Below are 144,179 nucleotides of genomic sequence, written 5' to 3' on the forward strand. Positions count from 1 at the left end.
ACAATTTTACGTATCTAATAACATAGCTTCAAATGTAAAAGCAGAAAAACCCCAACAAAACTCACACGATAAACAGACAAATCCACAAACATAGTGGGAGATTTTGACAAGATTCTTTCAGGAATTAACAAACAGAGAAGAACCAGCAAGGATATAGACTTGGACAGCCCAATTCATCTTTCTGGAAAGCAGTTCAGCACTTCTTTAAGATTGCGGATCAGCAAACCCAGAACTTCCAATTCTACGTATGCACTGCAGAGAAACCGGGCCACATGTGCACTGTGACTCATAGCCAAAGATATTCCTCACAGCCTTGTACATTGCCAACAGCCCTGCACAACTGCCAATTTCCCAACTACAGTCAAATGGATAAGTGATCATGGCATATTCATACGAGAGAATCATATACCTTAGTGAAAATCAGGGAACTAACATAACAGTACGGATGAGCCTCAAGGAACAATGTTGAGGGAAAGAGGCAAGATAAAAGGACACATAGAGTATGATTCTATTCCCATACCATTTAAAAACAATCAAAGCTAGAGTTTATTGTTTAAGATACAGACATAAGGGCACCTGGGTGGCTCAGTCAGTTAAGTGTCTGCCTTCAGCTCAGGTCATGATCCCAGGGTCCTGGGATCGAGTCCCGCATGAGGCTCCCAGCTCAGTGGAGAGTCTGCTTCTCCCTCTGCCCTTCCTCCAACTCATGCTCTCTCTCTCTTTTACAAAAATAAATAAAATCTTTTAAAAATTAGAAAAAAAAGATACATATATAAGTGATCACACTATAAAGGAAAGTAAAGAGATGTTACCACGAGTTAGGACAATAGTCCCTCTGGGTGGGGTGGCAGGGGTTGCCCCGGCGCAGGCTCTGTTCTGCTTCTTGACTAAGCAATGATTACCCAGGTGTTCCCTCTAGAATTCTTTATTAAACCATACATATGCTTTTATGCCACTATATGTATGTTGGCTCTGTTCACCAATAAAAGCAACGTTTCAAAAACTTCAGAAAGGCACTCCCTGGGAGCTGCCCCCACCAGAGAAGCTCTGCCCTCCTCTTGCTCTGCTCCCTTCACTCACCTGCTCCTCCCCCCCCTTCAGCCTCCTCCCACGTGAGTCCTCCCCCTACCCCCAGGTAGCCTAGGGCACGGTAGCAGGCAACAGGTCTGGTTGGGAAGGCTTCTGGCTCTGGCTTCTCCCCACTGTGCAGGCCTTTCCTGGGATGCCTCCAAGAATGCCTACTGGAAAGATTCACGTGTGGGCTTGGAGGGAATGTCCACGCCACCTGTTTTGATTCTGGGCCCTAGGCCTGCCTCCAGCCCAGGAAAGAGGCATGCTCCATGGGGCCAACACTAGCTTATGAGGGTCCGCATTAGGCTTTGTTGTCATCAAAAGCACATGTTTGCCTTCACCTCCCTGTGCTGGGCACATCAAAAGGAGGAAGGGCTGTGTTGGGGCAGGATTCCAAGCCTGAAGATCTTCAACCCCTTGCCTCAACTTTCCCAAAGGCCAGTCAGTACCTAGGGGTGGAGGCAAAGAGGGTGAAAAATTAAGGCCAGGCCTTTAGGGTAAAAATTTCTGAACCAGGCTCTTTCCATTCCCCAGCCAGAAAGATCCGATCCTCAAAAGTGATGTGATCCCTGGACATTTCCAGTCCACACTAGGGTCCCAGCCAGGTCCTAAGGCTGCCAGGAACCTCTTTCTCCCAGTCAGATTGCTGACACCTATATATAAAATAGATTCCCATAAACAGACATTTTTCAAAAGCTTGAAAACCACGGAGAATCTACCTAAAGCCTGAGAAATTTAAGCCTTGAGCTTATTTTTCCTCTGACATGGGAACTCTGCCCAGTAGCATTCCCCAACAGTGCCTGCCAAAAATGGGCAAGATCAGCCCCCTCGGGCACCAGGCCATCTCCCTGATACTCTGCAGGCCCCACCACAGTCCCCCAGAGCCCCCCCTTCTCCAGTCAAGTCTGCTGCAAAGACAAACAAAAAGCAGGCTTCTGTGGGCTTCCTGCCTCGGCCCTCCCCACTGGAGGGAGAAGAAAACCGGACGAACAGAAGACAATAAGGAAATAGCTCCTAAGTCAGGCAAACTGCTTCGGATGGTGAAGTAAGTCAAGTTCTGCCTGGTTATCTCCTAGCCATAAACAAAGCCATCTCTCCGCTTATTCACAGGAAGCCCGACATCCGGCGCGGAGGACTCTGGGAGGCCTGCGGGGCCACCTGCGTGGTCCTTGCCGCCAGCCTATTACCTGCACCTCTCCCAGACACAGGTCCTTCTCCCTCCAGCCCTTGTCTCTCCTGCCCTTTCCCTTCAAGCCCCTCAGAAGGGCTCAGACTCCCCAGCGGCTACTTCCTGTGCTCCTGGGCAGTGGCTTCTGGCCCCTGGTTCCTCCGAGGCTTCTCCCCACGGGCCTCGCTAGGCCTCCAGAGCGACTTCTGGTGCCTGCGAGCCTGGGATGCTTCCTTAGCTTTGCTTTCTGGAAGGGCCTGTCCACTGGTCCCCTCCCACATCACTGACCCTTCCTTGTCTGTCCCGTTTGCGGCTTTTCACTGCCACTCTTGCCCCTCATCATCACTTCTCTTCAGACAGCAGCAGGGTGACCTTTTAAACATAGCAACCAGACCTGGCCAGTCCCCTTCTCAGAAGCCCCCAGTGGCTTCTTCTCATTTTCAGGGCCTGATCCAAAGTCTTTCCCAGGCTCCCTATGCCCTGGATGACCCTAGGGCTCAGCTTACCCTTTGGTTCTCACCTTCCAACCAGCTCCTTCTTGCTGTTCCTTAAATACCAGCTCAGGCCTGGCTTGGGATCGCAGCCTCATTGGCCCCTCCGCCCTAGAGTGTCTCCCCTAAATCTCCACATGGCTCCCCTCTGCCCACAGAGCTGCATCTCCACTCTGTGGAGATCTCCACTCCACTGTTGCTCACTGGCAAGGCTTGTCCTGTGACTGCCTGTCCACCCCATCATGAGTCTGCTTACCCTGAGTTCACACGCGTGCGTGGCGGTTTACACTATATATAGCGTGTTAGACGCCATCCTCCACTGTCTCCCTCACCAGAATGTCCATCTGGGGGCAGGGACTTTGTTGGCCTTACTCATTTCTGCATTCCCAGAACCTAGAATTCTGACACACAGTAGGCACTCAATAATATATGTTAAATGATGAATCAAAGATAAAAATATATGTTATATACTTGAAGCATTTTAGCTTAAAACACATATATCATATTTATTTCTTTAAAGTAAGCTCTATGCTCACACGGGGCTCGAACTGAACCCCAAGATCAAGAGTCGCCTGTTCTATCGACTGAGCCAGCCAGGCGTCCCAGTTTGCCAATATTTTGACATAGGGCCAAAGTCTTTTCTTCGAGCCTGGTGCCCCCACTGGGGATCCTTCCTGTCTCTTTTTTGCATAAATCACACCTATAATGTGTTATCCACAATTTTAAATTTCAACTTCTTTAGAGTGGCATGAAAGCTTAGAGTCTTAAAAAGGACTTCCAGTACAGAATTCTTCCATATTCTTATTTTCCCCCCAATCTCCCCACACTTAAAACAAATCTTGAAGTCAATTTGCCTTTATTGAGTCTTTCCAAATAATTTCACTTAGTTCTCAAAGAAATAACCTTTTCTTTTCATACTCATCGTATTGGTTTACATAACGCTAAGTTGATTGACATAGTAGGTAAGTAAGTCACTTAATTACTCTAATATGTACTGTGGGCATAAACTGGTTTAGGAACAGACACCGCTCAACTCAAAGGGGTGCGGGTGAGCTGGAGGGCCGCCATGTTCATCGGGCCCGGCGAGTCGACTCGGAGGAGGGACGAAAATAAAACCTGTTCTGCAGTATAAAAATCCTGGCACCAGCACATGGCCACTCAGTGTGGACCCCACCCAAGAGAATGGGCAAAGCAAAATTAGGTCAGCTCGGTGCAACAAGGATCCAAACAGAACCCAGGCAAGAAATTTCCTTCTGCCCCTCCTGGCCAAAGAAATAACACGCGAAGGAACAGGAATTAGTTTACAGCCGTGATGAAAGCTGGGTTTTGATAAATGTAATTATCCTGTATCATCAGTTAATAAACTGAACATAGTTCTCACTCTCTGGTGAGAATGACTGAACAGTGATTCTCAATTCTGAATAAATTATTCCCTCCAGGTATTTAGACTTCTGAGTCCAGAGTGACGCTAACTTTTGACTGTTGCTTTCTTCACCTGGTAACATTTTATACCAAAGCCAGACGTCTCAACCGCCCTGTTGTTCTGCCCATTTGTCACCCCCATGCTAAAGGGGATGTTGGCCTTGGCTCTGGACCCGACCACACTCCCCATCCCATCGTTCACTAAGACCCTCTCCCTACTGGCGAGGCCACTGTGGGATCAGGAATGGGCTCTAAAACCAACATCAGATGTTTTATGATCCTGCAGGCGTTTTAGCTGCAGCTCTCAAATCCTCCTGTGGAATGAGAAGGATGAAGGTCAAAGCCAAAATCCTTTCCTCTGGGGCACTCCCACGCATGTTTATGACCCTCACTTTCATCAGACCGTAGCTGAGGTTCACACCCTGCTCTCTCTGGTGCATTGGCAAGTCAGTTTGTTAGATGCAGATGTGAGCTAGTTCTACTGCTCTCACATTACAGGGCCCACTTCAGAATGACCTGAGGGTGGTGGCATGCAGGGGAGACCCCGAAGCCCACAGAAAGGGTTGTTCCAGCCCCAAACCCTGGACGTGCCCCGTAAACCCCATTCACGGGTGAGAAGGGGCCACGTGGGAAGATAGATCCCCCAGCCTGCCTGAAGGGCACATGCCCTTGCTGGGCCATCAGACCAGATGCCAGGCACCATTTAAACTGTGTGACCACTTCCTCTCCTCTGAGTCATCTCTCCATCATTTGGCTTCCTTTGGAGTTTGTTTAAAGGGAGAATACGCTGTTCAGGCCAATGCACGCACTTGGTCTGTTTGGCAGGTATATTTTCAATTATAAATTAAAAGCCTCTCCATTTCCTTTTCAGCATGTGTCTGAGACCGATCACCTTGAAGGTCTAACAAGAGGGTTTCTGAACTTGTGAGGCTGAAGGCCAGCCCCCTGATAGACATCTCTGCGAGGCTTCCCGGCATATGGTCTGCCAGCCCTAGCTGATGAGGACGCGGGCAGGGTTCTCAGCCTTGGCACTGCAGGGCATCCTGACACCCAGCCTCAGCTCAAATCAATTAGAAGCAAAAATCTTTGGAGGCAAGACCAGGGCAGTGGCCTTTCTTAGAAGCTCCCCAGGAGATTCTGAGCTGCCAGAGTTGAGAACCACTGGCTAAGTATATCTCTCTTTCTAAGATGGAGACAGAGCCCTGGGATCCTGGAACCAATTTAGTCTTTAATCTGTATTCTACTAAGCACTTGTAGTCTTACCCTAGACCGCAGGCCTAATATGTGCCAGGTACCATGTCATGTACATTCCTATACAGTATGTGAAACCTAAAAACAATCCTGTAAGGTAGATACTGTTATTCCCCTTTTTAAGTGTTTTATTTTATTTTTTAGCTAAGAAGACAGACTCCGAAAGGTGAAGTCAAACAAAACTCACACAGCTGGGTCAGTAAGGAAGCCAGAATTAACATCCTGGTCTATCTGATTCCGAAGTCCAGGCTTTCCCCATTAGGACATGTTGTCTCTCAGCCTTTAATGACTATAATAAGAACTGTGGTTCGAATGTTCGGATTCGAAGGGCTTTTCTCCCCCAAATTCCATCCATAGAAAATCTGTGCTGGGAAGACTATTCCTCCGGAGGCTGTTGACATGAGAAAGCTGTCTGTTCAAGAAGCTCAACACATTTGTTATTGTAATCTAATTTTGAAGAACAACAAACTAGAGGATAATTTGGAGATAAATTACATTTGTGTTTTTAATCAAAGGGCCAATGTTATTGATTATGTAATAACCCATCTTCTTTGCTTATTTTAATCCTTGAGAAAACAGTAACCTTCCCCATTAAACTCACTCTGGCCCTGATTTTGGAGACTTATTGCAAGGCCTGGGTCTGACCACCTCATGCGTGGAATTAGGTGCATAAAATATCGAAACGGAGAGCCCTTCTAATTGCAGAAGTAACTCCTGAGGGATAAAGAATCCATAGCATTACCCTAGAAGAGCTTGTGGGGCGAGGCCTCCCTTCACTCTCCACACCCCCAGATTGACAGCCCTGTTTGGAGTCATCCCAGGGTTGGCTGCACCTGCTCTGGGTTCCATCACAATTGTGAGGAAACCAAAGAGCTGAGCTGAGTTAACCAAACACCAGCTCATGTAGAACTTTGATAAAATCACACATTGCTTATGAAGGTAACATCACCTTGTAAACTGGACAATGAGGCTTCCACAGTCAGGGTCAACGAGGAGCGCAGTGTTGGGGATATTATCCACTCTTGGGGTACTCTCAGCCTGAAACCTGGAATACTATTCCATAGAAACAACCGATAAATATAATGGTTAGCAGAGTGCCTCGAGCTTCGTGGGAGGTCCATAAATATTTGTTGAGTAAATGAGGGAGTTGGGGACGGAGATGGCATGTCCTCGGGACTCTTTGTATTTATTGCATTATTGCGTTGTATAAACCTCACAACGATTCCCGAGTGAGGAAACTGAGCTGCAGGGAGCACATAGCTTCTATGTGGTGGAAGCAATTTTCAAATCGGTTCTGTCCGCCTTTGGGCCTCATACTCTTTTCGGCACCACTTACTAGGAGTATCACAAGAGAAGACTTGGCGTCTGTCCGGGATGATGGGCTCCGACTTTTGCCCAGCTATCGTCCCTATACAAGGTCTTGGGTTTGGCCCCTTGAGGGCGTCAGTTCAAAACATTCAATACATATCCGTCTGTCTGCGGGGCATTGTGCCACGTGTGGCCAGGGATGAGCCAGATGTGGCCCCAGCCCTCGGGGAGGCTGAAGTCTGGTAGCCATGCTAGCCCAATTACCAAGTACTGCCAGTCAGGGGACACGAAAGAAAGCAATTTCGTCCAGCTGAGCCATCGGTGAGGCCTCATGAAGCGGCTGGGGTTCCAGATAGGCCTCGAAAGAGAAACGGAGGCCCCAAAGCGGAAAAGCTCAGGACTCAGGGGATGGTCCACTGTACCATGGATGGACTCCAAACCTACTTCTCCTGGGTCCAAATCTCAGCCTCACCACTTCGTGAGCACTGTGACTCTGCCAGTGAGCGCATTAACCGTCCCCATCCTCATTTCCTCACCTGCAAAATGAGAAGCAATCTGCCTCCCTTCAAGCTGGCTACACTATCTTCCACGCCACTTATGAACAAGCTGGAGTTCCCACAGGAGAAAACCATCCCGTGGTGGGAGGGTAGGATGAGATAATGCATGTGGAGGGCGAGGCCCGATTCTCACACATAGCAGTGCTCCACAAACATCAGCTATTATTTTTAGTGTTTGGGGGTACATCAAGCAGCCCGATTTGACTGCAGTAGGATATGAGCAGAAGTGTCTTTCCATCCAGAGCACTTGGCACACTGCTTGGTATCTATTAGACATCCATTAGAACACAGTCCCTTAACCCCGCGGACCCTTCCTGGTAAAACAGAGGAGCCGTAATAGCTGCTCCTGAGGCTTAAAGGAGATGATACACCCAAAAGCATGCTGTACAACGCCTGACGCGTAAACGTTGCGTGAATCTGCTTTCTTCCAGAGCCAACCCCAGGCCTGCCAGTCCTTTCCGAAGCAAGACGGTACAAGCTAGTATTTCCCAAACTGAGATCCAGGGAACACACGCGTTCCGTGGGATGCTAATGGTGTTCCATGACAACCTATCAAAAACCCCAAACGCTAAGCACTGCTATATGGTTGTCTATGCTAGTCTTCAAGAAGGTGCCGCTGAGACCGAGGAGCACAGCGATTCCATCAGGATGGTCCTGGGATCAGGGCCAGACGGGCAGATGGATGAAACTGAAGACAGGGCCCCAAGGAGCCACAGATTCGTGTGGGATTTCAGTACACGACAGAGACTGTGTTTTGTCAACTCGATGGGGCAAAGACATTTTACCCCGTGAACGGCATTGAGAAAACTAGCTGGCTGTTTCATTTCCTCCTTCATTCCATACACCAAAGATTCTACGATGTGCACAGAAAACAGATGTAATAATTTTTAGGTCATTTTTTAAATCCCCACCTAGTGACTATTCAAACTTTCACGCTCTGCAAAAAAACAAAACAAAACAAACAAAAAAAAAAACTCGCTGTTTAAACACGGCAGTAAAGCAATTCGTGCTTAGGATTTCCCGAAGAATCAGCCGCATGACCTCGTCCTGCACCGCAAACTTGTTGCCATTTCAGGGCTTGTGTGTTTGCCGGCCACCCCAGGGGCCGGGATGCTCTCCACCCAGCACTTGGCATAGCTGACTCTTTCTCACCCTTCAAGTTCAGCTCCTCAGAGAGGCCTTGCCTGTCACCCCATCTATGGCAGGCCACCCCAGTTCAGTCACTGTAGCACACAGCCCCGTTCATTTCCTTCCCACATATGGCGGTATCTAATGCTCTGTCTTGTTGGCCCGCAGTAGAAGCATAAATTCCTTGAAGGCAGCCAGTCTCATTCACTTCTTTATTGCTTGGAATAGTGCTGAGCACACATTACCTGCTTAACCATATTTCTTGAATGAAGCAATGAATGAATGACCCCTTCTTCGGTTTAAGTATCTGCCCAGTGTCTGAGTAACTCTTTCAAGGAAGCTGACATGTTTTTCTCTTAACCGTAATAGAACCCTTACTAATAAACCTGTTTTCAATCTTCTGTTTTATTTCTAAATGCCTAACCACCTGTGCTTGGTTTCTCTCGTATATCCTGTGTTGAAGAAATTCTACTTATTGGAGCACTAGGTCTTTGAAAAGGCATGGATTCATAACTTTGGCAACTAATGTGTTGGCTGATTTTATTTAATACTTTGACGCCAAAAGATGACAGATATTGCCTCCAAACCAAAGCTTCTTTGTTCACTTTATGATGCCTCCTTAGCCTGCTGGCCCCACACTCAGGAGTTCATGGTGGACTGTCATAGGGTGAAGGGGCTCCCTCGGTCAGCATTCTGTCTACACAGACTGCAGAAGGGGTGTGACTGCGTGTGCTGTTCGCTGTGTGCAAGACAACACACCCTCTCCCTGCCTCTATGTCATGTGCTCACAGCAGCATCAGACCCCAGACACGTATCCGTGGGAAGACTAACCCCTGTGGCTGTGAACTCCCCTTACATGATGTGACCTGCTCCCAACACCTTTCCCTATTGGCATCTCCAGGCCCAAAACCCTTTCTGCTCCTTCGCTCTTTCCTCTGCACCTTGAACATCTATGAGGGGCATAACCAAAATGCTTCTACTCAATAAATATGCTCTCTAGATGGCAGCTCTCCTCAGTAAAGTCAGAGAAGAAACGGGAGGTTGACTGTGGCAGACCGGATTTCCCAAAGGTGGCCACAGCATTTCCCATCCCACCTGCTCTTCCTGGGGTGTGATGCAGACACCCCTCCCACCACGTGATGGAATTTGTGTCCGCTTCCTTTCCATCTGGGTGACGCTGTGGGGCCGACTCAACCAATGCTCTAAGGCTGAAGTGATGCTAGGTGACTTCCGAGGAGAGATCATTACAACGCCATGTGCTTTCGCCTTGCTCTCTTGGAGCCCAGCTGCCATTCTGTGAGTGGAGTTTGAGGTGTCTGTGTAACACCTTGGTGGAGTGGCCCAGGAGGCACCTGGGCTAGAGGTGAAGATCTGGTAGTCACTGGCATCAGGTGATGACTGACACTGTCCAGAAGTGTGAAGAGAAGGGGGCAAATGACCTAGAAGAGAACCCTGGAGAACACCAACCCCCAAAGGCCCAAGCGGAAGCCCTCCCCACGCCAACTTCCACAGCTAACTCCTCCAGCAGGTCCTTTAGGTTCTACCTCAGTATCTTGTGTCCCAGGCCCCCCCCCCGCCCCCACGTCCATTCCTGATGCCACCTTGTCCAGGAGCTCGTGCCTTCTTGATATAGGATTACTACAAACTTCTCATTGGTCTTCCCCTTCCAATTTACTTCCAACTGCAACTAAAATGATCGTCCCAAAACGTCATTCTGAGAAATTAGTCATCTACTTGAAATACTTCAGAAGTCCCCTATGTCCATTTTCATAAAATCCAAACTCATTACCTTAATAAATCAGGGCGTTTGCCTTTAGAACTCTACCTTTCTTGCTCCGTATTGCCAAATGTAGTCTGCTGTAGCCACGTGAAACCCACACGGTCCAAATATGCGATGCCCTCCCACATCCTGTTTCTTTAAACCCGATGCTTCCCCCTCTCTCCTTTCCTGGATCCGAATAACCTTACTTCTTGAAAGCTCCGTTCAAGTAGCATTTCCTCTGGGAGGCCTTCCCTGCCCAGCAATCTGATTTAGATGTTCTTCCTCTGTGTTCCCACATTATCTTATTTATGTTCCCATTATGGCTCTCAACACTCCGTATCACTGCAATCAATTATTGATTTGTCTGCTTCCTTCGCTGACCTGAATATACAAAGTCTCGTTCAACTTTTGTGTTCTCAGCAACTGGCGCATAGTAGTAGACATTCGATAAATATGCACTGAATAAATACATCACTGCTAACGTTTATTGAGCACCTTCAAAGGAATCCTCACTCCCTGAATCATCGTCACCCTTTGCACTAAGTAGACACCCACAAAATTTCTCTATTTTATAGACGGGGACTGCAGCACAACTTTGCTCAAGCGAACACAGGGAGGGGTGGGGCTGGGCTCTGAGGTGGTCTGCTTCTAGAACCTGCGCTCTTAACCACACTATGTGACCGCTAAACTCCTGAACATTTTACTTCCATTTTGTTTTTTTTTTAAATGAACTTATGTTCTACACTGTAAGCTCCATGACAACAGAAGCCGTGTCTGTCAGCTTTATGTCCCTTGCAACAACGGATACGATGCTTTTCCCATAATGCCTCCTCCCCCTAGGTCATTAAGTACCTAAGAAATCAGTGTGGCCGGGGCGCCTGGGTGGCTCCACCGTTAAGCGTCTGCCTTCCGCTCAGGTCATGATCCCAGGGTCCTGGGATCGAGCCCCGCATCGGGCTCCCTGCTCTGCGGCAAGCCTGCTTCTCCCTCTTTCACTCCCCCTGCTTGTGTTCCCTCTCTCCCTGTGGGTCTCTCTCTCAAATAAATAAGTAAAATATTAAAAAAAAAAAAAAGGGAAAGAAAAAGAAAAAAGAAAGAAATCAGTGTGGGGTTTCAGCCCAAGTTTCTAGACAACACTATTAGAGCAACTGTTGCCCTGAAGTATACCAAGTGTATCTCGAGTCCGTTTCACAACATTCCTACATGATACTGTTACTTCTGCCATTTTACGAATGAGGAATGTGGGCTCAGGGGGCTGTGTCACTTGCTCAAGGTCCTGAGTCTGGAAGGGTCAGCTCGCTGTTCGAGCGTGTGCGAGGACGTGACACTCAAGGAAGGCAGGAAACATCATGGTCCCCAAGTGAGCAACAGTTCAGGCCCGGACTGGTGCTGGGAAAGACAAAGAGACGTCTGCCAGAGACCCTTGCAGAGATTCTCCTGGGGAGCCCTCCCACCTCCGATGCGACTGCACCCTCTGCCTCCCACAGAGGCCAGCAGCCACCTGCAGGGAGTTTCTTCACATCTCTCGAGACCGGGCTCTCAACTCTCCAGCATTACATTCACTTCGCAAAACTTCTTTCCAAAAGTTTTCAAGTTGCCCATCAGCTGCATTTTTTGTTTCTTTCTTATCCTCAGGCGTCTCCAGGGTCCTTAAAATGTATCAGCTGTCCATAAAGGAAAGGAAGCTTCTTTAATGCCAGAGCAAATGATACAATTATTTCCAGTAAAAGCTTTCAAAAGGCCCCCAGCATTCTTCAACATGAGGCTGCACATTTTATCAGTCTGTCCTCGGTTATTAAATGCCTCAGAATCACTGGGCACCCTGGGAAGACATTCGGTGAGTTCACCCAAACAGGGTAATTACCTCTGAAGTACAACAGTCATTTCAGCTTTTTACCAAATCTTACCTTCTGAAGTCACAGCGTTGTACGTGTGGCGCGTGGGGGAACAGCCTGAACATGAGAACTCCTCGTGGTGCCCACACTTCCACGGCCGGGCCTGCCCACCCTGCCGGGCAATGTCTGTCTAGTAAGGGCAAATGCTTGTAAAATTGTGGTACCTCCATACCACGGGGCACTGTGACCTGACGCCCAAGCCTGGTCCTCTTCGTGGGCTCCCGGCAAGAGGCTCCTCTCCTCCCCGTTGTGTGGGCTGAGAGTCCTCCCTGACACGCCTCTCCCCTCATCCCGTGCCAGCTAACTCAATGCCAAGTGCTGTCCCCCCAAGGCCCCATCACACCCACTCTAGCTCCTTCCACACCACAGCCAGGAGTATTTTCTGGGAGTACAAATCTCCCCACCCCTGCCTGCTTTGGCAGAGGATCATAAACCTGATCCCAGTTTGTAACTAACTTTGCATTCAGTAAATTAATGTAATTTCACACCAGTTCTGATCATTAGCTGTATATAGAGAATACAGAGCATAGACGACGTACAGAACTCAGACACTACACTGCCCCTACGGTGTTCATGACAGGAACTTAAAAATGCATCTGTTGAACACAGTGCAACAACTGGTAAGACTTTTAGAACGATAAATCTATGTAACACTGGGAAAAAAGGTAAGGGGGCTTACCTATAGTTATTTTTTCTGGAGCTTCCATTATTACGTCTAATAATCTAACCCACTGACATGCCATTTTGCAAATTTACCTTCCTCATCATTCTATCATCCCTGTTTTTTCCTTAAAATCCGTGCAAAAACTCTGGCAGGTTAAACAAAACTAGCCATAGAAGTCCAGCCAAGAAAATGTTCATTTCTGCAGCCGAAAATAAACACCGTTTGGAAAATGGTTTCTACCTGAAGGGAAAGGCTCCCAGCAAACAAGTTTCAGTTAAAAACAAAATCATTGCATTTGTCCCAAACTGTGCACAGACAGCATGATTTTACTGTCTTGTTTCTGGGCCTTGCAGACAATGGAGAAAGACTGTAATGACATGGCTGAGTATAGTAAAATCAAGATTGTACTTGGCTCTTCTGCAGTTTTACTTAAAAATGACCTAACACGCGATTTCCCGGATTTGTTGGGTGAGCAGGATGTCCCTCACGGAAGGTAAGCAGGTCACACCTCAGTCCGTTTTGAACATGTCTTCTGTTAACGTCAGCCACAATTCAGAGGTCCCTAAATCCAAAGGACCTGAAGGTTCTTCCAAAAGAAAGCGTTTGGAGAGATAGTGGGAAGCGCTGGATTTATGAGGGTAGATTCGCCCAAGGCATCCTGCCTGCTCCAACTGAAGGCAGAATGAATTCCACGACCGCCACGTTTGAAATCTCAAGATTGGTGTTTTATTCAACCCATCTCCCTCCTTTCAAGCTAGCGACTGGGGACGGGCACCCTATGTCCAATATGTGTGGATACAGAACTGAGTATGAGCGCTGAAATACAAAACCCAGCTAGCTGCTCATCCCCCGTCTCCCTGCCTCATCTGGGAGCACGAGGTTCTCTGGCACAGCCTCCTAGCCAGCTAAGAGCCCCACCTACAAACAGGCCATGGCAGTAAGAGCGTGACTCTTCATTTCTTAGCTTGTCAGTTGCTCACTGCTGAACAACCAGGCTTTTCCTTGTACATTAATATGGCCTCTGCCCTTTCCACCTCTCCGTCCCAGTTGAGCCACAACAGCAACATCCTCCAGATGGCAACCTTTCAAATGCTGTAAAGACAAATGTCCCATCCCCTCCCCTTCAATTGCCCATGACCATTCCTTAAGTAATTTGTTTTTTTGATAATGCTCCAGGTCAACTCCAGATTGGCAGTGACCTTACAGAAAAATGATACAGAACTTGAGAGGAGTTCGACCCCAGCGAGTCCTGAACCTGGATGATGAGAATCACCTGTGAACTTTCCAGAACTAGATTCCTCCTCCCCAGAGAATCAGAATCACTGGGGATGGGTCTCAGGCATCTGAATATCTGTACAACTTCCCAGTGATTCTGCTCATCCCCCAGATCTGGGAATGACTCATTAAATCAGTAGAGTGCAACCATTTTCCTTGATCTTAAAACAGAATTTTGCTTATTTGAAAACAGTTAGGTGGTAGGAAGTTTTAATTAAGTCTTACTGTCAGGGTTTAATTATGGGGCAAATCATTGACAACAGGTGAGGAAATTCAAAAAAGGAACCAATTTTTAAGGTGAAATATAGTAAGCAACATGATGCAGAATAGCGTAAGCTGATTTCCTCAGGAAATCAGTCCCATAGTAGCTGCCTGGGTGGATTCCTGTGAGTAAGTTAGAGCCTCTCCTTAGGGAACAAGGAGGGAAAATAAGTATTTGAGTCAGGCTTAGAAATTCTATTACTGAAGAGTATTATGAGTTAATATTCTTAATTTCCTATTACACTTAGTATCTCCAATCCCTTTGACTGTTTTGATTTCCCGATCTCTCTGTGGGCCTAGCACTCTTACTGCATCTGTGTGGATGTCAATACCTTTCTACTCAATTTTTCTCCACCTGTTCTGTACAGTTGTGTATATGTTGAAGCATCCAGCTGACTTCCCTAGCAAGCTGTTTCCTTTGACTCCTTCCTAGGTGGTAGATTCCTCAAGGGCAAAGACTACACCTTCACCTTTCTCAATGACCTACATAATGACGTATAGCGAGCATTTAAGTCTTGGTTATTTGGAAAAATCTTTGATATTCTCCAACTCTTCCAAAACATTGAAAAGGAGGGAATACTTCCTAACTCATTCGGTGAGGCCAGAATTACCCTGATAGCCAAGCCAAAGATAATTTAAAAAACTACAGACCAGTATCCCTTAAAACATTCACGTAAAAATCTTGTACAAAGTACTGACAAAGCGAATTCAGCAGCATATTACAGGGATTGTATACCAAGACCACATGGGATTTACCCCCAAAATGCAAGGATTGTTCAACATATGAAAATCACTATAATACAAAGCAAAAACAAAACAAAACAAAAAAACCCACAGGATCATCTCAATGATACAGAAAAAGCCATTTCACAAAACTCAATACCCTTTCTTGATACAGACACTCAAACTAGAGATAAGAGAGAAACTTCCTCAACATGAAGGCCATACAGGAGAAACGCACTGCTAACATCACACTCAGTGGTGCAAGGTTGAAAGCTTTATCTCTAAGATCAGAACAAGGCAAGGATGCCTGATTTCACCACTTTTATTCAATGCAGTATTGAAAGTTCTAGCCAGAGCAATAAGGCAACAGTAAGAAATAAAAGGCATACAAATTTGAAAAAGATGAAGTAAGATGATCTATTTGCAAATGACGTGATCTTAGATGTAGAAAACCCTAAAGATTTCCCCCAAAACTGTCAAAATAAACAAATTCAGCACCATTGCAAGATATAAAATCAATATACAAAATTCAGTTGCATTTCTATACACTAACAATGAACAACCCGACAAAGAAAATTGAGAGAACAATCCATTTATAATGCCACCAAAACAATAAAATAATTAGGAATAAACTTAACCAAGGAGGTGAAAGATTATTACATTGAAAACTATAAATAAAGTATTGCTGAAAGAAAGGAAAGGCAACACAAATAAACAGAAGGCATCTTGTGTTCGTGGAAGACACTGTCAATGCAATCCCTCTCAAAATCTCACCAGCAACTTTTGCATAAATTTTTTTAAAAATCCCAAAATTCTTATGAAATTTCAGGGGACCCTGAACAGCCAAAACAATCTTGAAAAAGAACAACAAAGTTAGAGGCCTCATACTTCCTGATTTCAAAACTTACTACGGTAATAAAAACAGTGTCGGGGTGGCACAAGAACAGACATACTGACCAGTGGAACAAAACAGAGCCCAGAAATAAACCCTCAAATATATGGCCAATGGATTTTTGATAAAAATGCCAAGATCATTCAATGGGGAAAGAACAGTCTTTTCAACAAGTAGGGCTTGGAAAACTGGATATCCACATGCAAGACAAGGGACCCTCACCTAACACCGTGTTGAAAAACGAACTCAGAATAGATCAAAGACCTAAATGTAAGAGCTAAAACTCCAAAACTTTTACTAGAAAACACAGAGGGGAAGTTTCATGACAGTGGGTTTGGTAGTGATTTCTTAGATATGACACCAAAGGCAACAGAAGAAAAAAATTGATCAACTGGACTACATAAAAATTAAAAACTTCTGTGTGCATCAAAGGATAAAATCCGTTAAGAGTGAAAAGAAACGGGAGAAAATCTCTCTGAAAAGGGATTAATATTCAGCACTTATAAAGAACCCCTACAAATAATCCAATGTTTAAAAATACACAACCCAATTTTTAAAATAGACAAAGAGCTTGAATAGATATTTCTCCAAAGAAGTTATACAAATGGCCAGGGAGCCCAAGAAAAGATGCTCAGCATCACTATTCGTCAGGGAAATGCAAATCGAAACCACAGTGAGATCACCTCACACCAGCTGGGATGGCCACTACCAAGAACATTCCGGAAAAGGTAACAATCGCTGGCAGGGACATACAGAAACTGCAGTGCTGGTGCATCACTGGTGGGGAATGTAAAGGAGTGTAGAACAGCATGGAAAACAGGCCCTTAAAATATTAAAACAGGGGCATCTGGGCGGCTCAGTCAGTTAAGTGTCTACCTTCGGCTCAGGTCATGATCTCAGGGTCCTGGGATCGAGTCCCGCGTCAGGCTCCCTGCTCCTCGGGGAGTCTGCTTCTCCCTCTGCCCCTCCTCCCACTTGTTCTCTCAATTTCTCTCTCTCTCTTGCCCTCCCGCCCTCCCTCCCTCCCTCTCAAATAAATAAAATCTTAAAAAAGTTAAAACAGAATTACCACATGATCGATCAATCTCTTGTATGTACCTAAAAGAACTGAAGTCAAGGACTCAGATATTTGTACACCCGTGCTCATAGCGGCGTTCCTCACAAAGACTCCAAAGTGGAAACCACCCAAATGTCCATCAAGAGATGAATGGATAAAAATGTGGCATATCCATGCAATGGAGTATCACCGAGTCTTAACAAGGAAGGAGATGCTGGGGCGCCTGGGTGGCTCAGTTGGTTAAGGAAGGAGATGCTGACCCGTGCCTCAACATGAAGTTTAAAAATGTTACGTAAGCGCAATATGCCAGACACAAGAGTACAAATACTGTAGAATTCCACCTATATGAGTTACCTAGAGCAGTCAAAGTCACAAAGACGCAAAGCAGAAAAGGAGTTACTAGGGGCCAGGGAAGGGGAGGAAATGGGAAGTTATTTAATGGGTACAGAGTTTCTGTTTGGGAAGATGAAAAATCCTAGAAATCGATGGTGGTGAGAGTTGTACAACATTGCGCATGTGCTTAATGTCACTCCACTGCATACCTAAAAATGGTTAAAATGGCAAACTGTATGTCGTGTGTATTTTCCACAATAAAATACTTTGATAATGACAGCCACGGTGAAGGGCTGGGCAATGAAGTACTACCTACTTGAAACCTGGATCTACTACGTCCCAGCTGAGTGACTTTGGGAAAATGACTCAACCTCTGAAGAGTTTTAGTTTCTTCTTGTAAAATGAGGATATCACACATTCATGAGGTCAAAGTCAAGATCAGCATTAAAAAGGAAAAAGTAAAATGCTGAGTATAGGGCCTATCATGCCATCAACCAACAAATGATGTTTAGCAGCTCTGGAAATAAAAAAAGGTAGTATGTTATCATAGAAAACAAATGAATGAAGGTAAAAAAAAAAAAAAAAGCTTCAAAGGAAAAGAAACAGGTATTGGGTAACAAGGGAACTTGAAAAAAGGGAGGGGCAGTCTTGGTTTTGCAACAGTTCCCAAGAAGCTCTCTCAAGTACAGAGAATTTCATTTATTAAAATTTCAACACGAGGTATGTGATACAGATGTTTGAATGAGAGAATGCCGCCTTAGATCCCCAGTGACAGTCTAGTTCATCTGTTACTGCGCAGATTGTAAGAACGCTCCTTCAGAGAGATGAATACACAAGAGTGTTTCCAGGCCTGTCTCCCAAGAGTGAGGAAGGTGGATTACAAATGAAGGCAGTATGAGCAACTACTTACTGAGTCACTCAGTTGGGCAGCAGGGCTTCAAGTACTCCAGCACAGGAGGAATATCCCCAAGTTACAGATTTCGCTGGAGCAAGTCACTACGCTGTAAGGGACAAGGAGCGCTAAAAATAATGCCTTCTAACATATTTGCCCCTCTAAGATTCTATGATCCTAAATTTACATTTTTAAAGACAGTGCTATGTAAAGACAGATGCAAGGTACGAGATGATCACGTGCAGGCACGGGATTGCAGGTGCCGGGGTACACACGGAATGCTGTTCTGGGACAATCTCTGGGTAACAGAAGTGCTAAGTTCGCAGCCAAAGCAGTACGGCAGTTGCCCAAGCATAGCCAGTTGAACTGCAACAACCCAGGGGTAAGGGGCACCGTGTCTGGGCAGTCAAAACAACCTCATCTAATGTTTGATGCCCCAAAACTTAAACCACTAAGAACCTACTGCTGTCCTGAAGGCTTACAGATAACATAAGCTATAGGCCATTAACACACAGTTTGTCTATGCTTTATATACTGTGTTCTAAAATAAAGCTAGAGAAAAGAAAATGTTAAGAAAAATCCTAAGAGAGGGGCGCCTGGGTGGCTCAGTCGTTAAGCGTCTGCCTTCGGCTCAGGTGATGATCCCAGGGTCCTGGGATCAAGCCCTGCATCGGGCTCCCCGCTCGGTGGGAAGGCTGCTTCTCCCTCTCCCACTCCCCCTGCTTGTGTTCCCTCTCTCGCTATGTCTCTCTCTGTCAAATAAATAAATCTTAAAAAAAAAAAAAAAAGAAAAAGAAAAATCCTAAGAGAAACTACATTCACAGTACTGTATTATCGAAAAAGATCCACTTACAAGTGGACCCACACAGCCCAAACCTGTGTTGTTCATGGGTCAACCCTTCTTCTAATTTGCAAAGACATTTTAGGCAAAAAGGAAAAAACACACTTAAAACCCCACAAGCACAAATAAACCAACTTTAATAGATATTATTTTGTATTTATATAGCGCCTTCTTCAAGAACCTTAGATGCTTTACAGACATTATATCTAATTAATCCCCACAACAACCCTGTGAGGTAGGTATTACTCCCATTTTACAAGATAGGGAGACTGAAGCACAGAGAGGTTAAGTGACTTGCCCAAGGTCACACGGTTAAATTCACTGAAGAGCCAGGACCTGAGCGCCTTAGCCTCCCGGCTCCCAGTTAAATACCTCATGAGAGAATCTTTAATGAAAAGTATCCTTAAAGAAAGTATCAAGAGTAGTATGTTATGAAAGTGAGGTCTTTCTACTGCCATCACGGAAAAGAAAAAAAACCCAATACTGATGGTTAAAGGCAACAAGACCCATATATTACACATTTTCTTTTTTTCCCTTTTCCTGAACTCTCACGGCCCCCGTCTTAAGCAATCTTCTAAAGGTAAAGTTTCCAAGACAGAAGCCATATGACTTGGCAGTGAGACTTAATTTAGAATATTTACTTTCAGTTATGATAATTTATAGAAATTTTTATTCCAATATACAAAAAATATGGGACAGCCATCCCCACAAACATGTACATGGTTAGAGAGCAATCAGCCACCATTTACAACCTACCCCCGCCCCTCATTTCAATCGCAGTCAACCAACATACAACCTGACAATGCTTTCTATATGGGTCACTTCTCTTACTAAATACCTGCATTTTTTCCCCCACCCCTAACCTTATGTTTTTAAAGTATAATGAGTTTCTGATAAGCTTCAAAACATTTTATGTAGATGCAGCTGTACTAAGAGTAAAAAGGAAATTGAGAACCATCACCCCACAGTCCCTCCCCTGACAAATCATACTATTAAACACGGTGTAGATGTGAACAGTGTGTGACTACCAAGGAACTCAATAAAAATGCTAGAACTTGCTTTAATATGAAATTTAACCTTGCTTTTACTGTATTTTTTTAAATGCAAAATGTAGAAACAAACACAGCGTAGTATTCCAATGCTGTACCTCTATGCAAATGACTTCATCTCTCTCATCCATGCTGTGGCCTGACTCAAGTAAAGACTGACTCAGCCTCACTTTGCGTCTCTCTGCACTGAACGCGGCAGAAACACAGCCTCGAATTCTGAGACAATTTGGTTTAAGCCCTCAAAATAAAAAAATGTATCCACTTCCACGTCTGTGACCTTCCCCACATTCTCAGTCGTGATTCTCTGTGCAATGTTGTCATCGGGCAGGCTACGGAACTTGTAGAAACCCACTCCAGCCAGCATAAGGCTTTAGCGACTATAATCTTAAAAAGCAAGTTGTCAAAATACATCATCATTTTCTCCCAGCACATCTGCTTGAACAGCCCGATTAGCCAAGTGACCCTGTTAAAGATCAGTTCATGGAACGAATAGGTGAAGTCATTTCCTGAGCTAAAAGATACAGATAATAAATGTTAATAAATAGCAGCAGACAAAATTTTTTTTTTCATATTCAACAGTATTAGTAAAAGAAGTTTAGAAAAATTACAGCAATTAAAAAAAAACTACTGCCTAAAAGGACTTAAAGAACATCCAAGGCCCGATCGCTATTATTTTGAATATATATTCAATCACTTCCTGCACGTTACATTTGGCCACCGTCAGACAACTTACTGATGCATGGAAAAGTGTCGACCGCAATGGTTCACATACGTTTTACATTACATATATTAATTCTTAAAACTCCCAACAGAAGGAAGTCTTAACAAATGCAAAGTGTAATTTCTGAACACTCTTCCAGTAAGACTGGTAAAGATGAAGGAGGAGGGCGGCTGGAGAAAAGGACTTGCTCGGTGTGCTCCTGGCCTGTGTCACAAACACTTCATCCTCGCCGGGTTCGCAGCGAGCCTCGTGGGCTGCTGGGGTTCTGACAGAGTACCTCTTTCCAGGGTAAAGAATGACGTTTGAAAAGAACATAACTGCTATGACACCAATTTTCCAAACACGGCCTCAACCTGAAACGTTAGAGTGCTTAAGACTTCTCAAGACTGGTGCACCACCACGGAGCCACAACTTCTTTATCGTTCCAACCGTGACAGGGAATTTTTGATAGTTTTTTATGGTACTGAAATTAAAGCTGAATAACTGATTTATAAACTATAACAAAAGGACAAATATTTAGCCAGAGATATCAGTTCCTCCTGAAAAAGAATATTTACCTCCTCTCGTTGCAAATTTTTCTTAAGGTATCCTAACGATTTAAAATAGAGCTTAAAATTCACCTTAAAAATAGAAACAAACAAAAGGACTAGTTAAACTGACACAAACTAATAAAAATATGCTCAAATTTACTGACAGAATCATGGGCACTTCACACAATACTTAGACTCTACCAGTTTTAAGTAAAATAAATAAGAAAAAAAAATTATAATTACAAAGCCAGTCTTTCCCCTTGGGGAAACAAAAAGCCACTTTTGACCAATTGTTCCCTACATATACATATACTGTATATTATTATAAGCTTCTTCAGAGAAGCAAAACATATTTGTCTTCCTGACACTGGATTCTAGTGATCTGTTAGTTCTTACGTCAGGAAGGCAACTGCAAGTGTTGGGCCCAAATGTAGTCCTGGTTTACGCTTGAAAAGACCACCGAATATTCCTTCTACGTATCTTCAACACGGGCAAATTTACGCAGTGTGTTCAGTATGATCTCCTTAAATGATCAATACAACCTAGCACGGATTCCTAGTCTTTCTACTGCACCCCCAAGGAGTTCAAATCATTACTGGTGCAATTAATAAAGAGAAATGCATGTCAATTACTGGAAGGCTGTTTTACAAGAGGAGCTGCTATCTCTGATTTCACTTCCTTGTTGTGTGGAACTGCACAGACAGCATGATACCTGAGCAAATAAATCAACTACCATGATAGGAAGAGCGTGTTAATCCACAGTCTTTGCTTTATTGTGTGCAAAGTGTGCTACTGCCCCCTGAGCTTCCTGCATTTCTCTTGTCTTGAAAAATCAGTGCTTGATCCTTTCCAAAATAACCAGAGAAGAAATGAGGCAGAAAGTGTCTCTTCATCACGGTCCCTTCTCAGTCCCGAGACTGATAGAAAAGGATGTAACCAGACTCAGAGTTCTTTGAGATATCTGATGTCAACCCGTAGAATTCTTCAATAGCTTGTGCATCTATTTTCTGTGAGGCAAAATGGAAATATTAGTACAGAAATGAGCTCTTCAGTCCAGTAAAGTCTTCCACATTTCTTAGAATCATGCCTTTCATTTTCTTGTTTATAAAACAGCTCTGCACAACGAGAATGGCTTAAATGAAAAAGACTGATCATGCCAAGTATTGGTGAGAACGTGAAGCAAACAGGGCTCTCATGCATGGCTGGCAGGAAGGCAGGATGGGACAGAGACCTTAGGGAAATGTTTAGCATTATCTTCTAAGGCTGAACATACAACTACCCTTTGATCCAGCAATTCTATGCCTAGGGAACAGAATTACCTGAACTATACGAAACCACCAATTCCCAACCCTTTGTGACCTGTGAAAATGGCAATTTCATATGGTCCCACCTAACATACACCCAAGAAAAATGAGTGCATATGTCCAGCATTAGACAAGGGTGATCAAGGCAGTTTTACTGATAAGAGTCGGTAAGGGACGAAAAGGCAAATTTCTAACTTGTTATATTCTTACAATGGGAAATTACACAGCCATAAAAAGAAGAACCACAATAGGCAGCAAGAATGAACTGCTAGATACAAAAGAAGTCATACTGGACGAGTCTATTTACAGTCAAACAGAGGCAAAATTCATCATAATGATAAAAGTCACAACAGCGGGTTCAGAGGACAGACGGGGGAGGGCAGGAAAGCTGTGAAGACGGACCAGGAAGAGGATACGGGGGCTTACCGACCAGGGGCTTACTGAAGGGTGTTAAAAATGTACTCTACCTCGATCTGCAGAGTGGTTACAGAGTGTGTGTGCGTGCACACTCACATGCAAAAAATTCAAGTGTTGCTTAAGATCTGTGTACTTTCTGTACGTATGTTACAGTTCAATAGTTTTTTTTAGACAATGAAAGATTTTTTTTAAACTAGCTCTCTTTTCTTTGTTTTATTCTAAGCATTTTGACGGTCACCTGACCATTCAAGCATTGGGATTGGCTGCTGGGGAGTAAGAAGTAGGAATCTGACTACAATCTGAAGACCTCGACATTTGTCCAATATTTATCACCTGTCATATTCTCAGAATGAGAGCTTGGGAGAAAGAAGAGTAAAATACACAACTTTGAAGAAAAATAAGAAATTCAGGAACTACTTACTTCTACAATGTCGTCATCAAACAACAACCAAAAATCATGACTCTTAACTATTGCAATATAATGTCCTCGATTGGGACCACTAAAACAAAGAGAAAGAGAAGTTAGTTTCATACAATGTTTATTAATATCACTCTTCTGTGCCCTCAACTTCATGTTCTATAAAGGAGAATAACTGAAACCGATAAAAATACTCCTTATCTATTCCTCCCCAAAATATCAAGCTACATTGATGTGACTTGGCATTCAATTTTATAACCAAATACTACTCTAATTTAAGAGCTATAACCAGCATTCTATTTATATAAAGCTATGCTATTCAAATTATTTGTTGCCTTTGTAATAATTTAATTATAATTTTTAAAATAATTTTCAAATTTGCTTCTATGAAAAATTTAAATACACTTTTTAGCATTTGGGGGGGATGGTAGAAGGTCACAGCCCCGAGTTTAACTAGAGAACAACACATGTAGCATTTTTTCTAAGTCTTATTCCCTTGGCCATAGTTTTTCTCTTGAGGAAAGATACCATACCATGTGATGCCTAAAAAAGCAAAGATATCACATCTATAGTTCTGAAATCAAGCCTGGCCTTCATAAACTTCTTTAAAAACAAATGACATTTTGTTAGTATTATTAGTGCTATTTTCAAGTACCTGGATCTCAGCACCATTATAATTCTTAGAATTGCCTCTGCATCTCATTTTAAACAAATCTGGAATAAAGAAATCTAGAAATGCATAAAAATGCAGGTGGGATTATTTCTTTTCAAAAATATCCTCTGCTTTATAAAGGACATGGCAAAGATTTTAACCTCTCCCAGTTGAAATGTGACTCATTATAAAAGCTTCTATATAATTCTTTATTAAATTAAATTCCATTGTAATTATTACATTATAGAATTTGAGATAATTTTCAACACAAACTGCTGTTTATGGTGAACAGCAAGATCAGATAACAGAATAAGCAGCCTCCTGTGTGCCCTTGTCTCGGCTCCTCTGACCCTGGCAAAATGACAAAAACAAGAGTACCTCTCTTTCTCCACAGAAGAAAATACCTCACAGCTTTTTTTTTTAAGGCTTTTAATGCTAAAATAAATTTTAAAATAAAAACTAAAAAAAATAAATAAAATATTTTCCCCATTTCTATAGGGTTCATCTAAAGAGTCTTGTGTTTTATAGTGAGAGGGTAAGATTTTTTTTTTTTTTTTAATTTTTAAGGTGGTGAACATAAAAATCAGAAAGGCTGAGGAACAGAGCCTGAGAGGGAAGACGACAGGTGGGCTGAGGGCCGGTAGGTGTAAGACTGAAAAGGGTAGGCAGCTGTTCCCTCTGGCAAAGAAGCAGTCTGAAGAACAAAAGACAAAAGTTAATTACAGAAACCAGTAAGATGAAGAAGGGCTAAGGCTAATAAACTTCTACCTAAGAAAACTGTGGATTAGGGACTTGCATTCTGAACATAAAACATGCTCAGTTCAGTATGTATGAATGCGTCATGTGTGCAAATAACTGTGCTGGTTGCTGTGGGGATTAGAAAGGCACCAACAACTTCCCTGAAGACACCGTAAGTACAGGAGAGAGCCCTCCCAAAACACAATACAGGGTCCAATAATTGGATATAAAAGCAGAGCTGCAGAGGTAGTGCAACCCACAGACCTCATCCAGCGAGAGAGGAGAGAGAGGCCTGAAGAATCAAGGGAGGTTGGTTCTGATGGAGCTGGGGCCAGAGATGGGCTGAAAGGATCACACGCAATCATTCCGCAGGCACCTGTTAGAAATCTACTATATGCCAGGCATTCAGGAGAGAGAACGCGTGAGCTGGACTGGCACAGGCTTGCTAACAGTGAGCATGGTCCACAGGTGAAGGATGCGGGCAAAGTACACCCTTTCTACTCTCACAGGAAAAAGAACTACGAGTAAATCTGATAAGTAAAAAATAAGATTTGAAAATGTTTTTAATCTTTGTTAATGGACAAATCATTTCCTGTTTTAAGAAGTGCCTGTTCTCCTAACGGAAATGGACCTCCAATCTGACAAATACAATACGATACAGTAGCAGTTATGTGAACACGGAGGCAGGGCACCAGATGGAGCCGGGCTGGAGAGAAGCGCACCCAGCACGGCTTCCAGAGAGGCTTCCGGGGAGGTTCAGAGAGGGCAGGAGGGAAGGCAGGCGGAGGAATCACAGTGAGAGAAGAGGAGTAAGGAGTCGCGGAGGGGGCCCCAACTGTGATCAGGAATCTCAGAGCTCATGGTCTTGTGAGTAAAACAATTCCAAGAACCCTAGCATAATCTAAGTAGAGTGAAACTTGTAACTGTCCCCGAATCTGAAGAGGCTAAGGAACAGTTAAGTGAGGATGTGAAAAGGTAATATTATGATGTTGTTATTGTTAAGAAAACAGTAGCAGCAGCTAAGCGATTTGCATTCCCCCTTTAACCCTAACACCACAGCGAGGTCGGTAACATGATTTGCATTTTACACAAGAGAAAGCAGACATTCAGGGAGTACTGTATGAAGTCACACCAGCCACAAATGGCAGGACAGAACCGAAAGCCGGGTTTCTCTGACTCTAAAACCTCTGGTTTGAATCACTCCACCAAGGTTAAGTTGTCTGGTAAGGTTTTCCTCCATTCAGAGGTCTCCAGGCTTCCTTTAGAACAGAATGTTCCAAGCATGTAAAAGAAAGATTACTGCTGAGGATGGAAGACAAGGAGGCAGGCGGAAAGGGACAGTGGAGTTACAGCAAGGTTACCACCTGGGCTGTCCTTACATTTTCTCAACAGAAAGCTGGGAGGGACAGCTTAAGGTGAGAAGGCCAGGGACTTTTTTCACTGGCTGAAACATGCTGTTAGTACAAGTTTCCCCAAGCCAGGGGGAAAAGAGTGAGTGTCTCTCTTCAAATTATACAGGAAATTCTAAACAGTCAATGAAGACTGCATGTTCCAAATACACACTTTGACTGTGTGATGCTCCTGTAGTTTTGAGAATTTTTTGAGCTACTTTATAAATGCACATATATAGAATGAGATAGCACACTAAATTGACTATCGAAATAAACATACTGATTGATAAAATCAGAAAACTTGTCTTCAAAGATTATTTCCAAAGCCATTTTAAATGTTTTCATAACCACTGTAATGATGAACATACGCAATTAATCTAAGAATTTATTTTGTAAAACCTATTTAGGCATCATTTTTACTGAAAAGAAAAAGAGGAAAAAAGAGATGACAAGAAAGGAGAAGAAAAGAAATGAAATAAAAAGAAAATCTAAGAGGTCTTAAAGTTCCTTTAGAGTAATATTTACAGAATAAGAGTGAAAATCAAATCTGAGCAATAATATTTCAATATATAGAAGTTTAAGGAGGAAATGATAAATGCACTGTATCTGAAAGATCCCATTTTGCAACCAAGTTATCCTGATGCTAAAGCCCCTGGAAGGTCTAGAGTGGAAGCACTCGGGCCCATCCTGAACACCTGCCCCCGGACAGAGATCCTCGCCCGCGCAGCCCACGGTTGCAGTTACCTTCCACAGTGAACCACCACGGCGACAAGGTCGTACATTCTGTCAGGGTTGGTCGCATCACCAGAGGTGTTAAACAGACGAAGTTCTAAAGGAAAAACTACCCGATAAGACAGTTTTGTGTATCGATGAAGTTGATCCATGTATTTAAACCTCTTCAGGTGTAGAGCTAGAATCATGGGCAGTTTTTTAACTTTCATCCTATTCAAATAAACATGGAAACAAAATTTCATGAAAGGCACTCATACCATGTCCTTAAAAGAACTACCAAACTTTATGATTCCATTAACAAATAGTTCATGGTCAGTTTTAATAACCCAGCACTGCCCACTTCTGCATATTCCTACCAATTATTTTTATAGTGGCGAAGCAACATTCTGAACATGTTAAGACTATCCCACCCCACCCATCATCACTAAATGACATAATTTGACTTTGTACTCCATACGGCTTCAAAGTAGATGGACCGGCATCAGTCCTTTGTTCAGAAATCCTTATTCTGAAATACAGGCCCCTGAGGATCAGGCTAACTGCACATGAGGCCGATGATGGGTGGAGGAAAACCAGTTCCTTACAGCTGCTAACTCCTTTGGACGTGAGTGCAGACAGGGCCATTTGTTCTATCGGTCTATATAATTCAATAACGGATGGAGAACAGGACATGATGAGAAAGCATTAAAGACCATTCTGTGAAAGGTGTTTGCCAGAGATTAAGAAATAACTCCATATGAAGAATGACGACTACATGTATTCTAGAAAGGGAGTTAAATAACCTGCAAATTTAGGAGATAAGTTTTTAACTGGCTATCTTCCACATTTTAAATAATCTTTAGTATGCCCTTAAATGCCATTTCTCTCTGACATGACCTCTGCACTCCTACTTCATCTAACGACAGTTTATTCTTCTGAAGTCTCAGCTCACATGTTATAACCCCTGGCATAAATATCTCCTCCCTTCAATCCCCCATTGGCACTTCACGGATTCAGAGTGTGTGTGTGTGTGTGTGTGTGTGTGTGTGTGTGTGTGTGTGTGTGTGCACTTCACGGATTCAGAGTGTGTGTGTGTGTGTGTGTGTGTGTGTGTGTGTGTGTGATGTTATAACCCCTGGCATAAATATCTCCTCCCTTCAATCCCCCATTGGCACTTCACGGATTCACTGTGTGTGTGTGTGTGTGTGTGTGTGTATGTGTGTGTGTGTGTACACACCATTTACAACGCCATAAAATATTTAGATGATTATGGGTCTTTCTCTTCTTCTAGGATCTGAAGTCTTGGCAGGTAGAAACCTTTTTTTTTTTTTCCATTTTATTTCTCTATTGAGCAACATGCCTGGCACATGACAGATACTTGACAAATGTAGTGGAACCGAATTCTGTATGTGTTCAATGAAGCATAACGCTTTTCATAATTAAAACATAAAATTTACTAAGCCATTGCCTCTAATGAAGTGAAAACAAAAATCATTTTGTAGCATTTACTAAATCTGCATCCTACGAATTTTAAATGTGGTGGGCAGCTTATTATTTCAGAAACATTTACGATTCTACCCTGGCCTTTGAAAAACATCAAGAATAAACAGACAATCATTCCTGGAAAGAAATCTAGCAGTATAAGAGTTTTTATGGCCTTTGCCTCAGGAATCCCACTTCTAGGACTGAAATATATCATCTCAAATACAAGACTTCTGAAAAAAAAAAAAAAACATTCACTTCTAGGGTTATTTTATATCGTGAAAAACTGGGAAAGTCCAGGAGACAGGCATATGACAGAGATATTGTGCGTTAAGTTCCAGACCACCACAGTAAAGTAAGTATTGCAATAAAGCCAATGAAGTGAAATTTTTGGTTTCCCAGCGCATACAAAAGTTAGATTTACACTATATCTATTAAATGCACAATAGCATTATGTCTAGAAAAACAATGCAGATACCTTAATTTAAAAATATCTCATTGCTAAAAAAAAAAAAGGCAAACCATCATCTAAAACTTCAACAAGTCGTAATCTTTTTGCTGGGGACAAGGGTCTTGGCTCACTGCTGGTGGCTGCTGACCCATCAGGGCGGTGGCTCCTGAAGGCTGGGTGGCTAAGGCAGTTTCTTAAAAGAAGACAATAGAGTTAGCCACACTGACTGGCTCTTCCTTGCATGAACGATTTCTCTGTAGCATGGGATGCTGTTTGAGAGCATTTCATCCACAGAACGTCTTTTAAAACTGGAGTCAATCCTCTCAAACCCTGCTGCTGCTTTATCAGCTAAGTTGATGTAAGATTCTTAATCCTTTGTGGTCATCTCAACAGTTTTCACAGCATCTTCACCAGCAGATTCCATCTCAAGAATCCACTTTCTTTGTTCATCCACAAGCAGCAGCTCCTCATCCGTTCAAGCTGGATCATGAGATCGCAGCAATGCGGTCCTATCTTCAGGCCCCACTTCTATTTCCAGTTAACTTGCTGTTTCCACCACCTCTGCAGTGACTGCCCCCACTGATGCCCTGAACCCCTCCAAGACCTCCGTGGGGGTGGGAACCAACCTCTCCCAAATTCCTGTGAATGTGGAGATTTTGACCTCTTCCCATGAATATTTTAAAAGCATCTGGAATGGTGAATCCTTTTCAGAAGGGTTTTATTTGCTTAGCCCACATCTATCAGAGGAATCACTATCTATGACACCTATAACCTTACAAAATGTATTTATTAAAATATAAGATCTTCAGGGTTTCATATGTAGCTGAGCAGCTCCCTCACAGCAATCTATTAAAAGTCAGCCCTCAACACAAGAAAAAAATATTAAAAATAACAATAATAAAATAAAAAATAAAACTTGAAAGTCAAAATGACTCCGTGATCCAGGGGCTGCAGACTGGATGCTGTGTCAGCAGGCAGGAAAACAACATTCATCTGGTCCGTCTCCGTCAGAGCTCCTGGAGGACCGGGTGCACTGTCAGTGCACAGTAATATTTTGATAGGAATCGTTTTTCTCAGCAGCAGGTCTCAACGGTGGGCTTCCAGTGTTCGGTAAACCATGTTGTAAACAGACGCGCTGTCATCCGGGCTTTGTTGTTCCATGTACAGAGCACAGGCAGAGTAGGCTCAGCATCGTTCTGAAGGGCACCAGGATTTCCGGAAGGGTCAGTGAGCACTGGCTTCAACTGAGGTCACCAGCTGCGTTAGCCCCTGACAGGACAGTCAGCCTGGCCTTTGAAGCTTTGAAGCCGGGTACTGACTTCTCCTCTGGAGCTGTGAGTCCTCGATGGCATCTTCTTCCAGTAGAAGGCTGTCCCGTCTACACTGAAAGCCTGTCGTGGAGTGTAGCCACCTGCATTGTTATCGTAGATGGACCTTCTGGACAACTTGCTGCAGCTTCTCCACCAGCCCTCGCTGCTTCACCTTGTGCTTTCTGTTGTGGAGCTGGCTTCTTTCCTTCAACCTCGTGAACCAACCTCTGCCGGCTTCAGACTTTCCTTCTGCGGCCTCCTCACCTCTCTCAGCCCTCACAGAATTACAGAGAGCTAGCTAGGGCCTTGCTCTGGATTAGGCTTCGGCTTAAGGGAATGCTGGGGCTGGTTTGCTCTTCTCTCCAGAGGAGATCAAATTCCTCTCAGAATTTCTCTGTATCAGCAATAAAACTCTTTCGCCTTCTTATGATTCATGTGCTCACTGGAGTAGCACCTTTAATGTCCTCCAAGCATGTTTCCCTTGCACTCACAACTTGGCTGATGGTTGGCGCAAAAGACCTAGCTTTCACAGCCTATCTCAGTTTCAACATGCCTTCCTCACTAAGCTTAACCATTTCTACCTTTTTGATTCAAAGTGAGAGACACGTGACTCTTCCTTCCACTTGAGCACTTAGACATCCCTGTAGGGTTACTAACTGGCCTAATTTCAATTTCGTTGTGTCTCAGGGAACAGAGAGGCCCAAGGAGAGGAAAAGAGGTGGGGGAATGGCCAGTGGACAGAGCAGTCAGAACACACACATACTATCAGGTAAGTTCGTCATCTTATACAGGCACAGTTTGTGGTATTCCCAAACAATTAGAATAACCACATCAAAGACCACTGATCACAAATCATCCTAACAAATGTCATAATGATGAAAAAGTCTGAAATACCGTGGGAATTACCAAAATATGACATAGAGACATGAAGTCAGCAAATGCTGTTGGAAAAGGGGCATTATTAATAGACTTGTTTGCCTCAGGGAATTCCATAAACTTTCAAGTTGTAAAAAACGCAGTATCTGTGAAGTGCAATAAAGCAAGGTATACCTGCACCTGTCTTATACAAACTCCTTTATACAAGAGGGAATCATCAACTCATTTTTGAGACCAGCATGAACCTGATACCAAAACCTGACAAAGGTATGAGAGAATTATAGACTAATAATACATCCTCCTCATGATATTTATTTCAAAGATGTGAAAATCAAGACATTAGCAAACTGAATCCAGCAACATATAAACCTCACTTGGTGATGATATACTGGTTCTACTAAATGAAATGTTTTTTCCTCAGGTTCTTTCTAAATAAAGACCAGTAACTGTAAAAATGGAAAGATTCCTTTATATTCCTAAATTAGCAAAATAATAATAATAAATATGTAAGGGGCATCTTAAAATATGAGTATAGCATATTTATCCTCCTGAAAAAAGCAACCTTGCCCCCTACTTAAATTTTCCAAGAAATTTTAGATCTTGGCAGAAAACTTATGCTTATCAACAGTGTGATTTTTAAAAACAAGCATGTCCTCTTCCAACCTAATCAAAATATCCTGCCAGAAAACCAGGAATGAGCAGACTTACTTTCTTAGCAAAAATGCACTGCCCGCGTACATACCAGGTTAGGAACTCAAATCTGCAGCAGCCGCTGTAAGAAGAGGCGGTGGGACCACCGTGATGAGGAGCACATCCTTCCTATTTGGGGTCTTATTACCCAGAAGCAGACCCTGACCCGGGGAGCCAAGAAGGAAGGGGAAGAAGCAGCTAAGGGTTCAGTCTCTGGAAAAGTCGCACAGAGGGCAGCTTCAGCCTGGTGCGGCCAGGGAACTCTGAGCTCTGGATTTCACTGCAGGTTACTCTGTACCTCCAGCAAGGTAATTAGGTTTTCGCACTCTCTTCTCCATCTGCTGGTCAGAGGTCACGGGGGAAAGAAACTCTCAGGAGCTTCCTTCAGCAGCAGACCAAGGGGAGGCCCCCAGAGAAGAGGCAGAGTGAGAGCATCCTACAGGAGTGGGGGCATGGAGAACGGGCACTGTCTGCAACCATTCCCAGACCAGAACACCAGCTACTCCGCTGCAGGCTACAGGTGGCCCCAGGAACGCAGGTTCCAGATTCCAGTACTGTCTGCTGCTTTGATTTTTTTACCCCTCCCCCTGCCAAGAAAAGCCAAAACCATTTTTAAAGTAAAATTTCCCATTTGTATAAATTGTGTGAGCCCAGCCAAGAGGCCTATATGTTGAATGTGGGCCAAAGGGCACTAATATGCAAACTCTGCCACAGAGAAATTTAACATCCCAGCACAAGCACATAAGAACTTAAAATTCTGTTGGCAGAGAAGTCTTTTTTTTTTTTTTTTTAAGATTTTTATTTTTTTGACAGAGAGAGAGAGAGAGAGAGAGAGAAGCACAGAGGGAGAGGGATAAGCAGGCTTCCCACGGAGCAGGAAGCTGGATGCAGGGCTCGATCCCAGGACCCTAGGGTCATGACCTGAGCCGAAGGAAGACGCTTAACGACTGAGCCACCCAGGCACCCGGGCAGAGAAGTCTTGACCGCACAGAAGAGTTTAGTAGTTGTACAAACATAAAATCCCACATTCTCATATACTATCACGTCCACAGGGCCTACCTGGGGCAGGTCAGGCTGAGGGGCGAAGAGAACAGAAGCTAGGACTAGATGTGAGGAAGACACCAAATGACGGAGTTGGCAGCACTGAGAGGAAAGTCAAGACACAACAGAGCCTGACCACCAGCACGTGTTCTCAAGGAAGGCAGTCAGTGGACAGGGGAGGTGGGCGTGGAGCGCCCCGACCAGAGGGGTAAGAGTACTGAGTGCTATCTGTAGATGCTACCAGCTGTGCATCCAGACAGCATCAACCTGTCAAAAGACACAAGGACCCAGGAAACCAGAAACACAGCTCAGATTCAGGAGGATTCTAATGGGGAAGGGGTGCTACAGTCTGAATACTTGTGTCCCCCCAAAAGTCCTGTGTTCAAAACCTAAGGCCCCACGTGATGGTACTAGGAGGCGAGGCCTCTGGGAGGTGCTTAGGTCATGAGGGTGGAGCCCTCAGGAATGGAAGTGGTATCCTTATCAAAGAGATGCTACAGTTTGCTGGCATCCTTCCACCACGTGAGGACACAATGAGAGGGCACCCACTAGGAAGCAGGAAGAGAGCCCTCACCGGCACATGGCATGCTGGTGCCTTGATTTTGGACTGCTAGCCTCCAGAACTCCAGGAAGGACGTTTCTGCTGTTTATAATCCACCCAGTCTATGATAATTTTGTTACAGCAGTCTCAATGGACTAAGGCAGGGTACGTGCCCGGGGTGGCTGGGGATGTTGACAACAACATGGCTGCTGACAGGACACTAATTGTGATTAGGACCTGCAGATGGAGGGATAAGATATGGATCTGGTTATGAAAAAGGAGCAAAAGGGAAGAATTTGCCCTCAGAAACAGGAAGAGCCTCAATTACTAGATCCAGGGTAGATGGAGACAGACAGTGGCCATGACACCTTGATGCTGGCTGACCTGTGCGCTGCGAGAGTCTTCCCCAGTGCCTCACACAGACAGCACTGGGCCTGGAGGTGGGCTAAGCTGCGTCCGGCATAAAGGGAGTGTAAGGGGAGTGAAGAGAAGAAGGATGTGTAGCAGAGAACCAGTCAGGCTGGCTCAGCTTCCAGTCCAGCCACTCATCGTCAGATCCCCGCACTAAGGCAGAGAGGAGTGACAGAGGAGTGCTCTTTAAAAACCTCCAGCACCACTCCCACCCCAATGCCCAGAGGACAGGAAACCACCACCAGAAACAAGGCCATCGCATCCTCTCATTCCAGTTCCCCGGGGACATCACTTTGCTTTTCCCCAGATGCTTTATCCTCCCATTGGGTAACAGCTTATGGTTGTTTCACTTACATTTACCAAGCCGGTATTTTTCCTGGGCTGTATATAGTTTCCTGCTATATACAGTTCAACAGGTGTGCCATATAAAAAGGAGTCTATGTGCAGATAAGTTCTGTATTAAGCTAGATAAGAAGATAAATTTCTCCTATTCTGTGGGTCTTCTCAGAGTCCATAATATGAAGCATGAATAAATAATGAAGAGGAAATTTTATTACACAGAAAATTCATTTGATCATGGAATACTTATTTTATGGTAACATTTCCAGAAATCGTTCTTCAGTGTTCCAAGATTGAAACCTTTGGTTCTGAAGAAGACATTGTCTTTATGTTAATACAAACATAGATATATTCTGAATGAAGGCCAAACCACATGCATTTTTCTATTGTGGTTAAAAAACAAATAACATAAACTTTACCATCTTAACCCTTTCTAGATGTACAGTAGTGTTCCCGATTAGCATGTTGTGGTGCAATAGATCTCTAGAACTTTTTCGTCTTGCCAACTGAAACTCTATACCCATTGAACCACTCCCCTTTTCCCCCCTCTCCCCAGACACTGGCAACCAACACTTTACTTTGTTACTAAAAATGTGACTACTTAAGATTCCTCATATATAGAGTCATACAGAATTTGCCTTTTGGTGATTAGCTTATTTCACTTAGCATAATATGCTCAAGATTCAGCCATGCTGCAGTATGACAAAATTAGTTAACATATGAGAACTTGGATTTGAGGGGTGCTTCCACCACTTCCTAAATGACAAGAGTGTCTCAACATGCCTAAATTGTCGGGACAAACAACATGGTTTATGCTCAACACCTACTTTCCTTCTGAGAGTCTGGAATTTTGGTACATGCTTAGACAGAGGGTGCCCATTTGCCCAGCCCTCAGTTTAAAACCTTGGACACCGAGTGTGTCATGAGCCTCAGGGGAGACAACAATTCCCCATGTCAGTATTCAGTACTGAAGGAGTTCAGTGTGTCTTGCGTGACTCCACTGCACTGAACTCTTCTTGGAAGCTCCCCTGGCTTTCTGCTCTGCTGCGATTCTTTGCCATCTTTCCCTGTAAGGAGTCTTGGCTGTGGGCCTGACTATACACGCTGAGTCCTGCGAGTCCTTCCGGTGCCTCTCACGAATGGTCTGAGGGACCCCCACACATGAGACAAATCAGAATTGTGGATAAGAGGATACTAGGAGGAGAAGAGAGCATCACTTCTGTGAGATTTCCCACCAGAATACATAACCTGAACCCCAATGTAAGAAAACATGAGATGAACCCCAAGAGGGACAGTCCATAAAGTAATCTATAATTTTCAAAAGTGTCAAGATTTTTAAAGTCAAGAAAAGACTGTTCCAAATGTAAAAAGACTAAAGAGACATGAATACTAAATGTAATGTGTGTTTCTGGACTGGATCCTTTTGTTCTATAAAGGACATTACTGGGACATCGGTTCCATGAGAACAGTTAACGTGTCAGTGTTACTTGCCCCATGTGGGTAAATATGGCAATAGGAAAACTTCCTCGCCGGTCGAAAATAGCCACTCAAGTGTCCAGGATCATGAGACATCATATCAGGACCTTATTTTCAAGTGGTTTTGGGTAAAAAAGAAAAAAAAGGCACTCTTGGTACTGTTCATACAACTTTTCTTTGAGCTTGAGATTGTTTCAAAATGATGATGACGATTCCATTCTTTGACACCAAATACCAAATAAGAGAAGGTACAAGATCCTGTGTAGGATTAGCAGAAGCTAGGGTAGGGGAAAGGAAAGGATTTTCCCCCTTCTCTCTCCTCACCAAGAAAAAGTTTACTTAAGCAGGCAAGCTTCAAAGTCAAATATTTTAACTGTACTGGTTTATGACTCTTAAATGACTTTTACTAAGTGTAGAAAATCGCTGGAGACTGCAGAGCTGAATATTGTTTATTTAGTAATAACTTAATGAGTCTTAATTACTTAATGATAAAATTAGGAATTTTTACTCAGTGTAAATTTTCAGACATCACTTTCAGCTGGAAAGGCCCATTTACAACACCCACTGCCAGAGAATCACTAACAAATTTTTTAAAATGCTAAATTACCGTTTGTGTGCTTCCTGTTTGCTGCGACATTCTTCACAGTAATATTTGTATTCACTGCACAGAGTTTCTGTGTTGCTGAAACCCCTGTGTAAAATTCAAAATAAATTTATTTTGTCTATACCAGAAAACCGTGTATTCATTTAAAAATACTCTAAACCAAAGATATTCATTAAATTTCAAAATAAATAACTCTCCAGTTACCTTAAGCAGTGAGTGATCGATGTGTTTTGTTCCACGTCAACAGAAAGGTCTAAAAAATCTTCATCTTTGCTGCTTATCTGTAAAAATAGGGTGATTTCTTTAAATATCAGTAAATCACTGTTCTGAAATGACAGAATTAAATGCATTCATTCTCTTATTAGTAGTAAGTACATGAAGAATTCATCTTCCCCGAGTTCAAAAGAAATCTACCAAATCTGGATTATCCAAAAGGACACTGAGTAAGTGGCTCTCAACACACGTACAGGTTAAACAGCAAAGTGCAGCCGTGACTGATTCCCTGTCTGGCAAAGGCCAGCATGTGAAATCCCATTACTTTCCAAAACCTTGGTACTATTGTAAAGTATGAAACAAACTGCCCATATATACTAATTCTTAAAAAAACACAGGCTAAGACTGAATGGGGGTGCTTGGCAAAGGGCATCAACCTGTGTTGTTTCATCATTCCAGGAAATCATTTAGCCTAAAATGCCAAATTACAATCTTCACTGAGGACCTTCTTTAATCCTTCTCCAAAAAAAAAAAGTCTAATATAAAGTTCTGTTTGAATTATGGGCAAATCATCTGATAAAAAAAATTCAAGTTATTACTTAATTCATTTGAATTGGATTAGGACGGAACTTCAGACATCAATTTTCCTAGTTCTTCCCTTCAAAGACTCTATGCCTAAGATGAGCACACAACAGGAGATCTCTGTGCCTCTCACCCACAAGGGCTATACACCTGGTGTAGTAAAGGCTTTCCTGCCTCAATAGTGCATCAGTTTTATAAGCTCAGTATCATTAACTTGTGACAGATTATGTGGCTGTATCAAAGAGGAGTAGCTGGGAGTACCAGGTATGCACGGCCTAGGGGCACCACAAGATAAGTGATCTGGGTCTCAAAACATTCAGTGAAAAAGAGTAAGAAAGAACACAGAGAGAGGAAAGAGAATGTGAGGTGCTGAGGAAAAAGAATCAGCCCAGTGAAGGAGAGTAGGGTGGCAAGGGACAGTAGGGTAGAGACAGGCTAAAGCCAGACTGGGCAGGGACTTATGTGTAAGCTAAAGAGAAATAAAGATTAAAGAGTCCAGTGTTTCTCAAAATGAGGTTTGTGGTTCTCAGGCACTGCCTCAGGGGTCTTCATTTTAGATTTCCATCTTTATTATAACATAAAAAATTTGACATAAGGATTGTTCTGGATCATCTGGATACACCTGAGTTACTACGTTTGGGTTTACAATTGTGTTGGTACTGGGAAACCACCAAGTGGGGCAGTATTTAACTTTTAAAAGTGTTTGTAAACACGTCTGGTTGTTGTTGGACTCCCATGTTCTAAGGTCAGGTCACACCCAGGATGTGGGAGCCTCAGTAAAGAAGTGTAGGCTGGAGATATGGGTGGGGAGTCATCAGCACGGGTGGTAACGAAATGGAGCATGATCCTCCCAAGGCAGAGTGAAAAGCAGCCCAAAATGAAACCCTGGAGGATGCCCACATTTGAAGAATAAATAGTAGAAAAGGAATGGGACCAGAAGAAAGCACCAAAGAACAGAAGAACACAAGAAGAGGGTGCTGTTGCAGAAACCCAACCTCCTACCAAGTGGGATATTAACAAATGCATTACTAAAATCTGCCATACAAATACTGTCTCCTCCAAGAAGCCCACTCTGAACCTTCACAACTGCTTCCCACTCCCTTATTCATCTTCTGCCAACCTCTACCCATCTTCTACCTGGCATAGCCGGTACTCAAGTATTTGTGCAAAACTAAATGAAGAAATGATATATATTCACTCTGAGAAATCCTCAATTTCATCCCTCTAGCTGAATTTGATAAAGGCATGGTACTAATGATCATTTACTGAATCTGCAAGATGATGATGGAGATTTTGAGGAAACAGTCTCAAGTCATACCCTTAATTCTTGGGAGACTATCTGCAAATATATATTGTTGACCACAGGAGGACCTAGTGAAGAATGGGTGGAAGGATCACTATCCATCCACTACAAATAAAATTAATAAATATTTGAGCAAACAAGGATGGGTGATATCACTTTCTCCATCTAATCCTCACTCCCCATCATCCTCAGTAAACTTCAAAGGCCTTACACCACAGTATCGCACAGACCTCCCAAACCTACTATGCCAGCCTCACCTATTACTGCATTTCTCAACAAGCAATGCAAATTTAACTATTTTCTGTTTTATTGAAGAGGATAAATTATACATATCTTCTAACACGGACCAAATTCCATCATACAAAACATCAAGCAACTGCCAAATTCTCTGATTATACCTACTATTCCAACTGAAATACTGCTCTAATAATTGGACAGTACATTTATTTCCTAAAGCTTAGAACTCAGCTACAATAAAATTTTTCTTTGTAAGATGTGTCTACAAAACTTCTGTTAAATAACTAGAGTTGGTTAGATTGAACAAATATGAGTACTGAGACCAATTCCTGTCACCAAACATTGCCCAAATTCTTACTACAATTAACTAATGGCTGCAGCAATGAGCTATAATCCTTACTCTAACCCAAAAACATCTTCACGGGATGTTAATGTATTCAAACACTCAATTATACCTCTTTCACTTGATGTGAGAGAGGGTCACCAATAAAAATGTATTTCCACAAGAGAATTTTATTCATTTATGACTACTGTGTCCTTCTTTAACTAAAATCACACTACCGACAGCAATCATTTTCCAAATGCCTGGTTATAGTTGAAAAGATCAATGCATAATCAACAGTCAATAGATCACTCAACCATATGGGTTACAGTTCTATTTAAAGACCCTATCTTTTTATTCATGGTTGTACCAAATGGGTCACCATTTGCTTTAAGAGATAGAGAGCGGCGAGAAAGAGAGAGAGAAAGAAACCACAATACTATTTACATTAGCATCAAAAACAAACAAAAACCACACTTACCTATATAAACATAATAAAATAAGTATAAGATCGACATAAGGAAAACTACAAGATGATTTCTTTCTAAATCAAAGAAGATGTAAGTAAGTGTATAGTCCATGTAAATGGACAGTAAGATTCAAGACTGTCAAGATGTCAGTTCTTCCCAACTTGACCTACAGATTCAACACAATCGCCTTTGAAATCACAGCACATTGTATTACGGATAGTAAACTAGTTTCTAAATTTCGTATGATTCCACAATTTATATGGAGAGGCAAAAGGCCCAGAGAAGACAAAGCAATAATCATCAAAACTTGAAGGCAAGTTGTCCTTCAATAGTGTCCTTCAATAAATGAATGGATAAACTGCGGTATATCCACATAAGGAAATATAATTGACAAAAAGAAATGAGCTATAAAGCTACAAAAAGACATGGAGTCACCTTAAATACATACTGCTAAGTGAAAGAAGACAATCTGAAAAGGCCTCATACTCTATGATTCCAAATATACGACATTCTGGAAAAGTCAAAACTATGGAGGCAGTAAAATGATCAGTGGTTGCCAGGGATTTGGGGAGGAAGGAGGGATGAATTTGTGAAAGACAGAGTGATGCTACTCTGTATGATACTGTAATGACAGACATGTGTCACTATACATTTGTCAAAATATACGGAACCAAAGAACAGACAACACCAAGACTGAACTCAAATATGAACTACAGATTTTAGTTAATAATGTATCATTATTGGCCCATCAACTGCAACAAATGTACCTCATTAATGCAAAACGTTAATCATAGGGGAAAGTGGAGGAAAGGAGAGAGATATTTGGGAACTTCTATACTTCCCACTCAATTTTTCTGAAGTCCATTAATTAAAAAAAAATACAGTTTCTTAGTAGCCTCCACTAACTATGCTAGTCTTCCAAACATTCATAAAACACCTGTCTTACTTTCTTGCTTGTGAATTCTCTTTTCCAATGGACGATGCTACTCTTCTAAGCTATTAGAAACTAGTCATAGGGCGCCTGGGTGGCTCAGTTGGTTAAGCGACTGCCTTCGGCTCAGGTCATGATCCTGGAGTCCCAGGATCGAGTCCCACATCGGGCTTCCTGCTCAGCAGGGAGTCTGCTTCTCCCTCTGACCCTCTTCCCTCTCATGCTTTCTCTCTCTCATTCTCTCTTTGAAATAAATAAATAAAATCTTTAAAAAAAATAAAAACTAGTCATAGAACCATCACAGTAAAGACTGGACTGGGCAAAAAAAAAAACAAAAAAACATCCATTTAGTGGATGCTAAATCTCGGGGGAGATTTTGATGAACAAGATATTTGTGTCTCCCCACAGACAGCCTCCTAGTTACCAGGGCATAAAAGCCAGTCATTATCAATTGGAGAAAGTGAAGAACACCTTGAATGAGAGATCAAAATTAATTTTACCAATGAGAGGCAGACGGATATTGTGTGCCCAGATATGAGACCTTGAGAAAGGCACAACATTAACTGAATCCCACTCCAGGCAAGAATGCATACCTGCATCTCAGCAGAAGGGAACATCAAACTCAGTATGAGAAATGTTAGACTTTTTTTAAAAAGACATAATTCTTTAAAAATGTAAATGTCGTAAAAGACAAAAACAACTATGAAAATGTTCCAGATTAAAGGAGGCTAAAGAAAACACAAGTATACGCAATGCAAACTACTAAACTCTAAACTGGATCCTGTGCTGAAGGGAAGACAGGCTGGAAAGGGCATGTTGGCTCCACCAGCAAAGGTGAATAATGGATGCCTGATCTTTCATTCCTCAAATGAGAACTGAAGTTACAAGGCAATGATACAACAAAGGGACTGGGCTATCTGATCCCACATAAAATCCATTTTCATGCTTCTTCCCTGCTGCTCATCTTCACAAAGCATCCAGCAAGTGGGTACTTCCCTCACTTGAGTGTACACAGTATGCTTTAGTTTTTATTCCAACAAGAAACACAATTGTAGGGAAAGGAAAAACAAATTAATGTACCTCCCTAACCTGGAAGTTTCTTATGAGCTTAACTAAGACACAAGACATATGATTTCCAGAACATGGCTCTATTGTTTCTTATACTGAAATAAAATCAAATACAGTTGACCCTTGAGCAATGCAGAGGTTAGGGGTGCCGAAACCTCCTACCCCCGGCCCCGCAGTTGAAAATCCACGTGTAACTTTGACTCTCCAAAAAGCTAGCCATTAATAGCTTTCTGTTGACCAGAAGCCTTACCAATAACATAAATACTTGATTAACACACATTCTGTACATGTATCGTAGTATGTATTACAATAAAGTTAGCTAGAGAAAAGAAAATGTCATTAAGAAAATCATAAAGAAAATACATTTACAGTACTACATATATAAAAAAAAAATTCCAAAAATAAGTGGACCCATGCAGTTCGAACGCCTGTTGTTCAAGGGTCAGCTACAGTCCAAACCACAGTAAGTATTTTTCTGTCACCTCAGGTATTCACTGTTAATAAGCAGCATTACAAAAGAGTATATAGAGTCCTTTCAACAGACAAGTACATCTTTGATAATTTATTTATACTATACCTAAGAAATTACAACCTTCATGTTCATCTCTCACACTCATCCTCAAAGAACTTTTAATAAAAATGAATTAAATCTGCTCTACACAAAATTCAATGACATACTTACAGTTTCACAAGTAAGACATCTGGTTTCATTTGTCAATGTTCCCTGAAAAATCTCATGAACCCACGTCGGGTCTGGTGTGCTGTTGTTGTTGTTCTCACTGTCAATATTACCGTTAGGTAAGCGGCCATTTTGTTTTTCCTGCTTTCTTTCTTCTTGTAAAATATCAGCAATTGTATTTAGTAGGTAATTTAAGAATTCATGGGCATCTTGCTGCATGTAGTTGTCAAAAAGCTCTAAAAATAAAAATATATTAGAGAATTACTTCAGAATTAGTAACTTGATTCAAACTAAATTTAAAACAAATATCCAATATTCTATCAGAACTAAGTATAAACGTTTGGTATTGTCAGTCATGTACAGGAAATAGATTAGCTTTCACATAAAAATATGACTAAACTTGGAGAAAAATACAGTTAAGATGAATGAGAAGCTTCTTTTTAAAGCAACAATACTAAGTGATCCATGAGAAAAAGGCAAAACTTTTAGCCTCATACATTTATATAATACATAGAAGAGATCAAAAACAACTACTTTTTATTAGCTCATCTTATTATTCCACAATGATTATAACATGGCAAGTTTTGTTCTTTATTTGTTTGACACAGCAAGCTTGAAAACAGAAGCGGGACAACCTCTTGCCAATGCGAAGCCAACTGGGTAAGAACTACACAGAAAGGCTGTGGAAATGATGATGACGGGGCCATGCATCCTAGGGACTCAGTCAGAGGTGAGGCCTGGAACCTGGGACTTTCAAAGTTCCTCCAGGCGACTCTGATCTGCAGTCAGGTATAGGAAACAAGGGTATCACAAATTATCTCTTCAATCCAGATAATCTCTAAAATGTGTGATTTTATAACTCTATGAAACGTTCCCTGTCACTATACAAATGAGTATCACAGAAAAACAGTCACAAACATGAAGTGCTTTATACCCCGAGCTTGACATTACACAACCTGAAACTGAAAGGTAAGGACTTCATAGGCAGTATCCCATTTGATCTTTTGAACAACTCTGTGACACTGTTATTGTCATCTTCCAAATGAGGGAATGGGATCAGAGAGGGAAAGTCATGCTGCCGGGAAGTGGCAGTCCGACGCCACAAGCCGCATACAAAGCAGCGTGCCAGGGAGACCCAGCCACACAACGGCCCCTGCGGCTTAGCCATCCAACACACACAGAGGACAACCCACTCAGCAAAATGTTACCTTCAGATCCTCGATGCACATTTAATACATTCCTGAAAGATTACAGCTAACATTTTTTAAATAAAAGGCAAATTAGGAACAAAACTTAAGGAAGGTCTATGATAAAAAGAACAGAACATTACATTTTAGAAGAGCTACAGTTACAATTGCATAAAATTAAGTTCTGTGCATTAGGAATCATTGAAAAAGTTAAAAAAAATAAAACAAAAACCATTAACATCTTCAACACAGAAAGAGCTTATACAAAAGGAAATACAACGGGTGGAAATCAACAATTTATAGACACAAAATTCAAAAGATTAAGAAACACGAGAACACGTTCACCCTCTCATGGTAATCAAAAAGGCCTTGATTTTCCAGTCTGTAAAATGTAACACCATCTCCCTTTGTAAAGGGACTGTGCAAATAGAATGGGAACAAGTGAAAATGGGAGGTATAGTCAAAGAAAATAAAGACTGATTTTTAATCTTGGTGTCAGTAAGACCTTTAAAAAGCCTCAGATGTAAGGTACAGCTGCTAGAGCAAGACTGTCTGGATTCCTAGGATGGTTCTACCTTTAATTACATGTATGTCACAGCCAATTTATTTAATTTCTTTCTTGGATTTCAAGTCAAACACAATAATATTAATGCAGTTAGAGCCACACTTCATTTCTCTGCTGTAAGCTTGTCCTAAGGGATTTGATTAGCCTTAAACAAATCTCTTATGTTATTTTTTAGAACAATAAAAGCCCTGAGTCCTGAGAGATACTGCAGTAGCCTATGTGGACCATCTAACTGATGATAATTTGGTATTCTGTGTGTCCAATGGTTTTTGCCCATGAGGGACAGATCCAAGCACTGTGGACACCATTCCCCGTCCCCTATTCCCAGCAAAAGTCCGTGTGTCACTCCCGACCGACACTGTGACACAGCTCACCGCAAAACTCCTGGCCATCTACTCCATCTCCCTGAGACCAGACCAAGTCACGCTCAGAACTTTTAGATGGTTCCACCACTGGACTGGTCCAGGCCAAGGCTGGGATAACTGAAGTCAATTACCTTTCACCTTGCGTCTCAATGCAACGATCCTTCATCCCTGAAAACACTAGTCCACCTCCCAACCCCATTCTCCCATCCTCGACTTTCAGTCATTTATTGTTCCTTATTTCCTTCCTCATCGTTGGGATGTTCTTCTTTCTCAACCCTTTCTGCTGTTCCCTCCAAAAACCACTTTCTGTTCTAAACTCCCCATCTCTTCAACCTTTGGCATTTCTGAGCTCCCTGTAGCCACTTCTCAATCATTACCTTTCCCTTGCATATGAAAAACTCGCCCTCATTCAAAAAAGCGATTAAGATCTTTCTGTGGTCGTCTGCCAACTTCCCCTCACCCACTGATGGCCTGATTCGTGGTCTCTTTGTCCATCCCGACTCCCACACCAACCCTAACACTTTGAGTGTCTGGGCAGCTTCCAGAAGTGCACAGGACACCCTTAAAAGAGTCCCCTTTTCATCTCTCACTCACCCATCCCCAGGTCACAAATCTAGAACCACCCAGGTCCGCTAAGATAAGAACTGAAAGGAAATATGCTAAGTTGATTAGGGGGCTCAAGGAAAATACAAACAAACTGGAAAAGTCAGGGAGGAATCTAAAAGGAAGGATAATGGGAGAGGACCAGTAAAAATATTTTATCAACACTCTAAGGGCCTAGTTAAAGTGAGATATGAACAATTCATTGCGGTGGATCTCTATCTGCTGGCTCAATGCCACAGTCTAAAGTAGTCTCTTTTCCACTAAATCAGGTTTTTTATAGCCAAAGTTTTAAAGAATACATTTTTGCCATAAATATTTAAAATAAACTACAAAATTAAAAAAAACAATGAAAATGTTCTAAATAAAAAATTTTCTGGTTAAGAAAAAATAATAAAGTCTCATTTTTTTCCTGTTTAAAATTATTTTAGCATCTATGCATGTCTTTCAAAATAATCTGTAAAGCAAAAATGTACAAATGTTTTTGTTTTTTTAAAAATTTGAAACATCTTTTCTTGGATGTTCCTTTAACACAAAACAATGACTTCACATTCACAAACATACCTCAACTGGCTTGAATGCTCCGGAAATGAGATGTAAAGTAAACCAGAAAATACTCTTTTTAAGCATTTTGTTGAAATATTTAAAACAATTTATACTCCATTTTCTATAAACACAGTATGCTGAATGTGCCAGACTCTTGCTGTGCCTAAAAGTACCAATACAGATTTAAAAACTTCAGCCAGGACCACATAAACATCAAAACAACATCAACTAAATGGCCGCAGACAATCCCCATAAACTGTATTACATTTAATTTCTAAAATCTTGGTTTCCTTATGGCTTGCTTTCTTCTCTGCTAAGTAACATGATGGGAAAGGTGGACTTCAAAGTTGCTTTGGCAAATTAAACAAATTCACTCATTCATTCACTCACTCATCAAATATTTAGTAAGCACCTACTATGTACCAGGAACTGGATTATGTGCTGGGAATACAATGGTGAGCAAAAACAAATGGGTTCCCTCCATCATGGAACTGACAGTCTAGTGGGAGAGACAATTTCATTATTAAATAAATGTATACGAAAGGTATCAATTATTAAAGTCCTAATATACCTGCAACATTAATGCAAAAGAAAACTAAATCAATGCTTAAAAATGTTATGTGTTCTTCATAATTCAGAAATAGATAGCTTTCATTAATACCAAAAAATCTTTCGTGCTCTTCTGGAGAAAAAGGATTAAAATGAATATGGGAAATTATTCACTCAAATCTACTTAATAGGTATTATTTATAATTATATCCTCACTTAAGGAATACCCATCCTTAAATATATATGCTATTAATATCTCTCTACATCACCTGAAGCATCGCTATGTACATACAGGTTTCTTGAGAATAAGGACCTTTTCTATCTCATTCACTACTGTACCCCCAGCACCCAGAACAGTGCCTGCCACATATTCAGATGTGCTTCACATTTTATGAATGAATGGGCGAACAAATGAACGGCAGGGGCTGAAACAGCTACAATGACATAAGGATAGATCTGGGCCCAGACAACCGTGTGAACTCGGTGTGCCGCTAAGACTCGGTGAGTCAGAGCCCACAGCTATGCGTACCAGCTGCTGTGACTTTCAAGCCCACCATAAAGGATCCCAAGCTGAGTTACTGCTAGCTAGCACAGAAGGAGATCATCAGTCCGGGTTTTAATTCTTCTACAGGAAGTTAGCAGTGTGAAACAGAGGGCTTCATTTCTTACCTTCATTCGTGAAACAGCCTCCTGGCTGGTCTACCTGTGTCTACTCATGCGGCCCATGCCCACTCATTCCCACCACCGCAGCCCCCAGCAACCAGAGGGATCGCTTCCTAATGCAGATCAAAACACATCACCCACCTGCTCAGCACCCTCCAATGGCTTGCCATGGCTTTCAAAATAAAACCCAAGCGCTAGGCCCTTGCCTTTTTTCTCTCTCTTCATCTTACTCCACTCTAGCCACATTAATTTCCTTGTCATCCTTCAAGCACTCAGGGCGACTGCAATTTCTATTCTATCCGCTTACAATGATTTTGCCTCAGACCTTTCAATGGCTTCTCCAACTCTCTGAACTAACGTAACCTACCAACTCCCTTTCCATGCTCAATTTTTTTTCATGGCGATAATACATTATATTACATGATTGTTTGTCTTCTCCCCTAGTTTATGGCACTCAGCAGAAGCTAAACATATAATAGTTAATCAATTCAAACATTCAACTAGTTTCCCATCACCAAGGATAACACATTTATGGAGCAAGTGTTTTATCACACTGTAAAAGTACTACGCTACAGTTCTCATATGCTATGATTAGGTAACATGAATTAAAATTTTGAAAACAAAAATCCATTACTGAAATTAAAACAGATTCTTCCCAAGTAATATCAAAATGATTAGTTATATAAAGTAACAGTGTTTAACACAATATGGAGCTAATATCTACTGAAAATATAAAACATGAAGTTTACAGCATACCATGGAAGAAAACTGATTTAAGAACAACAGTCCAGCAGTGAAAGTTAGTGGAAATTCTGAAATGGGCAACATCCGTTTGTTCCAGAGATGAAAGAAAAAAACAAACCAGCAAACATAATCTCAGAAGGAGAGTTAAGCAATGGATAACCCATTAAATCCTCTTTAATTTGTATGCTCTCCTCTACAAAATTATCGAGAAAAAATCAAAAGGCAAAACTATATTTCAAAACATAAAAAGGCGAGCAACATCAAGTAATAGACATGTTTTTCCATTAAATATTGCTTCTGAGGTATAGAAAAATGAAACAAAACTATGAGAAGATAATTTTGGAATATTCATTCTGGAATCAATTTCATTGAAAAAGATATTTAAGAAGTCTACTGTATATCAATTTACTCTGCCTAAACATATAAAAAATTTTCAGAAAATACTGAATTATTAAAAAATAATAAACACAGTAAAAACGTCCCAGCTTTGCCAAGCAAACATGTAAAACCACACATACACGACTTTCAAAACACGGGTAACTTGAGCTCTGTGTTCAGCATGACTTAATCTAAATTTTAAAAAGTCACTGCACACTTAAAGATCATGTTGAGGGCCACATGCATGTACCTCCACCAAAATTCACATTGAAACCCTAACCCCCAGTATGATGCTCCTTGGAAATGGGGCCTGAGGAGGACCTTCAGGTCTTGAAGACTAGGATTAGTGCCCTTTTAAGAACAGACATGAGAGAGCTTGCTTTTCTCTCTTCACCATGTGGGGACACGGCAAGAAGGTAGCCATCTGCAAACGAGGAAGACAGCCCGCATCACACTGAAGCTGCCAGCGTGTTACTCGAACTTCTCAGCCTCCAGAACTGTGAGAAATACGCGTCTATTGTTTCAGCCACCCAGTCTATGGCACTTTTGTTAGAGCAGCCCAAACTAAGAGCCCATAACAATACATTAAAGAATAAGGTCAAGGGGCACCTGGGTGGCTCAGTTGGTTATGCGTCCGACTCTTGATTTTGGCTCAGGTCACGATCTCAGGGTTGTGAGACCAGGCCCTGCATCTGAGCCCTGCACCCAGCTCCACGCGTAGCGGGGAGTCTACTTGAGATTCTCTCCCTCTTCCTCTGCTCCTCCCACCCCCTCAAATAAATAAATAAATCTTTTTTAAAAAAAAGAATAAGGTCAAGAAAAACACACTATTAACTGAAAAAGAAAATAATGTGTATTCTGTGTTTCATGTTTCTGATGCTGAACATTTCTAAAATACTAACAAAATCACTGAGAAAGGATGGCACATTCAATTACCATGCTCATGAATTTTCTACCAGGACAAAATTCTTGAAATTTCATACCAATACAGACAAAAAGACAGAGGACTTGAATCACTCAGCCACATTCTAATAGAGCTGTATATGGTGTTCTTAAAGATAAAAGATACTACAGATTTATAATTTAAGAAAGATGTTTGGCTTTGATAGGGAAAACACAAAAAGATGTATTTTTGTGAATGATCAACTGCTTTGTATCTGTATATGGAGGAAATGAACAAAATCTTTAACACGTGGATCAGATTCAAGAATAATAGCCTGTCGCCATATTATCTCAGTATCTCCTTACATTTCAGGAAACTAGATATGACCCAGGCTTCTCTCAATTCACGGGATAATGAACATTGTCAACTCAGTTAAGGACAGGATTATTCAATGGTGTGTTTAATAACCAATCTTAAAGACTTCTCAAATCTTATTTCTGTGGGTATCTTTTGATAACAAACTAAAAATATCACTCAATTTTATTTCTACAATGACTAAAATGCCTAAATCAAACAAAACACAGAATTCTACATGTTATTTAAATTCCACTTGAATTTTTTGAGGTAACATACCACACTACACAGAATATGGGATTTAGATGTCAGGAAGATGTGTGGGACCCTGACAAGCCATTTTAACTTCTCTGAGCGTCCACGATCTCACGTAAAGTGAGGTAATAACATCTGACTTCTGGGCTTGCTGTGAGCATTAAACAACATTTAAGAGAGAAAAAGAGAAGTGGGGCTTGATCAGTAACTACTTAAAAAAGGGGGTGAGTGGAGTTAAAACCACTTACCCTAGGCCAAAAAGTTTTATTATTCTGGCTCTTTCCCTGGAGTATGACTCCTGGAAAGCTTTTTAGCCTCTATTCTTTGCATGGCTAAAATGGCAGAAATAACATGCTCTCTACATCAGGGCAGGGTAAGGATCAAATGGGTCCACCTACATGAAAGCACTACAAAAACAACAAATAATGTGGGGAGCAGGGGGAACTCAACTACATTCTCAACAGAAAAGCCAAGCAAGCAAAAAAAAAAAAAAAATCATTTCTCATTTCCTGGCATACAGAATTTGGTCTTTGTAGAACATACTTTCAACATTAATCACACCTCATATTAATTACTGTGTGACTACCTCCTCACTAAACTAGCACTTCCTTAAAGAACGTTAGCTCTGGTTTTTCAATGGCTACAATACTTTCAGGCTTAGAAGATGCTCGGTCCGTGCTTGCTGGACTGTGGTGTGCTGTATTTACCCTTTCTGCCATATAAGAATACATTCAGAAGTAGAAGAGTTACCATTTTCCTTCCGTAATCTTGTTATGAACTTCTTAGGAGGAATCACCCCAACCTTCTTCTTCTGAGTGGCTATGCTATGGAAGAGGTCTGCTAGGCAAGTAAGAAGGTTCTCCTTCTTCCTAGGTTGGCTCTTGTATGCTAGAACTTTTTCCCGAAATGGACGACAAAAATAAAGTGCTTGAAGAACTGAATTACAGTAGCAGGTATTCCCAAACTAGAACAGAAAAAAAAAAAAAAATCTTGTTAAATTTGGGGCAACACATTATCAAGAGAAAGAATTTCCATGTATAGTTAAGAGAACAAAGAGAAGATAGGGAATTTATGATCCTCATAAATTAAAAGGTATCTGAGAGTAGAAATAATTATTCTGACTGCAAATCTGCCATTTTAACATTAAATGGATGCTCTAGGCATTGGTTTCAGGTTAAAATTGAAGGAAAATATATGCAATAAATTTGGCCTTCATGAAGACGGATTTAAAAATTCTCTATAATTTTTTTCTTTTTCAATTCCCATTGTTACATTCTGGATATTAAGCATTTCATATATTATACATTTTAAAATATAACTCTCAAAAATTCTTTTAGAAAAACACAAAAGTGAGGTTTTCTATCAGATTCTCAAAAAATATAAACAAGGGGCGCGCCTGGGTGGCTCAGTTGGTGAAGCATCTGCCCTTGGCTCAGGTCATGATCCCAGGGTCCTAGGATTGAGCCCCGCATCAGGCTTCCCTACTCAATGGGGAGTCTGCTCCTTCCTCTCCTTCTGACCTTCCCCCCCGCTTGTGCTCTCTTTCTCAAATGAATAAAAAATCTTAAAATAAAATAAAATAAAAAATAAAACCAAAAAGCGAAATAAAATTAGATCCTCTGAAATGTTAGATTAAAAATATCAGGGGCGCCTGGCTGGCTCAGTCGGTTGCGCTCCTGCCTTCAGCTCAGGTCATGATCCTGGGTTCCTGGGATCGAGCCCCACATCAGGCTCCCTGCCCAGTGGGGAGTCTGCTTCTCCCTCTCCTCCTCCCCCCCACCCCGCTCATGTTCTATCAAATAAATAAATAAAAATCTTTAAAAAAAGCAAAAACTGTTCAATATGCCAGCAAAACTACCATTGAAATGCTGAGATGCCCACAGATCATTCCTGATACATTACAAACAGACTTCAGGTGCATTAAATCCTCAACTGTAACTGACTTCTTACCGGCCATGTGATCTGGTTGTATGTAACTACAGCCTACTGAACTTCAACTTCCTCCTCTTTAATAATGGGGAAAAATAATCCTACCTTATGAGAAAATGACACTCAGTTTGATAAACATTTATTGTCTTCCTTTTCCCTTCCCATTAATAGACATTGGCTCCCAAAGCCAGCTGACAAACCACCCAAAAGTTGATCGATGAGGACTTGGGGAGACTTTGAAAGTGTAAAAAAAGGAAAGAGGACAATTCTCACAGCACTACCATGCGTCCAGGTCACACACTCACTACCCAAAAAAGCCTAGGCAGAGAAGACTTTTAAGAATGGGCAATGTCGAGGTGCCTGGGTGGCTCTGATGGTTAAGCGCCAGACTCTTGGTTTCTACTTGGGTGTTGATCTCATCATGATCTCGGGTCGTGGGATCAAGCCCCAATTCTTGGGCTCTGTGTTCAGCGCAGAGTCTTCTGGAGATTCTCTCTCCCTCTCCCTCTGTCCCTCCACACACCCCCCCACTCGTGCACACACCCTCTCTCTCTAAAAATAAATAAATAAATAATTTTTTTTTTTTAAAAAAAGGGCAATGTCAAACACACATCCACAGACATGTACATGTTTGCTTATATTTAAAAACCAGGAAGGATAAATCAAAAATAAAAATGGTTATCTATAGAGAAAGAGGGAAAAGTGCAGAGGAATCAAAGTATATTTTTAAAAACATCTGCTTTGCACCGATTTTTTTTATTTGACAGAGAGAGAGAGATAGCAAGGGCAGGAACACAAGCAGGGGGAGTGGGAGAGGGAGAAGCAGGCTTCCTGCCGAGCAGGGAGCCCGATGCGGGGCTCGATCCCAGGACCCTGGGATCATGACCTGAGCGGAAGGCAGACGCTTAACGACTGGGCCACCCAGGTGCCCCCTTCTCTAACAGTCTTGCACTTATCTTCATCAATCCCATTAAAGAAAAATTAAAGCTTGAAACTACCACAATTTCTCCAGACTAAACAGTAACTTTCAATCTTATTCAATAAGTCTGAAACTTTTCCTTCAGCTTCCCTGATAGTAACTTTCTTTCAAGTTCCTAAAGCCTAAAACGATACCTTTCTAGGGGCGCCTGGGTGGCTCAGTTGGTTAAGCGACTGCCTTCGACTCAGGTCATGATCCTGGAGTCCCGGGATCGAGCCCCACATCGGACTCCCTGCTCGGCGGGGAGTCTGCTTCTCCCTCTGACCCTCCCCCCTCTCGTGCTCTCTCTCTCATTCTCTCTCTCTCTCAAATAAATCTCTCTCTCTCTCTGTCAAATAAATAAAATCTTAAAAAAAAAAAAGGGTTGAAACCTTTAGGGTTTAAACCTACCCTGTGTCTTCTCAGCTAGTTCTGCAGATCAAAGGTATAACCAGGTTTAAATCAGGGGAAACAAATTTTATTTTATTTTATTTTTTTAAGATTTTATTTATTTATTTGACAGAGAGAGAGACAGCGAGAGCAGGAACACAAGCAGGGGGAGTGGGAGAGGGAGAAGCAGGCTCCCCACTGAGCAGGGAGCCTGATGCGGGACTCAATCCCAGGACCCCGGGATCATGACCTGAGCGGAAGGCAGACGCTTAATGACTGAGCCACCCAGGCACCCAGGGGAAACAAATTTTAAAAAGCTACCACCCTCCTCAAGGTCTCAGCATTGATTTTTCAGTTGCTTATTGAACACAATGACCTGTGCCTGCTTTCTCTAATGTCTTTTTTCTCCTAGTTTTAAAATAAATGCCCCCTCCACAAATATTTATCATATCCCCATCTCTAAGATCATTTTGAGCACACATCCCTAATAAATACAAATAAAAATAATGTGCTACATCATATACATCAAAATATACTTTTATAAAATGCAAAATTTATATACATAAAGATATACATTACATATAGTTGGCCTTTCAACAATGTAGGAGTTAGGGGCAGTGACCCCTCAACACAGTCAAAAACCTGCGTGTAACTTTCGACTTCCCAAAAACTTCACTAATAATAGACTACTGTTTACCAGAAGCCTTACCTATAACAATCAGTTAACACATTATTTTGTATGTTATATGTATGATATACTATGTTGTTACAATAAAGCAAGCTAGAAAAAAGAAAATGCTATTAAGAAAATCATAAAAGAAAATACATTTACAATACTATACTTTTTATACAAAAGAAAAAACAAAACTGCATATAGATGGACCTGAGCAGCTCAAACCCATGTTGTTCAGTAGCCAACTGTAGAACAAATGTGATTAAGACAAAGTAAATGCGTACAATTTTTATCTTATTTACACTGATTTTGTTTTCACTAAAAATTATTACTATTTAAGTGAGAGCAATGAAACGGAGAATGCCTTTTGGTAAACTGTGGGTTACAGATTTTAATACTCTGACTGATAGTCTGAGTTTATATTCCGTTATCTCGGTATGTGGGTTTAATGGCAATCAAGGACAGATACACAGATAGGTCCAAGGGTCTTACTTTACTTTCTAAATTAAATTCCCAATCCTACCTACCGAATCTGTCTGAATTCATCTGAGTAATTACCTGCCTTGAGAGCAGCACAGCACAGTAACTGAGCACGCAGGCTCTGAAACCAAACCTAGGTTCAAGACTGGCTCTGCTCTCCGACCTCGGCAAACTACTAAACCACTCTGTTCATCCACTTCCTTGTCTGTAAATGGGGTTTATGATACAGTGCCCACCTTCTAAACTCTTGTAAAGAATTAAATTAATAATCCACATGAAGCACAGACAATGGTTCTCAGGACTTCATCACTGCATTGTTATTTTTGAAACCATCTTTTTTAAGTCATTTGTCCATTTTGGAAAAAATAGATTAACTGAAATTAAATCATACAATCTCTAAATCTACACTGAAATGATAATAGTTTGTAACCGCATAAATGAATAAGAGACAGTTATACTGTCAACTCTTTGGCGCTATGGAACTTGAAGCGTCATAGGACCACTTCACACACGAATAGAGTATGGAGACCTGTATCATCCATTTATTAGGAATTAGTAAAGCTGGGGCGCCTGGGCGGCTCAGTCAGTTGAGCACCTGACTCTTGATTTCGGCTCAGATCATGATCTCAGAGTCCTGGGATCGAGCCCCATATAGGACTCCACACTCAGTGGGCAAGTCTGCTTGAGATTCTCTCCCTCTCCCTCTGCCCCTCCCACCACCCTCCCCCTCGCATGCTCTCTCTCTCTCTCTCTCTCTCAAATGAATAAAAAACTTTAAAAACAAGAATTAGTAAGGCTTCTCTCTCATTTTTAGATAAAAATAAACATTAGGAATTCTATAGTTCTTCCTAAAGCCCAATTGTTCATCTTACATATATCATTTGGAGACAACTGTTGTTTACCACCATTAGCTCAACAATTTTGCCTTCAAAAAATGTTTTAAAATGTTTAAATGCTCCACTGTCCCCCATGGAGGCTGGTGGTGATGATGCCTGTCCTGTGAACATCCCCTTCTAAGGAAAGACCCTCTTCCCCTCCTGTAGTTTGTTTAGGTGGCTCTGTGTTTTTAACACTATACCCCACGTTCCCCTACCCACCATTCTCACTACAGCCAAGTGGACCTAATCTAAAAGTGTCCCTCCACATGCTAGTGGACATCCATTCCTCACTCCACACCCTGACTCCACTGTCCCACCCTTCCTTATAGAAAGTGACTTCTCTACATAAATTCTGGGGTTGTCAATCACAAACCCTTTTATAGACCCTGCAACAGGGCTGGACACCTGATCCAATCTCAGCAGAGTACTTGGGGCAGAGTTGTTTTGTCAAGTCTATTATGAACATTCTCTGGGATCTCTGATAATATAACCCTCAAGTAGCCTATGGCCATCAGGTGGAGAGAAACTAAATGAGAATGAATCAATTCAAACGAAAACAGAACCAAGAGACATTTGCCTAATCAACTTTATAACCTACAAAGAGAAAGAAAGTTTCATTTTTATTTGTCTCTCTCCTTCATAATGGCTCCTGTTCCCTGGATCCAGAATTCCAACCAATGACTACTAGCAATTCAGGGTTAAAAGCCTTTTGTAAGATGGTCTAAGGAACACAATTGTTATTTCATAACAAAGATTTTATGGAAAAGCACATTCCACTGTGGCCTCACAAACAGATTTATTGAGGCCATATGTCTGTTGGCTCCTACTGTATTAGAGAATTAATACAGAACCATATAATAAAACAATGGAAAAAGGCTATTTAAAAATGCAGACTGCACAAAAAAAGTAGGAAAGAGATACTACTAACTGAAATCACTCCTTTTCTATCAACTTTACGAAAATAAGTACTCACTAGCTGCAAGATATAAGGGGAAACAGGCAATCTCGTTCATCAGATTAAAACAATTCATTTTCAAAGAACTTAGCTGACCCTATAAAGGGGTGACAAAATTTAAGTAGGATATTCTGCTGCAAGAGAAAGCTTCCAAAAGGCTCCCTTGCCTACTCAAAAGACAGTTCCTAAACCCCCACACCACACTAATATTTCTCATCTCTGAACATATTAAAGCATGCTCAAGAGTTAAACCAAAAGGAAATCCCCACTCTATGTATTATGCAAAGTACAGTGATAGACATCAGAACTATTAAGAGTGAACTGCTATAAAAGGATCATTTGTGAAAATATTCTTCCAAGAAAAAGGTAACTGCAATTGAAAGTAATGGAAAATAGGTTATATTAAGAATGTCCAGAGTAACCCCTGTGTTGAATTTTGTGCTAATCAAACTGTGGTTATTTTTCTTCTGCCCATTAACAAAAAAAAAAAAAAAAAAAGTCTGATTTTCTAACTGCCCAAATACCTGTACTATTTCCCAAAGGCAAGTGCTAGTGAAGGACTGTGTCACTCGCCAGTCACAAAAAGGCTCCAAAAGGGCAGGTCTAATAGGAACTCTTCTCGGGGTAAGCTTTTTGTTAAGAGCATGTGTGCCTCATTTTAACAAAATCCAATTATTGGAAAAGACAAACCACAGTTTCTTAAAGTAGTTACATTCCAGTGTTGTTTCAACACTACCTACCCTGGCAGACAGGTACAGAGAGAGAAAAAGAAGTTAAAATGTTGATCTCTGAATTAACTAAGCTACCCTCCCCTACCCACTCCAAAGCTCCACCCCTTATTTTTAAGGGACTCCTATAAATAGTGTGATTAACTCCATAATTTTTTTTTAAAAAGGAGGAAGGGGGAGGGAAACAAAGAGAAAGAGCGAGGATATTTTAAGAACTGGAATACAGGACCTAGAGCAAAAAGTTAACAGTACAGAACACAGTTGCAAGGTAACCTGAAAGTTTAATCACAGAAAGAGTTAATCACTATACTAGTTCTGCTGCATCTACTCTGACGACCAATTAATTTCTCAATTTAACTCAGGTGTTCATCAGTCTTTCATAGTTGACTGAGCCCCGGCTACCTCAGAGATCCCCAATTCTTCATCATAGTAACTAGGCACAGAGATCAGAAACTACATTTCTACCCATCAAATGAGTCTCTGGAAGGGGTGAAAGACAAAGCTTCCTCTAAAGGTCCCTTACTAACTTCACTCCCTCCTGTTTCTCTTGGGTTTTACTGAATCTCGGTTAGTCAGCTTCAGGGAGAAGCACAAATATTGCCCTTTTAATTTGGATTGATCCACAGGGAACAATAAAAATGAAACCTTCTTAGAAATCCTTTTTTTTTTTTACACAATTGACAATGGTATTCTCAAAGTGATACATGAGAGTAAAAACAACAACAAAAAAAGACTTTTAAACTCATTTTATAGTAAGATTTTTCTCAAGGATGTTGTTTTAGTTGTTCTGAGGCTATTTACAAAAAGAGTTACAGTCAGACACAAAATGGAGAGACTGAAATATTTAAACTGGAGAAGATTAAAGGTAAAACAGCCTTCAATATATAAAATACTCCTGTGCGAAGAAAATGGGTTCTTCTGAGACACTATCAATGAGCACAACTTTCCTACAATTCAAGACCATTAGCTTTAGAGCGTGAACCGAGTAAGGGTGGGAGCCGCAGGGAAGTAGTTCGTGAGAGTGAAGAAGCTGGGGTTCTGCCACTGCCAGAATGGACACCAGGCTTCTGATTACCAGACGCCTCTGCACGTAAGCACGAACATTTTAGATATTAGAAGTAGAGGCCAGGTCGTGTTAAACCAGGGAAATTAAATAGTCAATTAACTCCCCGCCCTCCCCACAAAACCCCAATAAAATGACAGTAAAAGAATAAATTAAGCAAAAACTCAAAAGGCCCAAAAAAAAAAAATGGGGGGTAGGGGTTCACCTAAAAACAGAGGTCTGGTTATAAGTCTTTTAAAAGGACCATTTAGACCCCTAGATACTTAACCTTTCTTTCAACTGCAGGTTTAGTCTCCACAGAAGCTGCACAGGAGAGTCTGGTTCAAGAGCCCTTGAGGACAGCAGTGAGGCACCAAACAGAAAACAGAGGGCTCAACAAAACCCTGAGGAAGCCACCCCTTGACAGAAAGTGAAAGTCCCCCAGCACCAAGGAATAACCCCAGAAGAAATGCTCTAGCCACTAGAATGGGGGATGGGTGCAGCTATTTCTAAAGCCTGCTTAACAAGGGGTCACCCTAGAGGGAAACCCATAGCTGATAAGCTCCACCCATAATACACCAAGTCCCAATCAGCTTTTCAGAATTTCACTTTTATGTATGGATGAAATTTGAGGAAAGATCCCATTAGGAAAGACAGAATTTAAAATGGTGGGGGCGGGGGAGTAGGGGCCTCAAAACAATCCAGTAAGCGTAAGAAAACCTCAACAATAAAAATTATAAATAATATCCTGAGAAAAATAACAGAGAATATTGCCTCCATAAAACAAGATCAAAAAATTAAGGCAACACTCTACGATATAAAAGCGCAGGGGTGCCTGGGTGGCTCAGTCGTTAAGTGTCTGCCTTCGGCTCAGGTCATGATCCCGGGGTCCTGGGATCGAGCCCCACATTGGGCTCCCTGCTCAGCGGGAAGCCTGCTTCTCCCTCTCCCACTCCCCCTACTTGTGTTTCCTCCCTCTCTTTCTCTCTCTAATAAATAAAAAAATAAAATCTTTAAAAAAAAAAGTGCAACGAACTGGACAAAAAAGGGCAATGTAGAATAATATCAGATGATCAAAAAATGGAAAAAGGAGGAAAAACAAAGAATCAGTCTGCATTTCAATATGCAACTAAGAGTATATGAAAAAAGACAGAACAAAGAGATAACACTGATAGGAAGGAAATTATCCAAATACTAATATCAGAAATGTTCTAGAACTGAGGAAAATGAAAAATGTCTAAATGGGTTGATAAATAGCCAACGCAACACTAGTGGGAGGGCGGGGGGGGCGGGCCATGAAGATGCATCATGAAATTTCAGAACCCCGTGGATATCCATCCACATTCTGAAAGCCTCCCAAACATTTTTTTAAAGGGGAAAAAGCCACACAGAAGAGATGAAGAATCAGAATGGCATCAGCCCTGTGGATGTCAACAGAAGCCAGAAAGCCAGAGAGTAATCCCTTACAAATTCTAAAGGCCGGTTATAACTTAGGATCTATATCTAGCTTTGACAATAACCGAAACAAGATAAATACACAAGCTCTCAATGTTTACCTCCTGGGCACACTCCCTAAGGACGCTACTACAGAACATGTTCCACAAAGCAGGGAAAAACCCAAGCAGAAGAGGGCATCTAGGGAAGGAGAGAAGTGAAGGGATGTCTAGGGTGAAGGGAAGAGGAGGCCGCAGGGGCCACACGGCGGGATGACAGGGCTCCAGAGGGCTGTCAGGGCCTTGAGGACAACGCAGTGCAAACTGGTACTGAGAAAGTCTTCTCAGCTTTTTTAGCGCTGCTGAAGACTTTGGGAAGAATAAATGCAAATTAAGGACATGGAAAATAATTTTAGTATATGTGCTGCCGAAGCGAGCACAAGGACATGGAAAATAAATGGCTAATTCCATACCAGAGAATGGGCAGGGATGGTGGTTGAAGAGGGCGAAGTTTCTTACCTACCGTAACAGGAAGTCAATGGACTGTTATTAGCAGCACAGGCACTTTACTCAGAATGTAGGGGTAGATTCCAGGAAAAATCGCCCGTGCAGGAATGACCAGCCTCCTCTCGGGAGGCACTGTGGAGTGGGGACTGCTGAATGTGTTACAAGCTTCACACTCATGAGCGGACTCCCAGAGCAAGAGGAAACACCCACATCACTTTAACCGCTTTCCTCAAATCAGACAAGAAATCCCCCTCATATGTCACAATTACGTACTAGTGTTCAGTGACACACAGGTGTGTTCGATGGAACTTATTTTGCCACCTGTATTATCACCTCTCTGTGTATAGTTTAAAACACTCACCATGGATCTAACAGCACACAACAACACAGATTTGTGGTGTGTGCTGATGATTCAGAAAAGAGTTGAAAACTCTAAAAGAAAGTTCTTCCAAAGTTTTCATGATGCATAATTGCTAGAACTACTTCCACAAGGACTGGGGAATGTACCCTTTGCCTATATTTTGCACTTGTATATCTATACTAGTGGGACACTGCCAGAATTAAGGTGACAACTACTCTACAGACACATGGAGGCACTTGCAAAAGTTTATTATACCTGTACATTTGGGCCACTTATATTTAGACATTTAAAGGATTCTCAAAGAAGCAAAAGATCATTTGGTGTAGGCCACACAAAATTTTGGTTATGATAAATTCTGACACAAAATAGGAAAAATGAAACTGTTTTAAAACTCTTAAGACCTTGGGCAACTTTATTTCCCTTCCATTTAAAAAGAGAGTTTCAGATCAAGTTTCTTGGCCTTAATCCTACTGATGCAAATAAACAATTTTCCTCTAATAAATTATGAAATGCATTCATCATTTTTAAAACTATTTCCAACGATACTGGTGAAGGCTAAGTATCAATGGATACTTACATTGACTAATCCAAAATAGTGCTCATTGACTGGAAACTGTTCTGGACCAATCTCTTTCTCTAATGCCGAGGCATTGGCGCCCTATAAAATAAAAAAAAAAAAAAATGTTAGTATTTGTAGTATTTTCATAACGTTTTCACAGTTATATAGGCATTAGAGAGAAATCCTTTATTTAAGATTTTATTTATTTGACAGAGAGAGAGACAGACAGAGAGAGAGCAAGCAGGGGGAATGGCAGACAGAAGGAGAGAGAGAAGCAGGCTTCCGGCTGAGCAGGGAGCCCGACGCGGGACTCGATCCCAGGACCCTAGGATCACAGCCTGACCAAAAGCAGACGCTTAACGGCTGAGCCACCCAGGTGCCCCAACAGAGAAATCCTTTAAAAAACTATGTTCCCTCTGACTCCCTAACATTACTGAAGGAAAATAAAGGAAGATAGTGAAGAGTAAAGGATTTTAATAGTATGACTAAAAACCAGTTCAGAAGAACTTCCCCAGGAAACCAAAGCGTGGATCAAGAAATTATATTTATAATGTGCTACTTTTTTTCTAGGTAATGGACTAAAGCCCCTGCTGTAACAGGAGAGCTGAAATGACAGATGCAGATAGTCAATGACCTAACAATTCTTTGGCGGTATATACCTGAAAAATCCCCACACGGAGCCCAAAGTGACAAGAATGTTGTGTGAAGTAGCACTGATGATTGCCCAGCAGACAACCAGCATACTACGTAGCAGAGTCAGAGTAACGGAACTGGGTTCACATACAAAAGCATGACTACTTCTCAAAAACATAATGTTAAAGAAAAAAAATGAGATTAACACATATATAAAAAATAGCACATGGCCAATGGGCTGAAGAACGTACATTAAACATACTTGAATGGGTGCTGAAAGAGGACTGGGACATGGAATTGGGGATGAAGGATAAAAAAGGAAAAAAATAAAATGAAACCCAACAAAAGAAGGGCCTTGCCCAGACAACGACTGAGTGTCATGGCCTCGGGAATACGACTGACTCAACTCTGTGCACTGAGGTCCCTGAGAAAAAAGGGAGGGCGGGGGCAGGGTGCCCCTGCGTACTGACACATGCCACTAAATGGACTCCAAACACAGCTGGAAAGAGAAATGACAGCAATTCTGAACACCCAACTCTGGATATGATGACTTGAAAATTCCCAAGAAAACATACCACCACAGACATGATACCATATCCATTTTATTCACAAACTACCTGAACACCACTTTGTAAAGTTGCACACAAGACGACAACACACACACTATGCCTCCTCAAAGGCACTGACATGAGGTTAACACCCCGAGCTCAGAAGCCCACCCCTGTTGTTTCCTGACTGAGCTCCACTCCTGGACTGGGGAAGCCCAACCTTTGTTAGGCAGCACATCCTCAACTTCCTGATTATAAGGACTGATTAAAGGGACCTGGTGGATTGGTGGTCAAATTCTACCAAAACAAGACATTTCCTTTAATATCCTCCAGCCATCCAGCACTTGTATATAAACATGATACTGCCTTTTTTTTTTTTTTTAAATTTAGAACTTATTTTAGGCTTTCTACAAAATCTTGATATAATCGCTAGTTTATAGATAACCATTTATTTCTAATTTGGCCATCCACTGTTTTGTAACAACATCAAATTCAATTATCACTGCAACTTCAAGATCTACTGAACAAATCTGTCTTGGTGGAAATGTTGCAAGCCCCACGCCCCATCCCTGGCAGCTCAAGTTATCACGTCATAAAATTTCCTCACATATGTCGAAAAGTATCAATAAGCCCAGATGTTTACCCCTTACTATAAGAATTCAAACTGGTATTAGTTTATTCAAATAAGTATAACCCCTTCCCCACAAAAAAGAAGAGGAGGAGGGGGAGCAAGTGGGGGAGAAGGAGAAAGAAGAAAGGTTCTATTATCCAAAATACAACCTTATTGCATCTATTTATGTGGAACAGTAAAATGCCAGTACACAGAACTCAGGAAAGCATTTCTGGCCCTTAGGATGAACAGAATAACATGTGAACATTCTCTGCCCAGGCTAATGCCAATCACACACAACAGACCGTGTATTCCAACCATGCCAGAGGATCCACTTACCAACCCCCCAACCCGCCCACATCATAGACTTTCACACCCTGCTTAGAAAATCCTCCAGCTGTCCTGCATCCTCAAGGTAAGTCTGACTATGGATCAGATTATTAGCTTCTCTGCGCCTCAGTTTCCTTAACTACAAAAGGAAAATGTCACCAACTACTTTATAGGATAGCTACAAATGAAAGGAATTTAAAACTCTGTGACAGCATCCTGCAGTGCCTGTTACATAAGCAGGTGTCCCATAAACGTTGGTTTCCTTCTTCCCCTTCCCTTCAAAGTCAAGGGGGGAAAAACTACCCTCATTAGCCAGTAATGGTAATAAGTATCTGCCCCGTGCAACACCTAAGAAATAAGAGAAGAAAACAAGTCAGAAGAAAAAATGAGATAGCTATTAATAAAAAAAATGGATCTCCTCACTCTAGCCAATTCCACCTAGCGGCCCAGAGGCACAGTCACTGTACTCTCCAAAAGGCTGACAGTAAAGCAAAACCCCAATCCAGAGGTCTGGGAAGAGGATGCTAAGTGTGATAAAATGGAAACAGCCATAGACCATAGTCATTTAACCTTTCTGCATTTAAGAAGCTTCATTTGCGAAATAAAAGGGTTCATCTCCTCACTGATTTTCAAAAACCCCAGCTCCAAGTTTATCTGTTGGGTTTTTCAAGTAATCCTTTACCCAAATTAAGGTTTTCACAGCTAAGTATGTTTAGAAAATTAAGGCTAGGTAATTTCTAAAGTCTCTTCTAACTCAACATTCTAACATTACCAATCACTTTTATCAACATTTCTGAGGACATTTACTGTATCAACACAAAGCTCCATGGAAGTCGAAGCCAACCAATATATGCCAAACAACACAGTTCAAAAGGGAGACATTATAGCGACAGATGGAGTAAGAAGAGCAGATCCAAAAAGAAAGTTCAAAGAGAGAATGGGATTTACTTTATGACAGTTCTAAATTAAAGTGCAGCATAGTAACATATACCTTACCATGATAATGATGCTGTGTAATGCAGATTCTGTGAGTGTGCGGGACGTTATTCTTATGGCATGAATTCAAGATTTTCTCTGCAGAAGCAATGAGAGTACATCTCTCTACCTCTAGCTGAATGCTAACTACAAAGGCAAAGAGGAGACTAAGTAATTCAGTTTCTGGTGACTGGTTTTCAACACTAGGGTTAGATACAGCTGGGGAAAAACAGCCACCAAACCAAAAGTTTGCTGTATAATTTTTAGTATCTTCAGAAGAGTTCTCAACGTCACCCCTTGAAGATTTTGTTGAAGGCTGACAAACCCTATCATGTCAAATAATGGTCAACGAAGCACCCCAAGGTTTAAATTGAACCTGGAACAAGTCAATATCCAATAGTAATGGCTCTGAACAATTCTCCATCTCTACACTTGAGAAATATGATTCCACTACAATTAACAGTGGTTTATTAAATCAGTGATGATTTACCAGGAAAAAGGAAAGAAATGGTGGCCATGCTCAGGTTAAGAATTCCTGCTCTAAGGGGCGCCTGGGTGGCTCAGTCGTTAAGCGTCTGCCTTCGGCTCAGGTCATGACCCCAGGGCCCTGGGACTGAACCTTGCATGGGCTCCCTGCTCGGCGGGAAGCCTGCTTCTCCCTCTCCCACTCCCCCTGCTTGTGTTCCCTCTCTCGCTGTGTCTCTTTCTGTCAAAGAAATAAATAAAATCTTAAAAAAAAAAAAAATTCTGCTCTAAAGCTTTCATAGGGTATCAGGATTCTTCTCTTTTGTATGAGTACACGACACACAGAGAAGGAAGAGATACTCTTTTCTGATCGTTCTGTCTCCATTTTTGTAACTTACACAAAAGATTATTTTAGAGTCAGTACCTATTACTACAGAATTCATCATAAAGAAGTAATGAGGTATTCATGACCCTCCTGATGAAAACAACAAGAAGGTGGATGAATTTTAATATTAAAAAAATAATAATTTACTGAGCTGGTGAGAAAATGAGGACTCTGCAGGAAACAAAAAACAAAATGATGGGAGTACCCTGGGAGATAGGCCAATGCCAAAGAGAGATTTTACGCTGAGGGTATTTGTCAACACTAGTGGCATTTACACTCTCTTCTGACAGCTGAATGAAATGGCAGTGCAGGGAAACCTAAAACTTGGCACGACAGGAAGGCTAACAGAAGACCTGAGCATGACACTAAGATTCCAAAAGGGCTGGGTCTTCATGTCAGGGGGAGCAAGAAATAATCCTCTACCACAAGAGGAGGCAGCAAGGAAACATGTGTGACATGTCCTTGGCACTGGGAGTGGAGGAGAACTTCCAAAAATTTATAACCCCAAGTTGACCCTCATGAAAGACTGTAACCCAAATCCATGCAAGCTGCATGATCTTAAAACAGAACCACTCAAGCAGGTCGTGATATTCAGAGAGACCCTGAGTTGATGGCACCCTCTTCAACCAACAACGAGCAGAACCAGAAGTTCACTCTGGAAGATGAAGTTAATCCACCCCACAAAAAACTCCCACAACTAAAACTCCAAGAGATTTGAGTTCAAAATCAAAACTCCTACACATACACAAAACAACAGGAAAACACTATGAATAAAAGCCAGCAGAAGCACAGACAGCCGATTTAGACTCTCAAGATATTAACTATCAGAACTATTTCAGACAGGACACAAAACAAATGCTTACTATGTGCCAAGAAATAACAATTGCTTGATTATAAGAAGAGAGGTGAGACTCTAAAGCCTAAGCAGATTTTGTAAAAGAACTGAACCAAACTTCTAAATATGAAAATTATAATAATTGAAACTAAAAACTCAATGGTAACTATGGAAGGCAGTAAAAAAATTGGAAGTTGGGGAGAAGGAGGGATGAATAGGCAGAGCACAGAGGATTTTTAGGGCAGTGACGATATTCTGTATAATACTATAATGATGGATAGGTCATTACACATTTGTTCAGAATGTATACCAAGAGTACACAGTAACATGAACTATGGACTTTAGGTGATTATGATGTTTCAGTGCAGTTCATCAGTTATGACAAATGTACCACTCTGGCGGGGGATGCTGATAATGAGGGAGGCTATGCACGCGTAGGGGCAGGGCTATATGGGAGATCCCTGTACTACCCTAGCCCCCCACAAAACAGAAAGTCTTAATAAGATAAATTAATTAAATCAGAAAAAAAAACTCAATGGCTGTGCCTAAGAAACAAGATTAATATTGAGTAATATTTTTTCTTTTTTTTTTAAATGGAGCCCAACATGAGGCTTGAACTCATGACCCTGAGAGATCAAGGCCTGAGCTAAGATCAAGAGTTGGATGCCTAACTGACTGAGCCACCCGGGCTCCCTTGGGTAATATTTTTTTAGTCAACATTCCTGTCAATATAATGCTAGTAATTCAAACTAACATTTTATTAAAAATAGGAAATGTTGTTTCATGGAAAATATTTCACGGAAGAATGGGTCCGTTGTGGAGCTGCTGTAGCGAGACCATGGAACACTATTATGGCACTGACCTAGCAAAGCTACAGACTTGGGTCTGGTCCTGGCCTTCCTGGCCTTGCCACTAACTAGCTGTAACAACTTGAGGCAAATGCTTCTCTCTCTGGACCTCGGTTATCTCATACGTAAGACCTCAAAATCTACAGTACCTCCCATCCGCATGTGTCTAGCAATGTGTGACTCTATTGGTTCTTCTGATCTCACTAAGATATTAAGGAAAAATGTTTGGACAGTCTATTAAAGGTCAAACATTAAGTTCTAAATAAAAGTTAGGATATATAATCACATTCCCAGAAACAGTCATGCAATCCAAGAATGTATAGGTCATGGAGTTAAGTGCCTCCTTAAACCTGCCTACTATGAATTCTTAGAAAGCTGAGCAACGCTTCTTTTTCATGCCAAAAAATAACCATCCAAGTGAAGGAAGGAAGACTTCCTTGTTCCAAGGAAGAGTAAGTTAAAACTATAAGGATGTCTTTGATCTACCATTCTGAAGATACCATGTGCAAACAGGAAAAAATAAAATAACCCAGGGGAAGGCTGTTTCTGATTTAAAAAGTTTTACATGGTCAACCATGGAAACCACACCTCTCTGACCGCCCTCCATTCTGTCATTATGAGAAAGACACAAGACAACACAATACATTTGAGCAAAAAAAAAAAAAAAAAAATGGTAAATTGTAAAAAGATGACTATCTACTACCTAGAAAATATACTTATCAAGAATACTTCCTTTTTTTATACTAGACAGGTGCATTGAACCATTAGTTCCCAGACAACTTTTTGTTTAAAACAAATATGATAAAATACATTTTCCCCCACTCTCATGTTTCAAATCATATCTTAGAATTCAGTGTTTATCATTCCAAGTGTAACACCGAAGGGTCACACCAGGTCAGTACCCAAAGGAGAGCTGCCAAAACAGGCAGGAAAGGCTTCCTGAAGAGAAGACAATCAAGTGACCGTGGTAAAACTAAGAAAAGTTCTGGAGGCACAGGAAGAGCCCATGTGAGGATATGAACAAACACAGAAGAAGTGAATCTGAGCAGTGAAAGGATGAATCCAAAATAAAGAAGATACAAGAAGCAAGTATCTTAAATGAGAGAATGGAAAAGAACAGGAAGGCTAAAAGCCCACATCTGCTCTCCTGGAAGATACCATGTCCCTGAAACTGTATCAGAGACAACAAAAATTTGTATTAAAAAAAAAACAAAAAACCCATTTCCACACCGTAAGTTTCAGGCATCATAAAAATCATCTCCAAGCACCAGTCCTTCATAAAAGGTGAAATTCACCAAGTATCTGAATATCTACTTTCTCCCCAGCCCTGTGTGAAAACTTGTAGAACATGACTGTCAAATTGTAATTAATACCATGTAGTGGAGAGTGAGATCAATGTGGTGGATCTACCATTTGCTTTTTTAGTAAAACAGAAGAGGTCTCATGGTGTATCTCCTTACAAGTAAAAGATCGTTTGTGAAATTTTTGTTCCAAAAATTAAGTACGTCTATATTAGGTCTAACTGTAAAATCTATTTTCATTGTGAGTTTAAATAAAAAAAGTTTTGATATATACAGTGCTACCAAAGATTTAAAAGAGTAAGAAAAAATTCCAAAGTCATAATCCAATTGGGGAGTATACAGTGACTAAAAATTGGTTTTCAATTTGTTTTAAAGTTACAGAGGGGAAAATAAATGTCAAACTATGCTAGTATACAGTATGTACTATAGGATATCAGGACAGGAATGACTCCGAGAGCTGGAGAATGTGGGAAAGGCTTCAGATGTAACTAAAAGAGTCAAGCCTTAAATTTTTCTTCCGAAGTATTTTCGTTATAGCTTTACACGCTGGTAAAATGAGAGCCCAGAGAACATGAGTAGGCACTTAACCATTCCAACTGCTGGCTGCGCAGTGGACTGAGTAAATGGCCTGTAATCGGGAGGCCTGCATTCCCGGCCAAATAGGAGTTAACCACAGCATCACCTTCCAAAATCACTCCGACTTGCTTTTCTCATCAGCAAGGTAAGTCAGACCAGATTTACGGCATCTACTGCAAATCTAAAAATGCTGAATTCTAAGACCATTAGCAGCAACATAGAATCACAATCACAGTGTGAACTTAGGGCAAAATATTTCACCCCTTTGTGCTCCAATTTCCGTATCTGCAAAACAGGGCGGACGATACCCTTACTTACTATGTCCTGTTTCTAAAAACTGTATAGAAGATTTAGAACAATGTCCAGCACAGTAGGCACTAAACCAATAGTTTCTTTACCCCTTCTTACGCCCACTTTCAGATCAACCCCCCAAGAGACCGAAATTGTCAAAGTAACTGAGAAAGTATTTGGAAGTTCCACACTGGTGTGCTGTCATTCTAAGAATCTTGGTCTAGGACCTCTACACTGGCCTCCTCTGGTTTTAACTCTGCCATCAAAGTGAAGATGTGCTCCACAGAAAGTACACGGGATTCTTAAGATTGAGCCAGACCTAAGAGTGGAGTGGCACCCTTGAGGCATTTCACAGAGGGCTGCAAGTGCTGAGAATCTGAGATCGGCACAAAGCAAAGCCACCCCTGGTAAGACAGCATATGGTATAAATAGTATACACAGGGAGGGAGGTAACAGCCTCCAACAAGAAAGGGGAACTCAACACGCCTTCCTATCTCTGAACTACTATACAACCAATTATCAACCTCTGGAAATGAATTACACTCCCGAAGGGCTCTGGCCTCTGTTCCATCACAGGTCTTCTGAAAGACATTTTCGTTAAGTTCCACGGAGAAGGAGAAGCCATATAAACTTTCTTCCAATGGTGCATGCGTACATGCTCATATGTCCCTCCCATTTTCCCTCCATCCTCCACACCACCCCAAAAATCTTCAACCCAGCAGGGAAGACGTGTGGCAAGTTTTCAAGAATTCAGAAGAAATTAAAGCAGCTTACTGTCTTCTTCAGCTCCCGCTACAGGAGCATATATGCAACATGTAAGTTACACAGGTAACTAAGCAATTAAGGAAAATTCAATTCTATGATTAATCACTGGCCAAATGATTGCAAATTTACATTTACTCAGAACTACACTTATATAATCCTTTTCATCTTACAGTAATATATATACAAACATACCATGTAAGAAACAGAAGCTAGGCAAGTTACGTATCTGAATCATCATTATAATTCAATGATAAATGACCAACCCCAAAACATTAGACATATCATTTTAACCTCCAGAAGTTCACATATCCATTAGAACATCAATGCTCCTATTAGACATGTTAAAAGCTATGATCTTTTTATTATTTGATCTCATATCTTCAGTGAAAAGTTTAGTTATGTAATTCACAAGCTAATGTGTTATTTGTAGAGAACATTTACATGTAGAGAATAAAATATGATTCAGATTCATTTTTAAAGTCTTTTAAATCAGTCAAGGAATGAGAAAGTAAGAACACTGACTTGGTGCCAACAACCACCAAAAAAACCCATGTTTTTAATTGGTAAATGTTCACGAGACAATGAGTTACTGAATATGCTCTCATTAATTCATCTCTGGCAGAAGGTAATGGTGGTGATACTGGGCTTAGCAAGAATTACTCTGCCAAGCCTTCACATTTAGCTTAACAATAACATCAAAAAGAAAATTCTCAAATATGACCAAACTTAGCATAATGACATACTTAATTTGAGTACACTGAATTTTACCAATCCTATTCATATCAACACCAAAAAACTTTCCTGAGAAATTTATAAGACACTCTCATGAACAGTTACACATTTAAAACTTAACCATATCTGAACTCCCTTCCTGGCACCTTACCTACAACAAAAAAAAGGTTAAGATTTGGTCTTTACAGCCTCTCTGCAGAGATTCACCTACTCTGGTGAACAAATAACAAGAAATGTGACATTGTTTTAAGAGCTTTCTACCATATTCTTTATAGTTTTTATATTCTATTTTACCAAATAATAGAACAAAATATTTTGCTCTATAAAAAATAAGGAGCCCTGGACTGGTACTAGGCCAACTTCAGACACCTGACTTGGATAAGTGATTGTATGATAATGCTCAATCAGAAAACACGTGTTCAATGCTTTTCCACTTACAAAAACAGGAACACTTCTATTTTCCCCCAACTCCTAGGTTATAGTATAATGACCTATATGTAAAGTCTCCCACATTCCTCTGAAGAAAATCACTATATAGACACAAGGTATTATTACGTTGACATGAAATCAAAATTATTTCCTCAGTAACTCTGTTACTACAACAGAGTTCATACTCTGGATTCCAGAGGCTAACAGTACTCCTGCTCACCCTAATAAAAAGTAAAAATATCATCAAACTTAAATAGTTTTGTCAAACATAGAAAGGAACTGAATGCAGGTGCCCCCACTGCACGTCCAAAACATAACCACAGGTGGAGTGACGTCGCACAGAAAATTCAAACTCCTGGGGTCGGTACCTCCACAAAACCATTAAGCTGGAAAACCCGTCCAAATCACCTAGTTCAGAACACTTAACACCAACCAGGGGAGTGGCTGATGAAAACAGAGGCTGCTCAACCCAGGGCAGAGGGTAGAGTGCACGAACCAGCTACCAACCCCCGTTGCTCCATCCCGCAGCACAAGGAGGCACAGGGCCCATGTGCCTCAAGCACTGGCTGCTGCCAGGGTGGGCAATGGGGACCCTGCCCTCCTAATACTGGGTTGTTTATCCTGTCATACTGGAGGTAGCCTAGGGAAACAACACAGACGCCTGCATCTGTTTCCACCCTCCTGGGCTGCATGAACTTCCCCTTCTGGATTTTCTGGGTGGTGGGAGGGGAGACCTAGATATTTAAGTAAATCTCCGCCAGGCCACAAGCTGACCACAGATAATGTAAAAGAAACTGCAGTAACCACACACACAACAAAGAATACAGAGTTTGCAAAGTTATTTCGGAAAAGTCACCACACAAACAGATGACTGCAACCCTCAACAGCAATCACTGAGAAAGGGGAGAATCTGATTCCTGAGTCACCACACTGCAATATTCAAATGGTCCAGTTCTCAACAGAAAGTTACAAAACATACAAAGAAACAGAAAACCACAGCACTTTGGGAGGAGAAAAAGAATTTGACAAAAACTACCCCTGAGGAATGCTAGATGTCAGAATTACTAAGATGTTAAATCAACGCTCTTAAATATGTCCAAAGAACTAATAAAGGATATCAAGAGAATGCTGTATGAATAAACAGGGAATGTCAATAGAGATTATAATAAAAAAGAAGCTGAAGAGAACATCTGGAATTACCTCTGACGAAGAAATTCATTAGAGGGGTCCAATGGCAGATTTGAGCAGGCAGGAGAAATAATCAGCAAACTTGAAAATAAGGAAATTAAAATTATCCAGGCTGAAGAGCACAATGAAAAAAGAATGCAGAAAAATGGGACACCATCAAACATACCAACATATACAACTGGAGAATCCCCAAAGAAGTGTGGGGGGAGGGAAGAAGCAAGCAGTAAAAAAATCTGAAGATATAATAGCCCCAAACTTCCCAAATTTGATTAAAGACCTGAATCTACATATCCAAGGAATTCAACAAATTCCAAGCAGGAAAACCTCAAAGAGATCCATATATTACAGTCAAACTGCCAAAGGACAAAGACAGAAAAATCTTGAAATCAGCAAGACAGAAACAACTCATCACATACCAGGGATCCACAGTAAGATAAAGAGCTTCTTTTTCAGGAATCAAATGCTGAAAAAGAAAAAGTGTCCAACAATTCTCTAACTGCAGACTTTCAGCAATGAAGAATGAGGACATTCCAAGACAGGCCTAGTAGACCTGACCTCCAAGAAAATACTAAAAGGAGTCCCTCACGTCAAGATGAAGAAAAAAAAAAAAGCTAGGAAATCACTCAAAGCCATGTAAAGAAATAAAGAACACAGGTAAATACAATAGCCAGTATTACTGTATGTACTTCTGCTTTTAACTCTCCTTTTCTTCACACAGAATTTAAAAGACAAACATATTAAACAATAAATATAGATTTGTGTTACTACATGTAAAATGTACAGATGTAGTCTGTGACAACAATATAAAGATGGAGGAACAGGGACATCCAGGCACAGAATGTCTGTATACTACTGAAACTGAATTGGTATTCAAACTAGGTTGTTATAAATTTAAGATGCTAATTCTAACACTCAAGAAAACTAAGAAAAAACTAAAATATATACAGGAAATAAGGGAATCAAAATGGTACATTAAAAGAAATCAAGTAAATACCAAAAAGTCATCAATAGAGGGATTAAAGAACAAAAAACAAAACAAAACCACAAATACTTAAATGCAGAGTCCTTATCAGTAACTACTTTTCAATGTAAATGGCTTCAGCTCTCTAATTGGTAGAGATTGGCAGAACAGATAAAAAAACATGATCTAACTATAGGATGTCTACAACAGACTCATTTTAGATAAACAGACACCAAGAGATCGAAATTAAAAGAATGCAAAAAGATATTCTAAGCAAATAGTAACGAAAAGAGGGCTGAAGGGAAGGAAGCTATTATTATCAGACAAGATAGATTTTTAAGTCAAAAAAAGTTGTATGTACACCTGAAACCAAACCAACATTGTGTGTGAAATACACTCCCCAAAAACTTACAAAAATACTGTATTATATACTTGAAAGATCTAAGAAAGTATATCTTAAATGTTATCACCCCCCCCAACACACACGGCAATTATGTGAGATGGGAGTTGTTAATTAATCTTAAGGTGGTAATCATTTTGCAATACACACATGTATCATATCACCACCTTAAACTTGCATGTCATGTCAATATCTCAGTAAAGCTGGGGGGGGAGGGTGGGGAAGAAAAGAGACAAAGAACATTATATATTAATAAAAGGTTTAATCCATCAAGACAATATAACAATTACAAACATAACATGCACCAACCAACAACTGACAAAATTGAAACAGTTAAAGATGGTCTCCTAGGAGAATCCTGAACTTACCTCCTGCCATGGACAAATCTACAGCTACATATGCAACAATTTGGGGGGGAGAGGGACTGAAAATTAGCTGAACATATCCTCCACAACAAAGGATAAAAAGGCCACATCAACAAGGGAAAGAAAAGGAGAGAGACACTAGCTTTCCAAAAACCCCACCCCTGGTGCAATGATCCACAATCAGAAGGAGTTGAAAGAGATCTCACAAATATGGAGCTTTCCTTCAAGCATCTGAACCCTTGGGACCTGCACCAGAGAGACAAGCCCTCAAAACATCTGGTTTGGAAAACCAATGGGGCTTACATCCAGGAGAAACACAGGGCTGTAGGAAACAAAGATTCTGCTCTTAGAGGGCTTGTGTGCAGATTCATTCACTCCCAGACCCAGGGAAAAAGCAGCAGGTTGAAAAACACCTAAACCATGTGAAGGAGATTTATTTGCAGGCCAGAGGGAGCAGAATGATATATTCAAAGTGCTGAAAGGAAAAAACTTCCAACCAAGAACTCTATCCAGCAAGGTTATCATTCAGAACTCAAGAGGTAAGAGTTTTCCAAACAAGCAATAGCTAAAGGAATTTATCACTATCACTATTAACAGACCTAAAGAGAGAAACTGACAGCAATACAATAGTGAAGGACTTTAATATCTCACATCAATGGATAGACAACCCAAACCAAAAAAATCAGTAAGGAAATAACAGCCTTAAACAACACATTAGATTAGAAGAACTTAATAAACATATACAGAACATTCCAGCCAAAAGCAGAATAGACATTTTTCTCAAATACTCATGAAACATTCTCCAAAACAGGTATGTTAGCCCACAAAACATTCTTAATAATTAATGTAAGAAAACTGAAATCTTATCAAGTATTTTTTCCAACTACAACAGTATGACTAGAAAGCAATTATAAGAAAACAAAACCAAATATCACAAATACGGAGATCAAACAACACGTTCCTAAACAACCAATGGGTCAATGAAGAAATCAAAGGAAAAAAAAACTTTTTAAAATCTTGAAACAAATTAAAATGGAAATACAAACCCACTAGAATCTATGGGATGGAGAAAAAGCAGTTCTAAGAGGGAAGATTATAGCAATACAGGTCTAGCCCAAGAAACAAGAAAAATCTCAAATAAGCAATCTAACCTTATACCTAAAGTAACTAGAAAAGGAAAAACTAAGGCCAAAGTTAGTAGAAAGAAAAAAATACATAGCACAGCAAAAATAGAGACAAAAAGTAGAAAAAAGATCAATGAAATGAAGTCTCTTTTCCTTTAAAAGATAAAAAAAATGGAAAATTCTTTAGCTAGACTAAGAACAACAAAGACAGGGCTCAAATAAATAAAATTAGAAACGAAAGAGAAGTTACAAATGATACCAAAGAAATACAAAGGATCAAAGAGACTATCATGAGCAATTATATGCCAACGAATGGGACAACCTAGAAGAAATGGATAAATCCCTGGAAACATAAATCTTCCAACAGAATCCTGAAGAAACAGGAAGTCTGAAAAGACTGATTACTAGTAAAGAGATTGAATCAGTAATCAAAATCCTCCCAACAAGCAAAAGTCCAGGATCAGATGGACTTCACTGGTGAGTTCTACCAAACATTCAAAGAACATTCAATACCTATCCTTCTCAAACTCTTCCCAAACTTCCAAACCCATTTTACAAGGCCAGCATTACCATGATATCAAAACCAAACATGAACAACAAAAAGGAGAAAATTACAGGTCAGTATCCCTGATGAACACAGATGCAAAAATCCTCAACAAAATATTAGCAAACGGAAGTCAACAACACACTGAAATGATCGTACACCATGATCAAGTGGCATTTATTCCAGAGATGCAAGAATCTGTGGTTCAACATCCACAAAATCAACACGATACTCCACATTAACAAAATGAACGATAAAAATCGTATCTCCACAGATGCAGGAAAGGCATCTGACAAAATTCAACATCCACGTATGATAAAAACTCTCAAAGTGGGTATAGATGGAATGTACCTCAACATAATTATATACAGTACAGACGTTCCTCAAAAAATTAAAAATTGAAAATAGAACTACCATATGATCCAGCAATTCTACTTCTGGGTATATACCCAAAGAAAATGGAAACACTAATTTGAAAATATGTATGTACCTCAATGTTCATGGCGCCATTCATTTAAAACAGTACAGCTATGGAAACAACCTAAATGTCCACTGATGGATAAATGAACAAAAATGTAATATGTTTATACCTATATATATATATATATATATATAGGTATAAAATATATATATAAACATATATATACACACACACACATATAAACAAAATGGAATACTACTCAGCCATAAAAAAGAATGAAATCTTGTCATTTGCAACACCATGGATGGATCTTGAGGTTATTATACTAAGTGAAATAAGTCAAACACCATATGATTTCACTTTTGTGTGGAACTGAAAAAAACAAAACTCACTGACAAAGATAACAGACTGGTGACTGCCAGAGGGGTAGGAGGGAATGGGTAAAATGCGTGAAGAGCATCAAAAGGTAAAAATTTCCAATTATAAAATAAATAAGTCATGCGGATGTAATACACCTCATGATGACTACAGCAATATTGCATTGCATATTTGAAAGTTGTTGAGAACAGATCTTGAAAGTTCTCATCACACACACAAAATTTTTTTGTAATTCTTTATGAAGACAGATAGTAACTACACTTATTGTGATAACTGCTTCACAATGAATATCAAATCATTACGTTGTACACCTCTATGGTATGGGCCGATCATACCTCAATTAAAAAAAAGACATTTTAAAAACTGACAAAATTGAAGGGAAAGGGGGCAGTTGTACAACAGCTGGATAACTTAATACCCTCTTTCAGTAATGGATATAACAAACCAGACAGAAGCTCAAGAAGTAAACAGGACTTAAATAACGCTGTTAACCAAATAAACCTAACAGACATAAATGGAACACTCCACCCAACAACAGAATACACATTCTTCTCAAGTGCAGTTGGAAGATTCTCCAGAATACATCACGTTAGACCCTAAATCAAGCCTTAATGAATAGTAAGACTGAAACCATACAAAGTATCTTTTCTGACCACACCGTAGTAAGACTACAAACTGACAAAACAAGGAAAACTGAAAAACTCACAAGTAGTGGAAATTAAACAGCATACTCTTAATCAAGAGGTAAAGAAAAAAAACCAAAGGGAATTAGAAAATACCTTAAGATGAATGAAAACAAAAACAATATACGTGTAACAAATGGGATACAGCAAAAGCAATGCTCAGAGAGAAATTTATAGCTGGAAAAGCCTACATTAACAATGAAGAAAGATCTCACTGTCCAGCTTAATGAAGTAGAAAAAGAAGAGCAATCTAACCCAAAGCTAGCAGAAGGAAGGAAATAATGAAGAGTCACGTGTAAGTAAATAAAACAGAAGTTAGAAGAATAGAGAAAATCAACAAAGTCAAAAGTTGATTCTTTGAAAAGATCAACACATTTGACAAAACTTTAGCTAGACTAATGAAGAAAAAAGAGAAAAGATTCAAATTAATAAAATCAGGAGAGAATATTACTTACCAATATGACAGAAATAAAAAGATTATAAGAGAATATAATGAACAACTGTATGCCAACAAACTGGAAAATCCAGATGAAATGGACAAATTCCTAAAAATACAAATTGCCAACTGACTCAAGAAAAAAACTGAAAATCTGAAGACTTAAAACAAGTAAGGAGATTGAGTCAGTAACTGAAAACCTCTCAACAAAGAAAAGTCCAGCACCAGATGTCTCCACTGGTGAATTCTACAAAACATTTAAAGAAGAATTAGCACCAATCTTTCTCAAACTCTTACAAAAAACTGAGGAGGAGGGAACACTTCCTAATTCATTTAATGAGGCCTGCATTATCCTTACACTGAAGCCAAACTAAGACACTATAAGAAAACCACAGACCAATATGCCTTATGAATGGAGATGCAAAAAGACTCAACAAAATACTAGCAAAACCAAATTCAGCAACACATTAAAAGGGTTCTTGACCATGACCAAGTGGGATTAAAATCCAGAATATATAAAGAACTTCTATAACTCAAGAAGAAAAAGACAACTGGGGCGGCACCTGGGTGGCTCAGTCAGTTAAGCGTCCAACTCTTGATTTTGGCTCAGGTCACCATTTCAGGGTTGTGAGATCGAGCCCCCATTGGGCTTGCACCTGCTTAAGATTCTCTTTCTCAGCCTCTGCCCTGCCCCCTGCTCTCTCTCTCTCTAAAATAATAAATAAAACTTAAAAATAAAAAAAAGATTCTCTCTCCCTTTGTCCCACCCCCACCCCTCTCTTAAAAGAACAAAAACAAAAAGACAACCCAGCTGGCAGCTAAGTACATGAAAAGACGCTTAATATCAATATTCTTTAGGCAAATGCAAATCAAAATCACAAGGTACCACTTCAACACCCACCAGGATGGCTAGAATCAAGATAATAAAAATAAAAATAAAAAATAAAAGAAGTCATGATGAGGATGTTGGGAGATTTGGTGGTTCCTCAAAAAGTTAAATACGGGATAACCACATGGCTCAATAACTTCAGTCCTAGGTATATATATCCAAAAGATTTGAAGTCAGGAAGTCAAACCGACACACATATGTCAATGTTCACAGCAGCATTATTCCTAACAGCCAGAAGGTGGAAACAACTCCAAACGCCCATCAAGAGCTGAATGGATAAACAAGCTATGGATGGTACAATGCAATGTGGTGGGATATTATTCGGCCATTTAAAAACATCAAGTACTGGGGCGCCTGGGTGGCTCAGTTGGTTAAGTGACTGCCTTCGGCTCAGGTCATGATCCTGGAGTCTCGGAATCCAGTCCCGCATTGGGCTTCCTGCTCAGCAGGGAGTCGGCTTCTCCCTCTGACCCTCTTCCCTCTCATGCTCTCTCTCTCTCATTCTCTCTCTCAAATAAATAAAAATCTTTAATAAAAAATAAAAACATCAAGTACTGAGTCATGCAACAAATGAATGAACCTTGAAAACAGTATGCTAAGTGGAAGAAGCCAGACACAAAAGGACAAATACTGTATGCTTCCACTTACATGACATACCTACAGTAGGCAAATTCATAGAAGACAGAAAGAAGACAGAAAGACAGGATAGCAAGGTTTGGAGAGAGGGAGGAATGGGGAGCTACCACCAAATGGCTCAGAGTTTCTGTTTGGGGTAATGAAACAGTTTTGGAATGAGAGAGTGGTGATGGTTACACAACATGGTGAAGTAACTAATGTCACCAAAGTGGACCCTTAAAATCAGTTAAAATGACAAATTTTACATTCTATGTAAAATTTTTACCATAATTTTTAAAAAACCCATGATCGAGGAACAAGAGTATTACACTGGGCTCCCAAGACAAGAGCTAAATACACTTACTTCCCCACTCTTGTTTTCCTGGAGAGCAAGTCACGAGTTGAAATCAAAATTCCTTGGGGGAAAAACATAACTGTAGGGTTCAGGCAAGCCCAAAACGATAAATTAATTCTTGAAGTAAAAAACATTTAAATTCCACTGCTTGATTCAGCAAACCACAACAGGGCCAAACAAGGATATGAGAAAAATCTGGAAGGCATCTATGTCTCTGAGAAAAGATCGGCTCAGCAGGGTAAGGAATAAGGGTTGTCCAGCTGCTGAAATAGCAAGAGGCTAAATGATACCCAACGTTTATGTGTGGCACCTTCTCAAAGACTGCAGTAAAATTCATCTTCGACAATTAACACAGATTTAAATATTTTAAACACAACGAGAATACAAATTTCAGAATGCAGGAAGAAATCAAGGCCATTAATGTCAGAACTGGAGTTTGGGTCACGTTATGAAGAATAAAGATGTGCGCTGGTTAAGAAAGACACTTCAGACACCATGGGTCACAGGAGGCTGTGCAGAGGAGTCAAACTGTTACAGTGGTGTGGGACGTGCATGCCATCACAGGAGCTGGACAGCAGGTGCCATCGCCACTTTACAAGCCCTACGACCTTAGCAAGTCACTTTGTCAGTCTCCGTTTCCTCGCCTTATAATGCAGGAAAAACATCTACTCTGCCTACCTCACAGGGTTGTCGTGGAAATCAAATAATGAATGTGAAACTTCTCTAGAGGATTAAAGCACTATGTAAAGGTAGGATGAAAGCATTAGTCACTGAGGTTTTTCTAAGTGGTCGTTTTACCAAACTGAGCAACACGATGGAAAATTCCAGTAGAGGACAGTACTTTCTTTAAGTACACTTTGTTTTGATAGCAACTGTGTAGGCAGAAAGGCAGGTATGCCAATCTTCAATCTACTCAAAAATCTGGAGTTGGTTCCCTACGGAGAGTTGTTAAAAATATTAGAATTAGTATCAAATCCCTTCTGTAAGCCTTGTACAAGACTTTAATAAATATTGCATGTTCACAATCTCAAAAGCAATGCAAACCGTAAAGGGCATAAAATGAAAACACAGAAGTTTTACTTACCACTCCTTCCCTTTACATTCCTTTCCCCAGGGACAACCACTGTTAACAGCGAGGTTTTAGTTTTTATGGTGATTATCATCACTTTAATATATGCCTCAGTGAAAAGCTTTTAAATCTGCTATGCAAGATGAGAAACACACACACACACACACACACACACACACACACACACACACACACACACACACAGTACCTCCAAACTCCACTACTCCAGGTCACCTTTTAATTTTTACTGTGTATTATTGGATACAATATTGCTCTAGGGCTTCTAGTAATTCTACATTTAAATCTCTAGCTAGATTTACCAACTTCATATAGTACTTAAGAAATTCCTGCCATGAAGCAAAAGAAAACACGTGTACCTTTCCTTCTACCTCTTATTTCTTCCACCTCCCAATTAATTCTTTATGTACTCAGGGACTGTAACACTTAAACATTCATATAATTACAACTAAATTACAACTATAATTACAACTAAATCTGCCATGGATTTATTCAAAAAACAATAACTAGAAAGAGATTACTCTTAAGAGTAGCTAATGCGGGCGCCTGGGTGGCTCAGTTGGTTAAGCGACTGCCTTCGGCTCAGGTCATGATCCTGGAGTCCCGGGATCGAGTCCCACATCGGGCTTCCTGCTCAGCAGGGAGTCTGCTTCTCCCTCTGACCCTCTTCCCTCTCGTGCTATCTCTCATTCTCTCTCTCTCAAATAAATAAAATCTTAAAAAAAAAAAAGAGTAGCTAATGCATGCTAAGGAGCTTGCCTTGTAAAGAGGAGAAGACAGAGATATTGAATGACTTAAGACATAAGAAAATTTTATTTATTTATTTATTTTTAAAGATTTTATTTATTTATTTGAGAGAGAGAGAGAGAATGAGAGATAGAGAGCACGAGAGGGAAGAGGGACAGAGGGAGAAGCAGACTCCCTGCTGAGCAGGGAGCCCGATGTGGGACTCGATCCCGGGACTCCAGGATCATGACCTGAGCCGAAGGCAGTCGCTTAACCAACTGAGCCACCCAGGCGCCCCAGACATAAGAAAATTTTAGTTGCATATGCTAAAAATTTTATAGGTAACTAGCAAAAACAAAGAAAATGGCATCACTCTAACAAAAAGCAGTTCGGGAAAGCAAAAATTAAAAAAAAAGGTAGAAGGGAAAGAGGGAGGGAAGTGAGGGAGGGAGGGAAGGAAGGAAGGAAGGAAGGAAGGAGGGAGGGAGGGAGGGAGGGAGGGAGGGAAGGAAGGAAGGAAGGAAAAAGAAAGTGAACAGAAATGTGACCCTACTTATTACACTACTGCCACTCAAAGGAGAATCTTTCAAGTTTCTTGTTCTCTTTCAAGCTCTCGGTTTTCGTCAAGTGTCTGGAAATCCTTGGTTAGTTGTTCCAGTTTGTGAATGGAAGATGATTAGCAGAAGGACCTGGCACGGGCTTCCCGTGCACTCGTCCAGAGAGCGGCGGCTGCACGTTCTAGAGGCAGCCGAGTGTGAGCAGTAGGCAGGCAAGCTAACAAGCGGGGTGACACCGCACCCTGCCCCCCACTCCGGCGGGAAAACCAAACTACCATAGGCCCTCTCTGCTCTCTCCAGTCGCGAGGCCCAGGAGCCTGTCAGCTCTCCTCAGATAAGAGGTCACCCACTCCCCACAAGGACCATGTCTCTGGCTTCCCCCTAAAGGTAAAAGCCTGGCATGCCAGCCACTCTGAACAGAAAACACAAGGCTCGGCTGAGCCAGCTCCGGCAAACCAACTTCCTTAATTGATTACCGTGGTGACCGCCTCATAGCCACACTCCAACAGCAGCTACAGATTCCAAATGCAACCTTCCACAAGGTTCTCCTGAGAAGGCTACGGCCCGTGGTTCTTTATTGGTTATTCTCTTTCCTGCTCTAACTCTTCGCACTCGCTGCTGTCTCTTGAATCCTTCCTACCACTTTTCACTCCTCTAGGAATTCCACGAAAATATCTGGTCCATTGGTAGCACCATTTATCCTCTATCATGTTATAGTTTAATACACTCACCACACTCACATCTTTCTGTCACTTCCACAGAAATTGGAGAAGTGGATGTGTAGGAGCTCAGATGGGCCTCTGGTTCCTTCTAACATATTTCTTAGAAAATAAGAGTTTTTAGTTTAACAAGTATATTACTTCAAAGAGGTCAACTCTCCCCAGAATATAAATATTGTGTAATTCATATGAAAAGCTTTGCTAATAAACATTGTAATAGAAGGAGTATCTCTGATGCTAAATCAACCTCATCAGAAACTCTAAGCCCGTATTAAAGCCGTTTCATTCAAACCACTATTCCAAGCAAAAATCTTCAATAAGTTTTCCTAAATACTACATATAGAAATGTAAAAGAAATTTATAGATTATCAATTTCAGAAAAATTTTCACATTTTATTCTGATTTATTTAAAAATGACTTTATTAGTCATACTTTATGATATGTGTCCCCACACTATAAATGAAAAGGACTCAAGAAATTCTCTTTACAAGGTCACTAAAGATCTGCACGATAGAATTTGGAGAGACACGACACACAGCGAAGTGTTTTAATCAAAAGTAATTCAATTTCTAAAATTTCTACCACATTTGGTTTGCCATCTAGATCCACCTTCTGTTCTATTCTGAAAGCTGACACAGAAGAAGGGGAGAATAGGTGTCCCCTATTGAATCGGGGCAGCTAGAGAATAAGAGGTCAATGAATCCAAGGTGAGAACACATGTATCCACATGCCCAAACATACAGGGTACTTTCTCCCAAAGCTCTCAGAATAGAGGGAGTTACCTTTATCCAGGTCCCCTTGAGTCTATGTATTACAAAAAAAAAATACTCTCACAATTACTTCCTTTTGAACAAAGGTTATCTGAGAAGTCTGTGGACCCGAAACAACCTCGCTAAATAAGAATTCTAGATGTCTTCAGAGAAGTAAAGAACTTAAACACATTTATTAATTATGCCTAGAGATATGATCTCATCATTGTACAAGATGGATGTTGTAATAAATAAGACTTGCAAAATCACCTTTATAAAGGAGAGAAAAGGTCAGCAATCAGTGATACATTATGTGGGGACATGAGCAAACAGACAAACAAAAAATCAATTGTCAATATTATAAAAATAGAAATGCTATTATCCCAAGCTGCAGTACCCACTGACGCCATCAAAAATGAATTTAAAAGTGCTGTACATAGGGAAACACCTAAATGAAAGTAAAGATGACATGCTCTGACAAACTATGCTCTAGGTCACAAAAATAACTAGAAATGAACCCACCACTAATGTTAAAGATACCTATGAGCAAAAAAAAAAAAAAAAAAAGATACCTATGAGCAATTTGAATATGAATTAAAACATACCATAAAATGAAAACATTTACAATTTACATTTTACCTCAAATCTCTTTATGTAACAACATTTACAAATTAAATGTAAGTAACCCTTTCTTATACCATCTGAATCTCTAAACATTTATATTCTACTCAAACGCTTAAGTGTTCAATGTTATCTTATGATATCTGCTATTTTATATATAGGTATATAACCATATAGAAACACTGAGTGCCAGAAACAAGCTGGTGAAGGAGGGGAGTGTGAAGGAAAACCTGCTTTTCTTTACTTGTCGCATTGGATAAGAACAGCCCACCCTGAAACATATAAACTGTTTTCCTAGGGCTCGCTCTGGCTCGACTTCAGGAACCAGCAGTCCCCCCGTCGCCACCATCCTACCCACTGGAGGCCTCCGTTGTCCCTGAGCTAGGACTGTTTCCCCAGCACAGGCCAGCTGTGAGAAAGCAGTCAGGAAGAGGGGCCCAGTTCCCAGGCCCCACTGCTTGCAGGACTCTGAAATGATTCTTGCTGAGATAAAAAGATTACTTTAAGCAGAACCTAATTTTCCGTCACACTGCTGAGGATGGCAGAGTTGGGGGGACTATAATAACCTAAGTCCACGTTTTATAAATAACTAAAACAAAACAGACCTTAATAAAGACCCTTTAGGTAGTTAATAAAGTGAAATTCTTCAATGGAGAGAATAAAATAGAAAAGTAACTTATCCTAGGTTGGTTTGTAGACCAAACTCAAACTAGAGATTACAGAACTTTCTGACTTCTAAGTTTATATAACGCACCACTAGAACAAAGCAATATATGGAAAATATATGGTCCAGAACCTCAGGGAACATACAATATACAAGAGGAGAACCTAAATCAAACACATAAAAAGCTAAACCATGGGGGGCCGGGGAGTCTCAGTCAGTTAAGCATCTGACTCTCAGTTTCGGCTCAGGTCAGGATCTCAGGATCATGGAACTGAGCCCCATGTCAGTCTCCACGCTCAGCATGGAGTGGCTTGAGATTCTCTCCCTCTCTCTCTCTCTCTCTCTCTCTCCCCCTCTGCCCCTCTCGCCCTGCTCACCTTCCCACTCTCTAAAATAAATAAATAAAATCTTAAGAAAAAAAAAAGTTAAGGGCGCCTGGGTGGCTCAATCAGTTAAGCGTCTGCCTTCAGCTCAGGTCATGATCCCAGGGTTCTGGGATTGAGCCCCACATCAGGCTCGCAGGGAGCCTGCTTCTCCCTCTCCCTCTGCCCCTTGCCCCCACTCATTCTCTCTCTCCCTCTCTCTCTCTCTCTCTCGCTCACGTGCTCTCTCTCAAATAAATAAAATCTAAAAAAAAATTTTTTAATTTTGAAAAGAAAATACAAAGTTTCTCATCCAATACAATTCTAACCTCAAAAATAGTTTCTTTAATATATTCTTTATGTTTTGGGTAGCATGTAAGAGAGAAAAAGTAGAAAAAGTCATGCACTGTCCCTGGAGAAAGACAATGGTAGGTAGTCACTGGAAGAGAACATGAGGGTGACTTCAGAAGTGCTGATAATGTTTCTTAATATTGGTGCTGGTTACATGGGTATATGTAGTCTGAAAATTCACTGAGGCTTAGGCTTATATGTTAAACAAATCAGTACAGTTATGAAAACACAGAAAGTCAAAAGTTTTAGAATACAAAATCTTAGATCTACATCAACAAGAAATTTAATCAAATGAGTAGTTTTTAGAGGAATGTGCAGTGCTTACTATGTCCCTATAGGCAATATTCAATACAAAAACATTAGTATAATAATAATAGATACCATTTATTAAGTATCTATGAAAGGGGACGCCTGGGTGGCTCAGTCGTTAAGCGTCTGCCTTCGGTTCAGGTCGTGATCCCAGGGTCCTGGGATCAAGCCCTGCATCGGGCTCCCTGCTCAGCTGGAGGCCTGCTTCTCATTCTCCCACTCCCCCTGCTTGTGTTCCTGCTCTCGCATTCTCTCTCTCTGTCAAATAAATAAATACAATCTTTAAAAAAAAAAAGTATGAAAGGCCAAAGACTATCCTAGGTACTTTATATACATTATTTTATCTTCATAACAACCCTTTTAGATACTATCCTAATTTTATAGGTAACAAAATTGAAGTTAGCACTTTGAATTCTTAAAAGACTGGAAAATTTGATTAGTGCTATTTTTTCTTCATGTGTAAAAAGAATAATATCTAGATATAATAGGTTTCATTTTAAAAGTTTATAACATGAAATTTAAAATTTTTTTAATTGCAAAACATTCATCTGTTCTAACGAGATCAGCAAGCTTCACAATTATTTCCATCCACTGACAGTGACTATACAGCCAAAACATACTAAAACCAGATTACTAATGAATTTCTCTAAAGTCTTCTGTAGCTATTCCAATTAACACTACAGAAATTAAAATTCAAAGGAAAAAAGCACTCTAATGTTAAATCTGATTTGAAAATATCAATGTGAACTAATTTGAAAAAATTTTCCTTGCTACAGGTCCACTAAAAGAAAAGAACCTCAAAACCATGACACACCACAGCAATGAGCACACCTAGAATCCATGTCTTGGTTTCTAAATACCATTCTCCACTAAAAGGAACCAAGACACTTTACAGAAAAAAACTGTTTGCAGGGCTAGGGAAAGGAAAGTAAGAGATGAACCTAGAATATTTTATGCCAGAAGTTAATAAGTGTTCAAAGAATGATAAAAATATGACAAAGGGAAAAAGGAGCCAGCTTAATGTCCACTGGCCAGGTCGGGGGCAATTTACACATCAAAATTAGTAACGGTAGATCATAATGTATTGAACAAAATAAAAGCCCAGAGTGCTATAAATAAACACATGAATAAATACATAGAAGGAAGGGAGCCTCTTTGTGGCAGAATACCAAATCATACGGACAGAAAAAATGACAGTCCTAAAACTAGCCAGTGAAATATGATGAGAAGCAGTATATATATTTTGTATCAAAAGTATCTCCCCCACAAATTAATTACAAAGTAAATACAGTAACTTGACGATGAAAGGGAAACCACAACCAAATGATCAAAGCTACCACCACCAACATTCGAACAAAATCAAGATCATATGCCTCCTGAATAGGACACATTGCTTCTGTGGCATTCCTGTTAAAAATATAATCATAAAGAATTATCACCAAACCCGAAGTAAGAAACAGTATACAAACTATTTGGCTGATACTCCACAAAAGTGTCAAGGGCAACAAAGACAAAAAAAGGCTGAGGAACAGTTTGGTTTTTTTTTTTTAAGATTTATTTATTTGACAGAAAGAGACACAGCGAGAGAGAGAACACAAGCAGGGGGAGTGGGAGAGGGAGAAGCAGGCTTCCCGCCGAGCGGGGAGCCCGATGTGGGGCTCGATCCCAGGACCCCGGGATCATGACCTGAGCCGAAGGCAGTCGCTTAACCAACTGAGCCACCCAGGCGCCCTGAGGAACAGTTATTAAAGGACACGTAAAAAAAAAAAATAAGCTAAGTAAATACACTACGATAATCCTTAATTTGATAATGAATGTTACTGGGACAACTGGCTAGATTTAAAAATGCGCTATAGATTAGGTAACAGTATTAATTTTCTAAATTATACTGTGTTTATGAAAGAGAACATCCTTGTCCTTGGGAAATGCATGCTGAAGAACTTAAGAGTAAAGTGACACAATTTTCCAATTTATCCTTAAATGGTTCAGATAAAAATCATGTGCTTATGCGTGCCAAGCAAATTCAGCAAAATGTAAACAATCAGTGAATCTGCGTAAAGGCTATTTGGGAATTCCCTGCACTACTCTTTCAACTTCTATATATCAACAAGTCATGCAGCAGCCAGTGAGGGGCTCTCACTGGCAAAATCCAGAATAATCTAAGCATCAGAAAGAATAACGATAAATATTAAACCAACTGTAACTGATTATAAAACATTCAAAAATCCATCATGATACTCAAAAGCAAGTAAAAGAACAGGAAACTGGAAAACTCATTCGTACCGTTGGTGGGGAATGACATACTGATTCCTTATTCTAAAAACTGATCATTGAAGACTTAAATATTTACTCTGCCTTTAGAGAAAGAGGTATACTTCAACTACAGATAATGAAAAAAAAATTCTTTACAGAGGAATGCCTGCTAATAAGCATGGAAGGAATGACAGAAAAATACCATTTTGCAAAACCCAAAGAAATGTTTGAAACTGGCCTCATCATCAGTGGGTGCATAGGGGAACAGGGTATCAGCAAAGTGCCAAATACCTCAGATTACTTGGTAACTGCAAAGTGAAATATTTCACTTACAAGGAAGAGAGCTGATGGTCTCTACTTTAATCATAGTATCAAATTCAACATCACTTACAGATACAACTACCATCATGTTCCACGTTAGAGGCTGCAATATGAGGTACATTAACATTACTCATGAAGTATCCTTGCCAAAGAATGTTTAACCTCAGTCTAATCAAGCCTTGTGGCCTAATTTCACCTTTATAAAAAATACAAGAGCTAGAAGAACAAATTAAGAGATACCACAAAGAAATGTTCACACAAATTCAGACAGGGTCATTAAATGAGACAATTTGTCCTGTCTGTTGGAAAAGTCAGGGTCATTGAGAAAAAAAAAAGGGACTATTCTAGATTTAAAAAGACTACAGAGACAAAGGCAGAGCATGAACCTTGATTGAACTGCTGTTCAGAAAATCCCACAAAAGACCACAGAAGACATTTTTAAAACAACTGGGGTGACTAGAATATGGTCTAAATATTAGACAACGTTGGAAAATGGCCATTATTTTTCTTGGGTGAGAAAATGGGAGCTGTCAGGTAGAAGTATGTCATTATTTTTAGATGACCCATCAAGGGTCTGCCTACTTAATCATTCCTTAGCATTCAATGCCTTCATCAAAAAGGTCTATAATTTTTAATCTAAAGGTTAATTTTTTCTTTAGAGCCTATATAAGGAAGAGATAAGTTTAATTCAAAACTACAAAGAAAAGGCTCTCAATCCCCAGGGGGGAGAGGTGCTCTGCTGTGTCAAGGGTTCCCAGCCACTGATTAGCCCCAACATCAAGTCACGCTGCCGCTGTGCTGATCAGACTTTCCCCAGTGTTTTCCCTTCCCCCTTCCACTCACCCTGAAACTGCCCTCAACTGTGACTGGGGATTTTCACCTGCCATAAGAAGGTAATGTGTAGACAAGTCAAGAGAGGTACTACGTTATTACAACTTGCTTTTGCTAATACAGGGAACTCATAATTTGTGATTATAAGCAGAGGCCGCCAGGAAAATGCAGGGTTCCTAGCACACACCTAAAGAGTTGAAGGGAACGGACACTTACTGAACTGGCCACCTGACATACACGATCTAACTCCTCCCAACAACCTTGAAAGCAGTGTTTTGGGACAAGCAGTTGAGTATGGTCATTACGAAGACTCTGGGTCCAGACTTCAGGACAGGACTCCCAGCCCCACCAGCTTAATTACTGTATGACACTGGGGAAATTCCTTTAGCTATTTTGTGCCTCAGTTTTCTTATCCATAAAAGACAGCAATAGTACCAACCTCAGAGTTGCTGTGCGGATGAAATGAGTTAATATGTGTAGAGGTCTTAGAATTATGTCAAGCTTGAAGTAAGGTAACTAACGGTTACACGTTTTATTTTTGTCCATTTTTCTAGATGAACTCAAAGAGTTTAAGGTCATGTGCCCAGGGCTGTAACTAAAATGGGAGAGGGGAAACCTGAACACAAGTCTGTGTCAAATACAGAGATCCCACTCCTTCCGCCTACTTCCCTTCCTCCCCAATTGTCAGGTTCTCCTCAGATAACTATAAAAGTGTAAGGTATCTTTCCCATGAGTTTCCTTCTTGAAGAATGACAGGCAGCAAAAGACATGAAATTCTGAGCCACACTTTTTTCTCCACGTGGCAACAGCGGCCCCTGTGAATGAACTCTATGCCACAACGTTGTGAACTATGGTAGTAAGTCGGTGCTAAAACACACCCTGTCTGTTTGGCTAAGGAACTGAATTGACACACTGTTTCTGAGAAAATGAATAATGAGCTCCAATCAACTGACATCAAAAAAGAATCTTTGGAAACCAATCTTTTAGCTGAAGACTTCCTGCATAACCACTTTTCCCCCAGTGTTTGTTATTCCGGTTTGGTAGCTTTTCAGAAGGAAGGGCAAATTAATAATAATGTAAACTAGCTCCCACATAGCTTCCATCTAAATTACTATGTTGAAGGAGTTCATTTAGAATCTGCTCATCACAGTGAATATCATGATCCCAGATTTAGCTCCCCTGCAGTACCTGTCGCCATAAAGGGCTAGTTGTTCCAAGGTCCCTTTTAACTCTAAAACTCTTTAAAAACCAAATTTCTGTTGGCAGTAGAGAAGATGAGAAACAATAAAAGTTAAGTCTATCTTGGGCTCCAAAAGGTAACAGAAGAGGAGAAGATAGCAATAAATTTAAAAATGCCTAATTTAAGAGCACTAGCATTAATAATTAATCCAATTACCCACAGCCCAGTTAAAAGGCTATGTAATCACATGAATTTGTTTTAAAAATCGTATTTGCTACGTATGGAAAAGACCAGGAGAACATACAAAAACACATTATCAATTACTAGTAATTAATTAATGGGCTATAGGTACTTTCAGTTTCTTCTTTACACATTCTTGTTCATCACAAACATATATTCTTTTTATTATCAGTAAAACAATAAAATTTCTTATAAAGTATCCATGTAATTAATGAAAACACTGCATAGCTGTGAAAGATTCAGGGGGTGGAAAGTAGGGGGTTGAGCAGTTACAAAAAGGGGGGATTCAGGGGGTGGAAAGTAGGGGGTTGAGCAGTTACAAAAAGGGGGGATCAAGCAGTTGGTTAACCACTTCCAGAAGACGTCAGCCATTATGAGATTAATGCGAAATCAGAGCTGTAGAACTCCAATGCTGGCTTGTAAGTGAAGTCAGAGGTACTTAAACTAGTTAGTTTAAAAGATACCTAAACAAAGTAATTGCTGCTCCCCTTCAAAAAGTACGGTTCCTTAAGTCCCTACCTTGTTTCTGAAAGGGCTTCAGATGGCAACACCCCTTTAACCCATCTGTTATGGGCAGAACTGTGTCATTAAAGTCTGACCTCCCAGTAGCACAGGCTGTGACCTAATTTAGAAATAGGGTCTTTGCAGAAGTAATGAAGTTAAAATGAGGCCATTAAGGTAAGCCCTAATCCAATATCACTGATGTCCTTCTAAAAAGGAGAAAAGTAGACACAGACACACATAGAGGGGAAAACAATCTGAAGAAAGACTGAGAAGAGAGCCATCTATAAACTAAGGAACATGTGAGGTTGTCAGAAGCTAGGAGAGGGCCCTGTAAAAGATGCTTCTCTAGCACCTTCAGAGCGGGCACAACCCTGCTGACTCCCTGATCCAACTTCTGGCCCTCAAAGCTATAAGACAATACATTTTCCTTGTTCTAAGCACTGTCTCTGGTACTTGTTACAAAGACCTATGCAACTAATAACCCATCTTATAAATTCTATGCATCTAGACACCCTCACATCCACTGCCTTTTTAAAAGGGCTGGCATGGAACAAATTTATTTCAAGAATACAGTGAAACTAACCTATAGGCACGACAACATACAACTCATGAAAAGAATTCATATCATTTCATTTTAGTTTGCATCGAATTTTCTTATAAATGCCTTCTGTGAGAATGTTTGCAATATTTAACAATAGATTCTCAGCTGAGACAAAACAATTCTGAATTAATCTAATCATTCTGAGTTACAAAGTTGATATAGTATAACTGAAATGTCAAAATAAAAAAAGCAATACTTTCAACTGAAAGGCAGAGGCATTTAACATAAATCAGAATTTAAGAATATGTAGGTCATAAACACAAAGAGACCCAGAGACACTGAGAGTCAAAGGCAAGGAGAAAAATCTTGAAAGCAACAGAAAATGGAGTTGTCACTTACACTGGACCGCCAATAGGACTGACAGCCGACTTCTCAGCAGAAACAACGGCAAGGAGAAGGCAGTGGAGTAACATATTCAAAGAGCTCAAAGAAAAAAACTATCAACCAAGAATACTAAATCTGGCAAAGCTTTCAAACCAACTGTGAAACAGACTTTCTTAGACCAAAAAAAAAAAAAGAAAAAGAAAGAGAGAAAGAAGAAAACATGACAATTTTTTCCAGCAACCACACTTAACAAGAAATACTAAAGGAGGTTGTTCAGGCTGAAAGCAAGTGACCTCAGACAGGAATTCAAGCCCGCACGAACCAAAAAAAAAAAAAAAGGACTGTAATGGTAACTGTTTCACTACAAAGACCACTATAAACACATTGTTTTCCTCCTTTCCTCTCTTAACTGACTTAAAAAGCAATTACATAAGATAATTAGTACATAAAATAGTGTTGGGACTATAACATACATAAATGTAATATACTCTAATATACATGTAATATAATGTATCAATAATGGGCAATGGGCTTAGGAAACAGAAATGGTAAAGTATTAATTATAATCATGTACTGATGAGTTTATAACATTAACGGATGAAATCCGTACAAAAATAATGCCACAAAAAGGGGAGAAAGAAAATAGGCCCACACAGGAGTAATTCCTCTATTTCACTGGAATTAAGTTAGAATAAATCTGAAATTGATTCGGATCATTTAAAATGCATATGGTAAAATCTAGAGCAACCACTAAATATATATATACACACACACACACAGAGTAAAACATCAATAATGAAAATAAAATGCTACATTAGAAAACATTCACTCTATGCAAAAGGAAGCAGTAAAGGGGGAATACAGGAGGAAAAAAAAAAAGACACGAGTCAGGGAAAAAATTTATAAAATTTAAGGTAGGTGCCTTAGTCTGCTCGGGCTGCTGTAACCAATCACCACAGATTGGGTGGCTTAAACACGCACTCACTTCTCACTCTTCCAAATGGCACACTGCTCACATAGCAGAAGGGCAGTGGACTCTGGGGTCTCATTTCTAAGGACAGTAAGCCCATTTGTGAGGCCTCCACCCTCATGAATTAATCACCTCCCAAAGGCCCCACCTTCAAATATATCACCGCCACCATTTTTTTTTCCAAATTTTTATTTAAATTCTACTTAGTTAACATACAGTGTAATACTGGCTTCAGGAGGAGAATTCAATGATTCATCACTTACATGCAACACCCAGTGCTCATCATCACAAGTGCCCTCCTAAATACCCACCATCTTCAACAGATGAATTCTGAGGAGACACAACATTCACTCTATAGTAGAGGTGAAAGAAATGTAAACTGATGCTGGTTCGAGTTGTACAACTCTGACAATATACAAAACCCACTGAATGGAGCACTTTAAATGCCCTGTTGCATCTTTACACTTCTCCTGCTAAGACTGGTGATGTGCCAACAGTTCTTGAAGTAAAAATTCACATTTCCACTCCTACCACTGCAACAGCTAATGACCTCTTAACACCCACTTAGTGCAAAAGGCCTGTGTTTACTAATCCACTCAAACTCCTAATACTTCACCACAGCCCAAACTTCATTACAAGCATATCAGGAATGAATTTTCCACATTAAATATAATGCTGGCTTTATTTTTTGAAGTTAAAGATGCAAACACACTGTGCTCACAGAAAAATAATAGCACTACTGCCCTCCCAGACGACAAATGTCCATATCATTAATCCTCAGAACCTGAGAATATGTTAGGTTACATGATGGGGGGGAAATTAAGGTTGCTAATCAACTGACCTTGAGACGGGAGATTATCGTGCATTTCGTAAATGGGCCCAATGCAATCACAAGGTCCTTGTTAGTGCAAGAGGTTGGCAGGAAAGTCAGGGTCAGGATGATGTGATGTGAAAAAGACTGACCCACCTTCTCTGGCTTTGTAAAACGGAGGAGCCACCAGCCCAGGAATGAGAGTGGCCTCCAGAAGCAGGAAAAGGCAAAGAGTCTCACCCCTAGAGCCTCCGGAAGGGACCAGAGCTCTACTGACGTTGATCTTAGCCCATTGAGACCCATTTCAAACTTCTGACCTCCAGAACAATAGGATAAGAAGTTTATGTCGTTTTCAGCCACTAAATTGGTGGTAATCTGTTACGTACACACAAATTTCTGGTCCATTTCAAACATTACAAACAGAAATCAATGCACTCTAATAGCCTAAAAGTGACTATATCTGGTTAGTTCATCTAGTATTCTCAATCATATGATTAAAAATTTGAAATTGCTTTAATAACAAGTTATTATAACAAGTATATATTAAAAAGGGGGAAATAAGAGAAAAACTACTTTGTCTAGCACTAGTATACAATCACAGTCAAGTCTTATTATAGTTCAGACGCAAGAATTTTATTTGGATCCCAGGTACTTATCCACTTGTAATATCACAAAATCATATTTAGGTATGAAAAAAGTTAAACTTTATTTTAAAAGTTAGCCTATAACTTTGAGAGTGCAACTATGAAAATATTCTGCATATGTAAGAAATTTACATCTATGTAGCTTTAAACATGATATGAAGACTAGATCTCCATTCTCTCTAAATGTTTTCTATAATATTTTCTTCAAATACGAAAACTGATAAAAGCATTTAAAACTCTATTCTTAACCTCTAATGAAATGCTGGACCTAAGCCATTATTACCAACAGCTGCTAAAATCATTAGGTGAAAAGCTGCTGGGGAGCTGCACAATAGGAATCATGCTGACAACACCTGAACCCAACGTCAACTTCACTGGCACAAAAAGAGAAGACACGTGTACCTCCCGATGTGATGGAACCACAAGTACACATCAGTTACGATATATTCTTCTCACCACCACCCACCTACTCACTCATTCCACCCTTGCTGGGGGTGGGGGGAGGGGAGAAAAAAACCAACAAAAAACAAGGATTCTGGATCAACCTCCAGATCTACCAATTTCCAGAAATACACAGGATGGAGGGATACCACTAAAAGGATATTCTGTGATGCAGAATGTGAGAAAAGCTATGGGACAACAGAATTTCTTCAACAGATAAGCTGTTATTTATAAAAGGAGTAAGAGATCCATACTCAAGAGATAGAACATCCAAATGCAATGTACGGACCCAGCTATGTAAAACCATTTGAGATAATCAGGCAATTTCAGTAATAACTGGATTGAGGTATTAAGAAATGGGAAATGGGGGGGCAGTAAATGATACTGTGGTTGTACTGGGGGACAGGGGAATTCCACACTTACATTACTAGCAGTACAGTCCAGTGGCAAAAGCACTAGATGGAATTTGGAGAGATCCCAGGCAGATTCCTAATCCCGACTCACTGATCATATAACCATAGTCTGAAGTAAGCTATTCGTCCATTTTCTCATTTGTGAAACAGACTACTACTACTACCTACTGGCCCATTTCACAGATTTTACAGTTGCCGTTCAGAAAAAAATAAAGCAATAATGAAGTGGTCTAAAATGAAAATGATCTTGGTGAGGCTTCTTCACAGCAAGTATCTGCCATGAAAATATATTCTGCATACGTTGTTTTTACTAATGACTGACCCACAGTAACCAGGTTTTGTTGACTTTTTAAGATAAATTTTCTATGAAACCACTTCCTCTGATCCCTTTTTTGCTTGTTAAGTTTTACATATAATAAGCTAAAGAAAACAGGAACAGTGCCATAGCTGAAAAGGACCAAAGGTTTTTAGACTTTTCTTTCTCTGTCACTACTCTGGGGAGGAAAGCAGTGAATGTCCTATTTATGATGTCTCCCACTTTCCTTTACCCACTGCGTTAACTCACTGTAGCAAAAATGAGTCCTGTAGGCTACACATGTCATTATTAACCACATACACATGGCTTTTTTTAAACTACCGATCTTCACAGGAGGATTTTGCCTAAACCAATACAACAGAATCCATTTAACAAGTCTGAGGACAAAATTACCGAAGCATTAAACTACTTATGTCATTTTAATCACTAAACCCTTATTTGTTAGCTGTTTTTCATTCATTCATACATTCTTGCCTCCTCTCCAGAGCCCCTTCCCCACCCTCATTGTCCTTCCTGTTACCTTTCGAATCCCAGCAAGCTCCCCTAACATTCCCAAAAGCCTCCAGCTGGTCCAGGCTTTGTTCGAACCAAAGGCCAGCTTGTCTTCTATTTAAGCAATAAATCTGAAGTCTGTATCACTGCTTACCTTGCCATGGTGAGTCTGGTCTTCCCAAGGAGACTTCAAGTCCTTTGAGAACAAAGACTGGTAAAGAGGTAAAGAGCTTTGCATGCCGAGTGTCTAGGACATAGCCTGACTTCATGAGCATTCACAGATTCTGACTGCAGAAATGGGCTGGACTGCTCTACTGCTGTTATGGGATGAATGGGACCCTCCAATAAAGGCATCTGAGGTCCTAACCCCCAGGACCTCAGAAAGCGACCTTCTTTGGATAGAGGGTCTTTAGAGAGTCATCAAGTTAGAGGTCACTAGAGTGGGCCCTAATCCAATGCCTGGTGTCTTTATGTAAAGGGGAAAGTTGGACACGGAGACAGACATGTGCAGAGGAACAGCGATGGGAGAGACAGAAACATGAGGGAAAATGCCAAGTAAAGATGAAGGGGGGGGGGGCGCCTGGATGGCTCAGTCAGTTAAGCATCTGCCTTCGGTGCAGGTCATGATCCCAGGGTCCTGGGATCAAGCCCCGCATCGGGCTCCCTGCTCCACGGGGAGCCTGCTTCTCCCTCTCCCTCTGCTTGTGCTCTCTCTCTTTCAAATAAAGAAATAAAATCTTAAAAAAAAAAAAAAAGAAAGAAAAGAAAAGATGAAGGCGGGATGCGTCTACATGCCAAAGACTGCCAGCAAACACCAGAAGCTTCAAGAAAGGCAGAGAGGACTCTCTTGACCGCCCTCCAAAGGAACCAACTCTGCTGACTCCTCGATTTTGGACTTCTGGCCTCCGGAACTGGGAGACAATACACTTTTGTGATTTTTAAGCCACAGAGCTTTTGGAGTTTTGTTTGGGCAGCTCTAAGAAACTGATACAATTGGGGTTTAAGAAAATGTAAATGTGCAATAGTACTGTATAAGGTCTAATACGAGAGACACTGAAAATAACAGAGAATAAAATGAGCAGTTTTGACCTAGAAGGAAGCAACCAAATGACAAAGAAAAATAGCCATTATACATGAAGTAAAAAGAGCAAGATGCAAATAAATCTGCAGATTTCATTGGGGGTGGAAAGGTGACACACACACACACACACACACATCATGTTTGTACGTGCATAAGTAATGTCTAACTACACAAACACGCAGACTCTCACAGGCAGTTAACTCTTGGGAAAGACTGCCCCTCCTTCTCTTTGCAGAAGATGAATTTTTTTTTTTTTTACTTCACACAGCTTCGTACTTTTTAAAATAGTAAATGGTTTAATTTTTCTAACTTGTTAGAAATGCCGAATTAAAAGAAACTATTGTTTCCAAGGTAATTAGATGTCATGTTCTTTAACAACACACGGTTAAACCTGAGTGATTTACTTCACTTTTAAATTCCTTATTTTGATAGTTCAAAAGAATTCATTAGTTACTAATCTACAAAGGCATATTTACCACTCTATTTCTAAAACTGACCTCATCGTCATATTTCAGAGTCAGTATTAAATATATTTCGTTTGTAAAAATGACAGAAGGAAAATAAGGCAACATTTACCAACCACTTCATGTCTACCAGGCATATAATTCTGGAGGTTTTACAAAAGTTCCATCATTACATTTCACCTCTCAACTGTGCCATACCTATTCAGTCCAGCCTTCTCCCTGTTACAGTACCAAGTAACATTTAAAGAGAGCCTTGTTAACTTTGCTGTCAACCAAAAACATACCCAAATATCCTTTCTTGAATAATTCATTCTAGATTTATCTATAAATTTACCTAAGTCCAAACTGTTTTTTCACCTTCATTTATAAGATCTCAAATTGTGAAGTTACCTAGCAACATCACCAGAAAGAAGCCACTCAATAAATGTTAGAAATCTAAATCTAGTATACAGCAATACAAGCCTTTCTCAAGAAACAAGAAAATCTCAAATACACAACCTAACCTTACACCTAAAGCAGATAGAGAAAGAACAGCAAATAAAGCCTAAATCCAGCAGAAGAGAAATAATAAAGATCAGAAATCAATGAAGCAGAAATCAAAAGAACAGTAAAACAGACCAACAAAACTAGGAGCTGGTTCTTTGAAAGAATTAGTAAAGATTGATAAACCCCTAGCCGACTTATCAAAAAGAGAAAGGACCCAAATATATAAAATCATAAATCAAAGAAGAAAGATCACAACCAACAGTAGAGAAATACAAAAAATTATAAGAACATATTATGAACTATATGTCAACAAATGAGGCATTCTGGAAGAAACGGATGCATTCCTAGAAACAGATAAACTACCGAAACTGAAACAGGAAGAAATAGAAAACCTGAACAGACCCATAATCAGTAAAGAAATTGAAGCAGTCATCAAAAATCTCCCAGCAAAGGAGTCCAGGACCAGAGAGCGTCCCAGGGGAATTCTACCAAACATTTAAAGAAGAATTAATACCTATTTTTCGGAAGCTGTTTCAAAAAATAAAAACGGAAGGAAAATTTCCAAACTCATTCTATGAGGCCAGTATTACCTTGATCCCAAAACCAGACAAATACTCCACCGAAAAGGAGAATTACAGACCAATATTCCTGATGAATATGGATGCAAAAAATTCTCACCAAGAAATCTATATCTAAGTTCTCTGGGAAAGCTGAAAATTACTAAAGTCACATTCAACTTTCCAAAGTCAGCTAAGATGATCTAAGTCATCACTAACAGAAAATGGCAAGAACATCACAACAAAGCCAGGCTGTCAGGGCTGAAATGGTCTAGCCCCAGAAGGGAGGGAGAGACAGGAGAGAATTAACACAAGTAGGCTGGCACAGCAGGACCATGGAGTGCCAGGAGAACCAGTGACCTCAGCAAAGGTGGCCATGTAGTCTTTGAGGAACAAAAACAAAATTACAGACAGAACAAAACAGGTGACAGATTTTACTTGTTAGTTTAAAAGGGCAATCTAGCTCATCCAAACAAGATGACAATGTTGCCCATTTGCAAGTGGGGTTACTAGGCTAAGGCTTGATTTTCACAGGGGAAGAAAAAAATCAATCAGAAGTTAAGATTACTTCAACTTTCTCTTTGTAAAGCTGACAGTCAAAGTCCAGGCATCTGCTTTACTAGGCATGGGAACAGCTGAACTGGGTTCCCTGTGAGAGATATGTAAACCTCCTCAAATAAAAAAAAAAAAAAAAAAAAGTGGTAAAACAAACGAAACTAACTAGTAAACTAAAGAAACTAGTAAAAAAAAAAGTGAACGGTCTTTTAAAGAAACATATGCAAATAATAACAACAATAATAAATTTGCCTAGCAGAATCAAAGCACAGTATTTCTGGTTTTGTTTTTGACCAATTATATCTAGTTTTGAGCCTCTGACATTTCAAAATTGTTCCAACCTTTGTTCACCTTTAAAGAAATAACCCTGACAACCATCAGTCTGAGAATATCACTGTAAGTCCATCAAATAATGAATGACGAAACACCCCATTTCTATTCCTCACCTGTTCCTAGATGAACCAAAGTTTCATCATTCCAGGCTGTAAGTTGGAAACCTTCTAAATATTATATCCTGTTTTGCAGAAACAAGAGGACCCTATTTCCCTACGCTTTCAAAACACATTTTCCTCATGCAAACTTCAATTTTTAGTATATGTGCTGCCAAAGCAAGCACCCTCATGCAAACTTCAAAGTACCAATTGCTACCCCCAAGGTACCACCATAATCACCCTGCATGAGTACATTCATGAAGCAAATTAAACACCAGGGAATCTGTCTGACATCAGCAAAAAAACAAAACAAAAACAAAACTGTGGAACAACATTCTAGGAAAAAAGATAGTAACTTCTTCAGTTATAATGCCTGAGATAATCACATACAAATCAGAATAAATGTTTTTGTCTACAGACTCTCATATTACAAACATATTTACCATTCCAAAGAACAGAAGCCTTTTATTTTACTCTCTCCTTGCCCCTTCACTGCTTACTTTATTTGTGCTGAGATGGGCTCTTTATAAGATCCCAATCTGAAAGAATTATAAAAGTTCTCTTGTCAAGGATCCCTGAAAAACCGAGGTGGACCAATACTGAAGAAATTAACAAAATTTACTCTCCATAATTTTAGACTTTTAAAAAAATGTTACTAGAAGGGAATTACAGAAAGTTTGCTGACATCAGAAGTTAACTGCTCCCTCACAGCACAAATAATTCAGCAAATAACTTGTATGTTAACAGGAAAGCCAAACCTACAGATAGCTTATCAGGAAAAAAAAACAACCAAACCCCTATTAACCATAAATTTATGAACCACTAAAAAGATCTTTAAAAAAAAAGAAGAAGAACCTAAAACTTTGCTTCATCGATCACCTGAGCATCCTAAGATCAGGATCCTCAAAATACTCATTTTCAAATTTTGACACGACTACACTTTGTGAAAGCGAACTTGTGAGCCCTGTTGTAACTCCCGGGCTATGGCACCTTAAAGTGCCTTCCATCCTCTCCTTAGGAGGACAAGGAGTCCTATTAATAATGGTCATATAATGATTTTAGGTTTTATTTTATAGCACAAAGGATGTCTACATGAATCATCTCAATTCACATGCATCCCCTTATGCAATCTAATGGGAATGACTATTCCATTTCACAGGTGAAATCCAAGTACCAATAGGTAATGAAGTGGGACTCAAAGCTACACACACACACACCGAAAGCTTGGAAGTTAGGGACAAAATTTCCCAAATTCTTCTTTAAAAAGGAAGGGAAAACAATTTTGTTCCAACCATGAAAGTTTCAACATACTGGCTTGTAGATACCATTACGGATTTGGGGGTCAAGAAATTCAGACCTCATCCCTAGTGAATGTGGGGATGACCTGAAGCCTATTTCTCCAATCTGTGAAAACGGGGTTAATATTACTTGAGCTTTCCTAGCCCTAAATGGATCTCCAAGACAACAGTTATGAGAAAGTATGAAGCTAAGAGAAAAAGGACTAAATAACTTTGAAATATCTCAATCTATATAATTGGTTTTCTTAGGTATGATAATAGGATTGTATGGTTATATATGTTGTCTTTTTGTTTTAGGCAGGTTTCTTATTTAGCAGTATTTTTGGGTTTTATCCAATTTGATAGTCCCTTCACTATAATACAGATAAATTTAATCCATTTAAGTTTATTATAATTAACGAAATAGGGCTTATTCCACTTTATTTTGGTTTTCTGTTGATTTTTTTTTTTTTAATTCTGCATCTTGCTTTTTCTATTTTCCTGCCCTCAGACTTTGAGTGATAGTTTAATTTCCTGCTGGTCTGGATGCAAAAAAATTCATTTCTTGTGTGGGTGTGTATTTATCTATCCTTCATTTTTAACATGCCTATATAACTTTAAAATTTCTAATACTGGGGTTTTTCAGGGGATCAAACCGTTATCAGGTTTTAACCACCCACTGAATAGCCTTCTATTCTACCCCATCTTGTTACTGTCATCTTTAGAAAAAAGTAATAATAATATAAAATTACTGACATATTTTTATCAATTCCATTGTTTCATTATCCCTACAACTTTCCTCTGAACTTACATTTTCTCAGATTAAATACATATTTTAATGATATTTTAATGAAAGTCAATGGTTGGTAAACTCTCTTGGTACTTCTTCATCTGTCCCTTCCCCCTCTCCAGCCTAAATTCTCCCAGGACTCCTTCCATGCCAAACCAGCTACAGATTTTAAAAGTAGCACATTATCCCATGACTCTATACCTTTGCTCACATCTGGAATCCCACCCCTTCCTGTCTATACAATAAATGACTTCATTTCACAAAGTTCAAATCTCTTCTGTGAAACCTTTTCCGTGAAGTCCTCTTTTCTCTTAGAGAGAACCACTTTCTCTTTCACATGTATCATTACTTATAGAAAAACCATCTCCTTGCACTCATTTGTTCTGTATGTCTACCCTCTTTCCCAACCTTTTTCTCATCACAGCATACATAAACAGTAGTAACTGTAGAGCCCACAAAAATATACAGATAACAATGTTCTCACCTGGATGAGACTAGTCAAGGGATCTGGTCAATCCAAACACCTCCTGGCTGCCCAGAGGCCACCAGGATTACTTTCTCAGCACAACTAGAACCCATTCAGGACTCACGAAATGGGAAGCTCTGTAAAGACTAGGGCCTATCATTGTCATCTTTGTATTCTCAGTACCCACATAAACCCTACTGTAATGTAATTCTCCATTAATACTTCCTAAAAGTACTTACTGAAGAAAAGGCAGTCTCTACCAAAAAAACAAAAGCAAAAAAACAAAGCGTGTCACTATTGGCTTATAAAAAATCCCCCCCAGCCTCCCATGAAAAACACTATCAGGCAGAAGACTTATCAGTTCACTAAAACACCAAAATAAAATCAAGGGCAACAGTCGATAACTCAGTTAAAAGATATTGTGATTTAAACTATTCACAAGAAGGAAATGCATGGATGATTCCTGCACCTATGAAGCATTTCAATAAGAATATCTGTCAGCTATCACCGAAATAAACATCCACTTCTTCTAAGTTGGAAATAAATTTTTACTGGCATGCAGTCTTCGACATGTGGATTACTACAGATGGGGAGTCTCGGCAAGCTTATACACTGCAGACACTACACAATTTTTAGAAAGAGTTAATGGTCTTTCTTACAAAGAAGCAACAGAAAAGCATAAGCCAGTGAACACAGAGGATATGAAAAGCTATAGCACCTCACTCAATTATGTTTCCTATTAAATATCTTGAACCTGACACTATCACAAAACTCTTCTTGACTGAGTACTTTTGTGAAAGCAAAGACTTAATAGTTTTTCTTCCAAAACAAATTATGTCTATAAACTGTGTCCCTCACCTCCTTCTAACACAAATTCTAAGATTTTAAATGATCAAATTCTAGTTTTAGGTATTTTCAACAACACTGTGTCTCTGGTTGCGAGTTTTCAATCCAGCAACCCATACATAACTTCATAACATCTATCATTTACCCTTTTCTTACAACACCTTAAAGCACTTTACAGATATTTAATCCTCTTGAAGCCCATGAGACAAGGAGAGAACAGGTTTTCGACAAGATATGAAAGCAGACTGGGTAACTGCATGGCAGGCCAACAAGAGATGTTATTCCAAGAAAGGACAGAGGCAGGAACAATAGGAAAACACAAAAGAAAATAAGGCCTGAAGTTAACTTTGATACACACAGCTCAAACAAACAAAAAGTTGGGTTGCTTTTTTTCTAGTACAAAAAATAAGGCAAGATTTTTCTTCTAAAAGTAGTATTCCCAACTTATCTAAACTTCTCAAACATGTTCAAGAATGTCACAAATTAGAACATTTTTATTCCCAGGAAAAAGGAATAAAATCTTTCTACAAACTATTTAAAACAGAGAAAGATCATCTTCATTCTTAGTTTACAGTATCATAATCTAATCCACTTCAAAATAAATCTATGCTTTCAGAGGCATATATTACTAATGAGCTGTTTCTTGTGATGAAAATGAACTGCAATAATTGCATTTCATAAAACAAACTTCAATTTTGCTTACTAATATTTGTTGAGCTAACATTAATCAGTAGCGCCAAAGAGTCCTTTCCACACTGAGGGAGCAAATCACTTTAGAGGGGTAATAAAAAACCACCACCACCGGGGCGCCTGGGTGGCTCAGTTGGTTAAGCGACTGCCTTCGGCTCAGGTCATAATCCCGGAGTCCTGGGATCGAGTCCCACATCAGGCTCCTGGCTCAGCGGGGACCCTGCTTCTCCCTCTGACCCTCTCCCCTCTTATGCTGTTTCTCTCTCTCTCTCTCTCTCTCTCTCTAATAAATAAATAAATAATCTTTAAAAAAAAAAAAAAGAACCACCACCACCATCACAGAGTGATTACTATGAACCAGCTATCATTTTATCCCCATTTTACAGATAAGGAAACCATGGCACAATTAATTTGTCCAAGGTTACACTCACACCTAAGGAAACAAATGTAGACTCTCAAGAAAGGGCACCAATTCAAATTCATTTTAATGGTACTGGAAAAGAAAAAATGTTCAAACATGAGTAAATAGTTACATAGAATAGCCTGTTAATGAATAAAATGGCAATTTCACTAACCTCCACTAAATGCTTTTAAAGTTAGAAATATGTATTAATTTGGACTGCAATTTTCCATGAACAAAACTGGGGAGCTAGGCATAATTCATATTTAACTATATCTAATTCCACGCTCCTTATATTATCTAAAACATGACTGGATGCAACCTACTAAATGGGAGAAATATTTGCAAATCATGTATCCGGTAAGGGACTAATATCCAAGATATATAAAGAACTCACTCATACAGCTCAATAAAAAAAAAAAAATCTGATTTTTTAAATGGGCAGAAGATCTGAACAAACATTTTTCCAAAGACACACTGATAGCCAACAGGTATATGAAAAGATGCTCATCATTAATCCTCAAAGAAGCGCAAATCAAAACCACAATGAGGTACGACCTCGACCTGTTAGAATGTATTATCAAAAAGACAAGAAATAAGTATTGGTGAGGATATGAAGAAGAGGGAAACTTTATGCACTGTTGGTGGGAATGTAAATTGGTACAACCACTATGGCAAAGAGTATGGAAGTTCCTCAAAAAAATTAAAAATAGAACCACCATGATCCTGCAATTCCACTTCTGGGTATTTATCTGAAGAGAATGAAAACACTAACTCAGAGAGATATCTGCACCCTGTGTTCACCGCAGCATTATTTACAATAGCCAAGGCATAGAAGCAACCCAAGTGTCTACTGATAGATGACTAGATAAAAGAAATTATGGTACATACACAACCGTGGAATATTACTCAGCCAGAAAAAAAGAATGAAATCTTGCCATATGCAACACGATAGATGGACCTAGAGGGCATTATGGTAAGTGAAGGAAACCAGAGAAAGACAAATACCCTATGATCTATCATATGTGGAATCTTAAAAACAAACAAACCAACAAAAAAACCCACCAACTCACAGATACAGAGAACAGACTGGTGGTTGCAAAGGTGCAGGGGGTGAAGGTGGTCAAAAAGTCAGAAGAAAAAAATTAATAGATAAAACATGATTAGAGCTTCCAAAATACTGATGATTATCAATAATAATTTATAAACTCTGAAGGGATCAAAGTATCAGTTTTAGATCTGGAAGGAAACAAACATACAAGAAATATTTATCAAAGTGTCCAATCTAATCCCTTTATTTCACAGATGAGAAAAATAAACTCAAAGTTTTAAGAGATTTTCCCGTCTATATAGATCTAAATGTCAAATTGTGAACTAGAATTTATCTTCTGGTTCAGCTGCTCTTTTTAACATACCATGCCGTAGAATACATAATAAAATATTAAGTTTCTGGAATTAAGTTACTACAAGAAAATCTAAATTAGATTTTAGGTTAGACTATCTAAATTAGACCATTTAAATCTGGAAAAATGAAGGTTTCTGGAAAGGAATTAATGCTACTAAGTGAACAAGTGCTTAAATAATCTTTCCTGAGACAGTAAAAGTTTCAGAAGAACTAGAATAAAAATTATCTCAACGGCAGGAAGAAAGAAACTTGCAAGTAACAAAAATGGAGGTTTTCCATCTCCGGGGGCCTGGTCAAAAGCCTGAAATCAAATAAGACAACAGACATGCTGTGATCAAGTCTGGCTAAAACCAGCCACATGGGTCATGGTAGGGTAAATAATTAACCTGCTCTGAGATCTATTATAAAAAGATTAGCGAGAAGCAGAGGTAAGCAAAACCACATGATATAAAATAAAACCAGTCTTTAGACACATTCTACACACTTGAATGTGGTGTTTAAAACTATACTTTTTAAGCATATTAAGTTTCAAATCCCAATGGTCTTACCTTTGTATAACTAATAAGTGCCTAATATTAGACTAAACCCATCATCTTTTACAAAATTCCTTTTCTCCTAACTATACAACTTTATCCTCTAACAATCGATAAACAACCTGTCAACAACCTGGTAGCCTATCACTATACCTTTCTGTGTTAAGCATCTTGTAATATTATCATCTTAAACATTAAACTCTCCATGCTTATCCTGCAATTGTACAAATTTAAAAACTAGCAAGACAACCATTCATGGGGAAAACTGAAATGGAAATTTTATCTAGGGTATAAGCTCAATTAAGTTTTTTTTAAAAAGACAAAATATGCTCTGGGAGGTAAAGCAGTTCTTTCCTTTTGCTTAAGAGTTTTCAAATGCTTTTTACAAAATATTTTCCAAATTTTCTATAATGAGAATGTATAATTTTTAATAACCAAAATGTGTTTTAGCCAAAATCAGATTAGTAAGCTTAAATAAAACTTTTATAACTTATTCTAAATGTTCTCTCCACTAAGCTTCCTCAAACACATGCTCAAACATTCCTTATCAGTATTTAACCATTTACATGAATTAAAAAAATCCTTCTTTTTGAAATTTTCCTGTCTAAAATTAACATTTATAGTAAAAACAGCAAAAATTAGTAAAACAATGGCAACTCACTCTGAATGTTCCTATCATAGAAGTACTATTTTACTAATAAAATATTAATAAAAATTAGTTATTTTACTAATAAAAGAAATACACCCACCCTATTTCCTGAGAAGGAACAAAGCATTTTATTACTTAATACAATATTCGGACTGCATAAGAGGAGAGCAGCCTGAGTGCGTGCGCACACACAGCCATCACCACCCCCAGGGGGGCAATCAACAGGGCACAGGCTTGGAGGGTTCTTCCTCCCTTTTCCTTTCTCTCTGGAGTGATGATAAATTGCACTGACCCTGCACACATCTTAACTCTTACTGAGTGACCCCACTGAGACGCAAAACAATGAAAAAAGACAAATAGCCTGCTCCACCTGTGACTTTCCTTCAATAAGTAGTTTAAAGGTTACCATGTGTAGGGTGCTGTGTTAGGTACAGGCTTTTGAGAAGTAAACCTGTCAGACCCACGCAAAGCTGACTTGTGGCCTTGGCCTCACCACGTTCCAATGGCTCTACCTCCCCCTGCTGTGACTGGGAGTAGGCAAGCAGCCAGGCCAGTGCCACCCCAGGACTTACCACCCTTAACTTCTCCTTTACCCAATCCCCCTCCTCAGCAATCTCTTCCCAACCAGGACTTCTGCAACCCGAACAGGAAGGGACATAATGGTCCCAGTTGGTGCTAACAATGATTACAGACCTGCCTTCGTGTAACAGTCCATGACCCATATTATAACTTTCTAGTCCTAGGCCACACAAAACTGCTCTACAACTTGCACCTCAATTTCCAAACCTTGGCCCCTCTTAATATGTACCAGGCCACTTTTCCCACCATTTCATAATTATTAAGTACACTATTTAATATTAGGTAACTACTATGTGAAATCTGAAGCCACTTGAGTGACAAAACAAACACCATGTGATACTGAAAATATATCATTTCACGGACAAATAACAAGAGGCATTTCGAGAGGGACCTTTGCAAATTTATTCACTGCAATCTAAAAAGAATCACTCATTTGGGTCAGACTATAACACTAACTTAAAAAAAAAACACTGATTTTCACATGTTAGCACAAGAGTGACCTAGAATAAGACATACCTGAAGAGATGTGTTTTTAACAGTTACTTAATCCAATTCAGGTATTGCCAATTTGCTCAGATGCCTTAAGTTGACAAATGAAAAAAATCAGGTAAACTTTACTATTTCTAAAATAAAATTCCAATTCATCATAACTATTTTCAGATGTTGACTCCCTGGGTAGTCGTACCATTCTCTTTAGATCCAACGCCTCCTCTTTACCACTCCACACACATACAGCCCCTCCCTCATCCATGCTAAACAAACTCACTTCTCCCCAGACTCTGGCAGGAGAAATGAGGGACTCCAGGAAACTGTTCTCTGGTTTGCAGAAGTTAGTGATCCACCAAACTGCAGAAATAAACAACAGTCCTTCCCTTTAAGGCCTTCCCAGTCTAATGAGGAGACAAGAGAAAAATTTACAACACAGCAAGGATGATAAATGCTATTGAGATTACAAAAGCTCCATGAAATTATGAGGGGGATAGAGGAGGGTGTGGCTGGACAGGAGCAGGAATAACCCAGTAAGGCTACCAGCTTGAGAGACCAAGAAAAACTCACCAGACAAGAAGTGAAGAGGGAGTGTTCAAAGTCTACCAAAATAGCATCTACAAAGGCATAAAGGTAAATCTTTACTTTTCTTGACTGTCCATTTTCTAATTCTAAGATGAGCTGCAGTCTTCTTTAAAGAATAAGATTACAGATTACTTTGAGATATTCAGCATTATTTTGGGAGTGCATCAGAATTTATCCAAATATGACTACAGACACACCCAATTCTAACACTAGTTTTGGAACAATCTTATTTGACCAGGCAATGATGTTTCCATATTCACCAACAATACACACACACACCACATGCAATCAATTAATGCACTTGAGTGAAAGCCCTAGAAAGAGCTTTGGAGCCTGACATTCTTCAGATCAGAATCCCTTACTCAGAATCCCTTACTCAGCGTTTGACTTGGCAAATCTCTCCCCATTTTCCTAACCTAATTAGAGCATATATACTTATTAATATGTTTATCTGAATACTGTTTGTGTCCCTCAACTAGATCATAAACACCATGAAAGCAGGGACTGCCCTGATTACTACTGTTTCCCCCCAGCGGCTGAGGCCAGTCTCTCTCCCTTAGCAAGTGCTAAGTATGTACCTTACATACTTGAGTGAATGAACGGTGAGGAAAGAGTAACACATCACTCCCGAAGCAATAGACTTTGACAACGAACTATGACCAGACAATCTGTATAGCTCAGCAATCTGGCAAGATTATCACTCTCAAAGAATTAATTATCACATTCCTTCTGGTACAGAATACGGTAATAACTGGCATATCTAAAAATAATTAATCCAAATGATCCTGGGGAATCGTTTTTAATAAAGTCCCTTTAATATCAATGATTTCCTAAAATGTAAATTGTGAGAAAGAACAAACATCCATTTGGGGAAATGGATTCTTCAGTGATTCACTCTTCAACATGATTTAATACTGTAGATTTTAATCCCACCTGACTTCAGCCATTTTTTGTACTGTTCCTCAGCGTGCGGTATAGAATCTGCCTCTAAAGCATCCTTCCAATCTGACTCACCACTCCTTAAAGAAAGGTATATAAAATGTACTACCCTTAAATCGAAGATTGCTCGGGGATCTCCTTATGCAATCGGGTGCACAAAAAAGAGCCAGTAAGAGCAGAAGGAAAGATTTCAGATATCTTTAATAACATAATCACTGGGCCCACATTGCAAAGAATAACTTTTTTTCTGCGAGGGCTCACAATTATGATCCCTAGATGTAAGCTCATAAGGCGCTAATGAAACGAATTTGCCCCATCGTGTGGAAAACTGTGGCCCTTCTGGCCAGTCACGAAAACACCAAGATTTAAACGCATCCACGTTTTGCTGTAATTAATTCGGGACTTTGCAACAGGCATTAGCATTCTTCCCTTAAGGTCTATTTAAATGCCCCAACGAAACGCCAACAACAACCCTCACAGTCAGTCCCTGCACAGAAATACTTTCAGCCACACACAGATGTGTCTGATGTATTAAACAATCGACGGGGAAGCTTAAGCTGTTTTCAAGATTAGCGTGGATTCGTAAAGACGAGACTGCCACCTGGACACATGGTTGGAAAACGGAGAGCTCGTTGCTCAGGAAGAGTAGAAAATGGGAAAATTTTCAACAGCGCTTATTTAAAGTTTCCACCTTCACACACACCCCCTTCCCCTAAGCACCGGGTGGGGGCCTGGGCCTCGCCAGAGGCTCGCGGAGGAAATCTGCACTTGACTTCCGTCCTCTCCCGGCAGGAATGAGACCCTGCCTTCCTGCCCGCGGACCCCCCACCCCCGCTCAGGGCCACCTCCCCGCTCCGCGCACCGCCAGACGGAAATGGAGAGGCGCTGCTCCGCGTCCTTCCACCTCCGACCCCAGCCGGGGGCCGCGCGCCCACGGCTCGGGGTGCGCCTCGCCGCTCCGCCCCGGCGCCGCGGGAAGACTAGGACAGTTGAACCCGGGGGAGCTGACGATCGGTGCCCGCGCCCCGCCGCGTCCGGCACGGTCGCCCCCGCGCCGGCCACCCTCGCGCCGCCCCGGCTCGCCGGGTGCCTCCCCGCTTCCCGGGGACAGCTGAGCCCTCGCGCTCCCCGCCAGCCGCCGTCCAACCGCCCCCGCCCGGGCCGCGGGCCCCCGCGCTAGGCCCCGCGGGCCGCCCGGGCGAGGGGCGGAGACAAGGGCCGAGCCGACACCGCCCGCCCGCGGGGGTCCCGGGGCCGCCCCCGCCGCCCTCCCGCCGCACCTACCATGGTACAGATGGAGGCGAATTTGGAGACTGTCATTAGGATTTCCATCCGCCCAACGCCATCTTCCACCCAATCACAGCTGCGGCGGCGGCGGCGGGCGGGGGAGGAGAGGAGCCGGGCCGCCCGCTCGCACCGCAGCCCGCGGGCGGACCCCCGCACAGAGCCTGCTCTGCAGTCGCTGCCGTCCTCGCCGCCGGCGCTCCGGCACTCCCCGCCTCGGGCCCCAGTCCCCGCCTGCCGCTCGCCCGCCCGCCCACCCGACCCCGGCTCCTCCCCGGCGCAGGGCGCAGCCGCTGCCTCGGGGCCCGCGCCTGCCCGCGAAGCCGCCCGCCCGCGAAGCCGCCCGCCCGTACACCCCGCTCTGCGCGCTGGGGAGCGGGCTCTGCCGAGGCCCTAATGCCCCGCCTGCCCGGCAGCTGCGCGGCCCAGCGGCGCGCCCCGCCCACCCGCCGCGCTCCCAGACCGCCCCCGCGCGGCCCCGCCCACTCCGCCGCGCACGACTCTTCGGCCCCGGAGCGCGCGAGCAGGGAAACTCCCGCGCGGCCCCACCCCGCGCTCGGTCGGACCCCGCCTCCCGCCCGCGTCCCTCGCGGTCCTAGAGCCCTAGTGCCAGCAGAGCCCTGGCTGCGAGTGGAGTTGGGGGGAGCAGGGGAAGCGGGGGGGGCGGGGGGGGCGGGGGGAACGGGAGGAGGGGTTCGTCCTCTCGCTGCACGGGCTGCGGCGACCTGGGTAAGTCCGGGAGAGGACTGACCCGCAGCCTCCACTAAGGGTGAAAGGACAGCTGGTCCCCACTCCCCAAATAGAAAACGGACGTGATGATCTGGATAATTCTGGGTGGGGTGGGAGGAAACCTGTTTTCTCTACGTTTGAAATAACCGGGCAACCCAACATCCCAAGCATTTAACAAAATATCAGGTGGTCTGTCTCTTTGACATATAGTGGGTGAATCACCTGGGTCAAAACACCATAACTTAGCAAAAGATAATTAAAAATGAAACTATATATTTAGCTCCTTGAATTAGGAAGAAAGATAAGTAATGGGGAAAGGGGGCCAAGCAGGCTTCCCGCCTCCCTGCTGGCCATAAATTTAGAATATGTTTATAAATATAGTGCCTAAATATATTTGTTCTGAAAGTTGAGTTGCAAAACAGGGAAGATCTCAGCCCAACACCGATGATGATGTTATCATAGACAAGAAGTCTCCTGAGTGAGAAAAATGTCCTGTGAGAAATATTTAAGCAGGGCCAGCTAGGGGTAGAGTTCCTCTTTCCTTTTTTTTTTTTTTTTTAAGATTTTATTTACTTATTTGACAGAGAGAGACACAGTGAGAGAGGGAACACAAGCAGGGGGAGTGGGAGAGGGAGAAGCAGGCTTCCCGCCGAGCAGGGAGCCCGATGGATGGGGGGCTGGATCCCAGGACCCTGGGATCATGACCTGAGCCGACAGATGCTTAACCACTGAGCCACCCAGGCGCCCCAGAGTTCCTCTTTTCTACTTTTATAAAATACATCATTGCATCCTGTTCTTCATATCAGGAAGCTCAGCTTTATTTCTTCCTATTTGAGAAAGTAGTTCAGGTTAGAATAATTTTGTTATATTGGAAAGCTTGAAATACTTCCCAATTGGTGAGCTGCAGTGATGGGGTGCCTTTTCGGTTCCCCCATTTCAGCGTGGCTGAAGGCCTGAATTCAGATGAAGCTCCAAGATCAGATATGCCTTACCCAGTAGGTTCAAAGCATTCGAAACATAAAACAAAGCAAACAAAATTTAGGTGCTAAACAGACTTCTGGTAGATGAATGCTGTTTCCATAGTGATTTCCATTGTAAGCTTGCTTGGGAAAAAAAATTGCAAATAGAATATAGGCAAGTCCCATAGTAGCTGGCCTGGTTCTCCAGGCACCTACCTCCATGGAAGCTGGGGCCCTCCCTCTTTCCCCTGATACCTAAGCCAGTGGCTAGGACCCTGCTTTTCACCACCACACATTCAGGATCTTGGAGTGCTTGCCTCCCTGTCTCCCTGTCTAAGACTTGGAAGTGTCACCCACCTGAATTCTATGTTCTCTGCTTAGACCCCCAGGGCCTACCAGTGTCACCATGCTCCCAGACCCTGTCTTGCCTATTTGGGTAAATGCCTACTGTAATCCTGCCCTCCCCTTCTACTATTCTGTTCCAGGAAACAGGTCTGATGTGCCAGAATTTGAGCCCTGCCTCCATCTACACTGTCCACCAACATGCCTCTTTGTCCATGAATCCTAAAATGTCACAGGAACAGAAGCCGCCAGCTTTACACATAATTTTACATAAGAACAGGTCTTTTAAAAATGGATTCCTGTAGAATTATCAAGAGTTGTGTCTAGGTGATGTCATAACCGTCTAAATTCATAAGGGATGCCAGAGATCCTAATTGCAGAACTTCATGATGCCTTGTCTCCCCAGCCTAAAGTTTATCGGTGAGGCACAGATATAAAAAGAGATTCTTCTATGTGCTAAGCACAGCAACAGGGTGTTTTTAACAATATGTAATACAGTTAAGATTTGATTGAGGGTTGCCTGGGTGGCTCAGTCGGTTAAGAGTCTGCCTTCAGCTCAGGTCATGATCCCAGGGTTCTGGGCTCCTGACTCAGCAGGGAGTGTGCTTCTCCCTCTCCCTTTTCCTCTGTGTTCTCTCTCTCTCACACGCACATAAATAAATAAATAAATATTAAAAAAAAAAAAAAGATTTGACTGAAACACAACCCTTTTGTACCCAGAGCTCAGAAGGGGTCATCTGGATTTCAAACCCAGTTTTTACCTGCAGCTGTATCAGCTTTACCACAACCTTCACTGTACCTAGAGAAAGGTGGGTATGTGTACAACTGCATTGTCAGTGTGTAGTAATATTTTGATAGGAATCGTTTTTCTCAGCAGCAGGTCTCAACGGTGGGCTTCCAATGTTCGGTAAACCATGTTGTAAACAGACGCGCTGTCATCCGGGCTTTGTTGTTCCATGTGCAGAGCACAGGCAGAGTAGGCTGAGCATCATTCTGAAGGGCCCCAGGATTTCCGGAAGGGTCAGTGAGCACTGGCTTCAACTGAGGTCACCAGCTGCATTAGCCCCTGACAGGACAGTCAGCCTGGCCTTTGAAGCTTTGAAGCCGGGTACTGACTTCTCCTCTGGAGCTGTGAGTCCTCGATGGCATCTTCTTCCAGTAGAAGGCTGTCCCATCTACACTGAAAGCCTGTCGTGGAGTGTAGCCACCTGCATTGCTATCGTAGATGGACCTTCTGGACAACTTGCTGCAGCTTCTCCACCAGCCCTCGCTGCTTCACCTTGTGCTTTCTGTTTTGGAGCTGGCTTCTTTCCTCGTGAACCAACTTCTGCTAGCTTCAGACTTTCCTTCTGCGGCCTCCTCACCTCTCTCAGCCCTCACGGAATTACAGAGAGCTAGCTAGGGCCTTGCTCTGGATTAGGCTTCGGCTTAAGCGAATGCTGGGGCTGGTTTGCTCTCCTCTCCAGACCACTCGAACTTTCTCCATATCAGCAGTAAGGCTGTGTCACTTCCATATCATCTTAACATAGCACATTTAATTTCCTTCAAGATTGTTTCCTTTGCGTTCTCAACTTGGCTAACGTTTGGCGCAAGAGGCTTAGTTTTGGGCCTATCTCGGCTTTCAACATGGCTTCCTCACTAAGCTTAATCACTTCTAGTTTTGATTTAAAGTGAGAGAACTTTCCTTTCATTTGAGCACTTAGAGGCTACTGTAGGGTTACTAACTGGCCTAATTTCAATATTGTTGTGTCTTGGGGAACAGGGAGGCCAGCGGAGAGGGAGAGAGAAGGGAGAACAACCTGAGCAGTCAGAACACACATAGTGATTAAGTTCATTGTCTCATATGGGCACCCCAAAACAATTACAAAGTGATTGCAAGATCACTGACCACAGATCACCATAACAGATACAGTAAGAATGAAAACCGTTGAAATATTGCAAGAACTAGCAAAATGGGACCCAGAGACATGAAGTGAGCACGTGATGTTGGCAGAATGGCTGGACACATGATTGCCACAGACATTCAGTGTAAAAAACCACAATATCTGTAAAGCACAATACAGCTGAAGAGCAATAAAATGAGGTATGCTTGTGTACTTCTTGCTATTTCTTTTCTCCCTGAAGGCATTTGTGTTTGTACCAACGAGCATAAATAAATGAAATGTTGCCTGTGGTGGGGTGGGGAAGGAAGTAGGCAGAAGGAGGTAGAGTTGGGGTATAAGACAACCATAATGACAGGTAACTGTCAAATGACTGAGGACTTTTCTATACACCAAACGATTTATCAAATCCTCATCATAACCCAGTGAGGTAAGTGCTATTATTAATCCCCATTTTCTAGGTAGGGAAACTGAGGCACAGTGCTAACTTTCCTAGATTGCACAACTAGGAAGCAGTGGAACCAGAATTTGAACCTGGCTGCAGAGATCGCATTTGTATCCACTCTGTTACATCAGCTCATGTGAAAGTGCCTCATTTTGATTCTAGTAGGATGAGGTAGGTTGAGAGGCATTGACTCCTTTGGGACCCACATGCAGGTTTTAGTTATGAAATATATTCCAAATTTTTTTTCTCAGTTTCCCTCTCTGGAAAAGAAGGGTAATAATCATGTCTACCTCAGAGGGGTGCAGCAAGGATAAAACGTGGAAACGTGTCTAGAACACAAACCGGAGAGCTTTGAATGACCACTCGAAAGTCAATATTTTAAAAATCAGGGTGGGCACATACAGCCCTCAGTCTGCCAGTTTACTCCCCCAGAATTAGTGAGCCTCTGCTATGTGCCAGACACCTAATTAGTACTTTAGATACATTTTCTTTTTTTTTAAGATTTTATTTATTTATTTATTTATTTATTTATTTATTTATTTATTTATTTGACAGACAGAGAGAGAGCGAGAGCATACACAAGCAGGCAGAGGGAGAGGGAGAAGCAGACTCCCCGCTGAGCAGGAAGCCTGTTGCCAGACTCAGTCCCAGGACCCTGGGATCATGACCTGAGCCGAAGGCAGATGCTTAACTGACTGAGCCACCCAGGTGCCCTTAGGTACATTTTCTAATGTAAGCCTCCCAGTGCCCTTGGAACTTGATCATTTTGGGCTCATTCTACCACATTCATCATGGCGCTGCCTAGCCAGTGCAGACCCAGGAGCCACACCACACACTTGGACTTGAAAACCCATGGTCTCTCCCCTTCTTTACCCTGCCCATTGACAGTCCAATGAATCAACTTTCTTGGTGGCATTAACATCGTCCTGTTGTTCAGAGGTAGATGTTAATGAAAACAGTGATGTTCTTTTTGGTTCAAATCGACAAATCAGTGACTTACTTTTTGAGGCTGACTTCTAATTCTGATGAGTAAAGTTGAGTCATCTGAACTAAGGATATAAGCTGTTGATTTGCTGGGCAGCATGGCATATAGCTAATGTATCTAAAACTTGCCATTTAAATCTAGGTTTTAAAAGGATACAATCCTTTTATTGTTATACTCTATTTAAAGCTGAAATGTGAGTGCATTCATTAAAACAAATATCTGTTGGTCACCTACTCATGAGTAAGAGAATTCTGCACCCTCAGGAAGCACCCAGGCCATTGGGGTAGACAGATGACTTCATTTATGGAAAATGCACTGAGAAAATGAAGAACAAAGTCCTGGCAGCTCCCAGAGGGGGTGAGAAGAGCTCTGCCCATGGGAGGGAGGGATGGGGTGGGGGGACAAGCTGAGGACAGCATCGTGATCCAGAATAGGATGAACAGTGGTGGGGGAGGAGAAGGCAGTGGTCTCCCAGGCAGAGAGAGGATCTCATGCACCAACCTTGAAAAAGCACGGCATGTGTCTAAGGCTTCAGCACCAGGCACGTTGCAGGGAGTTTGTGAAGATGAGTGAGGAACGCCAAGGGGACAATCCAATCCACAGTGACATCCGCAAGGATTAGAGTCTCTGATCTCTTCTGTCAAATCCATCAGTACTAAGTGGTAGAATCAGCGAACCTTAAAAGGTTCCTTGTTCCTTGTTCGTCATCATATCAATTTGGTTTCCCAGTCCTGCAATTTGTTGAGACCAAACATGGCAGAGAATTTCAAGGACACATCTAGCTCCCAGGTTTAAAACTGGGGAGAAAACCTTGAGTTCTGGTGAGCACAAAAGTAAACCAGGATATTTTCTTCATGTACTCAGCTCCTCGCTAAGCAGGGCCTGACTATCCAGATGCTGGGAAGGATGACACAATTATCTCATCTGTTTGTAAAAAGTCAAAAGTGGCTGAGCTTAACTTGAGAAGAGGATGTCCTTTCAAATGCTTTCATGAGCCACCCTCTTCTTCTATGCAAACTGCAGAACAGAGAGAAATAGAGCCATAAAATGTGGAGCACATTGACAACCTTGGATAGAAACATGAGGAACATGGTCTGTTCTGGTCACACGATTATTCAACAATGTATATCTGAATTGCATTTTGTATTCAATACCTATCCTTGAATACCTCCTACTTGTGGTAGGTGCTTAGGGAAGGACAGTCCTGCCTTCAAAAAGTATGCCAACTAGTTGAGAGAGAAGATGTGTACCCAAACAACTTTAAATTAGACAAGTGCCAATTGTGTGATTTACAGTATCATAAGGGTTCAGAGAAGAGAAAGATCGTTTCCTCTTTAGGACGTCAAAAAATGCTACCACGTACTAGAGAATCAGGTCACCTGATCCAAAAGGAAAAGTTGGAAAATTTCAAAGAGTAACCTAATTACATCTCATAAATAATCGTAAAGAAAAATCTCTTCGTATGTAAAATGGGTATAATGATATTACCTACCTCCTGACGTCTTTTGAGAATTAAGTTAATTAATACTTGTAAAATACTTAAAACAGCACCTGACACTTAAAGAACAGATACTTCTGTTATACACCCCCCCACCTCCTTTCCTTCCTCCTCCTCCTTTCTATCTTTCCAGCTTCATCTCATATTCCTCCCCCTCATTCACTATGTTCCTATCACATGGGCCTCCATTTTGTTCCTCAAACACCAACAAGCTCTGTGCTACCTACGAGGGCTCGCCCTAGGTATTCCTCGTCCCCGGAGCACTGTCCCTCCCTCACACAGTCACGTCCTTGCTGTCACTGGACACCCTCCTTTCAGTATGACCTCCACAAGAACTGGACCTTCATCTGTCTGTTTGGAGAGCTCTATCCCCAAGGCTGCAGAAGAATAGTAGCTGAATAAACACCTGTTATTCTGTGGGCCGGAACCGATAAACACCTTAGCTCAGATGGCTAAGTGTCTGCCTTCGGCTCAGGTCATGATCCCAGGGGCCTGGGATCGAGCCCCACATCGGGCTCCCTGCTCAGTGGGGAGCCTGCTTCTCCTATACACCTTTCCATAGGTCCAATTCCGGAGCAAAGAAAAATAAAATAATTCTGGTCCATAGAGGTGTTTTATCTTCTCTAGTCAATACAACAGATCTGAAGGCTCCCAGAGCACTCCCGGATGCTCTGCTGCTTCTCTGACTCTCATCATGTCGGAATTTCCCATTTTCACCTTGGCATTTGCTCGGTTCTTGTGAGGAAGTTCATCAGAAAAAAAAAAGAAAGAAAGAAAAGAAAATATAACACTCTCTGGACTCTAAAAAGTCTCAAGCACCTACGTCTTACTTCCCCAATCACAGCTCTGATTTTCCTTCTTGTGTCTTTAGGTTTTTTCCCATGGAGACAGCTTCTTCTTTCATCATGCCCTCTCTCCCTCGGAAACTTCTCAGGATGGCTTTTCTGTACGCTTTACCAGAGTTTAACTGTATGTTTGGAGTTTGTATTGTAAAAGTGTGTCTCTAACTTGTGACTTTTGTATCTTAGCACCCACCAAGCCTCCTTGCCCCTTGACCTTGATCAGCCTACCCAGGGCACCTGGTGAGAGGTGGTGTATCACCTGGGGGTTTCCTGAAATGTTCAAACTTTGTCATCAGTCGAGAGAAACAGGCGTGGCTTCCACTTCTTCTTTCTAAAAAATACTCTATTAAAATAGCCAAGCTTTGCAAAGCTGAACGAAAGCAAAAATTCCAAAATATATTTAGCATAAAGAAACTCCTGTCAGATACACAAGAAACAGTTCATAGTCCCAGGATTGAGGAAGTGGGAATGTGTGATTTGGGGAACAAGATGGAAATAGGAATTTTTACCGTATTTTTTTATACTTTTTGGGTTTTGAATCACACAAATGTATAACTATTTCAAAAATTAAATAGACTGAATATTTTTAAAGCTTAAGCAACATATTTATATGACAGTATATTTTTTTAAGATTTTATCCATTTATTTATTGAGAGAGAGAGAGCACAAGAGGGGGAAGCAGCAGAGGGAGAGGGAGAAGCAGACTCCCCGCTGAGCAGGGAGCCCCATACGGGACTCGATCCCAGGACCCTGGGATCATGACCTGAGCCGAAGGCAGACGCTTAACGACTGAGCCACCCAGGCGCCCCTATGTGACAATATTTTTTAATTACTAGGCACAATCTAAAAATGTTTTCTTTTTAAAAGTAACTTATCAGTGTGAGCCTGGTTTAAAATTCTGGTCTCCCTGCCTAAATGGAATACGCAATTGAACTCGACACTTCCTTAGGACCCTCTTAGAGCTCTTATGCCTTCAATGGCTCAGAGACTCCTAGTAAAGAAAGACAACAGTCTCTTTACACATGAATTAAAGAGCAAGGTTTGTTTTTGTTTTTGTTTTTTTAAGATGTTATTTATTTATTTTAGAGAGAGACACTGAGCACGCCCGGGGCGGGGGGGGGGGGGGATGTGGTGAGGAACAGAGGGAGAAGCAGACTCCAAGCAGACTCCCTGCTGAGCACAAAGCCCCACGTGGGGCTCGATCTCATCACCTTGACATCATGATCAAGAGCCAGAAGCTCAACCGACTGAGCCACCCAGGTGCCCCAAGTTAAGAATTAGGGCATCAGCAGCTCCTGACTGGCTCAGTCAGTAGAGTATGGGACTCTTGACCTTGGGGTTTTGAGTTTGAGCCCCATGTTGGGTGTAGAGATTACTTAAAAACAATAATAATAATTAGGGCATCAGAATGCTTAGTTGAATCTCCTCTCCCCAACCTCACCCCCCAGGATGTCCAATTCAGTTTGCAATGCTGAAAAAGCTCTTAACCCTCTAAGCTCCAGTGTCATCGTTATACAAGGGAAAAGTTCCCTATTTCATCACGTTGTTGAGGGTTAAATGAGAAACCGTGCATAAGTGCTCAGAACACAGTGGACCATCATAGGATGAATGAGATAAAAGGAATACGCCATTGTTCACCTGGAATCTTTCTTCTCCTCTCCTCAGTAAGACCATTTAGTCAGGATAGTGTGTGATTGCAGGGCACCTGAGTGGCTCAGATGGCTAAGTGTCTGCCTTCGGCTCAGGTCAGGATCCCAGGGTCCTGGGATCCAGCCCCACATCGGGTTCCCTGCTCAGTGGGGAGGCTGCTTCTCCCTCTCCCACTCCTCTTGCTTGTGTTCTCTCTCTCTTTCTCTCAAGTAAATAAAATCTTAAAAAAAAATAGTGTGTGATTGCTTAATTTGAAAAGTAATGAATTCACAATAGCCAAATGTAGAAACAACCCACGTGTCCATCGAGGGATGAATGCATAAGCAAAATTGGTATATCCATACAGTGGAATATTATTCAGCCTGGCAAAGAAGGAAATCATGCACATGCTACAACATGGATGAACCTTAAAGATATGATGCTAAGTGAAATCAGCCAGTCACAGAAAGACAAATACTATTTGATTCCACCTATATGAGGTACCTAGGGAAGTCAAATTCATAGAGGCAGGAAGTAGAATGGTGGTCGCCAGGAGCTGGGGGGAGCAGGGGACAGTTACTGTTTAAGGGAGGGACAGAGTTTCTATCAAGGATGGATGATGGAAAAAGTTTTGGGTATGGTGATTGTTGCACAAAAATGTGGATGTACTTACACATAGTACCACTGAACCGTACACTTAAAAATGGTTAAAATGGTTTAAAAAATGCATGTATATTTTACCCCAATAAAAAACAATAATTTTTTAAAAAATCACCCAGGGCTTGTAGACAAAACAGGATGCCAATTTGTTCATTTATTTTTTTTTAAGGTTTTATTTATTTATTTGACAGAGAGAGAGAGAGAGCACAAGCAGGGGGAATGACAGGCAGAGGGAGAGGGAGAAGCAGGCTCCACGCTGAGCAGGGAGCCTGACATGGGACTCAATCCCAGGACCCTGAGATCATGACCTGAGCCGAAGGCAATGCTTAACCCACTGAGCCACTCAGGCACCCAATTTGTTCATTTATGCTGAGTTTCTTCCTCCTCTGGGCACCGAAAACACCGATCACTTCTATTATGTTGACTTGCCTACAGATTCACCTCTTCTGCCACCAAGTCTACTTCTCCAGCCGTAGGGAGCATGTCTTATCTGTTCTTCAGTGGGTCTGCCCTTGGGTACCTGCTTCCCTGCCCATCTGCTTCAGTACTTCTCCTTCACGGGGTTCCCTGGTCCCAAGAGGCACCTTGACTCCTTCTTTCCCATCTGTGCTGACCCCTTTGGATATAGTGACTCAGCTTTTGGATTGGCCTCTTGGCTTGGCACTTGGCTCCTACAAAATTCAGCTTCCTGTATCTGCTCCCTGTCAACTCTCAGTCTGCCCAGCAGCTGAGGTAATTTTCTACTCGTCTCCACCCACGGGAATGGACAACAGAAGCCACCAGTCACCCGGTCTGGAAACTTTAGCATCATCTATTTCTTCTGTTCCTCACCCCCTGCCCCTCCATACAATCGGTCCATTCTCCCTCAGCATTACCTGGAGTATGTATTTCCTTCTGAACCCACCCTCCCATGCTGCCTGAGACCAGGGCCCCGTCATCCCCTGATGAGCCATGGCACCAGCCTCCTGTCTGGTTTCTCTTCTCTAGTCTGTGCCCCTCCAGTTCTTTCCCTACATGCCTGCCAGAGCTATTTTCCCCAGATGCAAATCTGGTCATGGTGTTCTCCTGCTGAGAAAGCTCCACAGGACCCAGATGCTGGAGGACCACGTTGGAGTTCTTTGGTTGCCAAAGTAGGTCCCTCACACAGTGACCCTCACCCCCCACCCCAGCTACAGCCCCTCCTCCCACTGTGTCACACTCTACTCCCACACACCACAGTGCTGGCCTTCCCCTGGGCTTCCACCATCCTCCACCCTCTGCCACATTGCTCCTTCTTCCAAGACTGACCATATGGCTTGGTTTGCCCAGAACAGTCTCTGTTTACACCTGTAATTCGGTGTAATTATTAATAGCCTCCCTTTCACTCTCCAAATGTCCTGATTTGGTCAACAGATTATGTGGTCACACTGCATTTGCCCCAGTTCTTCATCTGGAAAATCTCTGGTCATCTTTTAAGGTCTGCTCCTAGTGCTGGAAGAAGTGCTGGGAAGCCTTGCCTGAGTCCTATGGAGGAAGCCGGTTTCTCCTCCCATGTTCCTTCAGCCTTCGATGTATATAGCTCATGACAGTGTTTACCATGTTGTATTGTTAGAGAATGCTTATATGTCCATCTTCCTTACTAGATTTGTTGAGTCTTGTGTGTTTTTGCATCCCCAGTGCTCAGAAGAGTCCCCAACATGTAATAGGTGTTCATTTAAAATTTTCTGAAGAGGAGTGGAAAAATGAACTCATGAGATGTTAGGAAGAACTACATGCCAGGTGCTGTTCCAGTTCTCAGCAAGACAGATGAACATCCACATTCTCATCGAGTTTACATTTAATTGGAGGAAACAGACATAAGTCAATTTCTGAACAAATCACTGGTGATGGTGTAAGTATGGGGATCGCTTTGATTAAGCAGTTTCGCTCCTGGAACTGGGGCTGGGAGTCAGCTTCCCTCGAGGCATCGGGCTGTCTGAGGGATGGGGGGGCCACCCTGGACAATACAGGCATTCTGTCAGAAGAGAAGAAGCAAACAAATAGATGCCAGCTAAACAGTGTCCATATGGGGTAGGATTGGGGGGAATAATCCACTTCCGGGCCATAGCTGCCTCTGGTTATGTCTTCCTTCTTTCAATCCTGTCAGGGTATCTCTGGGACAGTATGTTTAACCTCATCTGAATATAACTCAGAACATTATTGTAGAGGCTTGGATGAATGGCTTCCCTGGCATGCATGACATGAGAGCCTGTTTGTTCATATTTGTTCATGGTCAAGATCGGTCAGCCTTATCATTAAAACTTTCTTTGACTGTTGCTGCTCCTTAACTTTTGCATCAATAGTATTTTTAGTCATCATAATACCAAATCTATAGAAAAACATACCCACAGAAATTGCTACCATTCAAATATTAAAATAAAAATGGATCTACAAACATGAAAATGATAATATAGTCTGTTCCACAGACATAGTTCTGCTAGAAGCAAGGCACCTGGGGACGCTAATCTCTAGGAGAGATCTCTTTAGGATTAAGCCCCCGCCTGGAAAGCCCTAAATACCTTTCCTCTTGGGTCCATAATTATGGTCTAAGAAAGTCTCAATCCTACCAAAAGCACATCAAAGAAAATTTCTTCAAATCATTTTTTCCTTATGAGATGATGGAGTAACTAGTTTATGGATGAGAATAACAAGTAGGCATTTTGATGATGTTGATCATGAAGTTGGTTGGAGAAAATGGGAACTGGATCAGAAAACACTTCTGTATGCTTTTTCCTTTTAATGCCTGAGTCAGTGCTGCCCATCCCGTTTTCTGTGATACTGCACTAGTGTTCCAATGAGGCAGAACCCTGCTCAATCCAAGTGATCTGCTGTTTTGACCTGAAAGATGTGACCCTCAATCGATCCCCTTTTATTCCATGTCACCACTTGGAGTAAGTCTCCTGCTCCCAGTACTGCGGTAGATGTCTTCCACTCTCTTTTTTTCTTTTCCCTTTCTTCCTTTCCTTTTACTTTTTATTATGAAATGTTCAAATATATTTTAAAAAGCAGAGAGAATAGTAAGATGAACTCAACTTAACCATCACTGTTTGTCTACATAAAACGTACATATAGTAAAATGCATAAACTTTAAGTGTACAAAGTGTTTTGACAAATGTATATATCTGTTAAACTACCACCCCCAATCAACATATAGAACATTTCCATCACCCCAGAGAGTTCCTTTGCCATCCCCCAGTTTTAGTAGTTATCAATATATGACCGTGCTTGTTTTCATCTGTACCTCTACCCCACAACTTCCAGGATGACTTTGAAACAAATCCAGACATCAGATTATTTTATCTGTAAATATTTCCTTATGTTTCTCCAAAAGATAACTAAAATATTACTATCACACTTAAATGAACAATAATTTCTTAACATTATCAAATATACAGCCTGTGTCCATATCTCCCCAGTTTTCTTTTAATAGATTTAGAATTGGTTTCTTTGCCTTTGATCTATCCCATTGATTTTAAAAAAACAACCTGAATGAATATTTCCAACCCATTGTCATGATTATCTACTGACTACTTCTTAGTCTAGTAGAACCTGGATTCAATATATAACTTTCAATTTCAGTTTCCAGTTTTCCTTTTCATGCAGCTTATCCTTCAGCAAAAGTAAACTAGTTTTTGTATGAATAAACCTGGCTTCCATGACTCTGAGAATTTGATTATGTGTCTCTTCTCTTTAGCCTGCACGCAAATGGTCATTCAATAAATCTTTGTTGAACACCTACTACTTAGTAGCTAGAGAATCCAGTAGTAAACAAGATAAGCACAAATCTCGCCCTCACAGGGAGATTATGGCATCCTCCCCTCTCTACTTGCTGGAATCCCATGTACTTAAATGTGAAGGGCAAATGTCATCTCCGCTGTCTGCCCTGACTTCTTCAGGCAGAAATATTCTCTCACGCCTCGAAAATTCCCGCTTTGCTTCATTTGAACTGCTCCCTGAGTATGTACCACACAAGGAATCTGAACAGAAGACATGTAGAGATAATTACTTCAACTTTGTAAGACCTTCAACATCTAATGGGACCTTCAACATCTAATGGGAACATAATGAATGAGTAAATGAATATATTAAGAACAGCTACAAAACACACAAGCCCAAACTCTCAGCCTGCCCTCTTAGCGCAGCTGACATCGTGTCAGTCTCATCATGTGAAGGTCCTGAGTTCAATCCTCAGGGAGGACAGCTCTTAACCTTTGTTAACAGTTGGTCTGGCCTAATATTATGTTGGCAAAAAGAAAGGGCATAACAGGGGGCACCTGGGTGGCTCCACCAGTTACGCATCTCTCTTTGGCTCAGGTCACAATCTCAGGGTCCTGGTATGGAGCCCCATATCAGGCTCCCTGCTCAGTGGGGAGTCTGCTTCTCCCTCTGCCTCTGCCCCTCCCCCCATACGTGCTCCCTCGTGCGTGTGCTCTCTTGCTCGTGCTCTCCCTCAAATAAATAAAATCTTAAAAAAAAAAAAAAAGAAAGGGTATATCAGGAACACTAAGGAAAAAAACAAAGGAACACAAAATCACCCACTGACTGCTAAACCTGAACCAACTGTTTTAAGAAAAGGTATATTTGAGACATTTGCTATTCCTCAACTCATTATAAGTGATTGTGGTGCTTTGAGGACACTCGGGGGTAAAAGTCCATGTATAAAGCAATTGAGAATTGGCCTGGAGATCAAAAGGATATACCTCAAAGTCTTTTCCATCTTTTAGTTATCTTGTTCCATTAGGGTATGTTTCTGAACTTGGCACCCGGAATTAAAAAGCTGATTTTCTGCAATCAGAAATCCTTAAAAATACTTCTCTATCATAAGCATTTGAAAACATAACAAGACATAAAGGAGAAAATTAGACTCACCCATAATCCACCAGTCAGACAACAACTGGCCTTAACATTTTGGTGTGTTTCTTTCTAGTCATTTTTCCCTGCAGGTAGAAAAAGTTTGCTCTGGAGTGCTAGATTTCACATTGGCGCTGAGAATGGGTGGACATAAATATTAAAGCAGTGGTGTCTTTATTCTGACTCTCCTCACTGATGACTCTCTTTTTTCCTACCTTTTGTTCTTGCTCTTTTCCCACCAAACCAGAGTTCTGATCCTGTGACCCTAATTGGAGCCTTTACTCCAATCTCTGGTCCCAACATCTGACCCTAATCAGGATCTCAGAGCCCTATCACTTTGTATCCATTTACTTTACCGCTTTGACTAGAAACCAAGTTCTTGGGCCACAGGTGATCTTTACTAAAATTTTTTTTCATGTATCAGCATTTTCCCATGACATTAAAAAGCCTCTGTAAATTAAAATTGAATAGTTGCATATTACTCTCCTTATTATCTCAACCATTCTCCTGATATTGACTTTATGCTAGTTTCACTTTGTCAATATTATGAATAACTTTGTAATGAATATCATGGGGGTAAAGTTTTCTTTAACCTTCTATCAGATCATTTCCTTAAGTCAGATTTGTAGAAGTAAATGTATTGACATAAAATATGGCCTAAAATCAGCTGATGCGTATTGCTAACTTGATTTCTAAAAGTGTGTGACCTTAACATTCCGCAGCAGAGCATACTGTGTCTGTCTTTTCGATTGTTGCCAACCTGGTGCATTATTGTTAAAATAGAGAACAAAAAGGAATTTAGGAATGAAAAAAGCTCTCAGTGTCATCGAGAGCATCTGTGAAAAATGTGCAGCTATAGCTTCATACTTAACAAGGGCGGACCAGATGCTTTCCCCACAAGATCAGGAGCAAAGCAGGGATGTCCACTCCCACCACTTTTATTCAACAGCGTATTATTTTTAATATTTACTAATAGGAGATATTTAAAACCACTGTACTCTTTAATTTGCATTTCTTTGCCAGAGTAATTTGTTTATTAGTAATTTGCATTTTCTCTTCTGTGAATTATGTGTCTGTAGTCTTTGCCCATTGGTGTCCTAGGGCTTTTTAAGTTATTTCTGTAAACCGCCTGAATTTTTGTCTTAAATATTTATTTCTACAAATTTTGTTGTTTGCCTTTTTTTGAATGTCATTATTTTTGCTACAGAGAACTTTATTTCATTTTATTTTTTGTGAGAGAAACTATTGAGTCTCTCTTTTTAAATTGCATTTATGCATGTCTTCTTTTTGTTGTTGTTGTTGTTACATAAATTGACACATTTATTTTAGGCTAGCCAGGTTTCAAACAGTGGAGCTGCTACTTGTATTTCAAATCCTCTAGTATTTTTTTTTTTTTTAAGTAGGCTCCACACCCAACTAGGGGCTTGAACTCACAACCCTGAGATTAAGAGTCACATGCTCTACCGACTGAGCCAGCCGGGCATCCCCTCAATTCCGCTGACTTGACAGTGGCGGCAGGAGTCAGGTGTTGAGGGTCCGGGCACCACGGACTACTGTTCTTATGTGCCACAACCCCACAGCTCGTCCCTTCATCTTGGTTTTGCCACAGAAGGAGCAAGTGTATTTGGTATGTTGGCTTCTTTCAATTTCCGTCACCATTTTCCTGAAGGAGGCACCATAATGGGGTGAAGGGGATCCGTATTTATCAATGATTCCTACCTTCTTGATGTGTTTTACCAAGTCTCTGCAAACTAGGTCCCAGCCCAGAGAACCACCTTTTTTTTTTTTTTAAAACAGTACCGTATGATGCTACAGAAACTATATTCAAGAACTAGTTGGCTAGTACACAGCCCTATGATTTCAATAACCAATTTTTCTATGAAAAGTAGTTCTCACATCTTAACAACCAGCGCTATTTGGGTCATTATGGTGCATCGACAAGAACAAAAATGGCTCAGAGAACCCAATTTTCAATACTGGTTCAAAGTTATAATGTGTAGGATTACACATGCTCAGTTCTGGGTCATGTTTTCATCTATAAAACTCAATAGGATGATGAGGTTGGTATTCAAGAATCATATAGTAGCTAAGGAGCATCATCTCTTCTTGCCTGAACCAATAAAATAGAGCCAAAATCTTTTTTTAAAAATTATATAGGAACATAAAATTTTATGATAGAACTTCACGGGGAAAAATAGTTTAATTTGGATGAAAATTTCACCTTACTAACTGTTCAGAATGGAAATAGAGAAGTGTTTTCTCCTGTTCAAGAATAGCTCCAGAGCAAGGAGAACAAATAAGAAGTTATTTTCATGTGTCCTCAATCAATAGAGTTTACTGAGTATACTGAATACTGAATTTTCCAAAGGTTTTTACTCTAAAAGGGTATAATTATTTAAACGTTAGTCTGTTTTGTAAAAGTGACACTAAAGAATCTTTTAGTTCATTTGGAGCTTAACTCATATAGAATATCTCCAGGTTAATAGCTGCTAAACTACTGGATTTTTACTATATCCCATATTCTCTTGTCTGATAATGAGTTGGATGTGAGTCAATGAGACAAGATGTACCTCAGAGTAACTATTTTCTAGAATTATTATAAGCATATGATGAATAAGATTTTTATGGTACCAAGATGCTCAACGTAAAACAAAGGGAAAGTCCAGATGAAGCAATTTAAAAGAATAATTTAGACAAAAGTATAAAAAAGAGCCCTGGATTACTGAACTTCAAAAAGAATTCATCAATCACAATTTCAAAACACATCAGTGGAAGGAGAAGAAAATTGCACTAAACAGCACAGCTGAAAGGTGTTCTGAACATGTAAAGGACCCTGGCTGCTTGGCTGACTCTGCTTTCCCCATGTTCAGTTCAGTTCAGTTCAGTTCAGCTTTTCTAGAATTTGCTTTCTGTACCAGCACAGTGCCCGCTTAGCGGGGGAACTCAGTGAATGGTAGCTATTAGGAGAACACCTTTTGGTAGGTACTTGGGGAACAGAATCCACAGTGAAAAGGTGTACTAAGCCCACCCTCTTGGAGGGCTCTGGGGCCAGGCTGTCCAGATGCAAATCCCAGATCTGTTATTTACCAACTGTGTGACCTTGAACATGCTTACCTAACTTCTGAGTGTCGGTTAGCATTATAGCTTTGTGTCAGGATTAAATGAGACAAAGCATAAAAATAACTGGCAGATCTTAAGCATTTGTTATACTTGAGCTATTCATACACAGAGGAAAGAAAAGCGTAACCTGCTAGATATTTCCTATCTGTATCAGCCTATGCAAGTAAAACAAAACAAAACAAAATATATATAAACACATTCTCAAGGCTTTTGAATCCATCAGGGTTAAGTTTAGCTGCATGAAATGAATAAATACCCCTTCCCCACATATGTACATTCAAACCAGCAGTTTAGAAAAATAGAAATTAATTTCTCTCATGCGTAAAATAAACCAGGAGGTAGGCAGCCCAGGGCAGCTCTAATGGGTTCACCGTTATCTGGATCCAAGTTTCTTGTCTCAAACTGCTTCTCCCTCCTTAGTGAACTGCCTCATGGCTCTGGAAGGCAGCTTAACCACCCGATCTCCTTGTCCAAGCGGTGGAAAGGAGAAGAGGGATAGGGGGATGGGCTTGCCCTAACCCTTTAAAAATGTTTGCCAATAGCTGCATCCAACACTTCCATGAACATTCCATTGGCCAGAACGTGGTCTCGGAGTCCCATCCAGCTACAAGGAAGACTAGGAAGTAGTCTTTACTCTGAGAGGTTCCATGCCCAGCCAATAATTGGGGGTTCTAGTACAACAAAGGAGAGAATGGATATTAGGGAGGAAAACAGAGTTCCCTACCACAGCCTAATAGATAACAAACTGGCTCTGAGGGAGAAACATAATGATAATATTCAAGAGACATGAAGCCAATCCCAAGATTTATGTATTTGCTTACTTATGTGTTAGGGCACAATCAATGGTTTATTTTATTGCATTTTATGCTTCGGTCCAAAAATCATAAAAAGGATTATGTTCTCTGTCCCCCTAGAAATGTTCACCAGAGTATCCTTTCCATTCTGCTCTCCTTGGCTTAAAAGAGAAGGAAAGCTCTTGGGAGGATTTCAAAGAAAAGCCACCAGAATGACTAACAGCCTCAAAACAATAAGACCTAGGATGGACTTTCAGGAATGGGAATGAGTCAGCCAGAGAAAGGAATGGCTAGAAGGTGACTACATCATGATGTTCTGCTACATAAAGGATTCTGACGCAGAGGAAGAGGGAGAGAGGGAGACAAGGAGGCTGGCCAGCTGTTCATTTCCACTAAGGACTGAGGAGGGAAAGGGGGGCAGAAGTGACTTAAGGTGACTTGTAAGGAGAAATGTGCTGGCAGGGATTGGCTACTAAAATACTGTAGGGGGCGCGGCGCCTGGGGGGCTCAGGGGGTTAAGCCTCTGCCTTCTTCTTGGTCAGGATCCCAGGGTCCTGGCTCAGCGGGGAGTCTGCTTCTCCCTCTCCCTCTGCCACTCCCCCTGGTTGTGCTCTCTCTCTGTGTCAAATAAATAAAATCTTTTCAAAAACATACTGCATGTGGAGATTATACAGTGAACTCTCTGAATGCTGAGATATTTGCATATGCCCCTCCTGAGGGCAGGGATTAGGGGATTGGGGGACTGGGGATTGGGGGGTTGGGGGGCAGGGCACAGGCAGAGGGCAGGTGAGTGACTTGAACATCTGGGGCTTGCTTTCCTGTGCCTCAGTTTCCCTCATGGAATACTACGTTTTGGAGTTCAGAAGACAAACACTACGTTGACTTGAAAGTTAAGTTCTGGTTTGCATGTGTACAAAAGAATAATAACCACACAGTATCAATAAATCACAAAATAGATGCTACAAGGAGAGAGGAATGAATTTTGTTTTAAGATACCATTGTTTTTTAAATTATAAAAGTAACACAATGGCTTTCTAGTCCAAGATAGTACAATAAGATGCATTTCATCCACTGCAAACATTAAGCAATGCCAAACAAAATATACAAAGAGAAAAAAAAGAAGATAGAGCACATGGCTTAGAAACAAGATAAGTTACTTCGGAGGGCCAGACACAGAAGAGAAACAGTAAGAGCCCAGTGAGGTGGAAACTGGGACCCGGGCCCTGGGTCTCAAAACAGGCTGTGGTAGGGGCGCCTGGGTGGCTCAGTCTTTGAGCGTCTGCCTTCAGCTCAGGTCATGGTCCCAGGGTCCTGGGATCGAGCCCCGCATCGGGCTCTCTGCTCCATGGGAAGCCTGCTTCTCCCTCTCCCACTCCCCCGCTTGTGTTCCGTCTCTCGCTGTGTCTCTGTCTGTCAAATAAATAAAATCTTTAAAAAAAAAAACCCAAAAACAAAAAACCAGGCTGTGGTAGCTGAGAATCTGGCTCCTCTCAAATGCTCTATCTGGAGCTGCAGACTCAAGTCACGCTCCCAGCTGAAGCCAGAGGCTGGGGCACCAAATCCCTTTCCTCCCCCTTTCCCTTTCTCCTCTCCAAACCCCACTCCACAGGGGGTGACTACTTTCCCTTTTGAGCTTCCTGGTGGCCACTCGGTACAGAATGACACACAGGCACCTGCAGGCCTGCCTGCCTCTCTTCCCCTCCCCCTCCTTCCGGTCAAGTCTGCGGTTCCTCTTCCATTTTCATTCTCTTCTAGAACTCTGGTGAAGTCTTTTGTGCTCTGGATTCAGGTTTGTTGCAAAAACAAGTAATGTGACTGAATCCACAGAAAAGGAAAAGTGCCTATGTCATTAAACCCGTGTCATGGTTAAATAGAAGATTTTTCTGAATTCTATATATAGCTCAGAATCCTGTCGAGTTTTAGTTAGCTTCCTGTTTCGCTCATGATTTCCTTATAGAGCGTTTGTTTTCCCCAATGGAAGTTTCTCATCTCCTTCTCTCTCTCATTCTCTCTCTCTGCGTGTGTGTGTTTATATGTGGTTGTTGAAATGTCTTCGCTTTATCGTTAAGTACTTGCAGGTTCTTCAATATTCAGCGTGTGCCACGAAATCTATTTTGTTCTTCAAGTTCTTCTTCGTGGAGCCTTTTCACTTCCTGCATTAATTTGAACTGACAGCTTTCCAGGCCTGTTGCCCAAATGACCCCCTGCGGTTTCTTTTCAATGATTTCCTGAGCTAGTTCCCCTGATTCTCAGCTTCTCAGCTCCCTCTTCTTGGATTCCTTCTCAGCTTGAGAGGAGTACATCCTCAATGAATTTTGTTTTTCAGAAAGGGTATATGTAGAGATAACTTTTGTGGGTGCTTACCATTTTTATTTTATCCTCACTTTACCGTTTGACCGGATACAGGATTTTTGGTGGAAATAATTTTTCCTTAAAAATTGAGTCATTGTTTCACTGTCTTTTTTTTTAAGATTTTATTTATTTATTTGACGGAGAGAGATAGCGAGAGCAAGCACAAGCAGGGGGAGCGGCAGAGGGAGAGGGAGAAGCAGGCTTCCTGCTGAGCAGGGAAGGGGCTTGATCCCAGGACCCTGAGATCATGACCTGAGCCGAAGGCAGATGCTTAACTGAGCCACCCAGGCGCCCTTTTGGTTTCACTGCCTTCTAGCAGGCCACATTGCTTCAGGTATACCCGGGGCCAATGTATTCCTCATTTCCACCTGAGAAACTTGTTTTCTTTCCTCTCTGCAAAACATTAGTATTTTTCTTTCCTCAGAACACATCTAAATGTTGATACAGACCGCCCTCCACCCTCACCAGAACGAGAGGTGGGCAAGAAGTTTCTTTCAATCCAGACACATGGATGTCTTCAGTTCCAGGGAATTCTGTACTGCTATTTCTTTATAAATACTTGCTCTTCATCCAATGGTCTCTCTGCCTGGACTCCTCACAGATAGATATTAGATCCACGTTTCTTAACCTTCCTTCATTGTTGCTCTGTATTTTGGAACCCCTCTCTGTCCATCTCTTGCAGATCACTATTTGACCGTTTGCTTCGTTCAGTTCTTTTATTTGGAGTTTTCATTTTAGTAATCATGCTTTTAATTTTTGAGAGTTTTTCACTTTCTGAGTGTTCTTTTTTCATGGCCATCTGCTTCTATTCTTTTCTTCAATAGATAGTATGTCTTTTGGAGCTTAGATTAGAAAGTGTTTTCAAGTTCTATTTCTTGCCATTATCTGTCTCCCACTCTCTGAAACGATGTGTTCTGTTTGCGCAAATTGGTCTTTCACAGCGTGAGTTTTTTCCAAATGCCTCATGATTTTGACTGACATGGATGATGGATGATGGGATATATTGACTTTTCTGGGCGACTCACCTGAGCTGCCTTTGCAGATGGGCGGGCCTGTTTACCCAAAGGGCTTCTCCTTCACCCCACTCCCAACCTCCACCCCCATCAGCATGAGAGGCAAGCAGGAGGACTCTGGGTAAATGGGTGTGTCCTCCCCACGGCAGGCTTCTCAGAATCTCCAGAATAAGGAAGAATCCCCTCTGAGAGTGGCGTCTCCTGCCTGTGGCTTTTTGTAGGGGCCCTGTGTCTCTCAGCACCTGCTGTGCCTCAATTCACAGCTCCTCCCCTTCCCTCGCCTTCATAGCTTTTACTCTGTTGGAGGAGGGGTGCACAGGGCTGTACCTGGGGCAAATGGTGCTGCTCCAGGTATTTAATGGAGCGGAGGGACTGACTGACTGAGCCATTCTATAGATGGTCCTTCAATCCATCACTTCTTTTCTCCCAACCTGCTGACTCCATGTCTTGGAATTTCTCCAGAGTTCTGCCAGGAAAAACAGCCACTATTGCCACGGGGGCTTGGGATTGCCGTTTTATTCTGCTATGACCCCAACCCCATCTACTTTCTATCCTTGATAGACTTTTCAAAATGTCTTGTCCGCGGATGGTGCTTTCTTATTTTCAAGGCTCCCATGGTCATTCCACTGTTTTTCTATATCCTTTTCCACTTCGGTGGGATCTGCTCAGTTCTGGGGTTACAACTGGGAAAAAGACAGACACAGGCCCTTCTCACGTGGAGTTGATGTTCTTGAGCAGTAAAGAAGCAATTACAGTTGAACAGACAACTCTGGTACTCACACAGTAAGTGTTGCAGGAGGGATTCCCTAACCAGATTTATGGGTAAGAAAAGGCCTGGAGGGGGAAAGGTTGTCTCAGCTGAGATCTGAAGAACAAACAGGTATGACGGATGGCAAGGGAATCGGCATCCATAAACAGCTTCTGCTGGAGGTGCTTATGCACCGCATCTCCCTAATTCTCTCAGTAATCCAGTGAGATAGGCATTATCAATACAAGTTTAGAAGTAAGGAAATTGAGGATCCAAGAGGTTGAGTAACTTGCCCAAAACACGCAGCTTGTTAAGTGGTAATGCTGGGATTTTAATCAATTGGGGCATCTCTAAAATCTACACGCATTTCTGCATTAGGTGCCAATTTCTTTTTTTTTTTTCCTTCAGCTTTAAAAAATTGACCATCTTAACCATTCTTTTTTTTTTTTTAAGATTTTATTTGTTCACTTGTCAGATAGAGAGAAAGAGAGTACCAAGCACAGGCCGAGGGAGAAGCAGGCTCCCCGCCGAGCAGGGAGCCCGATGTGGGACTCGATCCCAGGACCCTGGGATCATGACCTGAGCTGAAGGCAGACGCTTAACTGACTGAGCCCCCCAGGCGTCCCCACTTTAACCATTCTTAAGTGTACAGCTCGGTGGCATTAAGGACTTCACCCTCTGGTACGGTTACTACCACCATTCATCTGCGGAACCCTTCCCATCTTGCAAAACTGAAACTCTCTATCCGTCACTCACACAATGACACCCCACTGCCCCTCCGTCCAAACCTGGCAACCACCCCTCTAACTTCTGCCTCTAGGAGTCTGACTACTCTAGGGACCTCATAGCATTGGAATTGTGCAGTATTTGTCTTTTTGTGACTGGCTTATTTCACTCAGCATAATACCCTCAAGGTTCATCCACAGAAGCCAATATCTTTTTCATACACTGTACCGCCTGATAATCTCTAAAAGGAAGAATGTGTCCCGGCCTGAGCTGCAAAAGGGAGGATTAGGTTGTGATAAAACTTGATATTATTAAGAAAACTACTGAAACTATGATGAATCAGCAGAGGACCCTAGACTTTGCCAAACCTCGAATCCTGCAGTTACTAGTGTATACGATCTGTCTCCATTGTGTATCAAATAGTCAGAAAGTACATCATGTGCTGGCAGCATAACTTTAATCAATGTGACCCAGAGAGCTTCCTGCTCAATGACGTGACTCTTAAATTCTATGTCTGAGAAAGCAACCCTCCTTTAAAATTGGATTAGGGTCCATTTATTCGTTCATTCATATACAAAGGTACCAGTATGGTGGCCCTATACCAGGGAACTGTACTGTATCATGTACCAGTATGGTGGGTGGTTGCCATCTACAACTCCAGACGCCATCTCCACCTTCTCCTCTCTGCCTTGTGTCCTACAGGCTGACCCGTTGCGTTGGCTTTCAGTGGGATTTGGCTAATTGGAGGCACTAGCAGGAGACTGGAGAGTGGTTGGCATATTTATTATCCTGGCTTTCTCTCAGCAGGGCTGCTGTGGGTTGGCTGCTCCAAAGGCAACACTTTCTGGCACCTGGTATGCAGCTAATGACCTAGAAAATGCTTTCACTACTCCCCTTCTCTATCAGCAAAAATAATTAAAAGTGGTGTGCCTTCCTGTGTCAGGGACAGCACTGTAGCTTAACTGTCTTGCCTCAGGGCTAAATCAAATCCTGCTGTCATAATATAATCTGGAGGGACTTGTTTGTCTTGATTTCCTACAGAACATCACACTGGTCCATTACACTGATGGCATTATACTAATTGGATCCAGGGAGCAGGAGGTGGGAAGCACCGGAGGCACACTGGTAAGACACATACGTGCCAAGGAGTTGGGAGATAACCCCCCAGAAGTCCAGGGGCTGCTATATCAGCGGGGTTTGTGGGGGTCCAGCAGTGTGGAGCATGTTGGGATACCTCCTTCTACAGGTGAGGCACCGTTGTTGCACCTTGCCCCAAATGCTGCTTAGGAGATACACTTCATGGCTTTCCTTGGATTTTAGAGGCAACTTAAACCATAGTTTGATGAGCTGCTCTGACCTAATTATTGGGGCCTGAAACAAGTCCAGGCTGCATTACAAGCAGTGTGACCAGCAGACCCAACAGAGAGGAAGAATCTGTGGCCAACAGAGACGCTATAAGGAGCCCCTGTCCAGACCCACTAAGACCCAAGTAAAGTCAACTGCTGACTATTTTCACTTGAAAAGCAGCTCCTGGACTGCCTGAGATTCCCAACAGAGACTGAACATCTAACCCTGGATCACAAATGACTATGTGACTTGAACTGGCCATCGTGACCTGGGTGTGCTCAGTGGGATTCATTGGTGAAGGGTAAATGATATATATGAGACCAATCTCTGGCAGATCTGGGAACCACAGACTTCAGGATCAGGTGGTTTAGGCTCCCGTGGTGCCTCTTCCCACTGCCTCACTGCCCCTCTCTCAACACACACTGATGGCTTTAAAGGGGAGCTCCCTATAGCCACTCACAGAGGAAGAAAAAGTGGAGGCCAAATTTATTAATGGATGTCCATGGTATGATGGACCCAGACAGAAGTAATAAGCCCCCCAACTATAGCCCCACTCAGGGATGACTGAAGCAGAGCTTCAGCTATTACATCTGGTTTACTTTGTATGGAAGGGAAGGTGGCCTGAGGGAATGACCATCTGATTCATGGGCAGTGGCTAACAGGTGCACCAGGTTGTTAGGGACCTGGAAAAAACAAATTGCATGTTTGGTGATATGGCAGGGGCAAAGGTATGTGGATGGACTTCCAGAATGTGCATGGAGCGTAAAAATATGTATCTCCCATGTAAATGCCCACCAGAGCATCTACTGTGAAGGAGGTGCTCAGTAATTGTATTAGGCATCTCAGGCAGCCATAACAAAATTCCACAGACTGGGTGGCTTAGACAACAGACATTTACTTTTTCACAGTTGTGAAAGTTGTAAGTCCAAGATCAAGTTGCCATCTGGGTTGGTTGCGGGTGAGACTTCTCTTCCTGTAGAAGGGCTGCCTTCTCTCTGTGTCCTCACATGGCTTTTTCTTCTGTGCATGCAAGTAGAAAGAGCTCTCAGATGTCTCTTGTTTTTGATGTTTCTTTATTTCTTTATTTCTATGGTTCTTTATAACTCCCCCCCCCCAGCTTTATTAAGATATAATTGACAAAGAATCTTCCTCTTCCTATAAGGACAACAGTCCTACTGGTTCAGGGCCCCACTCTTATGGCTTCATTTAACCTTATTTCCTCCTTATGACTGTATCTCCAAATACAGAAACACTGAGAGTTAGGGTTTCGACATATGAAAAAAATGATAAGACGATGGGGGAAATGTGATCAGTAACTGGATATTGATGGTGTTAAAGGGTTGTTGTTCATTTCTTAAAGTGTCATAATGGTATTTAGGTTATGTCCTCTAGAGATGCACATTGAAATATTTATAGATGAATGAGCTAATGATTGGATTTGCTTCAGCATAATTTAGAAGAGGAGGAAGTGGGTGCTGGCATGAATGAAAGGGGATTAGCCATGAGTTGGTAATTATTGATGCTGGGTCAATAGTACAAGATGGTTCATTATACTAGACTATTTTATACATGTTTGAAGTTTTCTGTAATAACATTTTTTGTTAATCTTTAGCAATCAGTGTAAAAATATAAAGCATTGAGGCTTAAAGTGGGATTCAAAGGAAAGTCATCCCGGGATGGAGGTAAGAATGTTGGAGCAGGTAGATAGGACGATTGCTACCTTGCACTTTTGCTCATCGTTAGATTGGAGATCCTGGCTTTTCCCACTGGGAGGTGGAATGTAGATTATTTCTTTATTTTTTAAAAGTGAGACATAGGGGTGCCTGGGTGGCTCAGTCAGTTAAGCGCCCAACTCTTGATTTCGGCTCAGTTCATGACCTCAAGATAGTGAGATTGAGCCCTGTGTTGGGCTCCGCACTCAGCGTGGAGTCTGATTGAGGTTTTCTCCCTCTGCCTTCCTCCCAGCTCTCTCTCTCTCTCTCTCAAATAAATAAAATCTTTTAAAAATGATCACATTGTGATATAATTGACATACAAGATTATATTATTCTTAGGTTTACAACGTAAGGATTTGATATAGGTATATATTGCAAAATGATTGCCACAAGAAATCTAGTTAATGCTATCACCACACGTAGTTACATTTTTTTTTTTTGTGATGAAAACTTTTAAGATTTACTCTTTAGGAACTTTTAAATACACAAAACAGTACTGTTAACTGTAGTCACCACGCTGTACATGACATCCCAGGACTTATTTACTTTATAACTCGAAGATTGTACCTTTTGACCCTCTACACTCATTTCTCCCACTGCCTACCCGCTTCCTCTGGCAACCACCAACTCCTCTTAGTGAGTTTTGTTTTGTTTTTATTTTTTTAGATTCTACATATAAGTGAGGTCATATACTATTTATCGTTCTGTTTGGCTTAGCATAATGCCCCTTCCATCCAAGTTGTCACAAATGGCAGGATTTTCTTGTGTTTTGGCTGAATTTTATATATATCTTTTCTTTATCCACTCATCCATCAATGGACACTTAGGTTGTTTCCATGTCTTGGCTATTGTAAATAATGTTGCAATGGTCATAGAGGTGCACATATTTTTCAAGTTAGTGTTTCATTTCCTTCAAATAAATACCCAGAAGTGAAATTGCTGCATCATATGGTAGTTCTACCTTTTTTTTTTTTTTTTGAGGAACCTCCATATTGTTTTCCACAGTGGCTGCACCAATTTATATCTCCACCAACAGTGCACGAGGGTTCCCTTTTCTCCACATCCTTGTCAGTACTTGTTATTTCTTGTCTTTTTGATACTAGCCATTCTAAGTGGTATAAGGTGATATTTCATTGTGGTTTTTTATTTTTTTAGATTTTATTTATTTATTTGACAGAGAGACACAGCCAGAGAGGGAACAAAAGCAGGGGGAGTGGGAGAGGGAGAAGCAGGCTTCCCGCTGAGCAGGGAGCCCAAAGCGGGGCTCTATCCCAGGACCCTGGGATCATGACCTGAGGCGAAGGCAGACGCCTAACGACTGAGCCACCCAGGCACCCCTTTTCATTGCGGTTTGGATTGCGTTTCTCTGATGAGTGATGTTGAGCCCTTTTCATGTACATGTTTATTCAATTATTTCTTTATGATCAGATTTACCAAAATGGTGATTTGAGCTGCTTCCGGATTCAAGTGGCAACAAGAGTCTTAAAAAGAAACACCTTTCCCCAATCTCCTGATCGAAGATGTGGCAAAATGGCATGCAGGAAGGAAAGCAATTCTAACCACCCAGAGCTTCTCAAACTTTATGTTACACATCACTTGGGGACTTGGTCAAACTGTAGATTCGAATTCAGTACGTCTAGGTCAGGGCCAAGCTTCTAACTTCTAACCACATCCCAGGTGATGTTGTCTTTGGACCCCACTTGCAGCACAGGCCATGGCTCTGGTTCACAAAGTTGTTATGTTTAGAATTACCTGGGGCTTTTAAGAAATACTAATGGCTAAGTCTTTCTAGAGATTCTGATTCAATTTAACTAGAGCTTGGGTATTATTTTTTTAAAAGTCTCCCATATATTCTTAACGATTCCTTAGAGGAATATTTTTAGGACCAAATGACATAGTCTATTATTTCCAATTCACTAATGATGCATTTTGAATCAACCATTCATTCCATCATCCATTCATTTATTCAATTTCCAACTTTAATGATTGAATGTTCTATTTTAGAGAAATTATGTCTATGAATTCTTCACTTTGAATAGTTTTTAGCATCTCCTAGAAATATCTATATTTTTTTCTGCTGGATTTTCACTGGGTTACTTACTACATAATGAAGTCAAACTCTGAATAACATCCTTCCCACAAATTTCACACTAAGCTGCTACTTTTGGAACTAGACAATAGTACAGGAGAACCAAATGAAATAGTCTAGACAAGGAAGAAGAAACCTCTATTTTCAGTTTATATTTTATTGGAGGTGACTTGCCAGGCAGATGATATTTAAAATTATCCAGAATAAAAAAAGAATGGATAGTTGTAGGAACATCTTCTTTGTTCATTCTTAAGCACTTCCCCGAGGTATTACACAGAAGGAACCTTCTAGGTGACTTCAGCAATGGGGCAGAGATGCAGACCTCTGCATCCATCCAATGCTTTCAGAAAGGAAGGTAGAAATACAACATTTCACTCTTGCCATGAATGTCCTTATGGATGTCTCCTTATGCACACGTGCAAAAGTCATGTGTACTGCTGGAATTGCTGGACTGTGAGTATGTGAGTGTGTCCAAAGTCGGTGTGTACATTTATCATCCCATCAGCAGTGTGTAAGAGTTTCTATTCATCTTTGAGACCTGTGATTATACGACTTCTTAACTTTAGCTCCTTTAGTGGGTTTTATGCGCTATATCATTACAGTCTGGATTTGTGTTTCCTTCATTACTAAAGAAGTTGAGCAATTTTTTTCATGTTTATTCACCTTCTGTGTTTCTTCTTCCTGTGAAATCTCTGTTGCAGTTTTTCCATTGGTTGTCTTGTTCTGTTTGGATTCATCCGAATCCTACCTTCTTCATCAGGTACAGGTGTTGCAAATATCTTCTCCCAGTTTGTAGATAGTTTTTGCCCTTCCTTGTTGGTGTCTCTCAATGAACAGAAGTTCTTGTTTTTAATAAGGGCAGAGGTGTCGATCTTTCTGATTAGAGCTTTTTATGTCTTAAGTATTTTTCCTTACACAAAGATAAAAAAAGATAGTCTTCTATTTCTAGAAGACTTTATACATTTAAATGTTTAATCCTTCTGGAATTACGTATCAAAAGCCCACTCTTAAGGGCTGATTCACATGTGGAAAAGATATCCACCAATTCCTCCCAGGAAAACTTGCCTGGTGTCTGCCCTATGTCTTATGAGATCCTCCCCTTACACATATTTTGAGCCTCACTTCCTTCAGGCCAAAAACAGTAACCAACATGGGGACCCTTATAATCATAGTTACATCAACTTGACCTGGTAGAGTGAATTAGTTCCTCAGTTCTCAATCCCAACAGATCTGATGAGGGCAATAAAATACTTCTGAACATAAACCCTAAGGGGGGTTTATAAAATCCCCCCAAAAGGTGTACTTTTAGGCCTCCGTGTTATGTGACTCCAGTTTTGGTAAGCATTAAAAGGACTTTCTATGAAAACAACTCTAGTTACTCCTATATAATAACATCAAATAACATAAAACAGCCAATTAATGATACTGAACTTAAAAAGAGCAACTATAAGCCAACTCTTCTGTCAAATCCACATCTTAATGGCAGGAACTCAACCAAAGGAGGGATGCAAGAAGCCAACACTGACACATTATGCTATTTCCAACATAACTGAGCACTTCATAGACAGCAATTGGGAAAAAAGTAAAGCACTTTGCATTCTGAAATAAAAATAACAGGGCCATCCTAACTGGCTTGGGCCACCAAGCTATTAAAATATTGAGTATCTTATAAACCTGGTTTCTAAACAAAAGCAACTCTGCTCCTGATTTTGCTATGTTGCTATCTGAGAATATGTCTTGGTCTTTCTGACTATAATCATGTAAGGAAGTTGTCTATTGCCAGCATTAGCACACTAATACAAACTTGCAAACCTTGATAATTTTGTGGTTTATTTGATCAAATACTTACCGGGTCCTCTATTTGGGGAGGGAATCCTTCTGAATTCTGACTTCCTTGTTTTATTTGCAAGTACTTTTCCTTTTAAAATCTGTCTCTGAGCCCTCCTTTGTTGTTCAGTCGGATGCTTCATTTGCTTATTGGTCATCTTTCTTGCTTGGTACTTCAAGCTTTCAATGTGATGACGTTTTCTTTGTTCACAGCTCACCCACACACCTCATGTTTTGACTGGGAGTATTTTCATTGGCATTTTACACAGATTCATCCTGGATACTGTCCACAAATGAGTTCTTGGTTTCCTCCTAAAGCAGCAATTCATGGGTATGTCCTCTCAGAAACATGTAAGAGGAAACAAAACCACACTTGTAATGCTCTTTGGTTTGTTCTGTCTCAACCTAAGCAAAACCTCACAGTTAGAATTCAGTCAGTCATGGGCGCCTGAGTGGTTCAGTCATTAAGCGTCTGCCTTCGGCTCAGGTCATGATCCCAGGGTCCTGGAATCAAGCCCCGCATCGGGCCCCCTGCTCTGTGGGAAGCCTGCTTCTCCCTCTCTCACTCCCCCTGCTTGTGTTCCCTCTCTCGCTGTGTCTCTCTCTGTCAACTAAATAAATAAGATCTTTAAAAAAAAATCAGATCAGTCATTAAATTAATGACTTATTTTAGCAAGTTTTTTTAATCTGAAATCTTCCTTATCAGTAGGAAAAAAACCCAGTATTTTCAACCTTATAAACACCTGTAATAATGGAAGTTCTTGGGCATATAGGAGCCAGCAGTTTTCTCCCATTTGCTTTTTATTTGGGACAGAGTTTACATGTCTTCTTAGGGTGACTGTGGCCAAACTGCAATATTTATGGCTCCCTTGGGACAGATCTTCACATTCTCACCCTTGCCTGGGGTCCTAGGACACAAGGTTGATGCAAAAGCCCTGAGGTAGACACATTTGTAAATGTGTAGAGATGGAAACCATCAGAGGCATCACAAAATGAGTTGGCTTTTAGGTCAAACCTGGAACATGTCCACCTTCTGCAAGTTTAGGTTTGTGTGGAGAATGCCTCTGCGTTCAGATAACACAACTTCATATCCTCCTCTGAGGCTCACAACTCAGAATCCAAGCTCTGAAGACATAGGGATTGTTCCTTGACAATGTGCAGACTCCAAGCAAATACCTATAGCCCATTTCTACACACCCCCCACTTCCAACTTCCAATAGTTGTAGCCAGAAGTGAAGCGGAGAAGCCAGAACACAAGCAGCAGAGAGGAATGTCTCAGTATTCTCTGTCAGACTCCATCAGACATACCCACATCTGACACCCCACATGTCTCAGAGAATGTGAGACAATTGTTGGTGGTTAGTGGATCCAAATTCATATTCCCATAGAATTTGAGCATATAGCATCAAATGCTTACCACAGGCATGAGCACCCTGGTCTCAGTCAGCAGCCTTCCAAGGGCCATGTTGATCTGGATCTTCTATATCTGAGAAATGTCAAGACACTGAGGACAAATGAATAGTCCATCCTGGTTCTTTCTCACCAAATACCATAAGCAGGTGAAGCATAAGTTGCTTGCCAGATCTCAAGCAGAGGTCTTCAAAATAGTTCAGGTAAAAAGAAGAGATAGATTCTTTTCTGGGTTTTCTGTTATGGTCACATAGAAGTTTGCCATCCTAAGGCCCATGTTCAGTGCTGTACTCTGGAGTCCAACTCTCTGAAAAGGCTCACCAAATGTCCTGCTGCCAGGTTTTCCCGGATTTACTTATTCCAGGATAACTGAAAGCACTTTGAGTGTGAAAAGCCTTTTGTCAGTCTGTATCACCAAGGAGGCAAGGCACCTTAGACAGAAGCTGTATGCATACATTGTAGGATAAGGTTCCCCACAAAAGGGGTAAGTCAATGCTTTCCAGGGTTCAGCCACAGATCTTCTCAAGCATCCAACTCTGAAGACTCCCAGAGAAGTCCGAAGGGATCTGGACTGGATGCTACCCTTTTGTTAGAATCAGTAATTCACACCCATATCACCCCTTCTCTCCACTGGACAGACATCTGTGAAAATAAAGTAGAGAACTCCAAACTTTCATCCCTCCACAAAAGCAATGGACAAACTGGCAAAAACGGTCACAGTGAACTTCTTCAGAACTCTAGAATCTAAAAACAAACAAACAAACAAAAACACCTCTCGGCAACCAGGGGAAAGCTTAATGAGGGAAAAAAAGCTGAATGTCAGCAAGAGACCTCTCTGGCATTCTAGCTTACCTCGTTACCATCCCCCACCCCCCAACTCAGCTGCAGACTTGAAGACAGAAGCCCGTTTTCCTGGTTCAGGTTACTGGTACCAGAGGGACCAACACCAAACTTATTCTCAAAGAATTATGGGTCTACATTTGGACCGGAAGTAGCTCCCTGAAGTCCTCTGGTAGCTCCCTAAAGGATCTGCTCAAGGACTTGCCTTTGTTTCACACGCCTCAACTCCAAGGTGGCTTCTTGGGCGACCTTTGCCAAAAGTATTTAAAGGCAAATGTATAAGCCACTGCCACCTGTGGCGAAGGATAATAATTAGGGCAAGCAATAGAAAAGCCGAACACTGGGAAGAAAGAGGCTGGAGAAGGGCATATTTCGGGGATTAAGGGCTTTTAAATGCTCCCATTTAATCCAGAGAATCTAGAAGGCCACATACATGCCTGGGATGGATACATGCTCAGAAAAGACCTGAGAAGTTTCAAAGCCTTCATCCCTGGCTGATCTTCAAGTTCCATGCAAGCAGGAAGTAAATGGCCTGGCCAAATATCAAAGGAGCAGCACAACATAGAGCCCATCTGAAAAGACTAAAAAGAGTTTTTAGTGTTGTTGTTGTTGTTTGGCTCCAGGTATTAAAAGAAATCTTTGCCTAACCTCTAGCTGACTAGTAAGCTAATGGAATAGAAACTTAAGTGGCCACACATGACAAAAATATACTTTAAAAATTAGTTCAGAAAAGTCATTTAAAAAACAAGCAACATCAGCCACAACAAACAGTAACAACATAGCTTGGAGAGAGAGGGGGAAAAGTGATTTGTAAAGTTGCCACATTATAACATTCAAAATATCAAGTTTTCAATAAAAGATTATAAAATTACATGCAAAAGAAAGAAAGAAAGAACCATTCAAAGGAAGAAAGAAATTAATAGTTCTTAAGGAAGCCCAGACATCGGACTTAACATACAAAATTTTAAATCAATTGTTTAAATATGCTCAAATGGCTAAAGAAACCACTGGGGAGGTGGGGGGGAGGAACTAGGAGGATAATGTCTCACCAAATGGAGAATATTAATAAAGATATAGAAATTACAAAAAAGAATCAAATAAAAATTCTGGAGTTGAAGAGTGCAATCACTGAAATGAAAAACTGAATAGAGAGTTTCAAAAGCAGATCTGAGTAGGCAGAAGAAAGAACCAGTGCATATGAGATTATCCAGCCTGAGGAGCAGAAGGAAAAAAGAATAAAAAAAATGGACAGAGTCCAAGAGACCTGTGGAATACCATCAAACATACCAATATACACAGAATAGATATCCCCAGAAGGTAAGAAGAAAGAGAAAGGATCAGAAAGAACATTTGAAGAAATAATGGCCAAGACTCCCAAATTTGATGAGACATGAAGCTCTCACCAAGAAGCTCAATGAACTCCAAATAATATAAAATCGAAGAGATATACACTAAGACATATTATAACCAAGTTGTCAAAAGCCCAGGACAAAGAGAGAATCTTGAAAGCAGCAAGAGAGAGACAACTCCTCAGGTACAAGGGATTATCAATGAAATTAACAGCAGATTTCTCATGAGAAACTATGGAGGCCAGAGGCAGTGGATGACAAGCTTAAAGTACTGAAAACTTGTCAGCTGAGAGTTCTATATTTGACAAAACCATTCTTTAAAAATGAAATAGAAATTAAGACATTCCCAGATCAACAAAAAATGAGGAAATCTGTCAGTAGTAGACCGGCCCTACAAGAAATACTAAAGTGAGGCCTTTAGACTACAATAAAAGGACAATACACAGTAACCTACAGCCTTATAAAGATGTAAAGAACACCAGTAAAGGTAACTACATACATATATACAAAAGACAGCATTATTATATTTTTGGTTTGTAACTTGTTGGTTTTTCTTTTTCATATATGATTAAAGACACACACATATAAAAATAGTTGTAAATCTATGTTAACCAGCACACAATATAGAAAGATATCATTTGTGACAATAGCAACATAAAAGGGGGACATAACATATATGGAGTTACATAGGAGCAAAGTTTTTTTTAACATTTATTTACTTATTTTAGAGAGAGAGAGAGAGAGAGAGAGAGAGCATGAGTGGGAGGGACAGAGGGAGAGGGAGAGAGAATCTCAAGCAGTCTCCAGTCCCAACATGGGGCTCAGTCTCATGACCCTGAGAGCACAACCTGAGCCAAAACCAAGAGTCTGACACTCAACCAACTGCATCACCCAAGTACCCCAGGAGTGAAGTTATTGAAACTAACTTAGCATATATTCAAACCAGATTGTTATAAATAACAATGTTAATTGTTAACAATTAACAACCAAGGTAATCACTAAGAAAATAA

At 41.0% G+C, this 144,179-nt stretch overlaps 1 protein-coding gene across 1 annotated transcript; it reads right to left on the reverse strand.

The window, feature by feature from the left end:
* Window positions 1-19,111: 19,111 nt before the first annotated feature.
* On the reverse strand, window positions 19,112-109,210 carry USP12 (ubiquitin specific peptidase 12). Its single transcript, XM_028105451.1, has 9 exons — window positions 109,002-109,210; window positions 59,949-60,029; window positions 49,788-50,001; window positions 41,952-42,184; window positions 36,348-36,424; window positions 36,147-36,230; window positions 26,956-27,153; window positions 23,434-23,512; window positions 19,112-22,298 (listed from the first exon to the last, which is right to left on the reverse strand). Exons 1-9 carry the CDS (start codon window positions 109,047-109,049, stop codon window positions 22,197-22,199), a joined length of 1,116 nt encoding a protein of 371 aa, XP_027961252.1. The 5' UTR covers window positions 109,050-109,210; the 3' UTR covers window positions 19,112-22,196.
* Between the last annotated feature and the right edge of the window lie 34,969 nt (window positions 109,211-144,179).

Source organism: Eumetopias jubatus, unplaced genomic scaffold (assembly GCF_037043125.1).
Source record: "Eumetopias jubatus isolate StellerSeaLion01/CBP00866 unplaced genomic scaffold, mEumJub1_p1.0 scaffold_3, whole genome shotgun sequence".
Taxonomy (NCBI): domain Eukaryota; kingdom Metazoa; phylum Chordata; class Mammalia; order Carnivora; family Otariidae; genus Eumetopias; species Eumetopias jubatus.

Coding starts and splice junctions, on each gene's coding strand:
- USP12 (XM_028105451.1), bottom strand. CDS start 109,049: ATGGAAATCCTAATGACAGTCTCCAAATTCGCCTCCATCTGTACCATG. Junction 50,002..59,948: donor ACTATTTTGGATTAGTCAAT/GTAAGTATCCAT, acceptor TTTCTGTTCTAG/TTTGGGAATACCTGCTACTG. Junction 42,185..49,787: donor AAGATTACGGAAGGAAAATG/GTAACTCTTCTA, acceptor TTTTATTTTTAG/AGCTTTTTGACAACTACATG.